Raw genomic sequence first — 144179 nt, 5'->3', positions numbered from 1 at the left:
TGTGCAATGAGTTCATCAATAATTTTTAATAAGGCCACTTCGGCATCAGGTGGTAATTTGTATTGTCGTATACGTGGTAGTACTACTCCTGCTTTGAGAGTGACATGGTGTGGTGTTATGTTCATGTAACCTACGTCAGTCGGACCTTGTGCCCATAGGTGCTGTGGTACATTCTGGAGTCTGGGATCAAAATCTGTCAACACATAATGACCCTTAAAATCACGTAAGTACAGTCGCACTCCCTCCGGAGAACAACAGATAACTGCTCCTAGTTCTTTTAAAGTCTTTATACCAAGTAAGTTTTCTGGACATGATTTAGTAAGTAGCAAGTCTGTGGTACGTGACAGTGGACCAACCCCGAGGGAGACTGGTTTCGATACTTCATTAATAATAGGCTTTCCTGAAAATCCCAGGGAAATATTCTGTGAGCCCGAGAGAGGTGCCCCTGGAACCTCGTCATGGCTGATGGTAGTTCTGCTCGCCCCTGTGTCAATTAGAAACTTTCTGTCCTGTCCCAGTACACGACCATGTACATAGGGACCATCTTGATCTACAGGAACCTGAATAAGAGGCAAGCCATCTTCCCTCTCAAGGCTGTTTCATGAGAATGATTGGTATTCTGGATAGTCTGACTGCGTGTACTGATACATTTGTGGTGTGGCATGAACAGGCAGTGGTGGGGGTGGAAAAGTCCCTACTGTCTGTTGTGTGCTCTGCTGGGTGCTATTTTGCCTAGGAGTGTGTGGTCATTCTTTTGTTCTGCCTGTAGCTATATTGTGTTTCAGGACAGCACATTCCTTTACATAGTGACCTGGTTGTTTACAATAATTACAGTTCCCCTTGACAGGTGTCGTGCCATTTTTGTTCGTATTTACCGGTACCGTTTGGGCAACCAGCACCTTCATTTTTGTCTCTTTCAAGCATCTCTTTTCCTGATCCTGCTCTTCTCTAATCCTGTTCTGTTGATATTGTAGCATCTGCAACATTTGCAAAGGGCTGTTTGCTTGGCAAGTACTCTCAACCTTCAGTACTCTATTCTTGATCTGGGGTAGGGAATTCTCTACTAATTTGCTCACGAAAAGATGGGGATATGATTCGCTACCCGGCTTAAGGCCACTATTAATAGCAAAGCATTTCTCGAATCTAGAATAGAAATCACTTGTGTCCTCTTCTTGTTTTTGTTTACAGGCTGAAATGGCATCCCAATCTTCCTTTTTAGTAATCAATAGTTTTGGCAAAACCTGTATTAGGAGTACAGGTAGTTCTTTAGCTTTGTCACCAAGACCAACCCCCGGGAGCCTGCCTTTATCCTCTGTTTCCAACGCTTCCCAGCTTAACTTTTTCTCTCCCACCTCTCAGTCTTTTTCCTTAAGCTTTTCATAAATGCCTGCTGGCAATAGTATTTTCAATAGTTTCAGAATGTCAGCGTACGTATAATCTCCGATGCGGAGAATGTCTTTTAATTCTCGGTGAAACCCCCCCGGGTCTTTATCATGGGAGGGCAGCATCTTTTTCATTTCCAGTATTTCTAATTTCGTCAAGGGTGTGTAAACATACACCCGTTGAAACTCATTGTTTGCATTTTTGACGGGATGTACCTCTCATAGGGGGTTCTGTCTGTCTACGTATAGGTGCTTTCTGTCGTGGTGTGGGGCGGGAAGCATGCATGTGGTCAGAGAATTTAAATACTTATGTCGTTGATCCAGGATGACGTTAATTAAATAAGTACCCAGGCCTGTCCATCTGTCTAGAAGTATGTCGTCCAGTAATTTATACAGTTGACCGGGATCGGAATATTGACTCTCATACAACGTTATTAAATGTTGGACCATGTAATTACCGGCCAAACGCTGTTCGTTCGGCGGGAGGCTCAAGAAAGTTTGGGCCACAATATTATTGCTATATATATTAGAATTGGACACCCACTGGGTGGCTGACCGGGCCAACTCCATTTCGTGTGGGGTGCGAGATCGCTGGTTCTTTATCCGTCGGTCCAGTGCTTTTTCAGTAGCTTGGAATAGATTTTCAAGGGAATATCTTTCTTTTATAGCCAGCCCCTGTTTACGGTAGTCGAGGCACTTGGGCCTGTCAAACCGTCGTGCATTACCTACATAATTTATTTTGTCTATCGTCTCGTCTACCTCTTCCGTTGATGACTCACCCTTCTCGTCAGACTCTCCTTTGTGTGTTGCTAATATTTCCTTTCGTACTTTCTGTATCATGCTGTCTGTCTGTCCCATTTTATCATGCCAACCGGCATCCATGTGATCACTCCATTCTATCAAACCAGGCTTTACATCCCCGTTTCCTTCGTCTTTTTCCCTGATCAGGCAGTTAACAATAAAACAGAGGATGTGGTTCTTAACCCCTACCTTTCTCTTTTCGATGGCCTGTGCTATACACTCGGGTCCCTCCCCCGTTCTAATGAAACGGTATATTTTATCTAGGTGCTCTTTCATATCTGGTAATTTGTCCAAATATGCGACGGCCTGTCTTAGTCTTAGTAAAATCACGAGCATTGGGCCCTTTCCTGGTTCTGAATCGTATATACAGTGAGGGATTGCTACATCTACAGTATGCCCCCCTCCTCCTACGGCCCCTTGTCCTACATCATCTTTCACGAGCTGCTGGAACTGTTGGAGCTGATCCGCTGGTGGGGGCGGAGGGAAATCTGCGTTTGCGTAGTCCGGTGGGGACTCTTCTAGATAGGAGGAAATAAAAGCCTCGGATGCTGTTGGCTTTATTCTACGTACTCTATAGGGTACAGGTGGTGGCGTTCGCGACCTACGGGGTGTTTCTGAGGGGGGTCACTCTAGCTAGTTCTTCTGAGAGGACGGGATAAATACCAGTAACAACGGAATTTCTTTCTCTATCAGCCTGATCTGCTTTGACCCGTTCCCCCTCCTCCCGCAGCTCTTTTTCTTTGGCTTTTTCCGCTGCTTGTTTAGTTCTCTCTGCTTGATGGAATTCTTTCTCTGTTCTCCTATGTGATTCTTTGCGCCATAACTCAATGGCATCTTTCTGAGAGGGTCTTGATTTCTTTTTCCATAGCGCTTCCTCTACTCTCATAATGCATTCAGAATCCCACGTTCCCGAGACAGGCCATCTGTACTTCTCCTCTAAATCCTTCGTGTAATCTACCCATAAGTCTAAATACAATATGGCATCTAGCCCGTGCTTATTATACATGTAATGACCAGGTGTGTCTCTAGGCGGGATGTTAACTGGCTCTTCTAGTATGCCTTTTCTAATCCCTATCTGACGTAATTTCGAAAACAGTGGCATGTTGAAAAGTTGGTTTCAACTTTACCAACCAACTTAACGAAAACACAATACACAGCAAAATAATCTGACTAAAACAATCATTCACACCAACACGCTAGAACACTAAAACAGATACATTTTAACTGATACATGGACTTGAAAAACATGTACTTGAAAACAGTTAACTTTATGCACTGGAATACAGTACAACCATACCGGTCTCATAAATGAGACACGTCTTTACCGTGTTCACAAAAGTGAACCCGTCTTTACCGTGTCCGTGTGAATGAGACACGTCTTTACCATGTTCATATAAATGAACCAGTCTTTATGCGTTCCCCATAGTGGTACTCACCGGGAAGCAGAACTTGAAGGCCTCGGATACTTGATACTGCGCATGCGCGGAACAGGTGGACCTCTGGAAACCTCGGACCTTGCTCTCTCACGGGTTGGGCTCTGGTTGGGATGATCCGCGATCCTCACCGCCTCGTGTGGATGCCTGGTCGCAGTCCGTCTCCTCCGTGGGCCTGAGGGAGTAAGCTGGAAGTCCCGCTGGCGTGTACACTTTGAAGTCCGTCACGGCTGTAGAAGGGGGCAAGGGCTGGACCTACATCTCCGGCGCGTGGGGAAGGGGATTTGTCCCTATTCGGGCGCCAGATTTATGTGGTAAATAAAGTATTACCCTGTCATAATTTCTATAAATAAACAAAGGGTCATGCATACAATGAGAGGCAGAGTCCGTGGTGTCCGATTCAAAGGGCTTTATTTCAATAACTCGAGTTAGGGGAGAATCGGTTCAATCACCACTAAGGTTCAGGAAGGGTCTTCTAAACTTTATTCACAGAGTACAATATTTATACATTCAATTCGCATCATAGGGAGGAGCGCTCCAGGCAGAGCAAGAGAAAGAGAGATAAGAACATGAGGGCGTGCATGAGGGCGTACATGTGGGCGTACACTTGAGGAGTCATAGGTGAGTCATAGGTGGGTGGATACATGGAGGGGGGTTGCATGGCCAGCTGGAACTTTGCCCTACTTGTGTGCGCAACTTGATCATGACGTGCAACTGACGTGTAACTGGGGGGAGCTGACTTTCGGTCTGGTAGGGAGGCCTTCAGTGTCAGGGCGACCAGCACGTCTGGTATTATCTGATATCTTAAGTCCGGGAATGTATTATCTGAAGCAAAGGTCGCTCATCACCAAGAGCCAGTGTGGGCATCTATTTCTTTATTCATTGCGTGGGGGCCTTGAGCTTTCTATGGACGCAAGCTCTGCAAATCACTTAAACGGAGACAGAAAGGCTAGGCCCTATCTCTGCAGACGGGTTCTGTTTACCTCCTTCACCAGGCAGGAATGTGATTCTGTAGAGCAAGCAGATAACTGTTGTGCACAATACTGTCTTGGCACCCCGTGCTGGGCCCTTCTCGGCTTAGCCAAAAGTATGCGAGGTCAGGGATATGTAGCTGCAGCCCTCAGAGTGTCTGGAGGCATGAAACTTTAATTCGGGGACTGGCTGATTGAGCCACAAAATGGAGAAATGGGTTCTTCGTGATATATTAAAAGTGCACAATGTAAACACATGGGCCATATGGGCCTCAATGCAAAATTAACGTTTCTTTTATGGAAGACTTGGTGACTGGCATCCTAATGTAGGACGTAAATGCAGAGGCATCATTATTGCAGGCCATAGAGGGAAAATGCATGGATGACGTGCACATACACTAAACGTTGGGGTACACGCAGGGGACATATTAGCCATGTAAAATTTCTTTTTCCTCAGTACAGCAAAGAGTACGAGAGTAAGGCGGAGACATAGTACTGGATTAGACACAAGCCATCCTGAAATCTATTCTGGATCCTTAGAGTGGACAGAGAACGAGAGGTGTGATTTTCCCATTGTTAGTTGGCGTCGTCATCCTTCTTTCCTTTTTCTGCCATCTGGACTCTTTGGCACAGATAGGCAGTTTTAAACAATAATATTTTTTCCCAGTTACAGCCATCTAGGATCAGTAAACCATTAATTACTCTTATGCAACACTAGAGGCAGTCACTGAAATGCAATAACCCCCCAGAAGATTCATAACTGCTATATATTTGATGATAATAAGCTGTGCTGATGGGCATGGTCTGTAGAACAAACAACAAGGGCACTCAGTCAGCACTTGTCACATTGCCAGAGGGTGAAATCCTCCCTTGTAGTTTATTCACAAGGCCACAAAGCACCAGCACTGTCAGACTCTACGCCGCCAGATCCGATTGATGCACATATAACTCCACCTCCCGATCTCACCAACACGCTCGTATTAACAACACAGCGTGTTCGAGTGATAGGGCTAGGGAAAACAAGAAACAAAACAAGGAGGGGACGGAAGGGAACTGCAGGGAAGGGATAGCTGAAAGACAAGAGAACAAGCATACAGATTATAATTGGTTACCTGGAAATCCTACTCTCATTTCTTTCTCGCTAAGTACGCATAGAAATTCACCTTTACAAAGAAGGGCGCTCCACCTCCTCCCTGGTTCTTGAATAGTGTTAACTGCCACACTAGTCCCTAAGGAACACAAACACTGGTTACTGTCAAATATCTCACAAAACCTTAATTCAATACTCTCTGGTGGTATTTTACATACCCTGCCTTGTGTTGTAGTGTGCTCAAATAATAAACATGTGCATGTCCCACAACCTTTGTGAATTCCAAAACGATCTTCTTCTCTTAAGAAGCTAGTTCACCTATGTACAAAAGTTCCAATTCAATCCTTTAAGGACACGGTAAGACGTAGCTTCCTACTACCGTCTTCCGCTCTCAAATACACAACACAGAGTTCTTTAAATGATCCACTAAAAATACGGAAAGGTGTAGGTTCCCCCCCACTACCTTCCGCTTTGGCACTTACTTTGGTAGACACTAGTGACTCGCTTCGTAACGGTAGTACGCAGATAGGGTTAATCCCGCTGTACTCTGTTCTCACTGTATTTCTCCAAACAAAACAATCAATCCGAATGTGGAATCACTTTTGCGCACTCAATTCCCCTTTGCCGGTTAGCAGACGGCCGCCTAAGAATAACGCTTCCGCTCAGGCAAAACAACGCGTTCAAAGTCACGCGCTGCTCAAACACTCACTGTACTGGAACAGCGTTTTCCCGGTCCTTCTTTCTCAGCCGCCTACACGTTTCCGGTAACAGGAACACCAATATTAATCCACTCCGACAGGAAACGCATTCCTCGCGCTACTGGAGAGATCACACCGCTGAAATCCAAAGCGCGATTTCCTGATCCCTTCGCTCGTTACCACAAACTCAGAAACAGGAACCAAACCCTCTCTAATTCTTCCAGAGAGGAGCCCTATGCAGCACACCTCTCAAGTCACTACCAAACACTGTGGTTGCACAAAATCACGAACAGAGTGTAGAGGGTCCGCCCTGCCTATATAGTGCCACGCCCCCTCTCTGGAATTCTGGGAGATGTAGTTCACTAGTTAGGTAGGCGCATTTGGTGAAACCTGACAAGCACTGCTTCATCTCTGTCTCGTTCTAGTAATGTGTGACTGCTACTATGTTGGGCGTTGGTTCTTCTCGCGGGGGACCAAAATGCCTACTCAGGAGATCTGTTTGGAAAAACAAAATATTATTAGGGGATTAATAACGTGTTTATATTGTCCTGGAAATATGTAGGAATTTGAATTTGGAAGCTCAAAATTCAAATGATCAGGTTAGCTTCATTTCCTGGAGCAGCACATGTACAGCAAACAGAATCTAGTTTGAACCATTGGTGGGCTCCACTGAAGCACTGGAATACACTGGACAACGAGCATGCTGAAAAAGCAAAAAAGGCAGTATCTGTCTAGAGTCTAGCATGTAGCTTTGTGTTTTAGAAGCATATTTTAAGAAGCTGCAACCTGCCATTACAAATGTGAATTTTGTATTTGTTTGCATGTCAATTAAATACAATAGGTCATAACTTCTTATTCTCTGTTTTATGTGTACTTGTTTTTATACTTTAAGTATTGTATTGAGGTTCAAATCGTAGACATTGCTTGGGCTAGATACTCAACGTCCAGTACTGATTCAGAGGGGTGCCACAAAAGTCTTAAAGTTAAGAACCGCTGCTGTAGGGGATGCAAGAGGGTACCTGGTAGGACTCTATCGCAAGAGGGCTGCAAACAGGGCCCATAGCTTTATCGCATTGTACATTTCTTCTCAAGTATACAGTAGCAGTTTGGATCAGGGTTAACTACTCTACACCTATAGTCCTGACCTTTCAAAGATATCAGTCTCAATATAACAAGAGAACGACAGGCAGCTAAGCCCTGCGAGACTTGTAGAAGTTATCTTAATGTGCATTTTGCTCAGCTTCCCAGCTGTATTTGCTTTCCTGGTCTTCATCAATGCTGTTATTGATCCTTCCCAGGCTCTGGGGCCCTTCCAAAATATTGGTCTGTTTGAATGGACTGATTCCTCCCCAACAGAAGGAACCTTCTAGAGGTACTGGCTTGATTCATGTGACTCACTGCCCTGCCCCACTGGCCTTTTAGAAGTCACCCTAATACGCATTTTGCTCTGGTAACCCATTGTGTGACTGACCTTTCCAAAGCCTATTTTGGACCTTCAAAACATGCATTTCAGAGATACTAGCTTGAGGATTGTGATGCTGCCCCAGGCAATGGATTCCACAGGGCAATTGCCAGATAGACCGGGATCCATTAAAGACTTTAGGCCCGCTTTTGTGCTGATTAAAGTCCACTTTGATGCAAGTTATTTATTTATTTACTTATTTATAAAGCACTAAACTCATCACAAGGGATATCAAGGTGCTAGTAGTGAATATCCTGGTACGGCTGCGAGAGTATGTATATGTACTTGGAGAACAGATGTGTTTTTATTTTTTTTCGGAACAGTACGTTGTAGGAAGTGAGCCGTAAGTCCAGAGGTAGCTCACTCCACTTCCTAGCTGCCAGATAAGAGAATGATCGCCCTCCGGTCCTCACTTTCCTAATGCGGTTTGTTCTGGCCAAAGCTAGATGAATTGACCGCAGGCTCCTTGTAGCAATATAAAACTCGATTTTCTCCTGGAGTATTTTAGGGCGAATTCAGTAGAGAGCCTTATGTGCGTGACTGAGTAGCTTAAATGCTGCTCTTTGGCGCATGGGTAGCCAGTGCAAGTTCTTCATGCACTTTGAGGCCAAAGTTAGCTTGCCCTTGTTGCTGACAAGTTTGGCAGCGGCGTTCTGAAGCACCTGTAGTCGCGTGAACAGGAGCTCGTTCATGCCTACAAATAGTGCGTTCCCATAATCCATTTGACTAATCAGCAATGCTTGAGTGACAGATCTTCTGCAGTCCAATGGTATCCAGGCGAAGAGCCTGGCCAAGAGTTTCAGGGTAGCAAAACCTTTGCCACATGGTCCTTCATGGACAGTGTGTCATCAATATTGATGCCCAGGTTTTTTGCACAATGTTTTGGAATTGGGGCAGTGCAAGTGTGTGTGGCCACCATGTGGCATCCCAAACTAATTTGGCACCCCCGAAAAGTAAGATCTCGGATTTCCCTGTGTTCAGCTTTAAACAGTGCTCATGCATCCATTGAGCCATGTCCGTAAGGCAGTTATGTAGCTTTGATTTAGTGACCTCTGGCCTTTCATCCAGGGCCACCATCAGCTGCATGTCATCTGCATAGGAGCATATACCGATGCCCCACTTCCTGCTGATTTTAGCCAGTGAAGAAACATAGGCCTTGAATAAAGTGGGGCTTAATGATGCTCCCTGCGGGAAACCACAGCTGATGTGGCTAGATTTGGATTGAAATTGACCGAGGCGGACTGATTGTGTTCGGTTGCTTAGAAAAGAGCTGAGCCAACTCAACGCGTTGGAGTAGATTCCTTTTCCATAGAGGGTTTTCCAGCAAACTGTTGTGAGAGACCGTGTCGAACGCCGCCGACAGGCCCAACAATATTAGAGCAACTGCCCCTCCTTGGTCAGTACATGATCTAACATTGTCTGACACTGCCAGCAGCGTTGCCTCTGTGCCATTTTTTGTCCTAAATCTCATCTGTGATGGGTCTAGAAGATTGTTAGTTTCCAGGAAGTCAGATAATTGCCTGTTCACCAGTCCCTCCAAAACTTTGGAGAGGTAGGGAAGTTGGGATATTGGGCGGTAGTTTTCGGGATTGAGAACATCAGTTCCAACTTTTTTCAGCAGAGGAATTACTGAGGCGTGTTTTCATATGTCAGGAAAGGTGGTGGTTTTGAGGGAGTTGTTAAAGAGCTGGTTGACAAATGAGCACAGAATGGTGGCAATCTGAGCAAAAATAAAGTGAGGACAGCGGTCTAGCAGGGATCCAGACTTTACTTCACCCATAGCCTTTAGGACCTCATTTTCTGTAAGGGGGGTGAAGTTACACATAACTGATGTGGCTTCTGGATGAGGAGTTGAGAGATCCCTATTTGTTATATTGGCTTGTGTGGAAAAATTGAAGGTGGAATAAATCTTCCTTATTTTATCTGAAAAGAAGTCACTTATTCTTTTGCAGGTGTCTACTGATGGGGGTAACATTTGGGCCATACAGGCTGGTTTGCTAAGTTCTTTGACTATTCTATAAAGTTCTTTAGCAGAGTTGCAGTTGTCATTGATTCGAAGAGCATAGAAGGACTTTTTTGCATTTTTTATGGCGTGAATATAGAATTTAAGTTCAGACTTATAACTCAGTTTATCTGATTCTTTCTTTGAAAATCTCCATTGATGTTCAAGGTTTTGGCATTTACTCTTGAGTCTTTTAAGTTGTGGAGTGTACCATTTTTCTGTATGTGGTCTTTGCAATTGCTTAGGTTTCTGTATAGGGGCCAGTTTGTCCAAAGTTATGAGAATCTCTGACTCAAGATTAGCGGCTCCCATAAATACCGGAAAATCACCTAAGGTCTGTATGTTGGAGCATGTGAAGTCTGCTAAGAATTAAGATTCAGTAACTAGCCTCCAGGCTCGATTCGATGTCTGATAAGTTTTGCAGGGCTTAATTGATTTAACCAGACCCAGTGTGAAGGCTATAAGTGAGTGATCTATCCAGAGTAATGGCTTGATCTCATGGATGCGAGTAGCTTCGATATTAGAAAAGAGTAGGTTGAGCGTGTGACCAGCTGTTTGAGTTGAAGTATCTGCATGTCTCTCTCCTCCTCTGAGACAGGACGTGAGCCCCTACACCCCTCCCACTACACTGGGACCTAGTTGGGCTACACTGAACCTCTTCCATCACACAGGACTGGAAGGTACCTGAGCCACTCCCCACAGGGTCACTCCACCATGCCTCTCCAGACCCTCTGGAATCAACCAAAAGGTCTGCCTCCAATGTGAGTTCCCTGGGGTCAGAGAACTCCCTCTCCCACAGGTGTTGGCAAAGCTCTGGAAAACAGGGACTTACAATATGCTCTCCCACAATTGGATCACACAGCCCCCCACAGGGGTTAACCAAACTATCCTTCACCTCACCATCCAGTACCTCACACACCTACTCTACACCACTCTCCTGAGACTGGCAAGATAGCATCTGACTGTCTCTGTCACACAACTCACATACCACACAACCCACATACCAGGACTTCAACTTTGGGATAACCCCTCTCCCTGCACCTCTCATCTAGTGTCCATCCCACCACTAGGACTATGAACCCCTACACCAGTTACCCTATTCCCCTCAGGGACACTGGACACTACTGGAGCTAACTCATGTACTTGAACCTCCTGGTGTATGTTAACCCCCTCCAAGTAAGGTGCCACATCTCTGGGCATGTGTACTACTACCTCAGCACTAGATAACTGAATATTGCTGCCACCCTCTGAGCTGGATTCCACCCCCAACTCAGCAAAGCTCACTTCCTGAGCTACCCAAATTTCTTGTTGCTGGGCTGAGACACTCATGGCCTCAAGCCTCTCGAGCTCCAAATCAAGCTTCCTCATTATAAAGTCATAGTCAAACTGTATTTTCATTTCTTCCAGGGCAAATTTCCTAGTTTCTAGCTCCAGTTGCCCATTCAATTTGAGCTTGGCCATCTCCATTTCATGCATCCTGCTTTCTTTCCTGTCTGCCAACTCTTCTGGGGACAGACCTCGGGAAGAAACACTACTACCCACTGGGGAGGGTGCACCCCCCTTTCCAAGACCCAGTGGTCCATCAAGCTGCTGCTCTGCATCCTTATACTCCACCAAATCTCCTTGGGCATTCCTTGCCTCAATCCAGGCCCTCAGCGCCTTGTAGAAATGTTCCTTCTTGGCAATTTCGGTCAGGGGAATTTTAAACTTTTTGCAGAAGTTCCTGAGCTGCTTGTTGGTGTAGCTTTCTGTTTTCTCTTCCTGCCAATCACAGTCAACAGATGCAACGGATGCTGCCTTTTCCATGATGGTTGAATCTGGCATTACTTGGCAAAACAAAATGGAGATCCCTGGCAAAAACAAGTATCAGAAATACATGGGCGCGTTATGGTCTGCACTCACTAAGTAGTGTTCACCAATCACTGTATATGAGTCAACAAATGCAAGTCCAGAATCCCTTCCGCTGACCACCAATGTTAGAATTGGGGGTCTCTAGTTGGCACAGGTAGGTACTTGTGACACATAGGGACCTTCTCCTCTAGTCAGAGTAAGGGGCATTACACTCCTAAAATAACCCCTGCTCACCCTCTAGGTGGCATGGCGCAAGCAGTCAATCCTTATTTCAGAGGAGGTGAAGTTAAGCATTTGTGACCAGATACAGTAACCCAGTGACAACACTACAAATGGACACCACACCAGGTTTTATATAAAAAAAGGTACATTTTATATACAGTTACCACAAGCCCAATGAAGGACAAAAATAATACACAGTACTATTAGCTTTCAAGAGTTCTTGATAAAAAGGCTTAGTCAAAGTTCTCTGCGAGTCAGTAGTCCGGACGGGCTACAGCGTGGTTGAAAATAAGAGTCTAGCAAATCCAGCGGACCGCGTCGGTACGGGCACACTCAATTGTAGACAGATTCAGTCACAGTACCTTTTACTTGGGGCGACTGGCATGGATGTGCGAGCCGGTTCCGGTGATCGTCGCGGTGCAGAAAGGAAGCGTTGCCGGATGCGTTGTCCCTCGATGCGGTGCAGACAGCGGCCCGTTGACAGAGTTGGTGGATCAAAGGCTTGCGTTGCAGGGCGAGACGGTGCTTGGATGCGGTGCTTGCAGCTTGCGGTGCAGTGAATGAGCCGGAGTTCCGGAGCTGGCGTTGATCAGTCTGGACAGCGGTGCGAGTAAGGCGGTGCGTCGCGAAGCGTGCGAGGCAGTGCCCAACTCCAGTGCGGTCACAGGACTTGAAGTCAGCAGCAGTGACCGCGTCGGTCAGACCAGTTCGATTCGGTGTAGCGAGGCATTGCACGTCGCGGTGTCTCGCAGTCCCGGAGCCGCTACTGCTCGGTGACGGCGTCAGGACGGAGTCGGTGAGCGCAGAGCTTGCGTTGTTCGAGGCGGACGTTGCTTGATGCGGTGCACACAGGACACCGGGCTGATCGTGGAAGTCGGTCACAGCTCCCTGCCTCTGTAGCCACTTGTTTCCAGCAGCAATTCACAAAGGCTGGTGAAGTCCACTGGTCCTGGGACTTCGGTCAGGGGGCAAGCTCTCTTCCAAGCCCTTGGAGATTTTTGTACAAGTTGAAAGAAAAGTCCACAAAGTTCTTTCTCCTCTCTTTGTCAGTCAGGCAACCACTGCAGGCCAATCCCCAAGCAGCACTTCAGCTTGGGAATAGTCTCTCCTTAGTTTCTTCAGGTTCCTTCTCCTCAGCAGAGGTTTCGTCTTGTAAGTCCAGAAGTGATCTAATTTCATGGGATCAGGGTCCCTATACTTATACCCCAAAATCCTATGTTCTCTGACAGGAGAGGGGCCTGTGCCCAGTCAAAACCAGTTCTGAAGCTCTCTGTTTACCAGACTTCTCCTTTCCTTTCACAGCGCAGGGCAGGCCATCAGATGCCCCACAGGAGGTGGAGCCAGCATTGTGGAAGGCAAGTACAGTCCTGGAGCACTTTGTTGACAGTCTTCCTTCTCTTCTTTCAGTGTGCATGGCAGAGACATCAGACACACAACAGGGGTAGGAGCCAGCACTGTGGGGGCGGGCACAGTGCTATTCAGGTCCCAGGTGCAACTCCTCCCTCCCATCTAGTTGCAGATCTCTCTTTTCACCACTGGGCTGACTCATTCTGTCTCCTTGAATCCCCCAAGCCTGTCACTCAAACTCCAGACAAGGAATACACAACCTCGCAGAGGCAGGCTTAAATGGTTAGGCAAGCAAGTACCTACTTTCTAAAAGTGGTAATTGTACACACATAATATTAAAATAAACTTCACTAAAAGATGTATTTTATTATTCCGAGTCCAGGTATACTAAACTAGAATTTCTATCATGTTCTCTGAGTCTGCTAGGATTATAAACATGTAATAATCTAGCAGCCCATTCTGGCCTATCGAGAACAGGTAGCCTTGCAATAAGGAAAAACGAAAATGGCTGTAATTCACTATTAGGACATATCACACACACCAGGGCTTGTCCTACCTTAAACTTACAATGCACCCTGTCCATGGGCCTACTATAGGGGTGACTAATATGAAGAAAAGGGGAGGTTTAGAGACGGGCAAGTGGGTACACTAGCCCAATCAGCATGACAGTACCAGACTGCACGTAGGCTCTGCAATGGCAGACCTTAGACACATTTTATAAGGCCGCTTCTGTGAGTAGCACAACCAGTGCTGCAAGCTCACTAGCAGCATTTGGATTTACACACCCTGGGCACACTCAGTGCACTGTACTCGGGTCTGACAAGTAAACCAAATAGTCAATCATGGAATCACCAATTAATACATCAATTTACAATAGGGAGAACATATGCACTTTAGCAATGATCAGCAGAGGTACAGTGCCCAGAGTCATAAAATAGCCACCAACCGGTCAGAAGAAATATAGGAGGAAGGCAAAAAGTTCAGGGACGACCCTGCTAAAAGGGCCAAGTCCAACATCTGACAATCCAGTTGCATGCCCAATGTTTTATAGATGTTACTGGGGACTGCCCAGATGTTCTCCACCATCCTCCAGTGTTGACTGGAGTTAAACTCAAAGGCACACAAAAGAGATATAGAGCAGAGAAATGCCCACTTTCTAGGAGAGGCATTTCTAAGCTAGTAATGGCAAAACCACCTTTACCACCGGGAAGGGTTTGCCATTGTGAATCCAATAATAGGAAACACAATGAGGCTGCTCCACTGCAATCTATTATTGCAGCCTTAGCACCATGGGTGCTCAGAAGATCCCTCTGCTGTGCTGGGCCATAATGGAAATGGGTGTGGTCATGACGAGCTCAGCTCGTCATGAGCACACAAGAGGTATACCTCATGACAAGCTGAGCTCGTCATGAGCATCGAAGGGGTTAAGTAATTTTAACCATTTTCCCATGTTAGCCTAAGGGAAGAGCAAATCTCATAGGTAGTGTAAACACACATGGGAATTCCTCGCTACCTGGCCAGGGAACACACAGGTGTACCTGCCCGGCCTTACACCTATGACTCGTTGCACCCCTTAAGATGTACCCTTGGGGTCTTTAGTTGTAGTGAAAGGTCCTGTCAGGATGGCTAGTGATTTAGAGTGGCCAGCCTGAGCCGAAGCACAATTGCCCACTCACAGTTCTGCAATGGCAGGCTGGGTACATTTTTAGTAGACCATAGATGCAAGTGCGCTCAGGGGCCTGCAATGGCAGGCTGGACACATGTTTAAAAACATCAGGTAAGCATTGTTCCTAATGTGTGTAGGAAGGGCACACACACTTTCACCCTGCATTTTCAGTAGGAAAGTGCCAAAGCCCTAAGGCCACTACAAGAGAATGAGCGAAACCCAGGAGAAAAAAGCAAAACATTTAGGGAAGCACTCCATGAAGAGTATCAGGTCTAAAACTTCTGCATGCCCATGTGTGTATGTGTTCGTAATACTGCACCAGATGTATTGATATTACATAGTTTTATTTATTTATAGCTTGCTAAACACCCATGAGAGTATCCAGGCACTCTGCCTCTTAAGCAGGTGTTAGACGTCAGGCCTAGAGGGCTTATTCAAAAAGCCAGTACTTTAGCTTCTTGCAAGAGTAAAGAAGAGAGGAGGAGGCTCTGATGTGTTATGAGAAGGAAGTCATTTCATGCTTCAGGGGCCGCGTATGAGAAGGGAATGCCCTGTCTTTCTTTTGTGTATGCATGGGGTTGTGCTAGTGAGAGACTGGCATAGTGTAGGTGTCTGTAATGTTGCTAGAAGTGATTATGGCCTTTCTGGTTGGCAGGGTCTGTGTTGTGGAGTGCTTCTTAGGTGTGGGTGGAGTTTGAAGTATGAGCCCTTGCCTGTAAGGAGCCACTATAGTTCCTTGAGTTGTGGTGTGATGTGGGGTCTGGCTGCTGCATTTTGGTTGGTCTGTATGCTTCTTATGAACTGGTTTGTTTCCCTGCATACAGGGTGTTTTGATAGTCTAGGATTCTGGTGGTGAGGGCCTGACTGATCATTTTCCAGGTGTTGTCTGGAAGCTACTTGAAGATTTTCTTTAGCATCCTTAGGGTATTGAAGTTGGGCAAGACCACTGAGTTGACTTTGACAGTCATGTCCAGTGTGTTGTCTGTAAAGATGTTGATGTTTCTTGCTTGTGTAGCAAGGTGTGGGGCTAGGGCCAAGGTCTGTGGCGAGGCATTTTTCCCAATAAACACCACATCTGTCTGGTCCTAGTTCAGTTTGAGGCAGCTGGATTTCATCCATGTGACCACTTCAGCCATACATGTGGCAAACTTGTTCCTGGTGTTGGGTGTTTTGTCTGAGAGGAACAGTTTCAGTTGTGTGTCATTGTCATAAGTGAGAAATATTTATGTTTTAAGTTTGTATAATGTCCTCCAATGGAGTAATGTTGATGTTAAAGAACATCAGACAGAGTGAGGATCTCATGCTTCAGAGAAGTAGCAGGGTGGGGTGATCTTTTGGGTACTGCCGGTGAGGTGAGAGCAGATCTATTCAAGGGTGAGTCCCTGGTGCTTGCTTTTTGTAAAGCTGCTAATAGACCTAGAAGGATGAGGACTGTGGTTTCTCCACTGTAGAGGATCATCCAGATGCCATCCATTGTTGCTGTGATTGCGGTTTCCATGCTGTGTAGAGTCAACAAACTGGTGTTTGGTGAGGAAGTCGGAGAGACACTTGTTGATGGCTTTTTCTCAAAACCTTGGCTGGGTAGGAAAGGACAGATTTGGATCGGTAATTGGTGAGTTTGGTTGTGTCTGCTCATAGTTTCTTTAAGAGAGCATTGACGGCTATTTGTTTTCATGGTTCCGGGAAAGGTGGTTGTACTGATGGAGGTAGTGAGGATGGGGATGAGGGCCTCGTAATAGGCATAGCTCTTTTGTCAACAGCGTTGTGGAAGCTGGGGTCCGCTTGGGTTCCAGGGTGAATGGTTTTCAGAATTGTAATGGTTTCTCCTGTGATTATGATGTCCCAAGTGGTGATTGTGTTATCCTAGTTTTTCACTGGGAGACTTCTGGAGCAGGTTAAGGGGTCTGGTTGTGGGGCAAAGTTGCTGTATAGGGTTGCAAACTTGCTGCAAATGAAGTTTGAGAAGTCGTTACATAGAACCTGTGATGGGTCAGTGTTGCTGGTGGCAGCTGTGGGTGTGGTGAAGTCTTTGACAATTGTGAACATTTCTCTGCTGTTGTTGGAGCTGGCTTTTATTTATTTGACTAGGGCCTTCCTCCTGATTTCTAGGGTTAGCTGGTGGTACTTCTCTGGGCTGCTTTGAAAGTGTATTTTCCACTTGCCCTTTGCTGCCCCTCCATTTCAATTCCAGCTGTTTGCAATGTCGCCTGGTCATTCTGAGGTCTTCTGTGTACCAGCTGTCTCATGTTCTAGATTTTTCTGTTTTGCTTTGCTTCATGGGGGCCAGAGTGTCAGGGCAGTTGGTGATCCACCTGTTGAAGTTGTCAATATCACTTGCTACGAGGCTGTGGGTTCTGGTTTGTTCTTGTTGAGGGCAGTCATCCAAACTGACTCTGTCATATTGCTCTACTGTCTGCATGCTGGATCCACTGTAGGGGTGATTCTGAGTTGATGGATGTTGATTGTGAACTGACTATGGTGTGGTCTGTCCAGGTGATGGATCTTGGTGCGTTGATCTTGATGTTGTTGAAAGATGCGAAGGCTGGGTCTATGATGTGTCTAGCTGCCTGAGTGGGCTCTCTGACACTTTGCATTAGTCCCAGGTTTCTGAGGTTGTCAAGAAGGGTAGCTGAGTTAGAGTTGATGCAGTCTTGGATGGAAACTGTGGTCTCCAAGGAGGATGAAAGCACTGGAGTCAAGGATTATGGGGGCAATGAAGTCCGTAATGTGGCTTACAAAGTTGGCTAGGGGGCCTTTGCAGTGGTAGATCAGAGTTTCAGCCAGGGTGAAATTTGATGCGATTTGTAATTTAAGATTGAGGTGTTCCAAATACTTAGTTCTGGATTCAGCGGAGATGGAGCAGTTGAAGATATCCTCGTGGACAAAGTCTTTTCCTCCTCCAGGCCCCTTTAAGCGGTTTGGTAAGGTTGTATCTGGCGGGGATGGTGGTAGGGAAGTCTAGCACAAGGAGTGGGTGAAAGCTCCTTCTGTGTTGTGTGGTGTGGCTTGTCAGCGGAGGTTGGTGGGATGTCCAGGGTTCAAGGCACAGGAAGAGCAAAGGGGTAGTGGTTGGTCGCAGGAGGACTAGGGTTTCTGGTGCCAGGATGTGATGCAGGCACTGATAGGCACAGATGTGCTTGCCTTTGGTGTGCCAGAGACAAGAACACAGTGCGTGTCCATGCTGTGGACGCCATTAAGTAGGTCCTGATAGGGGGAGATGTGTATTGGAGTCTTGAACAGAGGATCATGTGAGATACAGCTTCAGGTTGTTTAGAAAACGCATTTTCCAAGAGTTGGTCCCAACTAATGCTGTATGGTTGTAAGGCCATGGTATAGATGACTGTGGAATTCGCTTGATGTACATGGGACCGGAACTATAAATATAAGTGATAAATGATGGACGGACAAAGCAGCTGTTGCATATTTATTTATACTGAATGGATCTGTTAGCATTTTTTATGAAACCAAGTGGCAACAGGCAGTGGTGCTACAATGGCGCGAAAGGCCCTCCTGCAAGCAAAGGAAAGTAAATGTAATTTCCCCCAGGTAGGTAATAAAAAGGACATCATTTGTGTGCAGTGGGCTCTAACGCCTATCGCCTACAAGCCAATGCAACTGTCGCACTAATGATAGCTTTACTACTAGTAACAAATACGCAAAAAAGCACGCACAAGTCGTTTTGCGGCGTAATGATGCTATTATGTATAGGGTCAAGTATACTTCCTTTGTTTTAGATGGTCTTTTAAATGACTGTATATCAGTAATGTTATCAATGATATCATTATCCACCAGTGTATGTGAATCCAACTGTTTATATAAGCATTCACTAATCAGACTAACAACTTTTTGTTTTAGTACTTGTACAGAGACAATATTGGTAACCACCACACATAGTCATTCTCCTGGCTCCAATGGGTGTTATATTAACTAGGAGTAATTAACTGGAGCAGCTATTTATTTAAACTTACTGGCTGACAAATAGAAATGGCATCCACGCATTCTAGCAGCTAATTTAACTCCATCCCTGTTCTTGTCTAATAGCTATTCCTTGTCATTAATTTTACAGATTGAACAACCGTGTCAAGCCGCTGGCATTTCTCATAATTCCCGCCATGTGAAAAAAGAAAATAAACGCTGAAAAAGCAAAGACCGGTTTGCTTCGAATCAGGTGCTAATTTCACGCAGTACTGCTCCTTATAGGACATGTGTTAGTATAATACCAAAATGGGACAGCAGCAAGGTTGAGCAAGCAATTCAGAGTAGAGCAGGGACTGTTACCTTAAATACCAAAAACGACACATTTTTTTAAAGCTCTAGGACCTAACAACATAAAATACATCTAATAATCAGGAGCTTGGATTCACTCCCTGATTATTGTCCAAACTGCACATTGTAATTGTGCTGCATTTTCCTGACTGATTGTTCAGGGCCATTTGTATTCGAATAGCATACTAATATTTTATTCTACCTTGTGTTTTTCACAAAGAAACAACATCACTCAATGAGTGTGCTTAGAAATTCGCCTTAATATAGTAAAAGGTGCGGGGAATGAGATTTTGATACCTTTTCTGATCACTTAGATACCTATCTCATTCATCTATTTGGATCGATTATTTTCTGTCATTGAGTAAAAGACAAACCCCGCATAGGTTAGATCAACCCCATAGACTGACGCAACTCTGAAGAACCACTTACGACTGATGAAGTTTTAAAAGTTTAATATAAAATCAAGATAAGTTGCATATACAATCCTCTCAGGATAAGATTCAACAAGTATACAGGAACTAAAAGGAACATAAATTCCCTAAAGAACCTCAGTCTACAAAAGAATACAATCAAAGTCAATTCCAATATCAGCAGATTAAAAAGCATAGACACAAAGTGGTTCCGTTGCGTCATCTACAAAAAGAGAATAAACAAGTTAATTCTGTCCCTACTCTATACTAGGTGACATCCCTACTTCGTAAGTTCCTTACCTAAAAAAGGTGTCAGCAGTTTGACTTCCAAAGAAGTTCAAACTCTCTTAGCCTCTAATGGTAACTTATGTCGAGAAGCAGTACCCTCTCTGCCTACCCATCCGCTCTCTAAGGGTCCTCGGCCTACTGCTCTCTCGCGCTCTGTTCTTCTGCGCTCGCTCCTAACTCTTCGCTTGATCTTCTGTTCTGCGCTAACTTCTCCCCAGGGTGCTGTCCCTAAATACACAATCACAGTATGGGTGAAACGCCCCTTGACGCCCACCACGTACACATTCACATGAGGTCATTTCTAGCTCTTTCCATAGCTTCATCTCTTCGCGTCGTCCGTTAAGTTGACCTTGCTTCTTAGGCACCATCTTCGTCTTCTTGCTGGTGACTTCATTGACATTCCATTTGACACTTGCGGAGTAAAGTCTATCACCTCAACAGACTTTTATTCTTTACGACTATGTTCTTAACCTCTTTTGGTCCTGTGAACGGTCATTTCTAAACAAGACCCAAATTCCAAGCGTCTCTTATCTCACTTAGGCCATAAACTTCGTCCAGCATTGTCACCTTAAATCTAGCAAGACCTTTGACTCTTGTCTTGCACGTACAGATCAAGGCTATCCACGACTCCTGTGAGCCCACTAAATTACATAGAGCGGACTACACTCTCGCGAACTCTTGGTCAGCTAGGTTAAAATCACACATGACCAAACCTTTCTAACATTCCTACAAACCCTTCTACACAGTATAACCTTTAACACACATTTATATATAATCGAATTTAGCAAAGCCTTTGATTATAAGTGAATACATTTTACATAGAATACAACATTTATATTCTCGTGCTTACACCGTTTATACATATATGCTCTACACATTTCTTTGATTTACGTTTCGCCGTCTTTCTCCGTTTAATAATTACACACGTATATTCAGTTTTGCACGTTCTGCTGTTCGTAAGCATTTCTATACATTTCTATATTAGCCCACTATGTATACGGGCCTTTCTAAAGCATATTCTAATTAATACAGATACATTTCCTATTACATTGGTTACATCGGCTAACTTTACGCTACAAGTGTTAACTTCACGTTATAGATTCTACGTTTATGCGATATGCTTGTGAATATGGTACAGATATACTTTTTATTCAAATTGCGCTCTCTCAAAGGTCTGTAACCAATAGTGCAACAATTGAATACATTCAATGGAGGATAATGAATCTCCATGTCAGGTTGACCTGCCCCACCAAGAATTCGAGAAAGCCGTACAGAAGGCCTCAAGAAATGCTATGTCAAGGAACTCACACGAGAGAGTGCGCAATTGCATACTTTTTTTCTTAACAACTTTATTTTTCATTTTAAGATAACGACGCAGCGGGTAGACATGTGAACAGCGACCACATATCAGCATATGTTCACTATACCATAGGTGCCAGTGAAACCTGGTATTTAAATATCTGAATAACCAATAATAATGATCATATATTTACAAGTACATGTTGCTGTCAGGTCGGCGTATACATAGCAGTATTATGAATCATCACTCCCCTCACTGTGTAACCCTCTCTCTCTAGCATTTGAACCGCTTTGATCATTGGCATCTGCAGTTAGTACCTCCTTACGCGAGGACCCTCCACAAGAGAAGGCATGGGCCATCGCCCTTGACATTCTTCAAAGGTCAGCTGACGCAATGACCTATCAAGCAAATAAAATGGATATTCAAATCAGCCTCCTGAATACACTTGCTGTGTACGTAGTCAAAATTGAAGACAAGATCTCAAATTTAAACAGCTTGATTAGACGGGCTCAAGAAGCGGCAGACCGCCCGCAACAAGGATATGACTGTACACCAATAGTGGAGAAACTCAGCACACTGCCAGAGATGATGGAAAAGCTTGTGGTAGACCTAAAAGAATTTGCAAACGTAAAGCCCTTCCTTGGAAATGGCAGGGATGCCGACTTAGGAGTTTCATGTGGGGAACCTCAAGTAAAAATAGCTACTAACTTAAGATCAAGCTGGGCAGAAGGGACCAACATCTCTCAATCCTTTGATCCATCTGGGCATGCTTGCCAAATGAGCGAACCGCAAACATCTCCGACCACCAGCAGAGCAAATACTACCCTCCCCTCCTCAACTGAACAAGAGTTGGGAGATCCTGTCGTAAAGGGGAAAAGACAAAGGAAGCGGAAAGGAAATAACAAAATGAGAAGGAGCAAACAAGATCTAAGCCTCTACCCGATGTTCAACACCATCAGATGTCCTGCAGTCACAGAGGGTGACAAGACACAAAACTCTTTTGAGCCAATAACCATAATGGAAGAACAACCAATCATGCTGGAAAGCAAAAAAAGGAAGAGTGGCACTTCCACAACTGAAAAGAATCCAGCAACTGCACCTCTTGGAAAAAAGGTGCACAGTGGGACAAAAGAGCAAATCACAACCACCCACATGGCTCCCTCAAAAACATACATCATGCAGAATGAAAAGGTACAGTGCCAAACCTTCAGCCACCCGACAAACCAACTTGGTGGTATCATGACCTTAAATCAGGCAACCCCCGTAAGCCTCGGTAACAATCGACAGGGCGTAATCCCAGCGAGTGATAAAGGCACCGAGGGACAAGGAAAAAATGAAACGTTCGACAGTGAGCAGAATGAGGCACACTCCACGGGTCCTTTGACAAAAGTAGTTCACATGCCCTGTGTGCAAACATATGAGGCAACTCTAAGACCGCTCAGAACATCGCCGAGTGGTGACTGTCTCTTCACTTTCTTTTACCCGGAATATAAGTCCAAATGCAGCCATGATGTCCTTAATCGTGGGAACATCATAAAGTTGATTCATGCATCAGGACTGTCAAACGTAATAACTTCTCAAGATATCATTTCGATAGAATTCGTCGCACCGTGTCAAGGACAAACAAACAAAACTACAAAGGTCACCTGGAGCTCAGCAGAGGCAATGAACAACATCTTAGGGCAAATTCACACTTTTAAGCAATGGGGCATACAGATACAACCCGGCAGGGAAGGGGGTTACCCTCACGTCTTGCAGGCAAGTCAAGGTGACGAGTTCAGACGTGCAGAGAGGGGAGCAGTGTATTCAGTCCTCAGGGGCGCATGCAACAAAACTCCCACCATGGACCACAAACAAAGGAAATCAAGAGAGGATGGGATCACACCAACCAGGGATCGGGAAGAGGTTGGCACATAGTCATGGTTGGGAGGCACTCTGAACACAACTCGACTTTTACGATGACAGCCCAAAATGGAATTTGGACATGAAACGCCTCCTTTAAAGATCTGTTCATGGAACATTAATGGTCTAACAAACAAACTGGAGGACAATTCCATAATCTCCTACTTTTGGGAATTCAAGATTCTATTATTACGTGAGACATGGCTCTTTGAACCGCAGCAAATAGAAGGCTTTAAATCTCATCACATCCCAGCACAAAAAGTAAACCGCTCAGGAAGAGGGAGCGGCGGCCTAACTATTTACATATCAACCAAAAACGCAGTCGCCTCTTGGGACCTTTTAGGTTTATCACATTGCCTCCAGTGTGTGGAAATTTCTTATACTTCTAGTAAAGGCCAGCGTTGGACTTTGATCCTAATGAACGCCTACTTTCACCCAAACTCACCATCAAGGCAATCCTTCGCAAAAGAAGCGACAGTATGAAGAGTTAAAACTGGACCTCTTAATCCAGAAATACTTCTATCTGGTGATTTCAACATGTGGCTAATGTCAGACCTACAAAAAAACGAGGTTACTAAATCACACGATAGCATCTGGGAGATACCACCGCAGGACCGGCCAGGATGGCACAAGGACGACTCGAAGGGACGTTCCCTACAAGGCAACCTCGAAAACCTGGGCCTTAGAGCCCTCAACGGGCGCTTTCCCTTAGACAAGCCTCCTCGCTTCTCTTATCTATCGAAAAATGGCACCTCATTAATCGACTACACCTTTGCCAGCCTCCCACTCCTTCATCAAATAACAAGTTATCGTCTTTGGAGTAGAACAGAAAGTGATCATTGTCCCCAAGAAATATTGCTGAGGACCAGTCTCACTCAACACGAAGAAGAAAAGGCATTGCCAACCGAGAGCTACACAATCAACCTAAAACAAGTAGCAACAGAGGCCAAACAAATTATCGAGTGCCACAGTAAGTGCACGGATGATAAAATCGCTAACTGGTCAACATTTGCAATCAAACTTATTGACAAATATACGAAACCGATAAAGTATGCCATTCTGACTGGGCAAAAGCACACGCCCTGCTCGAATCCTGCGATACAATCTGCAACAAGGACTATGAATCGGACATGGCGGGCGCTAAAAACAGATCCAATGGATCCTAAAAAAATAACAAAATTGAGAGAGGCCTGCAGCTACCTTAGGAAAGCCAAAAGAGAGCAACATAGAAATCAATGGAATTCGCTCTGGGCTGGAATACAGCAAGATATTAAAACAAACAATTCCGCCTGGTTTTGGCAAACTATCAATAGTATATTAGGGCACGCACCTAAAGTTGCCTCTTCATGTATATTGGAGTCAGAGTGGGTTGATTTCCTTTATCTTCACTTTAACGATCGCAAAGCAAATATTCTTCATCAGAATTTCCCCTTTGAAGACAATGCTGCACAAAAAGAGGTCATTCGGGCACTTGATCTGAACATCATAAATCCCTTAATGAAGGAACCCTTTAACGACGGTAAAAAAATAGAATTACCAAAAGAGTGCCCTTCGACTCAGATCAGCAAAGAACTTACAACAATCCAGAAGGCTGAAATTGAAAAACTGATCAAAAAGGGTCGGAAGGACGGGGCTCCAGGTCCAGGCGGAATCCCTCAAGCTTTGTTCAAGGAAGATGTAACTTTCTGGGCGGTGAAGTTATGCACCTTATTCAATTCTATCCTGCAGAAAAACATCATACCGCCCTCTTGGTGGGGATCAATCCTCGCACCAATTTTCAAAGGTGGGGACAAAAAATCCCCTGGGAATTACCCCCTCATTGCCCTCATCGACAACAAAGCAAAGTACTTCGCAGGAGTATTGCTCAACTCACTTAGGGCATGGACGGACGACAACTCTATCATTCCTCAAAATCAAACTGGTTTTACAAGTAACACCAGCACCTTGGTCAATCTCATGACCCTCTCCTGCCTGATTGACCAGGCGGGGTTCCGCTCCTGCCCTCTCTACATGGGATTCATTGACTTCCAAGCGGCCTTTGACAATGTGAATAGAGCCAAGCTCTGGCCGAAGCTGTCTAGACTCAACATTCCAACCGATCTCCTAAGAGCCATACAACTTCTACATCAGGATACATGGGTCAGGATCAAGATCTGGGATGGCTCAAGACTATCATGCCCAATCCCGACAATAAAAGGTCTAAAACAGGGTTGCGTCCTGGACCAACACTTTTTAACTTATTCTTATCCGACCTTCCCGAAGCTCTAAATAGGGATAATTCACCTGCTCCCAAAGTAACTGGCCTCTTGTTGTCGAACTTTTTATACGCTGACGACGTGGTCCTTCTTAGTAAAACAAAGATCGGCATGCAAAGGATCCTGGACGCTACCTCTGATTACTCCAATAAGAACGATCTTCAGATCAACAACAAGAAAACAAAAATCTTGGCGGTTCGTCCAGGGAAAGCTAAGAAACTGTCTTGGATCCTGAACAAGGAAAGCATTGTCAAATCTAAGTGCCATAAGTATCTTGGAGTCATTTTTAACAACAACGACAAATACAAAAATCATTTAGAAGAACAAAAAAGGAAGGGTGCTGCACTTGCTTTTGCAATTGGATCAATCCACAAGAAACTACAAGGCCCAACTTTTGCACCCGCATTACAGGTCGCTCAGGCAAAAAAAATTCCCACACTAACCTACGGTAGCGAAGTCCTAAAAGGACGGGACAGTGGTCAATTGGACAAAATGATCACAAAGATCTATAGAATAGTGTTCAAGCTACCAATCCAAACATCACTGGCACAAATTAGGTTAGAACTGGGAGTTTGCCATCAACCATTCTCCAGAGCTATGACTTTTCTTGTGTGCTGTCACAAATTGAGGTCATCTAAGGTAGGCAGCCTAGCACACCATCTTTGGGCCAGTCTCGATACAAACTCATGGCGAGCAGGGAATGATTATTGGAAAAAAGGTCTAACAACTCTATGCCTAAACGATCTTTGGAACATGCACGTAAGTCAAAAGGAATTCAAACGGCTAGCGAAAATAAGCACAAAAAAGCTGTCAATAGTGGAAGACAAGGCTCGTCTAGCAAAAAGAAGTCACGGGTGGTTGACCCTACAATCTTATGCACAGCAGATCCCACAGCAGTACCTAACCGTATCTTTCACTGCACGAACAAAACTAAAGTTCCTAAAATCGAGACTGGGAGTCATTAACCTGTTGGTTCATCTCCCAAAATGGAAAAGACATCATGGACGAGAACTATGTTGACTCTGTGGGAATCACAAAGAAGACATTACGCACATCATATGCCTTTGTCCAAAATTGCTGAATGAAAGATGGTCCCTCCTGAAGCATCTTTGGAGCATAAACATGATCAGATCGTGTAGAGCAGCAGTTCTGGCCTGCATTGATCCTAGGAACATCAAATTAAACTGTGCCTTAGTAAGGTTCATGGATCATGCAGCAAAAAACTTTGTGAGGGGCCCAAAGTCTGTGATCCTTCGTCGCCCGCAAGCCCTATTGGTCGTCCCTTCCCATATTGGACTCAATTCAGACCTTTTTTTTAAATGTATCTTTTATATGTTTTAAATTCTGCACTTGCAATGATTTTTTTTTTATCACTCAATAAAGTTCTTATTAGCAAAGCAATATAAACATAAATAAATAAAGTGCAAAGACGTTACAATAGTAAGCTAAGCTTTTAATGTTATCACACGTATTATTTAGACAATATACAATCTACCAGGGCTTTAAGTGGGCCGGGTCCTGCTGGTGCTCAGCAATGACAGTTCTGAAAAGCAGGTGCTGATACGGGTCCCTATCAGGCACTCCATTTTTGCCCTCACCCTCAGGATGAAAATAACAATCTTACCTCTACAGCTTTACCACCCTTCACTGCCTTTGATGTACCTTCAAAGAGAATCGTTATAGTTCTATCACAGTCTCATTATTTCAGAACTGGAGCATTTTCAATATTCTATACAATGAAGCCATAGTTGTTCCTTATTTATCTTATGCTACTAACAGCCGTTGGCAAAGACAAAAGTCCTGGATTGTTTTAGGTGTAATGTTAATTGTTGTACCTCCTTACATAAGTCTCTCCACATGCTAATGTCCTCTTCCGGTTTCTCAGCTTTCCAGCATACACTCATGTGAATCTGCTCCGCAAGCAACCACTCTCGCTCATCCTTCCACCAATTGTCTACTGAGGGGGACTGTTTCCCCATCCATACTAAGGCTATTCTTCGTCTTGCTAATACCAGAGTTCATTGCAGCAATTTATATGCTATCTTGCGTTTCCTGGGTCTTGGTACATGTCCCAACAGGCAATGCATGGGGTAGGCTCCACTAGAAGACCAGTTCCCACCCTCACTTGCTCTATCACTCGTAGCCAGTATTGGTGTACATCCACACATCCCCATGCCAAATGCAGAAAATCAGCTTCTTCCCTATTACATCTCGGACACCGGTGAGCGATTGGATCAAAACAAGTCATTCTCATGGGAGTCAAATATACCCGATGCAGAAAGTTAAAGTGTATTAGCCTGAGGTGAGCATTACAGGATACTGTGCGTGTTAGAGTGCATGCTGCTTTCCAAGTCATATCTTCTATGGGCGCCTGCAAATCTCCATCCTAGGCGGCACATGCCCTAGGTGAAGGAACCTTTGATCTGCCCTCATGGCCTTATACAACAATGAGACCACTCAGCGCCAGTTCCTGCAGGTGAGTAATACATCAAGCGTTCCAGTTGATAGAGGGGCATTCAGATTTGTGGGCCACCTTGTTCTGACCAGGCCAGTGAGGCCTGCATACTGCAGATACTGCCCCTGCCCCAAACCCCTCATAAGCCTGTTCATATGTGATAAAGGTGTAGCTGGAGTACAAATCCACCCTCTCTTCAAGCCTGAAATGACATAATCTCCATCATTATATGCACTGGGGCTAGGATCCAGATATTTAATTGCCAGTAAAATGGTGCATGCTTGAGTATTCGATCCAAAATGTTTTTCCAGAGGTATGCTGTTTGCTTACCCACTTACAGTAAGTCTGTGGGGGCATCCGCCCCCTCCATCAAAATTGTTGGTAGTCTGTCCAGCTAAATTTGCCCTCTGAGCAGGCACTTCTTCCAGTTACCTCCCTCGTCCAGCCACCGGGCTGCACGTTGGAGCTGTGCCATAAAGCACTATAAGTCTAGTCTGGGTGCTTCCAAGCCCCATCCTCTTATTGCCTTGTTAATATCTGCATGGCTACCCTACTGCACTTGCCCCCCCCAGTACTAAGTTCAGCTGTCTGAATGCCACCATGGGTATATTACATACCGAGTTTTGAAGAACGTATAGGCAACGAGGCAGCACAACCATTCTGGCAATTGTAATTCTGCCCATAAGGGACAGTAGCAAGGTGAATGCTTCAGGGATTCAAGTGCTCTAGTCACATTCAAGTGTAATATTTGTGTGTCCCGTGTGTCACTTGTGTACCTAGACATCAGAAGTGACCAGTTGAATGTTTGCAGCAGAGGCTGCGCCAGTTTTTCAGGATAAGCCTTATAAAACTTGATTAGGAACCCATCTCCCATCGGAGCTTTGGCTTTAGGTATTTTGGCTAACGCCTCAAGTACGTCCTTCGCTGTTAGCTGCATTTCCAACTCCTGCCAGGCCTCCAGTGGGAGTCTCCTCAGTTGGAGTCCCTCCAGGAATGGGACATAGCGTTCCACCTGGACAGTTTGGACTGCTGAATATACCTACTGTAGGTGCTGTTCCACCACTATCAATATTCCCACTCTGGAATAAACCATGTCTCACTCAGAGTTACATATGCATGTCATCAATGGGAGAGCCAGCTCCCTATGTAAAATCCAGGCCAGAAGGCACCTGGCCTTGTCACCTTCAGCATGTAGCCACTGATGATAGCGGGTAAGTGTGCATTTGTCCAGCCTATCCCAAGTATCACTGATCTGCTCACACAGCGTGCATCCTTGACCATGGGTATCAGGGTGCCCGTGGGTATCTGACTGAAGTTCTGCATCTTCTCTGTTTCACAACTCTTGCTGCAATTGTCACCGTACTCCAGAGGTTAGTCCCATTCCTGTCCCTCACACTACCGCCTTCATAGCTAACCATTCTGTTCCTCTACTGTCTGTAGTGTTCCAGTTAAGAACTATGTACTCTGAGAGTGACCAAAAAAGCAATGCTCTATCCTCCTGATCTTTTAGGAGCTCAGGAGGCATTCACCAACAATGGGGCCCTATGTCTTTAGCATTCCACTGCACCACGCAGCCAAGTGTATTATCTCTACAGCCAGAAGGTTGGGCGTCTCAGTCACCAAGATTCTGTCTAGCCTACTATGCACATTGTGTGTATGTAAATAGCATGTGTAGAGCCTCTGTGTCGGGTGTCACAGTTGACAGACATCCTGTAGCCCAAACTCTCTTGTCATAATCTGCAATTGTTTTGTCATGCGTGGTTTAGTAGATGCTCTGGGTGGGTTTTGGTCCAGTGTGGGGTCAATAATACAGTTAAAATCCGCCAGCCATAGAGCAGTGCCTTCAGATCGCTGTTATCAGATCCTGCAACGCTCTGCAAAAGACCGGCTCATCCGTATTCAGGGCATAAGTGTTTAGTATTGCGATGTCTCTAGCATCCACTTGCCCTCTCAGTATTACATAGCGTTCTCCCACATTCACCTCCATGTACTGGAGACTGATGGAGTTCCCGGGCCATCCAAATCAGCGCGGCCCTGGCGTGCATAAAATAGGAGGAATGGAATACCTGGCCATGCCACTTTTTTGCTACATTGGCAGCCTCTGTGTCATCTTAGTGCATTTTCTGTAGACATGCAAAAGTTATGTGATGTCTTTTCAGGAAGGAGAGGACCCTGTAATGTTTTGTGCAGGTGCCTAGCCCCCTAACATTCCAGCTAAGAAAGTTTACTTCCTGTGCCATGGTATCCCCTCACATTTCTCCCCCTCCCCATGCTGCAGCAGTTGCCGCTCAACTGTCCCACAAATCGCAGATAAATACAACTTGTATCGATCTATGAACCGAAACTCCCACCCCCCCCACCCTCGAACAATACCCACACATAACAACACAGTCGATACTGCCCACCGTATGCTCATGCTAGGACGTGCACAGCATCCCAATTAGCCCACCAGGGGCAAATACGTAACATCATGTAACCCACCCACCCACCCTGATACAGATCAGCAGTTGCACTTCAATTCTGGGGTGCTGTGCATCAGCATGCACTCCATTCAAACATCCGCTGCATGTCCTTTGTACTCCACCCCAAATCTCAGCATGCATGAGAACTGTCTACTTCGCACTTATTCACTCACTCTTCCCAAAAAGGCATTAAAGCTTCAACTGATGGGAGCCTTTCCTCAGCTTCACCTGACAATAGACCGGCCCAAGAGCTTTGGATGAGTCACAGATTGTGTCATTCATGCATCCCCCCCCAGTTCAGGAGTCCCATTCATCAATATTTCAGCCACAGTGCCTATAGTTGGGCCCAAATCCTAAGCCCTTGGCTCCAGTTCAGCAGTGGCGACCACGGGCAGAGGGTCCGGTGTTCCTGTGACTGTAGTGGCATCCAGCTGCAACAATCCATCTTCTCCCACCTCAATCCTGTGCTCTGTTTGGATGTCCAGGTCCTGTGTTTCCATCCGGCCAGATTGCTGTCGAGTGCCTCTCCCCAAATGACTCCAACAGCAGAAGACCATCACCTCGGATATAAGGCCACTCACAGACATTTCTTCTGGGGATTCAAAGAAGTGTACCTTGCCCCTTTCTAGAACTTTTAATTTGGCCGGGTATAGGAGCATATATTGGAGCTGCAGTTCATGTAGCTTCCGTTTGACCCCTAGGTAGGATTTCCGAAGCTCCTGCACATGCCTTGTATAGTCCGGGTATACAGTCAATTTATTATTTTCATATTGGAGATCCTATCGCGGAAGTTTAGCTCTTTTGCTATTATGGCACAGGGCTGCGTGCCCGGAGGTGGGGGCAGCACTAGAGTCCTGTGGGTTCTCTTGGTCGCAAACAACGAGGATAGGCACTTAGAACAAAGTTGTGTTAGAATCCAGTGTTCCAGGAATTGCTCAGTCAACCCTTGTTCCTCCTTTTTCGGGATTCCCAGTACACTAATGTTACTATGCCTGTCTCGATCATCCGTGTCCGCCGTCCGCCTCTCCAGCACCCTCGTGGCCATCGTCATATGGGCTACTTGCTGTTTATGTGTTGTTACGGCACCCCGCAGCTCCACAATGTCTGCCTCAGCTGTCGTGACCTTGTCTGCCACCTTCCGCAGGTCCGCACAAAGCAAGTTTACATCTATCGAGACGGTCTCTATGCAATCTTCTAAGGCCTTCCTGGATCCATGTATGGCGGCCAGGAGTTCCACACAAGTTGGATCGGTGGTTTTCATCTTCTTCTTCCAACCCTGCTCCCCGGTAGTCAGACACTGGGGGGGGTGTTGTCTTGGTGTTGTATACTGGGTTATTTTTTTTGGAACCTGCTGCCATTGCAGCCTTGTTCTTTCCCATGCTGACCGCCGCGTCCTAGCGCGTGTGCCCTCTTGCGGCCTGGGTGGTCAGGAGACTCCCCCCTCAATGCCCAGCACTTGGTTCAATGCATCTCAGGTCCCAGATTAAGCTCCTCTGGTGTTCTTCCCCAGACCTCAATGGGCATATCGAAATAGGGGAGCCCCCCTCATCACTGGGAATTCTTCTTTTACTCCGCCTTCAATTTTTTAGGATGGTGCCCCAATTCAATTTAGTAATGCACCACCAGTACATGAGGCTCTTGCAGTTCCACCCGCACTAAGTGCCCTGTTTTTTCCAGCTGGGATAGTGGCCATGATCCAGCTCTGTCACAATGCCCTAGGTGTGACTCCACTTATCTGAGGAAATGCCCGCCTGTTACAGCCAAGTTATCGCTCACACTGCATCCAGTAATGGCGGAGGGATCCAGGTATATGTGCTGCCTGATGCATTTCATATGCCCCACCTGTGCTGTTGCCCTCTTCCACGTCACAGCAAGCCAACGGATGAGGTAAAATTAGCTTTCACCAGCTTCCTTGCATCAGTCCTGTTTGGTGCCAAGGCAAACCGCTTTCCTTCTGCAGCTTTCAGTAGGGGAATGCCATCAGCTCCTTCACCAGCTTCCAGCCAGGCCCCCAGGCCTGTATTACATTAAGGTTCTGCCCTCCAAGGGCTGACGATCCTTCAGGACCCAGAGCGGACTGCGGGGGCAATCTGCGCGGCCCCCCATGCACCTCCACTGTAGTCCGATGCCACCTTCTCGCGGTCTACTTCTCAGGTCGGGCTTCTCCGGCCACGGGCTGATCCAGGTCCTCATCCAATGCTCAGCCGTCCGCAGTTTCACTGCCGCCACAGCACTCAGTTGCCCTATGAGAGGGGGGAGAATAAATGCTCGGTCCTCTCTGGTCCCCGGTGCAGCCGAGGCAGGTGTGCCAACTCCTCTGGCAAGTATCTGCGAAGACAAGCACCCTGGGCTTCGCCCTCTCATGCCAGAACCACCACTACTCAATACGGCCAAGGTCTCGTTAACAGTGATGGCCTTGACCTCTTCGTTGAGTTTCCAGGGGGCAGCTCCATGTCGGCAGGGTGCCAGTGTGGTTCAGCAACACTCTTTTCCAGCTGAACTGAGGATGTGACTTCAGGATTATGCTGGCATTTCGGGCGGACAGACCGTGAGCTCGAGAGGCTCACATCCTGTTGACCATGTTGCTTGGCCATGCCCCCCACGCAATTGCATACTTAGCATTGTGTGCTTTCACTACCAGAAGACCCATCCTAGTTCTAAAGGAAGAACTGGATGCCCCTTTCAAGGATGTGAATGCCCTTTTAGGATCACATTGGTGCATACCGTACACAGTGCAATATATGTTACGGTAAAAGGACACAAAATCATCTGAATGCATCCCCTTCTGTAATATCAAAGTGCCCTATGCTACAAAAAGTGAGTGTAAATGTCCATTGCGCCACTGGGCTCCTTGTGATCAGCCAATGATTTGTTGGCCCTTATTTTAGGCTAGAGAACACATGCCAATAGACTTCGTCTGCTCACTTGTGCTTAATTGGTGACCAGCCTCGAAAGTTCTTCAGTTGAAATGTTTGGCCTGAAATATAAGATGGTTGATCTAGACCTGTTTCAATTGTGAGTCAATATGGCATATTTTGTCTTCAAGGCATGTGGGTGGCATGTCAGAGGAAGCGAGATTTCCCAATTATCAGGCAGAGGCAAAGCCTTTCAAGAAAGGGAGGATTACAATTGTGGTTACTTGAAAGCTCTATTGGACTGAGGCATTCGTACTTGATGGTGATGTACAGCAGATCAAGGTGCTGGTGATTAATACAACACTATCTCACATGTTACAGCTAGAGAATGTCTTTAGGAATGGGATAACCTGCAAATGATGCTTAAATCATAAAGGAATGTATAGCTGATTTGATGGTAGGGTGTTAATGCAAACTCTCACAGCTACTGCTAAAGAGGATAACTGGCCATTAAGCTCGAATAATATCACACCCTTCCTCTGTAGTGCCACCAAATAAAAACATAAAACTCAAGGGGAACTCCGCTGGCACAGTTCATGGACAAGTCTAAACTCTGACAGCTTAATGGGAATGTCGGATGGGATGGTGCTTTTGAGCCACTGTCAATTACATCCCAGTTGAGATATACATAGTAGCGTGGGTGCAAGTGTGTCCAAGACTGATCACGGTCCCTGTAAGAAGTCCCCATAAATTGATTGATGGATGCCATCAGAAGTGAGTCCTGACCTCTTTAAAGACAACTTGCCTCTGTGAATCAATGGTAGGTGGCCTGGTCCACTGTGTCAACCCGGTGTAATTGTCCTTACTCAGGAATAGAAAGGACTCCCTTGCCATGGTCCAGTAGGTGCTCAGTCAATGAAGCAGAGCAATAAAACCATGTCAGAGGAATCTAAGCCATCCCAAACTGGGAACAAACAAAGTGCACTATAATGTCCCCCTTTGTCTGAAAAGAAGAAACCCAGTCGTATAAGATTAATCACAATAGCCAATGCCATTAAAACTTGGTTTAGGGGAAAATGATGTAGGCAAAGTTTCTAAAAACGATATTTCCTAAATAATCTTCAGATTGCTTCAGACAAGTGTTGGCCCTTTGCAGTAATCTGCAGTGTGAATCAAGATTCTCCCTAGAAGGCTGGCCAGGCATAAGCAGGGCACAGCACCATAGGGTAACACAGTTGTGCAATGACATTTAGTAGCAATATTTCTACCTCCCTCCAAGAGCCAGAAAACAGTTTTAAAGATATACAATAAATTGTTAGGGAGCAGCCAAGTTGCTACCTTCAGATCGTTCGGGCTATTCCTGGAGAAATATTCCCAAAATTAATTTGCATAACCGTGTGGGCCTGGGTAGAGCAGCAGAATATCAGTCCGCTGGGGGTAAATAGTTCAAAAAGGTAATACCCCTGTTGATCACTTCATTACCATGCGGTTGATAGGGTGGCACTTGTGTGTGTCCATCTATTATCTAACCAAGGCTTTTGCACTGTAGGTGACATGACACTACAGTGAGTCTTGAGCAATTTGGCATGAACACTAGTCAGACTGACCTATATTTACACTACATCTAAGGTCATGCAAGGATGATGCCTTAAGATGTTTTTTTCCAACAATATCATCTGGCAGTGCTGGTCCAACACTAATTCTGTTCTTCTGCCGTTAGCAGACTTTGTCAAAAACACAAGGACTAGGGTTGTGTCTGCAATCACTGTGGTTGGATTTTTTTAAGACAGCCTTTATGCAGATGATGCTTCAGATTTGGTGTTTAAAGAAGATGTGGTATTTTTGTGTATTTTGTGTATTTTGTATCTTTTATGGTTACTTTCTAACAGAATAAAGATATATTTGAATTAGAATTGACTAATTCAGTGAAACTTTGTTGAGTGTTAGGTTTTAGGATTGGGCAAGGACATTCTATCTGGCCTACCTTTTGGAGGTACTTATGGAATGAACATTTTAGGATGAAGGAGCTCCGCTGATTGATAATTATTTCTGCTTAGACAATGAAGTAGCATCACAAACCTAAGACTTTATACCTACCTATTAAGGGATTGCCTTTGAGGGAAAAGGTAAGACAAGATTGCAAGTGTGGCATTGAGGGGTCTTGAGACCCCCTTTATATTATTTGGAGCTGCTATAGAAAGCTGACGACAGATCTCCTGAAACCCTTTTCAATGAGGTGGCATATTAGAAGTAGACATACTACTCAAATTTTTCCCACCAACCTATAATAATTGGGAATGTTTGCAAGGGGTAAGTAAAATACAATGAACTTAAAGGATGTCCATGCTCATGGTGGAATTGCTGTTCCATTGTCCAGTTGCCAACCAATTGTAACAATTATTTCTACTTAAGTGCTGCCTAATGCCCCACAGATTCGACCAAGAAGCATTTGCTGTGTGCATTTACAAGGTAATGTTAACTCCTATGCTAATGGTGAAATGTGTGATGTTCTGGACTACTTCTATAGAAAGCAAAAATGGAGAGTGCAAACATACCATTAACTTTTTTTTCTTTTTTTTGTCCTCATACGCCATTAGATGTTCCCAGAGCCATGGTTATTTAGTCTCTGCGGCCCCCCTTATGGCTGTTTGGCACAAGCAAGAGGGCTCTAATCTGCATGGATGCGCTTTACACAGATCCTCTCGTATTCAGTCTGTTCAATTCTTCTATCTAGCTCACCCCTTGAACCGACCCGAGTGATAAAGTAAGTCTGTGAAAAGGCCTAACCATTGGACAGGTGAATCTCTGGTGTTTGAGATTGTCTAGCCAACTCATACATGGCAAGCAGGATTAAGTAACAAGGTAGCTTACTTAAATCTAAGGATAATGACGCATAATTCGGAAACATGCCAAAAAATATCAAAATTGTGCTCACCTAAATTTCAAAACCAATCATGGCTTCCATACCTTAAACAACAGAGCCCCAGAACTGTTGTAAAATTGGGCAGCTTAAAAACATATGAGCATCGTCTGCTTTTTCCAGATGATATTTTGGACAACAGGGAATGGATCCTCTCGCAAATTTAGAAAGTTTGAGAGGAGAACAATATACCCTAAGAAGAGAGAAGAGATGATTACTCTTTAAATTGGCAGCATATATTGTAGAGTATAGTAAATCATAAGATACTTGCCAGATTTCTTCTGAACTGGAACCAGGCAAGCACTCTCCCCACAGCTGTGATGGAAGGATGAAATCGCCATCTGCCATGTCAGTCATACTCCAGTATAAATTGGCCGTCTCTTTCTTGTTCTGCTTGCTCGAATTCAAGGCCGTCTCCAGTTCGTTTGAGGCACCCACTTCTATACCAATTGACTGAGTCCAGCTTTTTATTTGAAGATATTTGAATTTTGATAACCCACTGTCCGTCAAGTTGCTTATTTCTTCCCATGATAACAGGGAGCCCTTAGGGCTAAGTTGGGCCCAGCACTGTATCCCAGCTAATTTTAGCAGAGTTACCAACAATTCTTTAGTCCACTCCGGTGAGCCCGGGGAGTCCCAAATAGGTGCCATAGCACTGTAATAACTGAGTTTTAAAAGTTTTTTAATTTGAAACCAGTTTGTGGCCATATCTTTTAGAGACTTCAAACGCACCTTCATGAAAAAAACGTGGATCTCCAAATTTGAATATGAAGAATTGCTGTCCTCCTTTTATATCCCAAAGCATCTCTTTAAACATTATTCCTATGTCTGAGTCATCTGGTGTCCTCATGAGCATTTTCCCTGCCCTCATTGAAAACACCAATGCATAGAAATTTAGATCAGGCGCGCATAACCCTTCCTTATTTTTCCTTCTTCGTAGTTTTTTCCTAGAGATTTTTATACCCTTAGAGGCCAGTATAAAAATATTTATTTTTTGCTTGTATTTTCCTGAGGCCATCCTCCTTAAATAGTAATGGGATGTTTTGCAATAAAAATATGAGTTTCGGTAAGAGCATCATGTTCACTATATTAACTCTTCCTATTAGTATCAATGGCAAATAAGCCCAGCCCTTTAAAGAGTTAGAAATTTCCTTGTCAATTCTGCGAAGGTTTGTCTTTGTTATGTCTTCAATATTTTGTGTGATTCTGATGCCCAGATACCTTATCTCCGTTTTCAGTATGGGGAGACTATCAGTCAAGTTCCAGGCCATACATTCAGTTTTTGACTCATTAATCTCATATCCTGAGAATAGGCCAATTTGTTGTGCTAAACTATGTATTTTTGGAATAGCCTTTACTAAATCAGCTGTGTATATCATCATGTTGTCAGCATATAAAGATGCCTTCTTTTCCCAGTTTTTATATGTAAAAGGAGATATATCATCATGTTTTCTAATCCGTTCTGCTAGAGGCTCAATATATAGATTAAAACGCAATGGTGACTGGGGACATCCCTGCCTTGTCCTTCTTTTTATAGCTCAGATTTTGAATGCCCCGGCCTCTAATAAGACCTTTTTGGTCTACGTGTAATAGGCCTCATATAACCCCATTTAATCTCTCTGCTAGAATTGTAGCAAATAATTTATCATCTAGATTAAACAGAGAGATTGGTCTATATGAATCACACAGATTGGGTGACTTTGATGGTTTTAAAATCAATACAACAGTGGCTTCATTCCAAGCAGGGGGCATATTCCCACTTTTTTCAAATATGTGGGAGAATAGCTTAACCATTACGGGGACGATCACCTCCACCAGAGATCTGTGCAGCTCAGCCGGTAGGCCATCTGGTCCCAGTGCCTTGCCCTTTTTCCCTGTCTGAATTGCCTTTTTTATTTCATTTAGACTAATCGAACTATTGAGATTGTTTGACTTCGCCTCGTCGATTTTCTTTGGAGGAAATTGATCAAGCCATGCCTCTATCATCTTGTCCTGTGGAACTAAATCTTCTCTATAAACCTTATCGAAATGATTTTGAAAAGCTGCTTCAATGTCTATAGGGCTCTCAAGTAACTTTCCAGTGGTATCACAGACTATTTCTTTTATATTACTTTTCACTAAGCCCTGTTTGGTTTTCCTGGCTAGAAGCTTCCCACAGTTTTCCTCATATTCAAAATTGGCCAGCTTGCTAGCCTCCCACCTTTTCCTCAATCTTGTATATAGCACCCATATCAAGCCTGTTTTGCAAGATAGCAAATTCTTATAGGTGTCATCTACCCCTGTGTCTCCCTGAACAGTGAGCTCATGTTCTAACTTCTTAATTTTGGTCTCTATCTCTTCTACCTCTGCCCTATATCTCCTCTGCCTAGCAATTTGGATGGTTGTTATATATCCTCTCCGGAAAGCCTTATAGGCGTCCCATACAATTTCTATTGAGGTGGTCTCCAAATTGATCAATAAGAAGTTTTCTGTTTCTGTTGTTAATTGCTTTATTACTTCTTCCTCTGCCAAATATTGTGTGATCTAGAGTCAATCTTTTATATGCTATTTTAATTGGAAGTTTCAAAGCTAGCGTTACTGCCGAATGATCATACAGGTGCCCCCTAAATGCATTGTTTCTTTCACCCATCTCTTCAACTCAATACTAATTAAGAAGAAGTCTAACCAGGACTTATGTTGATTCTTTTTATTATGAAAGGTACACCCTCTTCTTCTTCCCATTCTGTCCCTCCATATATCTATCCAACCCAACTGCTTCATTACGCTTATTAGAGAGAATCTCATTTTACAATTTTGTGCTGATCTGCTTTCCAATAAATGTTCCCTCTTCTTCAGATTGGGAAAAATATCAGGTCCTTCTTCTCTATCACTCTACTAATGTGATCATCTAATTATGGACACACTGGCCTTTTGGCTCCCTATGAGATTCAGTTCTCGGTAAAGCAGCTTCAGTCACCGAAGATAAAAAATGAAACCTGCTTGAGGTCCTCAATCTGGAATCTTCCTCAGCCTTAAGTCTCAACGCAGGTAGGTACTATAGAGGAGATTCCTCAGACAGTGTATGGTCAACGTTGACCCATTGCTAAGCATATGTCACCCGTGCGTGGTCCTTGTCTCACTACCGCACACCGCCACTGGCCATATGCTTAGGAATGTGTCAACATTGCTAAAAGACCAGTCAGTCCATAATTAGAGGATCACATTAGTGTAGTGATACAGGAGAAGGACCTGATATTTTTCCCAATCTGAAGAAGAGGAAACATTCATTGGAACAAGCTTACAGACTGATGAGCCCTGAAGAAGTCCTTCAATAGGCCGAAAGGCATTGGCTACTGAGAAGAACTAAAAATAAAATAAAGATTCAAGGAACAAAGACCTGTGTGAACTATCTTATTTGTTGAATGGACTCCCTGATTGTTGTGTGCGGTCCAAAATATTTTTTGTATTTGTCTGTTGTGGAAGGTTTTTCTCAATATAGGGAACCAATAAGGTCCGGTTTCATTTGGTCTACCCACCACATGTTTACAAAATTTCCCATTAATTAAATAAGTGCAGTTTCATATCCTACACAGTGTAAATCAAAAGGACTAGTTGTGTTGACGCACCACTGCTTCAGTAGTAGGTCCCGAAATAGATTTGAAAAAACTTTCCGCTTCTTCAACCCGCTTGAATACCCGCATTTTGTTATTAAACATTACTTATAACGTAGCGGGGAATTTTAGCTGAGCAGTTGCGCCTAGCTGCCTGAAGGTATCTAATAACTGACCTAGTTCCCATTGTTTGGAAGCAGCTATTGATGAAACATCGAACCTAATTTGAAAAGTTACCCCTTCTGCACTTAGAACATTTTTCTTTATAGCTTTGTTTAGTATTTCGTCTTTCAGACTGTAGGTTAAGAAGTGAACCAGAATTTTTCTTGGTCTAGTCTTGTTAGGGTTTAGTCTAAAGGGTTCTCTATGTACCCTCTGGATGTCAGGCAGGAGGACTTGCTCTGAGATGTCAACATCTGTTGATTGTTTGATCAGTTTCACCACAAACTCTTTAATGTTGTTTCCTTCGGCTCCCTCCAGTACTTTAAGTAAACGAAGAATGTTCCTTCTCTGGGAGTTTTCGATGGAATCAAGCTTCTCCTGGATACCAATTTCCCGTTCCTTTAGCCTAGAAAGTTCTTTTGTATTTTCCTCAGTTTTTGCTGTCAGCTCTGCTACAGTGGATTCCAGGGCTGCAGCTCTAGATGCCAGGGAGTCAAGCTTATCTTCCATTTTCTCACAGAAAATGTTAAGTTATACTTGATTTTTTTCAGAAACCAGGAACGTACTCTTCACCTCCTCTGTAAAGGACTGCAACAAGTGTGGTACTGATAGAGGAGTTGGTGAATCCTCTAGGCTCTCACTAGATCTGACCGTGTTCTCTGACTGCTTGACCATAGTTGGATTTATCAGAGACGCTGCCCCGTCAACAATTAGAGTAGTCATGTTTGGTAGGCTATCTCCTGCAATTGACATCTCAAGACCTTCTGGTCCGCCTTCATCAGACTCTCCATCCAGTAATTGGACCCTATTGAGGCTTAATATGCCCTCTAGATACTGTGGTGGCACCTCTCGGCTGCCCCCTTGATTGTCTGCCACTCAAGCCAATGCTTTTAACATCAGGGTGCTGGGCACCACTTTAAAGTAGTTTTTTAGTGAAGGCGTGGGTTTCACTTTTGGTTGGTTTTGAACTTTCTAAATGCTCTATAGTGCCGAAAGATGTTGCACACTGATTTCCGCTTGTTTTATAGGTTTGAATGCGCTTTCCCATATAATTTATCGGCAAACCGTCCTCAAACACATTCAGGAAGCAAAGTCAGGATCTCCCTCCGACGAATGCCCGCCAGCATTTCTGAAAGAAATTGCGGACCTGGTGAGTCCTGGGTTACCAGAAATTTTTAATTCAATGTTTATTTCTGGCAACTTTCCCTCCATGTGGAAGGACACCTCCATCCTTCCACTGTTAAAAAAAACCACCCTAGACGCAACCAACCTGAACAACTACCGTCCTATAGCCCGGTTGCCGTTGCCTGCTAAAATAATTGACAAACTTATGAATATCCAACTTACCCAATTCGTTCGCGAAAATAACTTGCTTGATCACTCCCAGTTTGGTTTACGCCAAGAACACAGTACTGAAACAGCACTCATTAAAGCCACAGAGGAGATCAGAGCAGTGATGGATGGAGGAGGTACAGCTGCCCTAGTACTCCTCGATCTGTCAGCCGCTTTTGGATCATTCCCTCTTGCGACAGCAGCTGGAGAGACTCGGGGTCATGGATACAGCACTGGCACTACTGTCCTCCTTTCTCAAGGATAGGAGGTTAACAGTTTTGGTTAATGGGTATCACTTTAAGCCTTATACTCTCCCATGCAGAGTGCTACAAGGCTCCCTCTTGAGCCCATCTCAATGTAACGTATATGTATCCGTACTGGCCCCTTTGATCCAGGACTTGGGTTCAGTCTTACGTCTTACGCTGACGACACCCAGATTTTGGTGCCTGCATTTAAAAATCAGGTACCCCTACTCAGCAATTTCAGAACTGTATGTGTGCCATTAAAAGATGGATGAGTACACACTGTCATATACTTAATTCTAATAAAACAGAGATCAGAGATCACGATCTTTGGCAACATGCAACCAAACTGGGGCAATCTGTGGTGGCCAGCAGAGATGGGAGATCCACCAAAACCTGTATTTAAGGCTAAGAACCTGGGAGTGTGGTTTGACAACAAACTTTCCGTTACCCAGCACACAAATGCAACTGTCTCCTCCTCCCACTTCCTTATCAAGAACTGTTGGTTGTGGTGGATGCACAGGCCATAACAGCAGGGGTCTGCTGTGCAGTTGGCGTTGCAGCAGATGTGGTGGTGGTGAGGATGGGGTACTGGGACCTGTTGCTCCCTGGCACACCAGATGGGCTGTCCTCGAGCTCATCGTCCTGAAAATCCTGGGAGTCTACATCCGAGAGTCCATGTACTGGGGGGGGGGATTGGCTCTGCAGGTCGTTGTTGTTGTCCTCTGGAGTAAGTTCTTGGTCACCTGTGGATTAGATGATAAATGGTCATTGTAGTGCACTGTTAGCTGTGTGTCATCCACTGTCTGTACACTACACAATTGACTGATCATCACATTGTTTACTACGTGCACTACTGTTCCTCTTAACATGATGCAGTGGTACATCCATTACTTGTACATGGTGTGAGGTATCAATGCATGCCAAGCAGCTCGTGCTGGAATCATGCTCACAGGGACCTTTTCCCATGTAGGGACCAGCACACCCTTTTTTCATTGTTGACTCCTTGTTGATTTGTCTACCTTGGCAGACATCACATCTGGCCATGGAGTGGGCATTGTATTGCCCTGTATGCCTTTGTCCTGTCATGTACATATCTTGATTTGTAACCCCAAACATGCTTTTTCTTTTTTTGAAATGGTCATTCTAGTTTGGGCCCCATGACAATGCACTCACCAATGTGTGCTGTGGATGATTGTGCCCAGGCTTCCTTGTGCATCTGCATTGCTGTGTGACTCGTTGATAGCTGTGACAGTTCCCTTTGCTTACCTGTATGCACAATGTGTGTGGCAAGCGGGGTTCAGTGAGCATTTTTGTGCTATGAGAGGGCTGGTGTTGGCATATGGCACCATTTATTTAGTTGCAAATGTGTGGGGGCACGTAAAGGCTACTTTCCTGTGACATCCTCACATTTGGCTTTGTGGCGTGGCACATCTGTGTGTGTGTGGGGGAGGATTACTTTCTGCTCTATGGTGTCATGGTACCGGAGAATATGTCAAGCTACCTAGTGATTTGGTTGAGGTGGTCCATTAGATGACACATACATCTTGTGGTATGGTGTGCTCCATCTTGCTGTACTGCGGAACAAGGGAGCATGGTAGGAGTATAATTGCAGGCCTCCCACCTCAAAACAGCCCTCCCAGGGAAGATGGCTACATGGTTAGGTGAAGCTGAACAATGCAATGGCTGCCAAGTGCTTCTGGGTGGGGTGGGGGAGGGATCCATCTTGATGATGCTGTGGGACAGGTTGCATGGTTTAAGTAGTGGTACAGGCCTCCCACCCCCAAACAGCCCTCCCAGGTGAGATGGCTATCTACCTGTTAGGTGAAGCTGAACAATGTAATGGCAGCCATCTGCTTCTGAGTAGGGTGGGGGAGGGATCCAACTTGATGATGCTGTGGGCCAGGGTGCTTGGTAGGAGAAGGGGTACAGGCCTCCCACCCCCAAACAGCCTTCCCAGTGAAGATGGCTACATACCTGTTAGGTGAAGCTGAAAAATGCAATGGCTGCCAAGTACTTTGGGTGGGGTGGAGGAGGAATCCATCTTGACGATGCTGTGGGACAGGGTGCATGGTGTGAGTAGTGGTACAGACCTCCCAGCCCCAAACAGCCCTCCCAGGGAAGATGGCTATATACCTGTTAGGTGAAGCTGAACAATGTAATGGCAGCCAAGTGCTTCTGAGTAGAGTGGGGGAGGGATCCAACTTGATGATGCTGTGGGCCAGGGTGCTTGGTAGGAGAAGGGGTACAGGCCTCCCACCCCCAAACAGCCCTCCCAGTGAAGATGGCTACATACCTGTTAGGTGAAGCTGAAAAATGCAATGGCTGCCAAGTACTTTTGGGTGGGGTGGAGGAGGAATCCATCTTGATGATGCTGTGGGACAGGGTGCATGGTGGGAGTAGTGGTACAGGCCTCCCAGCCCCAAACAGCCCTCCCAGGGAAGATGGCTGTATACCTGTTAGGTGAAGCTGAACAATGCAACAGCTGCAAGTGCTTCTGGGTGGGGTGGATGAGGGGTCCATCTTTATGATGCAGTGGGACAGGTTGCATGTTGGAAGTAGTGGTACAGGCCTCCCACCCCCCAGACAGCCCTCCCAGGTTAGGGGGCTACCTACTTGTTTTTTAACTGAAGCTGAACAATGCAATGGCAGCCAAGTGCTTTTGGGTGGGGTAGGGGAGGGTTCTCTCTTGACGATGCTGTGGGACAGAATGCATGGTGGGAGTAGTGGTAGAGGCCTCCCACCTCCAATCAGCCCACCCAGGGAAGATGGCTACATACCTGTTAGGTGAAGCTAAACAATGCAACAGCTGCAAGTGCTTCTGGGTGGGATGGATGAGGGATCCATCTTGATGATGCTGTGGTAAAGGTTGCATGGTGGAAGTAGTGGTACATTCCTCCCACCCCCAAACAGCCCTCCCAGGTGAGATGGCTACCTACCTGTTAGGTGAAGCTGAACAATGTAATGGCAGCCAAGTGCTTCTGGGTAGGGTGGGGGAGGGATCCAACTTGATGATGCTGTGGGACAGGGTGAATGGTGGGAGTAGTCGTACAGGCCACCCACCCCCAAACAGCCTTCCCAGTGAAGATGGCTACATACCTGTTAGGTGAAGCTGAACAATGCAACAATTACAAGTGCTTCTGGGTGGGATGGATGGGGGATCCATCTTTATGATGCTGTGGGACAGGTTGCATGGTGGAAGTAGTGGTACAGGCCTCCCACCCCAAACAGCCCTCCCAGGGAAGATGTCAACATACCTGTTAGGTGAAGCTGAACAATGCAACAGTTGCAAGTGCTTCTGGGTGGCGTGGATGAGGGATCCATCTTGATGATGCTGTGGGATAGGTTGCATGGTAGAAGTAGTGGTACATTCCTCCAACCCCCAAACAGCCCTCCCAGGTGAGATGGCTACCTACCTGTTAGGTGAAGCTGAACAATGTAATGGCAGCCAAGTGCTTCTGGATAGGCTGGGGGAGGGATCCAACTTGATGATGCTGTGAGACAGGGTGCATGGTGGGAGTAGTGGTACAGGCCTCCCACCCCCAAACAGCCTTCCCAGTGAAGATGGCAACATACCTGTTAGGTGAAGCTGAACAATGCAATGGCTGCCAAGTGCTTCTGGGTGGGGTGGGGAGGGATCCATCTAGATGATGCTGTGGGACAGGGTGCATGGTGGGAGTAGTGGTACAGGCCTCCCAGCCCCAAACAGCCCCCAGGGCAGATGGCTACATACCTGTTAGGTGAAGCTGAACAATGCAACAGCTGCAAGTGCATCTGGGTGGGGTGGATGACGGATCCATCTTTATGATGCTCTGGGACAGGTTGCATGTTGGAAGTAGTGGTACAGGCCTCCCACCCCCAAACAGCCCTCCCAGGTGAGAGGGTTACCTACCTGTTAGGTGAAGCTGAACAATGAAATGGCAGCCTAGTGCTTCTGGGTGGGGTGGGGGAGGGTTCCATCTTGATGATGCTGTGGGACAGGGTGCAAGGTGGGCGTAGTGGTACAGGCCTCCCACCCCCAAACAGCCCTCCCAGGTGAGAGGGTTACCTCCTGTTAGGTGAAGTTGAACAATGCAATGGCTGCCAAGTGCTTCTGGGTGGGGTGGGGGAGGGTTCCATCTTGATGATGCTGTGGGACAGGGTGCAAGGTGGGAGTAGTGGTAGAGGCCTCCCACCTCCAAACAGCCCACCCAGGGAAGATGGCTACATACCTGTTAGGTGAAGCTAAACAATGCAACAGCTGCAAGTGCTTCTGGGTGGGATGGATGAGGGATCCATCTTGATGATGCTGTGGTAAAGGTTGCATGGTGGAAGTAGTGGTACATTCCTCCCACCCCCAAACAGCCCTCCCAGGTGAGATGGCTACCTACCTGTTAGGTGAAGCTGAACAATGTAATGGTAGCCAAGTGCTTCTGGGTAGGGTGGGGGAGGGATCCAACTTGATGATGCTGTGGGACAGGGTGAATGGTGGGAGTAGTCGTACAGGCCACCCACCCCCAAACAGCCTTCCCAGTGAAGATGGCTACATACCTGTTAGGTGAAGCTGAACAATGCAAAAATTACAAGTGCTTCTGGGTGGGATGGATGGGGGATCCATCTTTATGATGCTGTGGGACAGGTTGCATGGTGGAAGTAGTGGTACAGGCCTCCCACCCCCAAACAGCCCTCCCAGGGAAGATGTCAGCATACCTGTTAGGTGAAGCTGAACAATGCAACAGTTGCAAGTGCTTCTGGGTGGCGTGGATGAGGGATCCATCTTGATGATGCTGTGGGATAGGTTGCATGGTAGAAGTAGTGGTACATTCCTCCCACCCCCAAACAGCCCTCCCAGGTGAGATGGCTACCTACCTGTTAGGTGAAGTTGAACAATGTAATGGCAGCCAAGTGCTTCTGGATAGGCTGGGGCAGGGATCCAACTTGATGATGCTGTGGGACAGGGTGCATGGTGGGAGTAGTCGTACAGGCCTCCCACCCCCAAACAGCCTTCCCAGTGAAGATGGCAACATACCTGTTTGGTGAATCTGAACAATGCAATGGCTGCCAAGTGCTTCTGGGTGGGGTGGGGAGGGATCCATCTAGATGATGCTGTGGGAAAGAGCGCATGGTGGGAGTAGTGGTACAGGCCTCCCAGCCCCAAACAGCCCCCAGGGCAGATGGCTACATACCTGTTAGGTGAAGCTGAACAATGCAACAGCTGAAAGTGCATCTGGGTGGGGTGGATGACGGATCCATCTTTATGATGCTCTGGGACAGGTTGCATGTTGGAAGTAGTGGTACAGGCCTCCCACCCCAAACAGCCCTCCCAGGTGAGAGGGTTACCTACCTGTTAGGTGAAGCTGAACAATGAAATGGCAGCCTAGTGTTTCTGGGTGGGGTGGGGGAGGGTTCCATCTTGATGATGCTGTGGGACAGGGTGCAAGGTGGGAGTAGTGGTACAGGCCTCCCACCCCCAAACAGCCCTCCCAGGTGAGAGGGTTACCTACCTGTTAGGTGAAGTTGAACAATGCAATGGCTGCCAAGTGCTTCTGCGTGGGGTGGGGGAGGGTTCCATCTTGATGATGCTGTGGGACAGGGTGCAAGGTGGGAGAAGTGGTACAGGCCTCCCACCCCCAAACAGCCCTCCCAGGGAAGATGGCTACATACCAGTTAGGTGAAGTTGAACAATGCAATGGCTGCCAAGTGCTTCTGGGTGGGGTGAGGGAGGGATCCATTGTGCTGAGGTGTGGGATAGGGTGCATGGTGGGAGTAGTGGTACAGGCCTCCCACCCCTAAACAGCCCTCCCAGGGAGGATGGCTACCTACCTGTTAGGTGAATCTGAACAATGCAATGGCAGCCAAGTGCTTCTGGGTGGGGTGGGAGAGGGATTTATCTTGATGATGCTGTGGGACAGGGTGCATGGTGGGAGTAGTGGTACAGGCCTCCCACCCCCAAACAGCCCTCCCAGTGAAGATGGCTACATACCCGTTAGGTGAAGCTTAACAGTGCAATGACTGCCAAGTGCTTCTGGGTGGGGTGGGGGAGGGATCCATCTTGATGATGCTGAGGGACAGGATGCATGGTGGGAGTAGTGGTACAGGCCTTCTACCCCCAAACAGCCCTCCCAGGTGAGATGGCTACCTACTTGTTAGATGAAGCTGAACAATGTAATGGCAGCCAAATCTTCTGGGTGGGATGGGGGAGGGATCCATTTTGATGATGCTGTGGGACAGAGTGCATGGTGGGAGTAGTGGTACAGGCCTCCCACCCCGAAACAGCCCTCCCAGGGAAGATGGCTACCTACCTGTTAGGTGAAGCTGAACAATGCAATGGCAGCCAAGTGCTTCTGGGTGGGGTGGGAGAGGGATCTATCTTGATGATGCTGTGGGACAGGGTGCATGGTGGGAGTAGTGGTACATGCCTCCCACCCCCAAACAGCCCTCCCAGAGAAGATGGCTACATACCCGTTAGGTGAAACTTAACAGTGCAATGACTGGCAAGTGCTTCTGGGTGGGGTGGGGGAGGGATCCATCTTGATGATGCTGAGGGACAGGATGCATGGTGGGAGTAGTGGTACAGGCCTTCTACCCCCAAACAGCCCTCCCAGGTGAGATGGCTACCTACCTGTTAGGTGAAGCTGAACAATGTAATGGCAGCCAAGTGCTTCTGGGTAGGATGGGGGAGGGATCCATCTTGATGATTCTGTGGGACAGAGTGCATGGTGGGAGTAGTGGTACAGGCCTCCCAACCCCAAACAGCCCCCCAGGGAAGATGGCTACATACCTGTTAGGTGAAGATTAACAATGCAATGACTGCCAAGTACCTCTGGGTAGGGTGGGGGAGGGATCCATCTTGATGATTCTGTGGATCAGGGTACATGGTGGGAGTAGTGATACAGGCCTCCCACCCCCAAACAGCCCTCCCAGGTAAGATGGCTACATACCAGTTAGGTGAAGTTGAACAATGCAATGGCTGCCAAGTGCTTCTGGGTGGGGTGAGGGAGGGTCCATTGTGCTGAGGTGTGGGATAGGGTGCATGGTGGGAGTAGTGGTACAGGCCTCCCACCCCCAAACAGCCCTCCCAGGGACGATGGCTACCTACCTGTTAGGTGAAACTGAACAATGCAATGGCAGCCACGTGCTTCTGGGTGGGGTGGGAGAGGGATCTATCTTGATGATGCTGTGGGACAGAGTGCATTGTGGGAGTAGTGGTACAGGCCTCTCACCCCCAAACAGCCCTCCCAGTGAAGATGGCTACCTACCTGTTAGGTGAATCTGAACAATGCAATGGCATCCAAGTGCTTCTGGGTGGGGCGGGGGAGGGATCCATCTTGATGATGCTGAGGGACAGGATGCATGGTAGGAGTAGTGGTACAGGCCTTCTACCCCCAAACAGCCCTCCCAGGTGGGATGGCTACCTACCTGTTAGGTGAAGCTGAACAATGTAATGGCAGCCAAGTCTTCTGGGTGGGATGGGGGAGGGATCCATCTTGATGATGCTGTGGGACAGAGTGCATGGTGGTAGTAGTGGTACAGGCCTCCCACCCCCAGACAGCCCTCCCAGGGAAGATGGCTACCTACCTGTTAGGTAAAGCTGAACAATGCAATGGCAGCCAAGTGCTTCTGGGTGGGGTGGGAGAGGGATCTATCTTGATGATGCTGTGGGACAGGGTGCATGGTGGGAGTAGTGGTACAGGCTTCCCACCCCCAAACAGCCCTCCCAGTGAAGATGGCTACATACCAGTTAGGTGAAGCTTAACAGTGCAATGACTGGCAAGTGCTTCTGGGTGGGGTGGGGGAGGGATCCACCTTGATGATGCTGAGGGACAGGATGCATGGTGGGAGTAGTGGTACAGGCCTTCTACTCCCAAACAACCCCCCCAGGGAAGATGGCTACATACCTGTTAGGTGAAGATTAACAATGCAATGACTGCCAAGTACTTCTGGGTAGGGTGGGGGAGGGATCCATCTTGATGATTCTGTGGATCAGGGTGCATGGTGGGAGTAGTGGTACAGGCCTCCCACCCCCAAACAGCCCTCCCAGGTAAGATGGCTACATACCTGTTAGGTGAAGCTGAACAATGCAATGGCTGCCAAGTGCTACTGGGTGGGGTGGGAGAGGGATCCATCCTGATGATTATTTGGGACAGGGGGCCTTGTGGGAGGTATAGTGCTGGCTGCCAATACACATGCCACCATGGTGATGTTGGCAGCGACATTTAGGGTGGATGGGTGTGGGTTATTGTTGGATCTGTGAGACAAGTTTTTGTGAGTGTGTGGTGCGGATGAATGGTATTCATCCAAGGTGGTGTAGCTTAGTAGTTCTGCAAGACAGTATATATTAGTGTTGTGGTAGTCATTTGTTTGTACTTACCAGCCTCCAGTCCCCCAGTTAGTCCTGTGAGACTTTCTGGATGCAGTATGGCAAGCACCTTCTCCTCCCATGGTGTACATGTTTTTGTGTGGAATGGGAGGGTCACTGCCAGTTTGGTTGGCCAGTTCTGAGTTCTTGCTCCTCCTCTCTTTGACAACTCTCTTCAGGTCATGCCACCACTTCATGATCTCCTTCTTTGACCGCGGGGTCGTCCCTACTGTATTGACCGTTTGTACTATCCTTTCCCACATTTGAGTCCTTGTGGCTAATGGTGTCTGTTTAAACTGGCTACCAAACAATTTTAGTTCCACTCTGACTATCTCCTTTACCATGACTGTCAACTCACTCTCTGTGAATTTGGGAATTTTATGTGTGGACATGGTGTGTGGTGTGCAAAGTGTTTGTGGGTGCAGGGGTGTGTGTGTTGTGTGTGTGGTGGTGGTGTGTGAGGTGTGTTATGTGCTGGGGGCTTGTTGGTGCTGGTGTGATGGTGGTGGTGGTGGTGATAAGTGTGTGCTGTGTTCTTTTGCTTCTCCTCTCAGATGTGGTGAATGCCCTTCTCTTCTGGAGTGTTGCAAAGTTTTGTGGTCATGGTAGGGGCTGGTTTTATACTCAGCTCTGTGGGTGTGTCCAAATGGGGTATTCCTGTCAGGTGTGTTGTGGGTGTTGTCCTGGGAATTGTATGTTTGTGTTTGGCATGTGTTTGTTTCTTTGGGATGTGATTTTGTTTATATGGGGGGGCATGGCTACATTGAATAGTTCAATGTTTGACCTTATTGTGGGGTTTCTGCATTGTCCGTCATGTTTTCCACTGTTCGTCCGCAGTGGTGGGTATGCTGCAGCTCTTTCAGTGGCTCTCCCATTCATTCCAGTGTGTGACCGCGGCAGTCGGAAACAGCGGATCGTACCACGGGACCATCGGGGATATCCTAATTTCCTGTGCGGTGTCTCCGCTATGCTTGCGGCAGGTTGTTGATTTTCCACTGCGTTTCCGACCTCCGTGGTCGGAATTTGGCCATCACCGCCCGCAACAGGTGGATTTTCATAGGCCGGCTCCGCCGCGGGCGGTCGTTTTTGGCGGTTGATCCTAATTTGACCGCCGTTTTTTCCACGGTCCCGGCGGGCGGTTATTTTCCACTTCCATGGTGGTCGGGGTGATTTTACGACCGCCATCCTAATGAGCCCCTTAGACTTTGCATGCACGCCCTTCTTGTAGCTAGGTTCCTGCTCCACTACTGAAAAGCACTTATGGAACTTACACTTTAGTTTGAAAAAGTGTGTAGTTGTACAGGGTACATCTTGGTATGGAGGTTGTATGTGCTACAAAAGGTTTTTCATGTTTTCACATTGGAATTATTAAGGGAACCCACCTCTGTAGTATTACCCCCCACCTCCAATAAAGTGCTGGTATGCATTCATGAAAATATTTAAATCTATGAGGCGGAACTCCTATTCCTAGACATGTACGCATCGAGCTAAATATATTTTTGCTTATTTCCTCTTTGTCTCTGTGAGGTAAATTCCTTTGTCTAATTTGCAATTTAACAAAGAAATGGTATTTGTGACTATTTTTAAACTAGTCTCTATAAAGCCTGGGTGAAGTTCGTGGAGTTTCGCCAAGTGATCAAAAAACTCCTCCAAGCTACGTGGAGTTACTCGAGCGACGGAGTGGGTCACCCCTTGCCATTCGCACAGATTTTTAGTGCTGGATGTTTGTCCCACACTGTAAAATCAGGATGAGCCGCATCTTCCACAGTGCAAGAGGGCACTGCTTCTTTCTGCTGCTTGAGTAGTAGTTCTACGCGAGCGGCAGCTTCTTCAAAGTGAAAGGAAGGTTTCTCAACGCGAGCAGTAGCGACCATCTGCGACCGCCTGCGTTGGGAAATCTCACAGGGAAGTGGTCTAGCGCTAGATTTTCCTTGCTCCCACTCGCCAACTTCCCATTGGCAAGCGCTAGTGAGGAAAAAACTCTGCCATTTCCGCAGAGTGCAAAAAACTCTGCAAACTCTGTGAACGGAGCTGAGTTCACTGCCAATGCTTAGTTTCTATTAGGAGATAAGTGTAAATAGTTCTCCAGAGGGCTTTCTCACAAGGACAACTTACTGTTCAGCCTGAGGGGTTCAAACTGTGTGGCAGAGGCCGCATTGTACATCTACAGGCCCTCAGAGAGAAGGGTCAAAAGTTGATAGGGCATCGTCCACACACCCTTGTAAGAAAGCAACGCCTGCATAATTATGGAAATTGTTGACATTTTGTGACAATACGTAGCACCATATGGACAATCTCAAGTAGAAGGCTTAACCTGGAATATTGGTGGTAATTCATGGCATATTTTGGGCATCTACAGCATGATGACACCCACCATTTGTGTCATGGTTGCCCTGGCCTAAGTGTAGTACTTTATGCTAAATTGTGGGAATCCAGGGAATGATGGCGCCCACCCCGTAAAATTAGCCTCTTTTGGTATATTGTGAGCATGTCTAACAGCATATGAAGGTCCAAAATTGTTACAATATGAATTAAATCTACCAGATCTGGATTATATTAGAGTAAATGTGTTGAGGCACTGGTTATATTATTGTAAATTGCCTTCACTCCGTTTTCCTCCACTGAATAAGAGGCTACCACAGCTAGTCTACTGCCATGCGCCAGATAAGTGAGGCAAATCTTCACCTAGATTTCTCATTTCATATGCCATACCAGCAATCATCAGACCCTTCGAGCTAACAATATCCACAACACAGCAACTTCACATTTTCACTTGCAATTAGTCTTTCTCAAACTGCTAGACAACACCTGCTAGACAACCAAATGTCTCCAAGAGCCCACCATGCACGATAACTGTGAAAGCACTGTTAAATAAACAGCACCCTCTACACCCCACCTATATACGTCTTGGAAGCATTCAGATAAAGTAAGAATAACCAATGCGTGCACTGCACCATTCAAGATGGCCGTCTGAACTCGGAGCACCGCGATATGTCGGGAGACCTCCTGGGTTATTTAGCAGTCCCAGTGCCGTTTTCTGGGCTTAATGGGGAGTTCTCTGAAGCAGAACTCCCCCTGATTATGAGGCTGTGTTTTGGATCCCTTCTCTAATGCTGGTGAGGTGAAACATCGTGGGGTACCTTTTTTTCACTTCCCGGCCGCAATTTTGTCTACTTTCCTGACTGGATTTTTTCCTTTCAGCTGCGTTAAGGGCATAGGGTACTGTCACAATACATTAGTCTTTGAGTCTTGCATATTTATCATACAGCATTTTGCTCCAGCTGTTTTTTAGGGGCATTTTTCTTATCAAAGGTACTTTAAAAAAACCTTTATTAAAGAGAGAGCAAGCTTATTTATTTATCTCTCACGCTGGATTGACAGTAACTTCCTATTTCATGGGCAGATCCAAACACCTGTTACTCTACCAAAAAGGCTACTACTGATCTGTCTGTGATGCACTCGGCTTCTGTGGTACCTCATACGGATAACTTACACAACTCCGTCAGCATGGCTCACTCTAAATCTTCTAGAACAGCTTCTTCATCCATTGTGCCTTCAAAATTAAACTTGCCCTCATCCACTAATAAAAGACCTTCTTCACCAAAGCCTGATTTTCTATGTCCTTAGGCACTGCTCCAGACGAAATATTTGCTTCATGCCGATTTATAGAGGAAACTAATACACACCTACAGGTATTGGACACTAAGAGAAACAGTCCATTTGCAATTCTCAAATAGCGATTTTTTGTGAATCACTATTGGAGAATCGTAAAATGTCATGTAGGTAGGATTTGCCAAGAATTTTGTGAATCCTTCATATTCCTTAATTGGGAATCGCAAATTGCTATTCGCAATTAAGGGATACCTCCCCATTCAATCCTATGGGCCTAGAGGCCCATAGGAATGAATGGGAAGACATTCTCAATTTGCGATTCGCAATTAGACAATCGCAAATTGAGAATGCAATTTCAAGGGTGCCAGGGTGCCAAAAGGACACCCTGTTGCACCCCTGAAATGTGCATGTTTGTACATGTGGCACACATACATGCCCTAAGGAAATGTATGTGAGTCACATGGCACTTTAAAATATGCAAAAAAGTGCATTTTTCAAAGAAATCGCAAATAACCACCAACTTGAATTTGGTGGTAATTTGCAATTCGTTAAATGCAAATGCAAAATAGGGAATCACAAAATTTACGATTCCTTATTTTGCGAGGGGTCTTTTGTGTCATACATTGGACACTGCTGATTGATTTACGAACGCAAACTCCGAAATTCTGCGAATATCGGCGTTTGCGATTGCAAAATTTCCTTCATACATATGGCCCTAAATGATTTACAATTGACTCATGGCTTTCTATGGTGGAACAGCACATCAGCGGCCTTCAAGATTCTACTATAAAAATCTCATTCCTGGAGAAGGAGTTAACCCTTTTGAAAAAATCTGCAGAGGATTTGGAGAACAGAAACAGGTGCAATAATCTGCGTCTGTATGGTCTTCCTGAAGGTATCAAGGGAGCTGGCCCTGTGACCTTTTTCACTTCCTTTCTTTCGAAGTTCTTGTACCTTCCTACTTCAACCTCTCTGAATATCCAGAGTGCCCACATGGGCCATTGACTCTCTTCTACATCCGCCTCCTCAAGATCCAGAGGCGTGATCATTCTTTTCTTACAATTCACGGACCTTTTGCAAGTCCTTAATGCAGCCAAACTTAAGAAGCATTTAACTTGGTCAGGTACTAAGATGTTCCTATACCAGGACGTATCTACAGCAACAGCTAAACGGCGGAAGGAATTTTTAGATCTCAGACCAGCCTTACTTTCCATGGGTGCCCCCTACAATTTGTTCCATCCTTACCTGTTCAAAGTAACTTTTCAAAAAACACGTCTACTTTTGAAGACTCTGCGGACTTTGGAAGTTTCTTCACCTACATTCCACGTCCACCATGGATACAGCTGGTCCTTCTTCAAAAACATGACTCTTATATGAACCTCTCTGATTTTTTGAATTTTTTAATGTCTCTTGTAAAGTTCATTCTAACCCTCACTAATCATTTTCTTTGCAGATTATGTTCCGGTAGTCTTATCTGTTTATAATTGTCTTGTTCTTAACTTTTTGTTCTTTATCAATATTATAGATTGTTGTAAATTTCCTCATACCCATTTTCATAACCTTGTCCTCTTTTTCAATCTCCCGGCGTAGTTTGTCTCCCTTGTCGGTTGTGCCTTCTTTGTCGCTTGCCGCCAGTCCCAGTTTTTCACTATTTCCCCTTCAGGTATGTACTACAGTCGTCATTGTTCTTTGTATGACATGTACTGTCTTCTCCTATTTTTTTATCTTATTTTTTCTTCCTCTTCCCTCCTCCTCTATTCTCCTCTTTCTTTTATTATTTTAATTGGAAACTTTGTATAACCTTCTTATTTATTTTTTCTTCTTTTTCCTTTGCATCAATGTTGATTGTGTGATTCTATATTTGATTTGTTTTATTTACATTCAAAGTTATCTCATGGAATGTAAAAGGTTTTATTAATCCAATAAAGAGGCAGAGAATATTATCCAATTTAGCTACATATAATCCTGTCTTTGTTTTACTGCAAGAGTCTCATTTGACAGAGTCAGACGTTTTGAAACTTAAAAGTCAATGGGGGGGTTTAGTCTTAGTATTTCCTGTGACCACTGTTAGATCTGGCACCATTGGCGTGGGTCTCCCTTCCATTTTTGCTGTTGCCTCATGTATTTTTGCTGGTGTTGTATGCTTTGGGCACTGTGCCACTGCTATCTAATGCCACAGTGCAAGTGCTCCCTATTGTAAATTGATGTACTAATCAGTGGTTCCATGTTTGGCTATTTGGTTTACTTGTCAGACCCTAGTCTAGTGTACTGAGTGTGACCAGGGTGTGTAAATCCAAATGCTGCTGGTGGGCCTGAAGCACTGGTTGTGCCACCCACAGAAGCAGCCTTGTAAAATGTGTCTAAGGTCTGCCATTGCAGAGCCTGCGTGCAGTCTGGTACTGACATGCTGACTGGGCAAGTGCACCCACTTGCCAGTCCCTAAACCTTCCCTTTTCTTCATATCAGTCACCCCTATGGTAGGTCCAAGGGCAGGGTGCATTGTACGTATAAGGTAGGACAAGCCCTGGTGTGTGTGGCATGTCCTAATAGTGAATTGCAGCCATTTTCGTTTTTCACTATTGCAAGGCTACCTGTTCTCCATAGGCCAGAATGGGCTGTTAGAGTTATTACATTTTATAATCCTAACTGTCTCAGAGAACATGGTAGAAACTAGAGTTTAGTATGCCTGAATTCAGAATAATAAAATACAACTTTTAGTGAAGTTTATTTTAATATTCTGTGTTTGCAAATACCACTTTTAGAAAGTAGGTATTTGCTTGTCTAACCATTCAAACCTGCCTCTTCTAGGTTGTGTATTCCTATGTCTGGTCTTGAGAGTGACAGGGCTGGGGAATTCCAGCTTCCCAGAGTTCTTGTGGAAGTGCCTGCTGCTGTTTTTGGCCTCCTGAGGAACTGCGAGTCGCAAGGAGCTGGAAGCGCGACTCAATTAGAAGAAGCGTGTCGCCGTCACTGTGCCTGCCGTCGCAACTCCGAAGGAGGGTGTCCCCACTGGAACTGTCGCACTGCACCGCATTGGAGAGAAGCGTGCCGCAACAAAGAGGAAGCGCGTCGCTTCTGCTGCCTTCGCAACTCTGAAGAAGGAGGGTGTTGCCGCTGTAGTTGTTGCACTGCACCGCAACAGGAGAAGAATCTCGCAATGAGGTTGGAGCGTGTCGCCGTCGCTGTGCCTGCTGTCGCAATTCCGAAGCAGGTGGGTGTCACCGCTGATACTTTTGCATTGCACCGCATCGACCAAGAGCACCATGCATCCCCGAGAAGCGCGCCGCCGTCAGAGCTGCTGCCGTCGCATCTTGGATGTCGCTGCTGTAGTTATCTCATTGAGCGGAAGCTTCACGCATCGTGGAGAAGAGCGTCGCCGCTGGAGCTGTTGCAGTCGCATCGTAAGGGTGTCGCCGCTGCAGTCCACGCATCGAACCGAGGACTTCTCGCATCCCCGAGAAGCACCCCGCATCTGGAAGATCTTCACGTCTTTATTTCTTTGCACCTGAACTTTGCCGCATTTCCCATCGCTGCGACATTGCTTGTCATGGAAACGCATCGCAACTTAAGGTACATTGACGCAGAGTGTCGCATCTAAGAACTGAACTGAACTAAGCTTAAATCTACCATCTTAAAGTAATCATAGTGTGTATTTTTTTCGTTTATGGTCTTGTGGTAACTCTATATAAAGTCTACTTATTTTTTATATAAAACCTGTGTGGTGTCCATTTGTAGTGTTGTCACTGGGTTACTGTATGTGGTCATAACTGCTTAACTTACAACGCCTCTGAAATAAGCCTTGACTGCTCGCGCCACTCAGCCTAGAGGGTGAGCAGGGGTTATTTTAGGAGTGTAATCCCCTTGTCCTCCTGACTAGAGGAGAGGGTCCTTATTTGTCACAAGTACCTACCTGTGCCACCTAAAGACCCCCAAATCTAACAACCACCCAAAAAAATGGGTTAATTCTAGTTCATAAACGTTTGAAATGTTCTGTTATTTCTACGGAAAATGATTCAGAATGTAGATGGTTATTAGTTAAGTCACTCATTAATAATATTTCTCTTACAGTTTTTAATATTTATGGTCCAACTCAACCGGATTCTTCCTTTTGACCTAATATCACAAAAAACTGCATTCAACATAAATACACATTTTTTATTTTGTGTGGTGATTGTAATAAAGTTATGGACCTTTTCATTGATCAACTGTCCCAAGTCAGTTTCATACCCCACAAGACCCACAAACATTTTCAAAACACAATTTCTCAGACTTATTTTGTAGACGCATGGAGACTCTGTAACCCTGACAACTCTGAATTCTCTTTTTTCTGTCACCCACATGGCACTCTGTTGCCATTGGACTATATTTTTCTTTCTTCTGCCTTAACACAGAACCTTATCTCCTCCTCAATTGAACCTGTTGTCCTTTTTTATCATGCCCCTGTTGTTGCTGATTTTGATTTGCTCCGCTCACATTTCAAATCTTGTAGATGGAGGTTTAATAATTCCCTTCTGCATGATCCACTTTTCTCTTCCTCTTTCATGTCCTTTACAGAAGAATTTTTTACTTTGAATTCATCTCCTGATATCTCTCCTTCACTGCTTTGGGACACGTTTAAGGCTACTGCTCGTGGCTTTATTATAGATTATGTATTCAAGAAAAAGAAACATTTACTTAGTCAGCAAGAGTTTTTGTTAGCTAATATTAAATGTCTAGAGCATCATTTCTATACATCCTCATCGGAATCTTCCTTACAGGAGCTTGTTCGTGCTAAATTCGACTTTAATAAAACAACTACTGATAACGCCTCCTCTGTTCTTTCCCGAACGAGTGCTCGATATAATGGTGGCCGTAATAAAGTTGGCAAACTCCTGGCAAACTATCTTAAATATCGGAAGGAATGTGTTTCAATAGATTCTATTCATTTATTGGCTAGGAATACCCTTTTCAAAGACCAAGACATCTTAAATGAATTCATGGAATTTTACAAAAATGTACATACCCCAGAATCATCTCCCCTTCCCTCTTCTATTGACTCATATCTTAATCAAGTTTCGCCCTCTTCTCATTTGGACCTTGGCCTTAAGTCTCTAGAATCTGATCTGTCTATCCAACAAATATCTAATTCTTTAAATCTCCTTAAGAAAAATAAAACACCAAGTCCTGATGGCTTTACGGTAGAATTTCTTCTACATTTTTCACGTCTTCTTTTTCCAAAACTTTTACAACTTTTTCAGTCTTTCCACACTAATGGCAAAGCACAGGGTACTTTCTTAGATGCTGCAATCTGTTTAATCCGTAAAGATGGCCGCAGTTCCAAACAGTGTAAAAACTATTGTCCTATTTCTCTGGTAAATGTAGATTACAAAATCTTTGCCAAACCGCTTGCGCTATGTCTTGAGGCTCTTCTACCGAAAATAGTTGATTTAGAGCAAGGTAGTTTCGTTAAAGGTAGATTAATATCTGATCATTCTTGTTTATTTTTTAAATGTTTTAAATAAGGCCTAATCTCTTTCATACCCTCTTGCTGCTGTCTCTATCAATGCAGACAAGGCTTTTGACGGAGTTAAGTGGTCCTTTTTATTTAAAGCACTCTATTGGCATGGGGTTGGTACTAAATTAATTTCCTTTTATGTCTTTGTTATATTCAGCTTAAAGCTTCTGTTGTAGTTAATGGTCTAGTTTCTCATTCTTTCAACTTATACCGCTGCGGTGTACATCAAGGTTGCGCTCTCTCGCCTCTTCTTTTTATTTTATCACTTGAACCCTTCTTATCACAAATCTTCCATAACCAGTCTATTTCTAGTTCTAAATATGGCGATGAACATTTTAAACTATCTGCCTATGTGAATGATATCTTACTCTTTATATTTCATCCAGAAACATCTAATCCTACTCTTTTGCAAGAAATTTCAGATTTTTCTCCTGTTTCACATTAGGAAATGAACTCTGACAAGACAGAAATTCTTCCCTTCACCAAATTCAGTTTTAAACAGCACTTTGATGCCGCAGGTTTCCGTTGCAACAGCTCTAAAATCAAATACCTAGGCATTTGGTTTAACAACTCCACATTAGATTCAGTTAAGATTAATATGAAGGAGGTACTAGATTGTAGCTCTAAACCTTTCTCATCCTGGAATCCCTTTTTCTTTCTTGGTGGAGATGGCTAGATTATATTAAAATGATTATTCCTATTTTATTATATATTCTTTCTATGATTCCCATTCACATCTTAAATATCTATTTTAAAAAGATTGACTCCCTCCTCTCTAAATTTTCATGGAACAATTAGAAATCTAGACTTTCTTTGGCATATCTTCATAAACCTAAATCTGTGGGAGCAGTGAAGTTTCCAGATTTTTGACTGTATTATAAGGCCTTTTGTCTGCGTTTAGCTTCTAAATGGCTCCTTTCCGAAGTCTCCCCATTACACCTTTATGGGTCTCAATTGAACTTTCCATACTTGCACCCTTTTCTTTCAAAGAAGTCCTCACTTTCTCAACAAACATCAATATTAACCCTCTTCTAATATTTAAACACACTTATTCATTATTAAAAACTCATTATCGATTGGAGATTATCTCTAGGAATACTTTTCTTCCATCTTCCCTTTAGTACAGTCTTCTCATTACCTTCAATAACAGACCTCTTTTTTTAAAATCCTGCAGACATAAGGGAATTCTATGGATTCCGGATTTGTTTGATGGTTTATCTCCATGCACCTTACCTCAATTTCAAGACACCTTTAAATGTCCTTGCTTGTTCTGGCTCAAATTTTCTATTCTTATGGCAATAATCCTGAATGTTTTTCAATCTCTACCCTCTACTGAGCTCGTTCCATAACAGATTCTCTACTCAAACTATTAACTACATTTCCCAAAGCTTCCTTGATTTATAAACTTCTTTCCCCTGATCCTGTTTGTTCTAAATCTAAAATAGAGGCTGCTTGGGAAGCTGATTTGGGCTGTGTTTGGAGCATATATTTTAGGAACAAACTCTGGGTAGGTCTTTGAAGACCTCTAGATCTGCCTCCACTACTCAGTCCATGTTCTTTCTTTATCACAGATTATACTATACACCCTCATCTATAGCTAAGTTTACACACTCTAATGATGAGGTTTGCTGGTCCTGTCAATCTCCTTTGGCTGATCTGATGCACCTTCTTTTCTTTTGCCCCGCTGTCGCTTCCTTTTGGAAGGATGTTTGGAAGCACCTTTCAATTATTTTTAACCTACAGACTCCTTTATCAAACATTATTCTCTTTACAGGTAGTTTATCAGATTCATTGGGACTGTCTTTACATGAGAAGGGTTTATTTGATTTGATAGTTGGCCTTAGCTTTCCAGCGGATCTCACTTAATTGGAAATGTTCAACTAAACTTTCAGTGAAGGCTTGGTGGAACAACGTTTGTCATTACCATAGATTAGACATTGCATTTGCTTCTTCTGCTAAACCATATGTAAATAGGGATTTATTTTGGTTATCATTAACCAATTATTTAACCAAGATTTCAATTCATGTATCACTTAATCGTTCTGAGAATTTCCAGCCCCCATAGATCATTTGGTCATTGTTTCTCTACCCTACACTATTTTATTCCCCTTGTTCATTTATTGCATGTTAATGTTCATGTTAATGTTAATGTTACTGGGATTTATAAAGCGCACGAATACCCGGAAGTGTCTTGGCGCTGGAGACATTAGTAGATCTGCTTGGACATCTAGTTCTGTAACAACCAGGTTTTCAGTCCTTTCCTGAAGGAGGAGAGGGAGCTCACATTTCTGAGCTCACTCGGAAGAGTGTTCCAGCGTTTAGAAGTGCCAAAGCAAAAGCTGCGGCTACCCCAGTGTGATGTTTGAATTCAGGGCACTGTCAGGAGTTTGGCTCCTGTAGAGCGTTGATGTCTGGTCGGTTCATACTAGGCGAGAAAGTTTTGCAAAAAGACAGAACCTTTGTGGTTCAGTACTTTGTACGCCAGACACAGAGCCTTGGATTTTATCTGTTGTGCTACAGGAAGCCAATGTAGGCTGCAAATCTCTTTGCATACAGATTTGAACCGAGGGGTATTGGACAGTAACAATGCTGCTGTATTTTGTACAATCTGATGCTTTGTTAGGCACTGCTTCTGAATGTTTAGATACAGCTCATTACAGTAATCAAGTTCAGACTGAATCAGTGATATAACTACAGTTTTTCTGGTGTCCACAGGAATATAAGGAAGGATCTTCCTTACAGGGCCACCTGCAACACCCTCCCTGTCACAGAGGATGACCACCCCAGACCACCAACTGAGGACGGCAGGGAGAGTGTGCGGGGACCCACATTGGCAATCGGAATTGCGTGTTCATGATGCTTTTTTACTGTTTGCAATCCCTGTTTGCGTGCTTGGGGGGAAATATCTCGCAAACACGCATTTGAGAACGCGAGCAAGCAAAAAATTTTGCGAAGTCGCGGAACGCAGAATTTCGGGCAATTTCGGGTTCTCCACAGACGGCGATATTACCCAAATTCCGCGAGCGGAACAGAATTTACCGCCCATGCCTAGTTGTGGGTAAAAAAGGGGACCGATGGCTAAATGTCTCCTCCTAAGTAGCGCATTTGCCCTGCGTAGGCGAGACCTAATGACACTAAAGTCGCAACTTTAACGTGGAAGCTCCCCAGTCGAAATATTTGTGCACTATGGATATTAATCATAAGTTTTGCAAGAACCATGAGGTGTTTTGTTAGAGAAAAAGAGCAAACTCGTGCACAAGTTCCAAGTTGGGATTGCAAAATGTTTTTGAGGCCTCAAATAGCAAGAATATGTTTCACTGCAGACTAATCACTGGAGGTTTTTAATAAATTCAGAAAATGCTAGATTGTGCTGAATTGAAGAAGTTGAGGTTAGGTATAGGGAGGATCTACTGGCTAGATGCAGATAGTGCCACCGTAGAAGATAAACGGGAAAAGACCCATGGCATAATTTCACAGACATTACTACAACAATCAAAGTGACAACTGTAACCCTTTAACTCTGATAATAATATGGGACTTCTCAGCACATTGACCGTTGACCACATAAAGTCACACTATCTCTAAGAGTGCTAAAACCATAACAATTACATCCATAACAGCTTTCTGGAAAAGTAATCACTCATGTTTTCACTAGAAAAGTTCAGAGATTTCTGTAACAATGCTGAGATGTGCAACTACAAGATGGATCCACAGGGATTTGCTCTTCTGCACCTTACAGTTGCTCTACAAACCTCCAGGATTTGTTCAAGTGCAATTTTTTGTGATTTTGGCACACAGTACATTCTGAAATGCCCATTAACATATTTTTTGCTCTAGTAGAAATCTTTGTGTTAATATTTTTCTTTGAAATAGATTTTCGATATACTAATAATTTGTTGCAATATTAGGTGTGCACACTGTTGGAGCCTTTGTGAAAGAGAGCTAATGGTTATAGTAGTAAGTACGCTTAAGTCTTATTCACATAATTAAGTGCATGTTAGAGACTCAGGATGTAAGAGAATAATCCCACCAAATCATCTATGTGGGAAAATTAAAATAAAAAAAATCCCCCAATGAAGGGGTTTATTATTATATGCAAAATAGAATTAACATGATAAAAAAATTGCATGTGGTTGAAACACAGACATGTTTAGGGAACTGTGCTTATGCTAACATAGCTAATATAGGCCTACATTTCAAAATGGTTGGTGCTGTCTGAAACCACCTTTCAGTAATTCAATAATCTTTAAGGCCTGCCTGCACGCAGACTATTCATTTTCATTTCAAAAATCTTTATTTCGATCACAGATCATAAAAGATGCATAACATTGGTACAAAAAATTTAAAAACGAATTAAACAACAGTGTGATCCAATGATTAAAACAGAGCTAAAACGGGGTGCGTAAAGTTCAGTCTATGATTTTCGAGAAGTCTTTTTACACAAGTCTTTTTACCCATCGGCTTCGAGTGTACCACATGGAGGTTAAACATTTCGAGAGGGTAAAGACTACAGTGGGGGAGAGGTCTGTCTTTAAAACTCTGTAAGCAGGTTGAAAGGATCTAAAACCTAAGTTCCTAAGTAGAGGGACTAACCAGTATTTCCTGCTCCTCTCGTAGCCCTTGCAGAAGAAAACAACGTGAACGTCATTCTCCTTCGGGTGTTCGCACACTGGGCAAGTTTCTGCGGAGGAGCGGCATGTCCAGGACGCTGTAAATGATGCTAGGGGGAGAATTCCGTATCTCCATTGCAAGAATAGTTTCCTCGTTAGTACTGGAGACATGGCATCTAGTGTGCTTTCAAGATGGTAGGAATCTTTTGCTTTTAGGAACAGATGGGTCAAAGATCCTTCTCGTGTGGCATCGATAGCTTTGGTGAGCATCAGTTCTTGGTATGCTCTCGAAAGTACCTTTTTTGGAGTCTTTGAACAGGCATTTGAAGGATCCGTCCATAGTTCCCGGTAACCAATCTCCTCTAGCATTCCCTTAACATAAATCAACCACGGGATTCTCTTGGCGTTCCGTAACTGCAGGAATTCCTGTAGCTCCTTTCTGTAGTTTGTGAGATCTGGGCTGCACCACAAACGCCTCCAGAATGTCAGGGGTTTAAGACCTAGCTCCTCAGTTATAGATCGAATTCCCAAGTCCAATCTTAGTGGAAGTAGTGGAGTGCTCTGTGGTAGGGCAACGATCTGTCTCAGAAATGTATTTTCCGTTGACTGTAGTTTAGACAGTTTAGTATGCCCCCACAGCTCACCCCCGTATGTGACAGCCGCGCGGGCTTGAGTTTTGTAAATATGAATAATTGGGGTTAGTGGGCGATAGGAAGATTTGTTCGCCAGACGCATGGTGCCACCCGCTAACTGAGCCAGTTTGATGGTCACTTTAGTCTGGTGAGACGTCCACGTAAGATGTTCATTTATAGTGATCCCCAGGTATTCAATATTGTGTACACGTTCTAATTGGACTGTGCCTAACCTAGGTGGAGCTCGGTTGTGGGGGTTTGGATTCAGAATCATGAATTTCGTTTTCTGTGGATTGATTTCCAGTCCCCGCTCAGAGCAGAACTCTAAGAAACCGTCCAGGATGTGTTGGATCCCCATAGGGGATTTAGACAACAGCAGGGTGTCATCTGCAAACATGATTGCAGGCACCCTGCTGCCTGTCAACTTGGGGGCATCGGTGTTGGCAATCCTGTTAAGGTGGGCAACAACCCCGTTCACAAAGAGGCAAAACAGGGTCGGTGCAAGCACACAACCCTGTCTAACCCCTCTGCGAACGGGGAACCTTTCGGTTAACTTGCCACCTTGGCCGCACCTTACGCGGGCGTAGTTGTTATAATGTAGTCTCATCAGGATTGCCAAAATGTCACCGGGGACGTTCAGCTCTTCCATGACTCTCCACAGCCGCGCCCTAGGTACCAAATCGAAGGCGGCACGTAAGTCTACAAAAATAGTGTACAAAGTACCGCCCTCGATTACAGCTGTTCTCCAGTAAAGGAGATTCAGCCTGAAAATTTGATCTATTGTCGATACACCCTTTCTGAAGCCCGCCTGATAGGGGGACAGAATGTCCATCTCCTCTATCCAGGCCAGGAGCCTGTCTAAAATCAGTCTTCCGAAGAGTTTTTGGGATATGTCGATAAGACTGATAGGACGATAGTTGGCTGGGAGCAGAGGGGATCCCTTTTTATAAATTGGAACCACCTCTGCTCCCAGCCAAATATCAGGGACCTCCATTCCCCCCAGAATGGCATTAAATATCAGTGTAAGATATGGAACCCATATCCCTGGTTCCTGCTTGAACAAGTCCCCGGGCACCCCATTGAGTCCCGGGGCTTTTCCCGCAGCCAGACCTGTGATAGCCTCCCTCACCTCTTTTTCAGTAAAGGGAGCTCCCATCGGACTAGATGTCTTTATGCCACTAGCTCTAGATTGGTCCCCCCCTTCCTCAGCGTACAACGCCTCGAAGTGGCTCTGCCATATCGAGGGAGCTATGTTGGGCTCTATTGCCGAGGATAAATCCTCTGTACCATTGGAGACTATGCGCAAAAATTTACGCGAGTCTCGGTTAGCTAGTGATCTAACTAGGTTTTCCCAATAATCATGGTCCCATTCCGCCCGCGCATTTTCCAGGAGCTTTTTGTAGGATCTTCTCCTGGCTTGGATTTCTTCCTTGCCATGGCGTCCTTTTATAGCAAGTAACAGATGGGCCTTCAATTCCCTGCAAGTGGCGTTGTACCAGGACGTCTTAGACAGTGGGCCTTTCCTTTTCCTTGAGGTTGAGAACAAATCCTGCTCTAAGGTAATAATTATGTCTGCATGGATTTGTGCAAGCTTTCCTCTATTAGGATCATTTTGTACCTCCTTCCCAATCTCGAAGGCCCTCTCCAAAAATGGAGTGATCCTTGCATATAACTGCGGTAATCTATTGACCAGTTTCTCCCACTTGACTTTCCGCCGATTGTGTTCAAGTAGGAGCCCTGCTTTATCTTTATCTGGGCCATAAGATGTGGCCGCCTTGCACCCTGGCAGGGAGTAAGTCAATTCCAAGGCGTTATGGTCACTGTCCATTCTTTCAGTGACTTTGAAATCGACTATTAATGGCCACATAAACAATTTAACCAAAATATAGTCCAGACTGGATTCGCTACCTGTTTTATTGTAGGTGTGGATACTAGGGATGTCCGATTTGCAGCGGCCATTGCAGGCCCTTAGACCTTGATTAAGAGTGAGGGCAGTTATCTGCAAGGCCAAGGGAGTCCAGGCCCTAAGTGGTGGGGCCACCGTTTCTGGAACAAACCAACATGAATCTTCCTCATAGGAAGGGCCATCACGTAGTCCAGGAAGTGGTTCGTACTGTGAATTAAAATCTCCCAAGCAGGCAAGTTCACAAGGAATGCCTTCCAGGAACCCGGATAATTCATCTATGGTGCAAGATTCTTTTAGCATAGGAACGGGCCTTGAATATATGTTAATGACTAACAACTTAGTGGAGTCTGGCCACTCGAGTAAGACAGCCAATATGTCATCCGAGGCGGTCTCTAGACAGGTGGCGTGACAACCTAGGTCAGTTGCTACCCAGATCGTAAGTCCCCCCGACGGCCTGCCCCTTCCCCCCCACTTAGCGAGTTTAGAAAAGGAGGCAAAGCCCGGAAATGATATTTCCTCACGTGCCCAAGTCTCCTGGAAAAGGAGTATGTTTTTGGAGCTAACATAGGAGCCCCACTCTATGGAGTCTATTTTATTGGCTAGGCCTGCCACGTTCCAAGAGATTACAGTTATATGAGCCAATTGGGTAGTGGCTAGGCCTATAGAGATGGAGCTATTAGAGTTAGGCTCTATGGGCACCATTTGGCTTGTAGGGGAATGATTTATATCTGAAGTTATATTAGTGAGGGTCAGAATGGGGTCCGTCATGCTTAATACGGCATCCGGATTTTGTTCAGCTGTATTAATTGCCCTAGTATGTATATCCAGGGCTGGGAGTGTGCTGATCTCAATCCTGGGAGATACTATTAAAAAACTCCCCACTTCGTCCGCCTGTCAGTCTACCGTTTCCAGACTGTTGTATCTGTTGTGGGTGGGTAGATAAGCTGGGTAATGTGTTCTGTGAGGCCCTGGGATTCCTCTCCTATATCCTCCACACCCTCCCCTCCTCCGTGTAACAGTTTCCCAGCCAGCCTCCTCCCCATACGGATGGAAATAATCTATAGGTCTTCCCCTATGATGTTGTGGGACATTACTCTCCCTAGTGCGGTTGTCCCAATCCTCCAACAGCTCTTGATGGTGCCCCCATCTCTGGTCCTCTAAATTATAAAGGCTTGAGGGGTAAAAAAATGAAAGAGGAAGTGGTTGAATGTTACTGCCAAAGTCCTCGTCGGAAACCCGAGTACAAATATATGCGGCTGTATTCGGGTCTCTGAAGGTGACCAGAATGCAGTCCCCCCTAATAGATTTCCTGGTGTAACCCACCCACGATGCCCTCCTGGCCATGGAGATATCACTAGTTGTTCCTCTCGGGAGTGGTCTATTAATGGAGAGCCAGTTGATAACTTTATTCCTAAGTGAGGTAGTGGATTCGAATGTTGGAGATTTTAATTCAGGAACCCCTGCCAGAACTAAGGTATAGGGTGCTGCTTCTGGGGGGAGGTTTACAGGCTTTTGTCTACGGTTAGGGTATGGTTTCTCTTCAATAGGTGGTGAATCGCCCTTGATATTGGTCGCAGGTGGCGCAGTGACTTTGGGCGGGGGGGTGATTTTTGGTGTGGCATTCGCTGTGTGCTGAGTTGGAGTTGCAGTTTGGTCCTTCTTGGCCTTTAAGGGTTGCAAGGTCTTGTTTGATACAGCTTGTGGAATTTTGGGGTTTGTTGGTGGAAGCTTATTATTTGCGGCAATAGGTGGTACATTACCCTTGGTGGACTTTAGTCCTAGACCCTCTTTTGCAGTTTTAGTTCCACTGTTGTCGAGTTTCCTTGAGTCAGCAAGTTGAACAGTGGCTTTCTCAATGCTAACTAGTCTAGCTTCGATCTTGATCAGCCTAGCTTCAAGGGGACTCAGTAGGGACCTAAAGAGTGAGCCTATGTCCTCTGTGGTAATGAAATTATATTAGTGGTACTAGGGGGAGTTGTCATTCCCGATTTCTCTAGCGCGGAGACCAAGGTAGCTCCTTTCCCCCCTTTGCCTCTTGGTTGTTTCGATTTGGGGGATTTTGTCCTATTATCATCTTTATTTTGGGGCCCCCTCTTCTTTTTTTGTATTGCCCCTTCTCTCGCCCCCCTATCTCTATCTAGGTTAGGTTCTATAACTTTAGCTGCCTCAGTGTTCTCTGTTAGTGTTGGTAGGGGGATTTGAGTACTGGGTAGAGCCATTAGGCTCATGTCCTCGAGGTCACTCGGCACCTCAATAGTGAACTCTGGATTGGTAGTTGAGGTGCCGGGGAGTGAACATGGTGCTTGGTCAGTTCTACCACTAGTTGGTAAACAGGATCTGTCCTCTGGAGTTTTAGCTTGGGCCATTGGGCCCATTGAAGATCTCCTTACCCAGTCTATTTCTTGAGAGATTCTTCGCTCCAGCACCTCGATTTCCTCGATCAGGAGAGAGCCAGCTTTGGCGAAGTAGGTGTCAATAGGACCTTTGACTGCTCCGGCCGCGGCTAGGGAAGATGTTTTACTTCTAGTTTCCCTGGTGCTCATTTCACTGATGGTTAGCGACCTGGATGTGGAGGTGAAAGAGAAGGGGCCCGGACCGGACTCTCACGTACTCGAACGGCCTCAAACGGCCAGCTCTTTGCCCGGTCTTCTGCCCGAGCTCCGCCCCGCGCGCGTCCCGCGTCGCGGGGGGTGCAGAGACTGGCTAAGAACGAGGAGGCTGGGGGCGTGGCCGCCGGGGGAAGAGGCACCAGCTGTGTAACGCTGAGGATGCTGGCCCTCGCAGTCCCCCGGTAGGCTCCACGCACTGGTCTTTCACCTTAGGGCTCGACCTGGGTCGTCCTCACCTGGGAGCGCGTGTGCTCTCCGCCGACTGCGGAGCCGCTCACACCAGGAAGGAATGGCCCAAGGAGCAGCTGAGCGGCACCCGCGAAGCGGGTGGCGCGAAAGGTGGAGTGCGTTCCAGTCGGGCAGGCAAGGCAGGCAAACAACGAGGACTGTAGCGGCAAGGTCTTTTCCTGAAAGTGGGTCACACCACTATTCATTCATAAGCAACTATAAACACTACTTTGAGATGTAATGTCACTTTCTGAGGTACAGAATGATGGGGCATATTACCAAGCAATAGCGATAATTATCGCTATTGCTTGGTTAGAGATAAAAATTTACCGCTGCGCTGCGGCGATTTTTACCGCAAATAAACCTTGGTATTACCAAGGTTTATCGCAAATGCGATAAAAATCGCCGCAATGCATGAATATTGCTGAAAAGTCAGCGATATTCATGCATTACCGAGCTAATGCTCTTAGCCATGTTATCCACCTCCCATTGGATAACATGGCTAAGAACTGCTCAGGGCAGGTGTTAGCTTTTGGAGATATTCACGCTTAGCGCGAATATCTCCAAAAGTTGGTAATAGGAGATAGCGATGTTAGCAACTGTTTTCAGTCGCTAACATCTTGGCACGCCCATTTTGCATATCATTAGTGATAAATATCACTGACATGCAAAGTGGGGCCCAAGATGGTCGCTATCTCCTACTAGCTGTCGCTACCTGGTGTTAGCGACAGCTAGGTAATAGGGAGATAATTTTATCTCCGCTTTCTTGGCTTTTAAAGCCAAAAAAGCGGAGATAAACCCCCTTGATAATATGCCCCGATATTTCCTATCATTAGAGTATTGTAGCACACTGTTTCACACACTGTTTCGTAGTGAGTGAATGTTCTCAAATCTTCACCTATCACGAGAACTTGTCCTTGTATGTTAAGTAGCAACATCTATATTAACAATTTAGGTGTGTGAAAGGCACCAGGGATGGAAACTGCATCATTATGAATCCGTGGAATTGTTCTGAATAATGTGATTTCTGAATCTATATCATTATTTCTTTCACTTGAGTGGTTCAAACCATGTAATTTTTTCCCAATCGTCTTTATGTATGATTTTCTTTGTATTTTCACTAATTAAAAAAAAGAAGTCCATTCTTGTGAATGTTGGGCCCACTCTCTCCTTATTTACATTATGTCCGTCTGACCTCTGATTTAGGACCTAATTTAAATGAGGTGAGCTACAATTAGTTTGCTTTTATACTACTGCACTTTATTCTGAGGTTCATTATAGTATTTGATTTTAATGACTAATTGACCGATTCCAACCTTTTTTTGCCTTCTGTAATGATTTAAACCTTTAATAAACCTTCAATGTTTTTGTTTTAATATTTGTCTTCTTTTTATTGTAAAGCCAAATGTGTTTTAAAATGTACATTGTTCATTGTAATTTTCATTGAAGATTGTTGGTCAGGTCCAGTTGAGGAGCAATAGGAGATTTACCCCGCTCCCAGTCTATTGGAAGAATTTAAATGTTAAATTTATAAGAAAAAAGCTCAGTTGGACATGGTAGCAGAGGATGGATAGAAACTGGGCCTGGATGGTTAGAAGCTGGACCTGGATGGTTAGAAACTGGACCTGGATGGTTAGAAACTGGATCTGTATGGTTCAAAACTGGATTTTGATGTTTTTTTTCAAAGATATTTTTATTGAAAAAGCTCAGTATAAAACACAGAGTCACTATATCCAAGGTACATATACATAGCACATCATCATTATTGACAGTATATCCACAATCGCTGTCCCTTCCTCGAGTCCTTAGTGACCTCTTGGAGTATTCTAATCTAATTCGGAACTGCTCCCCCCAAATCTTCCTAATAACCACGGTATTTGTGCCTCAATTGCAATTTAATTAAGTGTAGAAGGAGAGCCTTTACGCTGACTCCCAAAACGGTATGGTGAATTAACCAATACCTTAGAGATTAAGGGCCTCATTTATGAGAAATGACGCATCGCTGCGTGAAAGTAGCGATGCGTCACTTCTCAGTGCGCACTCCTTGCGACATTCCTGATGCGTCATATTTAATGTATGACGCATAATGTCGCAAGGAGTTACAGATACGTCAGTATTTCTGACGTATCTGTAAGCACAAAAGTGACGCATTGCTGGAGTGTGTCACAAAAGTGACGCAACTCCAGCAATGTGTCCTTTCACATGGGGCAAGCCCCATGTGAAAGGGCCTGCGTCAGTCTTACGCCTGCTATGAGGCAGGAGCAAGATTTTGACGCAACGGCGCCCTAAAAGTGACGCAGTGAAATCTCATAGATTTCACTGCGTCACTTCTACGACCCTTCCTTGCATCAATACGCCCCCCTTGCATACATTATACCTGACTCAGGTATAATGCGGCGCAAGGGTTTACAAAGTGACGCATCTACCTAGATGCGTCACTTTGTAAATATTGCGTTAAAAAAATGGGCCAGCAAGGGGTTTTGTTTGAAATTCTCAGTGTCAGCACGTAAGGGACTCAGGTTGATTGGGTACCCACACTACTACTAGTTAGTGGCTGGATATGATTTCTCTAATACAGATCAATAATGTTACCACACTAACACAATGAAATGAAAAAATACAATAACCAGGTTGTTAAGTCAAAGGATTGTTATTTTCTTTGTGACAGATGAATTCAATCAATGATAAAAATAGGGTACAGAGAAATGCATTTGAGACATAAAAGGCGTGTCTTACATGCTCCAATATTACATCACAAAATGAGTCTATACTGCTAATAAATAATAACACAATGATTTCAGATAAGCAAATGAAAATTAATGGTAATTGATGAATAATGAGCAGAGTTAGACTTGATAGTCGACGTTTCGGTCTTTAGGAGATAGTTTCATAAGACCATCATCAGGACATGGGCTTTATGCATTATAATTGATGACCCTAGGAAAAATTAAATTGAGGTAAAGCAACATACACTTCCCAAGAGGGTCAGTGATGCTTGTTGAGGTGAATCGAAAAAACAAGGGAACTCTGCCAGTTATGAGGTCAGGAGCTTCAAGGCAACAGCAATGCTTTGTGCCTAAATATCAGACACACAGCAGAAGAAGTTCAGGTATCAAGGTTGGATATGACTTCAGTGGCAGCTGGTGGAGAGTCACGATTTGTGAAAAAAAGATACGAAGCAACGGGGTTGACGACGTCGGCAGCAACAGCGCATCTGTTTGAATACACAATGCAAAGTATGAGGGATGAGACCACCACTGTGGTGGTCGCATCGTAATAGGGACTGCGGACCGCCTCTGTACAGGGGGGCGGTCCCAGTCCCTGCATTGAGTCTGCCCGCTATTGTAAGGACCCCCTTAGTCTCTATTTTAATTTATTTGTGAACAAAATTTATCTTACTCTTTTTAGTTGATGAAGTATGATTTCGTTGAGGCTTTGTTCTTCTGTATAAGCTGTTAAAAGAAAAGTATTTGTTATATATGTTTTGCATTTTTATTAAATTTATCACTTTGAAATACTGTACTTTATTTGTTGGTTAAGTTATATACTTACTTTGTGAAATATTTTTTATAATGTTGAATTTATTGTTATTGTGTACGTAAATCTTTGTGTTGAATTTTTTAGGTCGATTTTTAGTGAAGTTTAATCTGTGATATGTAAAGGTAAACTTTTTATAATTTCAGTTAATTAAAAAAAAAGCTATTTTTATTTATTTAGCTATATAGTATTTTCGAAATAGATGTTTATGTAGTTGTTTTTCTTTCTGTGTTCTCTCTCGCAAAGGTTCGCTCTTCCTCTGTGTTTGTTATATATACGATAACATTTGTGTTAATCAATTGATCGCTTTTATAGTGTTTATTTAATTAGTTAGAGTTTTCTATTGGTTTGCGTGGTTTACATTTATTGGTTGAGATAGCTTTTTTGAATTTTTTAGCTGTTACCTTTTTATGTGTTTAATATTTATTATGTTTATTTAATGTTTGTTTTTATTTTGTTTAATGTTGTTATTCAAATGTATAGCTAGACAAATGTTAGATATTATTTTATATATGATATATATTTATGTTTGTTTATTTTCTGTAGTTGTGATAATTTTTTTATTTGGTATTGTTTGTTTATTTGTGTGTGGATTTTTGGTGTATTTGTTTTATTTAATGTTATACATTTTAAAATTATTGGTATTGTTTGTTTAAAATATGTGGCATATGATATTTTTTATATAATTGTAAATAGTATATTTTTATATATAAATGTTATTTTGGATAACGTTTATATGTATTTTACCAATGTGTGTGTTGTCGATATGGTTTATATCGATGTTTTTAATGTGTTTCATTTTATTTTAATGTTGTCGATATTTTTATGTTCTTTTTTTTGTTTTCGATATTTTTGTCATCAAGGTTTTAAACAATATTTTTCTAATGATGTTTGTGTCCTTTATTTTTTGTGTATTGTGTGTTGATATTTTTGCATACAATATTGTTAACTCGATATTTTCGTAATTCGATGTTATATGATTCGATGTTGTGTCAGTGATCACAAAGTATAACAGTAATACATGTAATGCAAGGCAAAGAAAGATCAAGTTAATGAAAAGAAAGCTGGCTCTGAGAAGTGGGCAGAGAGGTTTTTTTGTGTCAGATTTGTTTTTTGATTCAGTGTCAAGTGCAAATATGCATGTGCAAGAAGATGATGTTCAAGTTGGTGTTGAAATTGTTAAAACAGGGAATGTTGTTTCTCAAGGAGGTAGAGGTTTTGTTTAAAATTCTAATGTGAATTTGAGTGTTAGCATCCTGAAAAGAAGCACACCATACCATTATTGTATTAAGATAGGACACTGGAAATAAGAGTGTAGAGTGAATGTAATAGAGTTCTGGGTGGAGCACCCAGCTTCGGCAGTGGGGTGAGTGATCTGTTGGCTCTTTCTACTATAAAAAACATTGATAACGTCACCGTGGGGTGTGCCTTCTTGAATAATTCTTCCAAGAAGATTTGAGGGTTACTACTCTAAGGGGTCTCAGGGAATCCAACAAACTGTAGGTTACATCTGCAGAAGCGCCCTTTTGTGTCTTCCACCAGTACCTCCAACCTACTCAAATGATCCTCATGGGTGGCCACTGCTGCATTCAATGTAGAGAGCTCACTCCGTTTTTCCCTGACATGTGACTCAGTTTCCACAGATTGCTCTGCTAACGTAGGTCAGCTCGGAGTAGGTTCACATTAATGGCCTTATCTTTTAGCCTAAAGTGCCAGACCAGAAGCTTTGATCGCTGCCAGTTTCTGGGTAACCGCGGGTTCAGCCGCAGGCTATGTCATCTCTCCAAGTGTCTGTGATGAGACATTACCCGCACCTTGTGCAGTGAACTGGTTCACCTTAGTCTTCTGGGTGCCCCTGGATAGTTTGTCCTCATTAGGGGCTGCAGTTTTCACAAAAAGCTCAAAACCGGGGAGGGGGCCTCTACCTCAATCTCTGCAGGATTCATGGATAAAGTGATTCCACTCAGGTTCCTATCCACAAAGCCCATGCTTCAGCCATAAGGGTCTGTTAACTGGAGTTCAGGGCCACATCCAGGCCAATACATTACCACACTGCTGGTTTCTAAGGCTCCTTTTTAAATTGTGTTTTCCCTCATCCAACTCCCCAGCATAATTCTCAAGAGTGGAAGTCTGAAGTGGAATGGGTCTAGCATATGATGGCAGTTTCTCACAAGTGAGTATGGAATGTTATTGTGTCAGTATCCATTCATGCGCTCATTCAACACTGAGGAGGGCCCAGAGTCCCTAGAAACCACAGTCCATCCCTAATGCATTCACTTCTAAGTGTGGGGGGCCGAAGGCCCACTCGATTCAGAAAGTCCCCTCACTTGCACACGCTCCATCCACACTGGGGGCACTCACCAGTCAACTGAGATTGACTTCTGCACTTCACCGAGAGTCCTTCACAGCAAACAGGCCTCGTCTTATGCACGGTCCGATGTCGCAGCAATGTAAGTAGCCTCTACCCCCTTCCTGGTGCCAGAAGGGGAAGGGGAGGAGATTGTGTGTGAGCGCCACACTGACTGGGTCCCCCACTGCGATGAAGTCCCCAGAGGTGGGGCAGCACCAGGGTCTTGTCTCAGGCCTCAGGCACCATACACAATGCAGCCTCACCTCAAAAGACACCCCTGGCTCGGTCTTGCTATCACCTCGGCAGTTGCTTTGCAGGGCCTCTGACCTGTCCACAATAGGCCGTCCAGGTCCCTCTATGCCCCACCATGAGCCTGGGTTCAGAGCGATATGATCAGGCTCCGGGTGGGGGGGCCTGGCGTTCCGCACCCCCAGGTGGCACCCTGTTCCGGAGTACTTTCTTGGGTTTTGGGTAGTTGAGTGGGTAGCAGGATGAAGTAGCATATCGATTTCATGCCGGAGCTCTCGCTCAGTGCTGCCGCCCAGCCATCTTGCTGCCCATAATATATATATTTTTTTATGTAAATTATTTTATAATTAATTACATTTTTATATCTTCTATATTATAAAAGAGTTTTTACTTTTGGAAATAAGTGTGTTATGTGATATAGATATTTTAATGCCTGTGTGTTTTATGAATGAGTTTGAGAGCTACTGTATATTTGAAGAAACATTTAAAAATCTAATTTTATTATTAAATATGTTTGCTAATGTATTCCTTTTTAACAAGTGAGAATACATTTAAATATATAATTTTGAGTGGAGTGAAAGTGACCGTCAAAGTATATGCTCTTTCTCAATCATTTTTAGACTGGACTTTAAAGTATGCAGTTTCTAACTTGTTGTGTATTCCTTTTTAATTACGTATTTTGGTTGCTATTATTAGCCAAATTATAGAAGTTTTGTATTCGTTTCTGTGGGTTGTTTCTCTTTTGCAGCTTTTATTCCTCATGATCTGACTAAAGTGTAATTTACTTCTCAAGGCCTTTGGATGGTGACTATTATGTAGGAGAATTGGGTTCCAGTGAGTAGTTTTGTTATCTACTTCACTACTTAGAGCCCCTCTTTATGCCCTTATCAGTAGGTCAAAAAGGTTGGGCTTGTAATACCAACTGAGACGCTTTATTGGAACCTAATACCTGACAGGCCCCAGGTAGATTGGCATGCATCAAAACTTTCTCTCTGACCTCCAACAAATTTGAGAAAACTATTATAAAACATTGGTTGATCCTTAGTCTTGGGGACCCTACATTAGAGAGACCTTTTTTTCACATATCAGCGATCAGAAATCTGCACAACATTCGCATTAACACCAGACCCTCCACCAAGAAAGAATTCACACAAATCAATGTACATTATGACCACTCCCATAAGTAGTTGGACACCATCCATGGGGTAGCTGTAGTATAAGTAAATACACAAAACCCAGCAGTGACTTGAACCTGGGTTTACAATACCCATGGAAAAGAAATCCTTTACAACTGTAACACTAAATCGTCATATACATGTTGACATACACATGTAATCTTCGGTCTATAGGGATGACTAGCAGAAAGGTGAAAACAAGGCTCATTGAACATTGCAGCAATATAAGATCCAGAAAACCTACAAGCAAACTGGTGTCCTATTTTAAATAAAGAACCCACACTCAAAGAGACATCCAGTAGACAATAACTAAAAAAGTTCCCAAATCAGATAAATGCCTTTTTTATAAAATGGGACCAACCCTGGTAACATTGACCCTGTGCCCATGAAGAAGGCCTTAACAATGAGATTGAAAGAGCCAACCTTAGACATTGCTATATGTTAAGGTGGCAATTGTGTGTTGTGTAGGGATCACATCTTTCTGTTACTAGTCACCCTTTATACAACATATGTGGCAACCTTTAGGTACATCATGAAGAAATATGCATGTCTATGCCACTTTTTTCCCCTTAATGTCTCACAACATTATGTGAACACGCCTGACTTCAACAGACACACTAAAATAGGACTTAAGGGAGTACGTGGAAACTAGTTCATTTTCATAAAAAAATGGACCCCATCATGATGAATGCTCTTGGCCCTTCTGGGCCAATAGCATGGGCAGAAACATCTTGACACCTAATTTATACCAAAGATCTGCCTAGTAAACAACCCTGTGCATCCTGGTTTTTATTGATGCAACTGGTAAGCAGCAATAAAACATTATAGCCCCCCTGGAAGCATTTGAACACTTCTTGGTCCCAGTTCGCCTGATTTATTGGCAGGAAATAAAATATTTTGAAAAAACAACTTAGAAGAGCTTCAGGGAGGGAGGGGGATAGGCCATTGCTGTCACCAGAATTGGGATCTGTAATGAGGGGGGGTCCAACGATATTCAGAACAGTTCTTCTAAATACAAAAAAATAGATTAGTACAGTATTTCACTTAATGTTTTCGTTAAATGTGTCTCTGTTTGAAAAAATACTGTTATTGAGATAAATAAGTAAAATAAACAATACAATCTATGAGTTCTTTAGAAACCACGTCTTTGACTGAGCTGAGCTGCAAACATTGGCAATTTGAGTTTCTCGTAAAGGGCTCGTATTGTTGCCATCTTGGGAGGTACCTGGCTACCGTTTTAAATTGCTCTGATTCCTAGGTTCATAAGGCCCATTTTAATTAGTATATGTTTTGTGCTTTCTCCCTTTTATGTTAGTTATTTTTATTTTCCCACTATTCCTACTGAAGGAGAGACTGTTTACGTAAGGGAAGAAGGTGCTGGACCCCAGTTTGCTCCTTTTGAGTCTCCCTTAGTGTTTCACCTTGAGGCATGTTAGCATGTCTCTGAGGCTGCCCACTCCCACACTATGCCTCTTAAGCTGGCCCTTATAGAGGACTAAAAAGTGCATCTGCACCGCTGGCATGCAGAAGGCGCACCTAAGGCAAGCCCGCGCGTGCTTGTCCGCAGCTCGACAGCACCAAACACTGGAACCCCTGACTCTAATTAAAGCGATACCAGGGATGAGCTGATGGATATTGACAACATGGTAACTCGTATGGATGTGAAATATATGACTGTAATGAGATTAAGAGGCAATGTCGATGTCATAAATATAGTTATGTTTTTAGCTGCAATTCAACTGGTGAAACTGATAATGAGGCATCGACTTCGCGTCTCGTATAGGTAGTCTTCCGGCTACGGAATGGAAAGCTATCTTTTTCTGCTTCATGCTAATAAATACTAGATCTCTTGTAAAAAAATAAACATAAATTAGTTGAGTTTATGGTTTATGTTCCAGATTTGGTATTCATCAAGGAAACATGGATGTATAACTTGTCAGACCCAGATTTAAAAGTCACAGTTCCAGAATGGTATGATATATAGAGAATAGATAGACAAGGTAAATGGGGGGCGAGGTTGCAGTGATTTACCACAATTACATCATGGCTGTGCTGAATCCTACTCTCACTGCGTCTGGTAAAGCCTTGATGTTTGCTTTTAAAATTAACAATAGCATATTTTTTAATGCTGCTCTGTTGTTATGTCCACCTTGCCCAAAAGATAGTTTTGTGTAATCTGTGCAGACTTTTATGGAGTCCTGTTTTGAGTTCCCAAACTTCACAGTAATGGTGGATTTTAATTTTCATTCGAAGCTCTGTGAAAATACAGACAGAGAACACTTTGTTGACTGTCTACACAGTTTTTATCTGAGACAGATAGTGAAGGTACCGACTCACAAGACCAACCATACTATAGATGGGATTTTTACAAATAATCCTGCATTGACCTTTTGTTAAGCCATACCATTAATCTAGACAATTACAGAGCAATTTTCTTTAAACTTGCTGTTCCAGATAAGACATCTTGTTTAACTAATCATCCTGAAGGCATAAAGGTTTACCCCCGGCAGAACATAGATAGTCTTGAGTTCAACAGCATGTTGAAAAATCACATTCCAGATTTAGATAATACTATAGAAATTGCTAGAACAAACTTCACTAACTGAATAGATACCGCTGTCGCATGACTCGCGCCTGGAAAAACTATAAGAAGTCAAAGACAAAATCCATCTGCTCCTTGGTATTCTACAGAATTGAAAAAGCCTTAACAAAAGGCGGAGCTCAAGAAAGAATGGATATGGAGAAGAGACTACCGCTCGTTAGTTAGAAATCTTTCCCTGTCATGTTATTATAGATTTCCTGCATTTAACCATATTTTTCAGAAAGTTTACCAAGCACCATATGACAAATTCATTATTTAAAAATTGTAAAACTAAAAAAGCTGGTTGACACTTTTTAAAATCTAATTTCTTTAAAATTGGTAACAGCCATTTTTTTCTTAACAAGGTATAACATTTACAGAAAAAAACTGTGGATTGTGGACTGCTCTGAAATATCATCGCAGGGACATTGTTGCACCTCTCGCGTCCATTCTTTCGCTTTAGGAAAACTTATCAGATGATGAAAGATGTCTAATCTAAATCTTGCTAACAATAATCTTTCATATTGGCTGGGTACTACTATGAGGTAGGGTTGCATACTAGATGTAATCATTATCAGTTGGTGGTGCACTACAGTCGGTTTTACTAGTTCTTTCAATAGCCGTCATGATTCAAGTTGTGCCATGCAGTTTTCTTTTTAGCTCTTTCCTATGTATTGTTCTCATAGTACAGGGGTCATTATAAAAATTAAGACATCCTAAGTCATGCAGAAAATCCCGAACATATTTTAAGCACTTCAGATTCATTACGTCCGACATTCTCATTCCCTTCCATCTTGATTTACATGGGTTTCCTCATTTGTCCACAGCCTGTGCCAAAGCATCTCTGGCTCTGTTTTAATTATATCTGTTAGGTATGGGAGACCCAGTTCTGCATGGCAGACATACGTTGATGTGCCTCTGGGAGTGCCAATATATATATCTTAGGAATTGATTTTCTATCAACTGGAGTGGTTGTACATTGCAGTGCCCCCATAATCCAGAGCCATACGTAGCTGTGGATATACATTTAGCTCTGTAAATTTGTAACAACACTTGAGGAGGCCTTGTACCTAGTTTCTTTGAGAAGTTATATAAAGCAGCAGTTGTTTAAAAAAAATGTTAATTTTTCAGAAAAAACAGAGGACCTCATTACGATGTCGGCCGGAGTTGCCTCCGACCAACATTGACGCAGAATTGGGACAAACCGACCTCTGGTCGGCAGTCCCGACTGCATTATTACCATGGAACCACACATGGTGCATTTGCAAACTCCGATTTTCTTATAGGAGCTTGTGCTGTGGTCAGAAACTGGCCGCAGCACAAGCTAACATAGAGAAATGGGAGTTTGTGAACATCCCTGCACCTTGTGACAGGTACCTCACAGTGCCTGCCACAGGCTGAAGGGATATAGCCCCCCATGTCCACAGCCGTAGGCCGCGGAGGCAAGGGGGTCCTGCTAGGGGGCCCCAAAGCAAATTTCCAATAGCCTTTCGATGTTGGAAAAGCTGGCATGAAAAGGCAGTGTCAAACCGACATCGTAATCCCAACGGCAGAAACACCATCCTAAAGGGATTATATTGCAGTTTTGACTGGCCGACGGGCTCCTTGAGCCCATTGGAAGCCAGCCAGAATGACCGGCCAGATTGGCTTTTGACCGGAGACATTCCAACCAACATCATGATAGGGCCCTAAGTATTTTACAGGAAAGATCAATGCTGCTAAAGACATAAAAAAAAGAACTCTTCAAAATGGTTACCTCTCTTTCAAACTGTAGTAATAATCATACTTATACACCAGATCAAGCCTTTAGTAATAGACTGGCTAAGTTCTTCCAAGAAAAGGTGAATAGTGTTTATGAGGAATTTTCCTCCACCAGAAATGTAAACTGTTCTGGCACTTCCTTAAGCTCCCCTATATCTTTAAAGGGGCTGCAGGCTAATGATGGATCGGTACGAAATATTATGGGCAGTTTCTCTCCTTTAACTGAAGGCAGAGAAACTGGGCTTTTGGAGACCACTAAGTCTGGCTTCCCAACGACCCCTATCCACCTTCTGTGATTCAAATGGTCTCCAATACGGTTTTCAAGCACCTTACAATACTACTTAATACAGTTTTGATGTTAGGCCAGTTTTAATTAGCTTGGAAATAGGCGTCAGTGCTCCCTTCACTGAAAAAGCCTCTGAGAGAGCGCAATTTGAATGAAAAGTATGGATACGCCATATGTACAAGACTACGGCGTAAAGTTAGCTAATGTAACTTGAGAGATGAAAATATGTATCCGTATTTACTCACGAGTGTTTTATTAGAAATAAGAGAGCCCTTATAAAGTATGGGCTAAGGTAGAAATGTGTGGAAATGCTTAGAAATATTAGATGTGTTAATCAAGTTCCATGTATGTAGCTGCTAAATGAAGAAGGATGTAAAATGTAAAATGAAGAAACGTGCAGACCACATGGCACTGTGTAAGAACGAAATGTACCATTGCATCTTTCACGTAGCATGGATTCAATATTATCCAATGATTTTGCTTACATATATGTTAAAGGCTGTATTTTATATGAGTGTTTTTATAACAAGAGTGGTGTGTAGCATATTATTTTAAGCTAAGAAATAAGGGTTCACAGAGTACAGACTACTGCACATAATTTAGTAGGCCAGGAGAGATAAAGGGTCGTCTTTGATCTGCACGTGTGAGCTAAAGTCAAAAGCCTCGTTAAAATAAATTGCCAATGCTGGTTGAAGTTTTACGGCCTAGTCCGATAAGGGGAGCCTGGAATTTGGGGCCCTGTTTCGAAGTGTCTGTTTGCAGGTGCGAGGAGGGTACCAATCAAAAGCTTGATGAATAGGGCTCTGTTTGAGGAGATAGGCTCTGGTCCGGAGGAGTCAACCGGAATGTCATGGGGGTACCGGCACGCTGGAGACGGCGCCTGGGAAGCAAGGTCAACTTAAACAGACGATCCGAAGAAACGAAACTATGGAAAAAACCAGAAACGGGACCACGTGAATTGTGTACGTGGTGGGCGTCTCAAGGGGGCGTTCCACCCACATTGTGATTTTGTATTAGGGACAGCACCCTGGGGAGGAGGTAGAGCAGATGGCCTGAGGACCCTTAGAGTGGATGGGTAGGCAGAAAGGGTACTTCTACACGACATAGGTTTCCATCTAAGATTAAGAGGGATTGAGCTTCTTCGGAAGTCCAACGGCTGACACCTTTTTAGGTAAAGAACTTGTTAAGTAGGGATGTCATCTAGCCTAGTGTAGGGTCAGTTTAACCTGATTCTTTTCTATTCTGTAAATGACGCTTAAGTTTCATCTTGTGTCAATGATATTCAACTTACTGATTTTTGAATTGGTTTTGGTAGTTTTCTTCTGTCGATTGAGATCTCTCAGAGAGTTCATGTTCATCCTATTGCCTGTGTATCTTTTGAACATTATATTGAGGTGTTTATACTTGCAACTGATTTTGGCTTTATAATAAACCTTTAAACCTTTTCCGTAGTAAGTGGTTCTTTAGAGTTGCGTCAGTCTTTGGGGTTGGTTTGACATATGTAGGGTTTGCCTTTTACTCAATGACAGTCAATAATCGATCCAAAAGGGACTCAAGTGAGATAAGAAGTAGGGTGATCAGATAATCGATCAAAAATCTCACGTCCGCAGTTGGTAGCAGAGAAAGATGGTTGGCTCTTTGAGGAAGGCGACCTAGATTAGGTTAAGATTACCCCAAGGCCCCTAGTGATCGACGACCAGAAGAAGAGCTACCTGCCGAAGAAGGTGCTGACGGTGCGAGAGAGAAAAGCAGCAGAGTCGGTCGAGAGTGAGTATAAGGGTCAAGCGTTGCCAGATTGCGGTGTTTTGTGTTGTACCTGTGTTGTAATGTCAAGCGGAGTTGAATGCCTGAAGTGTGATTGTGAGACGGTTGTGAGCGCGCGCAACCGGTGAAAATCTTAAGTCCAGGGAAGGGCTTAAGTGGTTCGGGTGTATCGGACATCCAGAGTAATTGTCTACCATTGTGAAGGGGGTCATGAGGTACCATTGATCGCCCGTAGGACCGTGATAGGGGGAACGTAAGCGTGAGTGTATGAGTAAACAGACGCTGGTCGGACGCTTACTGTGTGTAAGAAACCTATCAGTCAAGGCGATCGTCTGAACGTTTACGGAAGACGTTTCGTCAGTTGAGGTGACAATTACAGTCAGACTGTGGACGTACAGTCAAGAAAAGTGATCGCTTGGTCGGAAGTAGTCATTTTTCGGTGTATGAATGAGACGCATGCAAGACCGGGAGACGAGCTGAGAAAAGAGGGGAACTGCTGCAAAGGGGACGAGTGACGTCAGAGCGAGTCGCGCTGTGATAGGCCGGTTGGTGTAGAGCCGCACGGGGATAGGCTGGTCAGCGAGAACCGCGCTGGGATCGGCTAGTCAGCGAGAGCCGCGCAGGGATTGGTGGTTCGCCATCGGGAAGTAAACAAGGAAGTGAATTAAGGAAAATCGTAGATTCTTGAAAATGAAGTGTTTTAAATGTTTAAGGGCGATCTTTAAGAGAGACAGAGGGAACTCATATGCTGGGGAAGAAGCCCCGCCGGAGGGTACACCAGCTCATTATATGGCTGTGAATGTTGGGTTACATGCTATACTGTGGATCTCCGAGTGGAGCAAGATAACAGAGGGAAATGAGGAACTGACGTTCCCGAGATACGAGACGTTTAGGTTAGAAGCATTGAACCAGCTGAAAGCAGTAATGCTCGCAACGAGACCTCTACCCAGACCAACACAGTTTGAAGCCCTCAATGCATGGTTCAGGGCGGCGTACAACCGGAGCCTAAACAGGTGCCAAGAAAGAGTGAAACGATCGGTGCAGGCTGCTAAAGTTCCATCGTCTCAAGATTTGTGCCACGACCTGTGCCCTGGGGACTGGGTCGTGGTGAAAAAACACGTCAGGAAGAATTGTTTAGACGTGCGCTGGCGTGGACCTTTCCAAGTCATATTGGTAACAAACACTGCGGTGAAGTGTGGAGGCTTGCCCAACTGGATCCACGCCTCACACACCCGAAGAGTTCCAGCACCTCCGGAAGAAACAGCTCCTTCCTCGGATGAAATTCCTGCTGAGAATGAAGAATCCGCAGAGAGGACAAGTCAAGCTGTAGAGGTGTCAGAGGAGACTGAGAGCGTGTCTGACCAGGCCGAGGATGGTCAATACACCAGCGAAACTGAAGTTGCCACAGAAGGAGAAAGTAGCTGGGAGTACGAATCAGACACTGATCAAGCTGCAAGTGGTCAAGAGTCAAGTGCAAGAACAAGGAGCAGGAGGACAAGGAGTGGAGAAGCTAGCTGGCCGGAAAGAAGGAGAAGGCCAAGCCTGAGAGCAAATCCAGAGAGAACTCTTGTTCCTATTTCTGAAGACTCAGACCTAGACGAAGGTGCAGCGGACTCAGACTCTGAGGGTCCAAGAAGATCAAGGAGGGTACGTGTGCCCTGCAGAAGATGCGCCACTCCTGAGTGGACCTACTTGGTGGCAGATGTCTTGGGGACAGAGATCCGGGAGGGTGAGGGAAGTGCAGGTGACCAACCTCGATCCAATTGTAACGGTTGAAGTACGGCTGTTGACACCTGGAATCGAAACTGAAGGGTTGCTAACGTTCACACTCCCCGTTCCCCTGTATTTAAGCTGGATCAAAGACCTGGTGCTGAACAGATTAGAATTTCCAACCTTGGGTCATCGAGTACCAGCGCACGAGGAAACCATCCTTCGTTTAGAATTGTTGGAATATGCCATTAGAGCTGCTGGTACCAGAATCATCGTAGATACCTAAAGACTTTGTAAATAAACCAGATAGAAAGAAGATAACCTAGCGCCTAGTGGAAGAAGAAGAAAATTAGGGACATTTCATTTAGAGGACGGAGAAGGGCTAGGGTTGTCTGTCGTTGAGAATTAAAGAGACTTCGTTGTAAAGAGACTTTGTCATTTTCCAAGAGTGGTTAACAGACTGAGAAAGCGAAATGAAAGCAGAGTGAAGAAAACAAAAGAGACTTTTCATAAGGAAACTACACTGTTTGATAACATGGAGGCCGGTGGTTCGAATAGCAAGGCAAAATGCATAGTAGGCACACTTATAGCAGTAGTGATTTCCCTTATAGTCATAGTAGTCACTGTATCATACATAGTGGGACATGCAAATGTAACTGAGATAACAGATGTAAAGCCTGTAACGACTTTGAAACCTGCTCTTGCTGGAAAGAAGGAGGAGAACAATGTAATTCGGGAAAAGGCGTTACTGGCAGCTGAGGCCCGTAGGTTACATGTAGATGAGTCCCAGGGAAATTTCAGAACCAACGCTTATGCCAAATTATTATATGAGTATATTGACGTCATGGAGGCCAAGGATTGCTATGTCTGCATGCAATTGCCAGCTTCTGTAGACGAAGGCATTTGATATCATCATCTTCCATTGACATATGGGATTACATGTAGTTTATTGCTTAGTATATTTTATGGACGAGATGGGTTTGAGTACTACTTTTCAAATTATGATTCGGTGTTACCCGAAGTCCCGAACTATAAACAGATGAATAAGTGGGACTATTACAAGAAGGAAGATAGATTGGCGAAATTCTTCCTTCCTTGGGATCCTTTAGATACTTCATATGCACGCCGAAATAATCTGACTTGCAAGGTGTCAGAGATTGAGAAAAAATGTATTGGACAAGTTGATGACCGTTACAGAAGGCAAAAGATTTTGAAAATGTCAGGACAGTGGAAAACAGATTGGACCGAGGAGGAAAAGGCACACAAAAAGAAGGGTAGTAATGGTCCAATAGCTTTAGATCGGACACAGAAAGGAAAGTTATGCCTAACCAGAAGCAAAACCTATTATGAGAGTGTGTTTGTAGGTGAAGTTAGTTGTGAACATGCTTTTCGATTAGAATATTACACAAAGGATTTCTTAAAGGGAATGCAAGCGATTCCTAATGTATATTTTGTATGTGGAAGAAATGCCTACGTGAAACTGCCTGACAATTGGTACGGTTCATGTTATTTGGCAATTGTCTTCCCCAAAATATATCATGCAAAAGATATAGAGATCATAGAGGGAAAAGCTTCAGCAAGGGGGAAAAGAGATGTAGGAGATGCTGAAGTAGTTGGAGACGTATTTGGCGCCATGTTTCCTCTTTTAGGTTTGATACTTAATGATGTCAAGATTAGGAGATTGGCTACAGTTGTAGACAGGTTGTCTGCCAGTACTGCAAGATCACTAATGCTGGTGGAAGGGGAGATGCAATCGATAAGGGCAATGGTCCTTCAGAACCGTCTTGCTTTAGACGTTCTGCTAGCAAAAGAGGGCGGAGTCTGTAAGGCTTTGAAGGTCCAGGAATGTTGCACTTACATTCCAGACAATTCAAAACCTCTTGAGAAGGCTATACAGAATATTACTAAAATACACCAAGAAATTGAGGACCTAACAAGAGTAAATGTCTGAGAAAAAGTAGGTCATGGGATGGGTAAAGTTGGAGGTTGGTTTGCCAATCTCGGGAAGAGTTTTGTCTGGTATATTCTGAAGCCTATCTTCATAATTGTAATTTGCATAATCATATTGTGGGGTTTAGTAAGACTGTACAAGTGGTATAGGTCAAACAGATTGCAAAGGTCGATGAGAGAACAGGAGCGGAGATTAGCTGCTATGCAAGATCATCAGTATAGGAGTCTGAGAGCTCTAGAATCGATAAAAAGAGGGAGCCTTGCAACAAGTTCAGTGTGACACATTCAAATTGATGTACTAGTGATGACCCCTAGAGGTCATCAAAGGGGGGAACTGAGAGAGCGCAATTTGAATGAAAAGTATGGATACGCCATATGTACAAGACTACGGCGTAAAGTTAGCTAATGTAACTTGAGAGATGAAAATATGTATCCGTATTTACTCAAGAGTGTTTTATTTGAAATAAGAGAGCCCTTATAAAGTATGGGCTAAGGTAGAAATGTGTGGAAATGCTTAGAAATATTAGATGTGTTAATCAAGTTCCATGTTATGTAGCTGCTAAATGAAGAAGGATGTAAAATGTAAAATGAAGAAACGTGCAGACCACATGGCACTGTGTAAGAACGAAATGTACCATTGCATCTTTCACGTAGCATGGATTCAATATTATCTAATGATTTTGCTTACATATATGTTAAAGGCTGTATTTTATATGAGTGTTTTTATAACAAGAGTGGTGTGTTAGCATATTATTTTAAGCTAAGAAATAAGGGTTCACAGAGTACAGACTACTGCACATAATTTAGTAGGCCAGGAGAGATAAAGGGTCGTCTTTGATCTGCACGTGTGAGCTAAAGTCAAAAGCCTCGTTAAAATAAATTGCCAATGCTGGTTGAAGTTTTACGGCCTAGTCCGATAAGGGGAGCCTGGAATTTGGGGCCCTGTTTCGAAGTGTCTGTTTGCAGGTGCGAGGGGGGTACCAATCAAAAGCTTAATGAATAGGGCTCTGTTTGAGGAGATAGGCTCTGGTCCGGAGGAGTCAACCGGAATGTCATGGGGGTACCGGCACGCTGGAGACGGCGCCTGGGAAGCAAGGTCAACTTAAACAGACGATCCAAAGAAACGAAACTATGGAAAAAACCAGAAACGGGACCACGTGAATTGTGTACGTGGTGGGCGTCTCAAGGGGGCATTCCACCCACATTGTGATCTTGTATTAGGGACAGCACTCTGGGGAGGAGGTAGAGCAGATGGCCTGAGGACCCTTAGAGAGCGGATGGGTAGGCAGAAAGGGTACTTCTACACGACATAGGTTTCCATCTAAGATTAAGAGGGATTGAGCTTCTTCGGAAGTCCAACGGCTGACACCTTTTTAGGTAAAGAACTTGTTAAGTAGGGATGTCATCTAGCCTAGTGTAGGGTCAGTTTAACCTGATTCTTTTCTATTCTGTAAATGACGCTTAAGTTTCATCTTGTGTCAATGATATTCAACTTACTGATTTTTGAATTGGTTTTGGTAGTTTTCTTCTGTCGATTGAGATCTCTCAGAGAGTTCATGTTCATCCTATTGCCTGTGTATCTTTTGAACATTATATTGAGGTGTTTATACTTGCAACTGATTTTGGCTTTATAATAAACCTTTAAACCTTTTCCGTAGTAAGTGGTTCTTTAGAGTTGCGTCAGTCTTTGGGGTTGGTTTGACATATGTAGGGTTTGCCTTTTACTCAATGACAGTCAATAATCGATCCAAAAGGGACTCAAGTGAGATAAGAAGTAGGGTGATCAGATAATCGATCAAAAATCTCACGTCCGCACCTCTCAACACCCAGATGACACAAATGATTACCGACGTATATATAGATTACCGACGAATATATAGATTACCACTACCTGCAGATATTTAGGAAAAAGCTTTAAATGAAGATCTTATATCATTTCTTCACGCAATTGACATATTTTAATGCTCGCAGCATGATATTAGACGACAAAATTGTACTCAATCTGCCTTAGTAGTGGCTACTGAGAAAACTAGAATGCAGGTAGATACTGAGGGTAGGGCTGTGCTTAACTCTTCTTGATCTCTCTTCCACATTTGATATGTCAATTACTCTTTGCTTATCAACCGGCTAGAGAGCTTTAGAATCAGAGGCGAAGCTTTTACAATCCTTAGCTCTTTTTTCTCTAATAGAGAACACACTGTTACCTTTGGAGATTTTGTCTCAAATCCTTTTTCGTAACCCTGTGGGATTCCTCAGGGCTCTTCTTTATCCCCCTTACTGTTCACTATGCATCTCACCCCCTTGTCAAAAATGTATTCAATCACGTCTTCTCCGCAGTATCATATGCAGATGGCACACACATAGCGGTGTTTATTTTATCTGACGTTAAAGAGGTCGTTAGCAAATTTAAATACTGTCTGCCGGATATTGCAATCTGTATGCTGGAAAACCACCTTAATTAAACTCTAGAAAGACAGAGATAATCCTTTTTGGCACTAATGTATCTTCTGGAATGACTCTTGGTGGCCTTTAAATCTTGACCTTCTTCCTTGTCATGTACAGAAAGTGTCAAAAGAATCATTTTATCCCGTCATGCTTTCACCTTATCAGGGTCATAAAGAAAGTGTTCCCATTCATTCTTTCAACCCTGCAGAAAATGGTCATTGCGGCTCTTGTGACAGCAGAGATAGATTATTACGATGCTTTAGATCTAGGAATCTAGAAAGCTTGCAATTCAAATTTCAGTCTCTTCAGAATGCGACAGCCCATCTGCTCTTGAAAATACCCAAATTCAATTCTATTTAATAAAAAAAAAATGTACTTGCATTGGCTGCCTGTTAGCGAGAGATTCAAATGTAAGGCTTTGTGTATGATCTGTAAGGCGTTACACAATGTGAGTCCAATCTATTTCCTGAAAATTTTTTCTGGCAAGTCCCTAATGGTTAAGTTAGATGAGGCACTGCCACATTAGTGGCATTTCGGAAAAAGAAAGAAAGCCAGATGAGGAGGTAGAAGTTTCTCCTTCCGAGCATTAAAGCTTTGGAGCACTATGCCTCTATCCTTGAGACTCCATTCAAACATGGTGCTTTTCAAGAGGATGATCAAAACTTGCCTTTTTCCATCCATACCAAGTAGATATCTCTTCCTACTCATTTGGGGGCATATTAACAAGACCCTTATCTCCGCTTTTTTGGCTTTAAAAGCCAGAGCGGAGATAAACTTATCGCTCTATTTGCAAGCCGGTGCTAACATGCATTAGCTCATGTTAGCAGCCGTTTTGGCGACGCCTCGCTTTACATCTCTAATGGGATGCAAAGTGGGCATCACTGGGCGTACCCCTGACGGACTACCTTGTAAATTATTACGAAATGCACATCGCAATATTTACACGGTGGCCCTCAGGATTTGAGTAGACGTTAGTTTTTGGCGAAAACCGTGGTTTTCGCCAAAAACGAATGTCTGCTAAAATCCTGTCTTACCTATGCACAACATAGGGGGTGGATTATGCTGATACGACCACAGGGTAGTATCAGCAAGGTTATTGCCGTTTTCCATTGAACATCGCTGGAAAACCAGCTATGTTCTATGGAAAACACCGCTATCGCAGGAATAATTATCACCATTGCACTATGAGTTGTTGATACAGCGCTAGCATTGCAATAATTTCCTGCGATAGCCTGCAATAAAAAATCTATCGCTAAGTGCGGCCAGCGCTAATTGTCGCTGGCCATTGATATTATGCCCCTGGGACACTAGTGCTAAAATGCCTTAGCAGTTGCGCACTCTACAACATTTTTATTTACTTTACATACTCACTTGACTATGCTGTCTATGTCGTTGGAATCCTTCGAAGGCAATGTTGAATCAAAATGCAAAGTTACATTTTGAGTTTTTCCATATGTAAGGTATATAAATAGGCACACAAATACTCAGCCCACCAACAAAATAAACACTTCACACAGATTTCCAATTCATGTTATAGTCCATTTTTCATCAAAGGGAATCGCATCTGATACGCAGTGATCTTATTATCAATCCAATTTAACAGATTCAATTAAGACAAATAGTAACTTCTATTTTATCACTCGGCTTCACATGTTCTGTAAGTTAGCATATCTATGTTCTGCTCAGCAGGGGCTCAAAGCAAACCGGAATAGCAATTGAAAAAACAAAGATCTTAGATACAAACGCAGCTTCGAAAGGTCTTTTTCATTCCTACTGAATGTTTGATAAGCCCTTTAAAGAAATTACCCGCTTAATCATATTTCTTTTTTGACATTTTTTCATGTGTAATAACCCACACTCTCATTACACTGTTGTTATCTTGGTAAGACTTATACTACTGGGTTCAAAAGAATTTTTGATTCAGGGTCAGAATAAAGTAGAACTCATTTGTTAGGATATTACAATGTGTCAAAAAGGAAGTAAGATTTTTTTTTAATATTAGACACATGGCCAGGGATTTATAGCCACAATCTGGGGCACAGAGGTACATTTCTGAGCCTGTTCTGAAACACTATTTCATATTATTAATAAGAGAATGAAATAATGGACTTAAACCGACCATATTACTATCTTTGTATTCAACAGTGTATGGTGTCAGTATACATTCCACTCCGATGTTGACATGGTTTATTTGCTCTTCTGCTGCTTTACATACATGGTAGAAACTTAAGGGACGAATGACAAAGCTTTTGATAGTCGAAAATGTATATATCATACACGTTATCTTAAGAGTTGTGCAGATTTCCTTCTTTCAGGAGTTTCACAAACAAAGCTGGCGTACACATGGAAGGTTAGACAAATTCTTTGCATTATCGTCCTCTTCCTCTATACTTATTCAACATGTATTTTATTCAGCTGGGGCACCTCCTGGCAATGGGGACGGTCATTTCTTGCAAAATATGATCCCGGTGCTTGTTTGACTTTAACAATGACCGCACCTCTTACTCTAGAACTGAATGTTTTTTGAGACATCTTTGAAAACCTTCTCTTCTTGCTTTGAAGTAGCCAATTCGCTTGCACTTGTGAAAGGCGTCCTGTCAGAATCTCTACAGATACCAATGAATTGCCTTCAGTAGGAATGGAGATTAAATGCATTGCCATCCATCTATAGCTGCTCTCAGCTGTAGATGCTCCAAAGAAAAGTCTCTTCAAGTCTAAGCTAGCCCACTAATCAATTTCTTGAGCCCTCCTCAATAGATGGATGTCAATTCACCAAAAGGCCTGGGGTAGCCGAATTGACATCACAGGTCATGTGACTCCTGATGATATCACAGGAAGTGGTGACACATTGAATTTGCCCTTGGTGATAAGGAAGTGATATTCCATAACCTCTGACCTGCAACAACATCTCAGGAAGAGACATCCCCGGAGTTAACAAAAACAGCTATAACTACCGGATGCACAGCTGTCAGGTACCAAAGTATAGCCTTCATATGCATGCACCAGTCATCTGTTCTCAGGAACAGCCATGAATACTGGTGGGTCCAAACTTTAGAGAACACCAAAATTAGAACAATTGATTCAGGCAATAAAAACATCTGATATTCAGTGCTAGATGCACAACAGGTGAACATGACCCTTATAAATGCATGTTATGTTCAGTACCAAACACCCAGACGCAGCACTAAATTCACAGGTATAATATGAAATAACGGTCCAGGGTAAAAACATCAGATTCTCTGGCGCAGCTTGTACTACACAAAACTAGCTCAATTATCCATGATACAGTACAAATACCAAAGCACAAGAAAAATTTACTAAAGCACAGCTCCATCTAGCTAGACGCAGCTTCGACTGCCCTGGCTCAGGTAGTCTAATAAACAGGCAGATCGCCCGATACACAGCAGTAAATGCTCAGGTATAGAACCAAATTCTCAGGCAACAAGCCAAACATCAAGATGAAAGCACAATTTGCCAGATAGGAGGGAATTCCGAGTTGCAGGCATCATTAGCCACTGCCAATCAAGTCCAGCCCATGGTGAGGTAGGTCTTCATTATGCTCAGATAAAGCCTCAAATGCTCAATTAGCTTTCCCTTGCACAGGCATATACTCAAAAGTATGCCCAACCTCACTCTTTCACAACTGTATGCTCAGAAATGACTACCAAAACACAGTGGAAAGTATAATTAAAGCACTTTCCTTATTAGATGGAGCAATTTCTGGCACCAGTAATTTCGTGTTCCCTGAACCCCTAACTTCTAACAAGGGACAAAGAGGGAGGCTACATACCTGATTTTTATGGGCCTAGAAATGGTCTACAGGAAGGAAAAATTCTGCGGACTCTTTTTCGCGGTTTCTTCCAATGGTACCACTGACTCGCCCAGCCACCACACCTTCCCCATCCTTATTTCCACAATTGGGATGGAAGTATAAGCACCACATCTTCTTTCTTCATCTTCCGTTCTACTTTAATTGAACCTTCCTTCCCACTCCTCACCTTTTACTTATTCTCACTACCTCTATTTTAGTTAATGAATGACCCTTCAAAGTCTAGGCCTGTCAATGACCCAGCATGGCATACAAGTACAATAATGTGAAAGGATGGCTGTACTACTGGGGCACTCAAAGACAACACCTGGGATTGGGGATGAGCTAGAGTACTACAGATAAAGGATAAACATAGTTTGTGATAGAGGTGTAATGAAATGAAGTGAAGCACTGATTTTGAAACTCTGCATTTGCATTTATATTAAAATCATGTTTCTTAGAACTGTAAAAATAAAAAAAATAAAAAAAATCTGTGACCGATTTTAACATGCAGAACTTGTGACTAGGCTTATTAATCTTCCAAACTATACATCATTGGGCACCATAAATACCGACTATTTACTGAGGTTTAGAGCCATACTGAGACATGTGAAGAAGAAGATAGCTTTATTGTTCAATTAATTAAAATTGTTACAATATTCTATCAATAAAACAAAAGCTTGATTAAGAATTCACACAATTATTTAAGAATAAAGTAATTGTTTAAAAAAGATTTAAAATAATATAAATGACTGTTATAATTGTTTCCTTAACTGGATGTAAAATATTGCACATAGAATTTAAGAAAGAAAGTTTTTGTCATAGTCTCTCTTTCTCAATGGCCGACTAAGTCCTGTTATAGTTCAGTATACAGTTTCAATTTGTCTCGGATGGCATCAGTGAATTTCCCTAGTCGGGCCACAATTTGAGGTGTTTTAGTAGAGAAGCACAGGTTGGACACTTCACTGCAACTTTGTAGGCCAACCAACCTACAAATAGGGAGTATCAAGCACTGCCTCTCACTGACTAATTTTGGGCAACAGCACAACAAATGGAGCCAGGATTCACGATGGTAATTACAGAGTCTACAAGCCACTGATTTATCCTGCCGGGCCCAGGTTGAATCAAAATCCATAATGGGAAAAGCGAGCAGTCTCATGTAAGAGATTCTTCCCAGGGCCAGGACTGTCAAAGCTTGCTCTAGGTAGGATTGCGGTGTTCCCATGGTATATGAGGAGTCCAGCAAGGAGAGATTTGATTGGTGATGCAGGCTTTCCAAGTCCCTTTCAAAGGATATTTTCTTGACTTGTGTGTTCACTGTTTTCCTCCAAGCTGTTAGCGGGATGTCAGGGTTAGGCAGATTTTGGATGTTGATGTCCAATAATCTAATGCCTGCTGCCAAATGCACCTGCCATGGGGAGCCCTCCTCTTCAAAGAGCATTTTAATTTGTCTTTTTTATGAGAATTATGGTGCTCGCGTGGTCCTGATATAATATTTTATTAAATCACCTGAGCAAGTAATGTCCGGACTAGTGAGACCCCACTCCAGCCTTACTCTTGCTCTCCTGGCCTGTCTGGGGAGAGCTAGGACCTTTTTGTAAGCCAACCTTTGATGGTTAAGGAGGAACTTATTGAAGGCACCGGGAAAAACTAAGTGGCCATAGTTAAGAGAGGGCACTAGCTTTGCCTTGAGAATTTTCCAAATAGGTTCAGCAGTTGGGCTATGAAGTCGCAGATTAAGGCTTTTTAAAGAGAAAATGATGCCCGCCACTTTCCTTCTCAGATGTTTCAGGTGGGCTATGGGTTTTGCCCCTTCTGATAGCCAAAAGCCCAAATAATTGTGGCTCATACTTGTTTTAATTTGCAGGGCCCAAAGTTGCCAATGTGTGGTCTTCTTACGCGGGTACTTCCCAAATATAAGTACCCTGGTCTTTTCCTGGTTCACCAGGAGTTTGTTCTGTTGGTTATATCCATGCAAGGCTTTTAGGGCCTTCTGTAAGCCAGTTCTCGTGCGGTCCATAATCACAATGTCATCCGCGTACTGGAGTATTTGAAGCCGCGTTTTTCCCAGTCTGAGACATGTGGTGCTACTACAAAAGCAGCATATCATTACCTTATGATGTGAACTCCTGGCCCTGTCTTGAGATACCTGGGATGAATTCTGCACTCAAAGGGAAGACCCTGATGCTTGATGCCTGGTGGCCATGAGATAACTGTAAGTGCATGGATGGACAGGTGGTGAGAGAATGCACTGAACCTGAGATAAAAGTGCTGCAGGGACTTTGAGACCCAACTACATGGAGTCTGTGTCTCATTGTCTGACCTGAGCGCTGTAGCTACTACAAAGATCTGATGAATGCTATGCACCGAAGTCTGCTGTAAAAGACAATTTTGAAACTTGACTTGACTGAGCTAGAGTAAATTGGTCTAATTCTTGAGCACCAACATGGTCCAGTAACAAGATGAACAATTTCAACGTCAGGTCATTGTGGTAAATTTGGCACCAATTTATTGACTAGCAAAAAGGAGGCTAACACAGTAGTTTAAAATATGATAGTGTTCCAGGTTCCTTGGGCCCTATTTGCACAACACAGGCTCACTGCAATGTTCACCATAGTAAAACACAACAGTGATACCAGGTCGGCCCTCATAGGGCATGTGACCTGATAGCAAATGTAAACTGAGAGGGTGTTTCATCTCATACTCCTTTGTCTAAAACCTGCAAAGTAAAAAAAAAAAGGAAAACATTACTGTCTTTATTAAATGGTTGTAAAACACGAGTTCCATATGTTTCCTCTTCAAAAAACATTAATCACCGAGGGGCCAGATGTACACCCATCACATTTTGCAACTCACAAATTGTGATTTTTAGCAACTCACAATTTACGAGTCGCAATATGAAATATACTAATGTTTCTCAGACACATTAGCGATTCCCAATGGGGTTGCAAATGACCTGCCTCATCAATATTCTTGAGGGAGTTCGCAATGTGTGACCTTTTGGGAATGGACAATAACACAGAGATGGTGGCTGGGGACAGCAGACCACTATGTCTGTGTTTGCTTTAAATAGAGCAACTTTTTTTCAGAAAGCAGCCTGTTTTCCTTAATGGAAATCAGGATGTGTTCCAAACGGAAAAAGGAAATGTTTCTGTTTAATTTTTTTAATGTAGATCTGGTCTTAAAAAATGTTTCTGCTGCCAGTCACAAAGGGGAAGGGATCCCCTCTGCATCCCTTCCCGTTTGTGACTGGCTTACCACCTACTTGAAGTAGGCAGTGAACAGCAAAACAATTGTACATGCCCTTACGGCTCGATACTAGGAAGGAGTGCTCTTGGCATGCCCCTTCCTAATATCGACTTGGAAACCCTATTTTGAAAGTCAGTATGTGTTTGTTTGTTATGTTACCTGGTGTTTTGTAGAGCGCTCAGCTACTCAAACAGAGTGTCCCGGCGCTTTCAGACCTGACAAGGCACAGAACAAGGAAAGAAGGTGGAATTATTGGCCGGACAGACACGTTTTGAGATCCTTTCTAAATGATAGCAAGTTCTCAGTCTTCCTTAGAGTCAAAGGTAGTGCATTCCAAGATCGGGGCGCAGATATCTAAAAGAGCGACCCCCAATGCGAGCCCGCCTAATAGTCGATACCGTAGTCAGCGACAGTGACGCGGAGCGCAAAGCTCTGGACGCTGGTGCGAGCCAATTCTGTTCCTAAGGTAAATGGCTCCCGAGCCATGCAAGGCCTTGAAAGCTATGGTGAGAGCCTTGAAAGCAATGCGTTTCAGTATAGGCAACCAATGTAGCAATTTCAAAAGACCTGTTGCGCAGGCTCTCCGGCTAAGGCCAAAGATCGCTGTCTCTGCCGAGTTCTACACCACCTGTAAACGCGACAGGGGGTACTCAGGGAGGCCTAGGTATAACACATGGTACAAAGTCAAAATATCGAATCTTTAATTTCGACTTACACTTATATCGAGTTGCTAATATCGAAGGGACAGAATATCGATGTCCAGAATATCGATGGCCAGAATATGGACCCTAAGGTAAGTAATATCGAAATTACTTATATCGATAGCATACATATCGATGTAAGTAATATCGATTTACTAATATGTGTTAGAAATTTTAGTTAAGTATTTAAATTAATTGTTATGATATGTGTTTAATATGTTTTTATAAATAAAAAATATATAAAAGTAAATTATATGTTTTACTACCAGAGCGGGTTGTGGGTTTTTAGGGGAATAGGGTGGGAAGTAATTTATTTGTAATTAAATAATTATTTTTAATGATTAATTTATTTTGCAATTAAATATTAATTGGCAATGAATTATTTTAATTGATTAATTGATTAATTATTGATAATTTATGTATATTTTAAGTAAATTATATGTTTTACTACTGGAGCGGGTTGTGGGTTTATAGGGGAATAGGGTGAGAAGTAATTTATTTGTAATTAAATAATTATTTTTTAATTATTAATTTATTTTGCAATTATATATTAATTGGCAATGAATTATTTTAATTGATTAATTGATTAATTAATTGATAATTTATGTATATTTTTAAGTAAATTATATGTTTTACTACTGGAGCGGGTTGTGGGTTTATAGGGGAATAGGGTGGGAAGTAATTTATTTGTAATTAAATAATTATTTTTTAATGATTAATTTATTTTGCAATTAAATATTAATTGTCAATGAATTATTTTAATTGATTAATTGAATAATTAATTGATAATTTATGTATATTTTTAACTAAATTATATGTTTTACTACTGGAGCGGGTTGTGGGTTTATAGGGGAATAGGGTGGGACGTAATTTAATTTTAATATTAATTAATTTTGGGTAAAGGAGTATTTTTAGGGTTCAGGGTCAGTTTTGGGTTTTTGGGTAAAGGGGTATTTTTAGGGTTCAGGGTCAGTTTTGTTTTTTTGGGTAAAGGGGTATTTTTAGGGTTCAGGGTCAGTTTTCAGTTTTTGGGTAAAGGGGTATTTTTAGGGTTCAGGGTCAGTTTTGGTTTTTTGGGTAAAGGGGTATTTTTAGGGTTCAGGGTCAGTTTTCAGTTTTTGGGTAAAGGGGTATTTTTAGGGTTCAGGGTAATTTTTCAGTTTTTGGGTAAAGGGGTATTTTTAGGGTTCAGGGTCAGTTTTCAGTTTTTGGGTAAAGGGGTATTTTTAGGGCTCAGGGTCAGTTTTCAGTTTTTGGGTAAAGGGGTATTTTTAGGGTTCAGGGTCAGTTTTCAGTTTTTGGGTAAAGGGGTATTTATAGGGTTCAGGGTCAGTTTTCAGTTCTTGGGTAAAGGGGTATTTTTGGGGTTCAGGGTCAGTTTTCAGTTTTTGGGTAAAGCGGTATTTTTAGGGTTCAGGGTCAGTTTTGGGTTTTTGGGTAAAGGGGTACTTTTAGGGTTCAGGGTCAGTTTTCAGTTCTAGGGTAAAGGGATATTTTTTGGGTTCAGGGTCAGTTTTCCCTACTGTTGCACCCACTGGAGTGGGAATAGTAATGTTAACCCCTAGGCTATCCAACACTTTCTCTACTGTTGCACCCTCTGGAGTGTGAATAGTAATTATTGTTAAGTAAGTATATATTATATATGATTTGTTAATATTATTTTTTTTTAATTAAATATGTATTATTATTTTTTTTACCATTATTAAATATATTTAAATATGTTTAAGTAATTTATAAGTATTATTTACAGTATTTTTCATGTAATTTTAAACCAAAAAAAACCCGATATATTTGACAACAATATTTTTAACATCGATATTATTTTTTCGATATTTTGGTACTTACCATGTTGTACATAGGGCGTCGATATTCTTGCAATCGATATAATTACGCCGATATTTGTGTAGGTCGAAATTCTGTCTGTCAAAATTCTGTCATAGATCCATAACACATTTGCATAGTCCAGCCTTGAGCCTATCAAGGCTTGGACCATAGTCCTTCTGTGGGCAAGGGATAGAAGTGGCAGAAATTTTCTAAGCATTTTTAAAAGACCAAAGCACTGACCAACCTGTCTCAGAATTTGAGGTTTAAAATTGAGACAATTGTCCATCTTCACACCAAGATTCTTAGCAACCGTCGTGTCAGCGGATGGTGGAAACATAGCCGCCGGCCACAAGGACTTCCAGCTAAGATCTGGAGGACAACCAAAAAAGAGGACCTCGGATTTGTCCGAGTTACACTTCAACTGGTTCAGTTGGAACCAGGCAAAGACGGCTCCAAGGCAGCTCTTAATGCGCTCTCCATTGAAGTCCATATTCTTCTCACACGTAAAAAGAAGCTGAGTGTCATCGGTATATGAGACAATCTGGGCACCATAAAATTCAGCAAGCGTCATCAAAGGGTTCATATAAATGTTAAAAAGCGTGGGACCTAAGATGGACCCCTGAGGGACTCCCACCTCCAATGGCGGCACTACAGCTGAGAACGGAGGCTGTTGGCGGCTAGAAAGAAAAGACTTAAACCATTTGAACACCGTCCCTTCAACACCAATCTCAGAGAGTCTAGAGCGGAGACGGTTGTGGGGGACGGTGTCAAAAGCTGCAGAGAGATCCAGCATCACCAGTAGTGCTTTACCTCCGACATCCTGGACCTCTTTGATGGCCTCTGACACCTCCAGTAGTGCTGTTTCTGTGCTCATATTTGCACGAAACCCCGACTGGGTGGGGTGGAGGACCTCATGAGTCTCCAGAAAATCTGAAAGAACGGACTGCACGGGCTTTTCCACAACCTTTGCCAAAGCCGGGAGCAAAGAAATAGGCCGATAGTTGGCGTGGATATCAGAGTCAAGAGTAGGCTTTTTTAAGAGGGGCAGAACAAGAGCCTGTTTCCAGGCCTGCGGCATCACACCCATCTCGAGGGACTGGTTCAAAATAGGGTTAATTATAGGATTGATGATGTGTGCTATTTTGGCCAGAAACTTTGCAGGACAGGGGTCCTGTGGGGAGCCTAATTTTAATTTGGATAAAAAATCCAACGATGCTTCCGGTCCGAGAGTAGGAAATTTAGACAAGGTTGGCTGCCCCGTGGTGGACAGAAGAGGAAGAGGCACTGGGCAAGGCGTCATCACCGGAGTAACGGGCAAGAAGGACGCCTGGATGTTTTATATTTTGCTAGCAAAAAAGCCTGGCAATTGAGCGACCCACGGTTCCAAAAAAGAACACCTAGGTGTAATGGAGGCTGACGATGTAAATTCCTTTACTATCGTGAAAATGTCCTTACTGGCGTTCGTGGCCGCATCAATTCTCCTGACGAAATAAGATTTATTTTCCAAGTAGATTTCTTTATGATAGGACTTAACACACAGCTTATAGGCTTCCTTCAATGGTTCATCATAATTCAGTCGCCATGCTCTTTCGGCCTTCTTGCAGCACCTGCGACTGATATTAAGTGCCTGCGTGAACCAGGGGGCCGTGGCCCGGGTGGAAGTTTTGCGAACTGCCAGGGGCGGCACTACTTAATCAAGGCACTGGGCAAACCAAGTTTGAAAGAGCTCTAAATCTTCCTCAAGGTGGCCCGTGAACAAACAAGGGTGTGCCGACATGTACTGTGCTATCGTATTCACAGATACCCGATGAAAAGCACAAGGGCCCGAGGGTTGGCGGCCAGGACCCCTTATTGTGAACCCGAAGGTATCCAAGATGTAAAAATTCACAAGATAGTGATCGGACCACAACACTGGTACGGGTACGGCCACTTCAATAGGGATGGAAGAGAATATTTGATCCAGCGGGTGGCCTTTATTATGAGTAGGGGTCGTCAGATAGGGCTTCAAGCCCAATGGCTTGGTGGTATCCAGAATCTTGATGGTGTCCACAGGGTCTGACTGATCTATATGGATGTTAATATCTCCTAGCAGTAGGCAATATTTAAATTTCATACTCAAAGAAGAAATCAGTGTGTGGAGCTGCTCATGAAAGGAGCCAATTGGGCCAAGGGGTCTATAAACCAGCAATCCAGCGCAGGACTGATAAGGTGAAAGTGTCAGACAAAAACCCAGCGCCTCTGCCCCATGAATTTTTTCTGTCGGACAATGGAGCATTCAAAGTGTCTATCAATCACCAAAGCAACCCCACCTACCTTGCCAGTTCCCCCGTCCTTTCTAATCATAAAGCAATTTGGGGGAGGGCATTGACAATATCTGGCCCTGAGGACTCCCCTAACCAGGTTTCAGTTAGGAAAAGACATGCGGGCTTGCACTCTAATAATAGGTTAAAAAGGTCCAGGGCATGTTTGCTCAGAGACCGAGTATTAAGGTGTGCACAGGTAACGTTTTTTTTCAGAGACCCCTTGCCCGGCATCTGAGCACAATAGTTCTCCAATATCAGGGGGGACTTCCTAATACCACCCTTCTTCAATTTCCAACCGCATCTGGGGCAGCAGAAGTTGCCCTTAGCGCAGTGGAGCAAGCTAAATTGCAACCCTTGCTGTTGCCCCTTAAACTCTTAAGTTGTGTGGAACCATACTTCAGTGTATTACCCGAAGAATGCTGTGGCACCTAATATTCAGCCCATTTCACGAAGGAAGGTCCACCAATCCAGACTTAAATGAAACCTTGCTGTGTTCTATTCACGCTTTCAGTAAGCAACCAAAAAAGTGCCAATTACTATCATAAAAACCAACAACAATTGAACGTCCACCTCCAAAGCTGCTTAATTGCCCTTTTGTTCCATCCTCTCATGCTCGCTTTTGTAGCCACCCGTCATGAAATAGTGTATTCTAAACCCTTCTGCAGTTAGCCCCAAGAATTTAAGAGCTTTCACCAAATTTACCAGACCCTGACAACCAAATAATTTAGTCCCATCCACATGTCTGAAAACATCTACCCTCCTACTTCTGCACTGTCCTGGAGCTTCTGCCACCACACAACTGGGCACTATCAGGAATATTCTTAGTACTACCTGTTTGAGATATCCTCTCTGATCTATCTTACCTTTTATGACCTGCACCTCAAACTCAGTGTCAATATACGTTTTTAACTCTGTTCAAGCCCTTCCCTGTTCTTACCCCAAGTAATTCAGACATACAAAAACTACTGAAGAATAGCCGCACCATCATCAAAGAAAACAGGGCAGCTTCATCTTACGACACCCACACCTTACCCAACACCCTTGCAATACTCCTTAAGATATCCACCGTAATGGGTCTCCGTAGTCTCTGGACCCATCATGGTCTCTCAGTTAGCCTTCAAAAACTCTTAGAACAGCTTGCCATAAAAGGTCACTCCAAAAAGCTTCCCTGTAATCAAAATAGTCAATAACCCTCATTCTTGCAAACACATAATAAAATTAATGACATAATTTCTTCTGCCAACTATACCTATTCTGACTCCTGACCTTCTCTTTGCTCCAGCTTGTACAAACTCTTTGGCTGCTTGGAAGTATGCTCTTTGTGTCAAAGGCGCTAATGATCCCTCAAACAGCCTCATCACTTTGTGCCTTCTATACTTCACAGCTCCACCACCATAGCCTGTTTTCAACATGTCTGCCTCTGGTGCTAAACCAAAGAATCTTTTCCACTGCAAATAAGACAGAGCATCTGTAATGTCATGTTGACCCTATACGTGCCATATATCAAAAGTCAAAGTGTTGTCAACAAGCCTAACAAAAAACTCACAAGAGTTGTAGTACTCATAAAATCCAGGACTTTTTAAGTCCTGGATACTGCCTATTAACTATATGTACTACTTCCATATTGTCAACATTAAAAGACAGTGCATTGTAATTAAAATGGTATCCATGTGCTTTTAAGTTTTACATGTCCTGGTAGTGAAAAACTCAAAAACGTGTTCCTCACTACTGTGAGGCCTACCTCTCTCACAGAATAACAATGAGTCACCTTATTACATTTAACAAGTTATGACTTTTCTGTGGGCGCGGGTAGAAATATTATGTTTAATTTGATGACTATAGCCTGTTTTCTGAGACACATGACTGAGTGTAGTTGTCAGTGAGCTTTATATATTCCTGCCAAACAGCTGCACAATATAGAAGATGGGTGTTGGCAGGATGTGGGGATCCAAGGTAGGATAGCTGACAGAGTTGTGAACCGTCACATTTGGACTTAAAGGACAGTGCTTCAGCTAACACAGAAATAACTTCACACTAGCCTACGGTGACTGCAACAGATTGAAACCAGGGCAGAGAGGCAGGAAATTTCAGACACCTCTGTAGGGTGAAAACCTCAGAAGTTTCTTCCACTTCAAAGGGGGCACCAGGAATAAAAATGGGACCCTCAGAACCACTGTTCAGTTCCCTTCTGGACCTGCCTAAGTGCTCTTAAAGAACTGTCCTGATGCATGTGGCCTGTTGTTTACTTCAGAGAACTGCCCAAGACTTCCAGAGTGACTTCAAGGGCTAGTTGGCTGGCCTTCTGATCAGAGCCTCAGGGACAGAAAATAATATCTTGAACCCATACTTGGACCAAGCCTCAGTGAGTCCTGACCCTTCAGGTGGTGGCTCTCCAGTTCTGGACCTTGACAATGGTGCTAAAGTTGCCCACATATCCCAAATCCAAATCTCTGGACTTAGGAAATTTTCTGTAAAAAAGTGCTCTGAGAATTGAGAGGCGAGGGCAAGATGGAGTCCAAGCACTTGGCTGAGTGAGCTGGTGTTGATTCACTCCTGGTCGACTCACCCCCTCTAAGTTTTCAAAGCCGTTGGGGCGCTGGAACTGCATGATTTTGGATCAAGACTTGCAAGTTGCTGTGGAACCGCAAGGTACAGATTGCCATGTTTAGGATTGTTACATATTTTTCGGACACTGTATTCAGCAACGCATCTTTGATCTGGCTCAGATCGGCTTCCTACCGTGCTGCATATCACTGTTCTTGCAGTTCCTTGAAGTCTACATGGCTCCGAAACTCCCTGCTAAAAATGCCTCGGCAAAGACCCGATACTCTGCAGCTCGAGTCAACAGCCAGGCGGATCCTTCCAGCACAAGCAAGGCGCCACATTCAGCTCGAAGAGGAGACGCCACCGTAGCGGGAGAACCGGGCAACAACCAAGCAGAGTCCGCTCCGAGCAGTAAGTCAAAACAGACTTTACCCGCTTTCTTTAAAACTCCGGCTGTAAAGGTGAAAACCCCTGCTAATGCTGGGACTGGCAAACGTGAACATCCAAACACTACCACAAAAGTTAATGGTGTGCCCTGGTGAAGTTGTTTTCACTCTCCCAGACCCTGCTCCTACTCCTGGTATCTCTGCCGCAAGCTGGGGTGCCGTGCTGGCGAGCTCATACGAGCGGTTCAACCCCCCACAGGGGTTCAGTATGCTAAGCTCAGCAGTCGCCGACGATGGTAGTGGATCAGCAACTAGAGTGCTACAACCTGTGCTTTGTCTCCAAGTGAATGGAACTATGGGAGCTGTAGTTCAACAGATGGAAAGCACATCTATCTCTGCTCAGCCTCCATCTGAGATGGTGGTACAAAGTGATGTTGTCGCTGCTGTAAGCACCTCTGAACAAATGGCTCTTCCTGCTGAAGTTAATGAGTCCTCTCGGGAGCACGAAGTGGGAGACAAATTGTATTCTTTATCTGAACAGACTGGCTCATCAGCAGATGAGGATGAAGACCAGGAAAGAGAATGGACCGACGATGGCAGCGACATCGGAGATTGGCGACCTTATGAAGTTCTCAACGATGAGGTTTCACCCCGCGTCCCTCGCACTGTTCGCAAGGCTATTGGCACAAAAGATCGAGGGGCCTTAAGTAAGGACACAGGCTCATCCAGCTAGTTGTCCTGCGACTATTCTTTCTCTATGCAGCCTGGCTTAGGGGACAGCGCCTCAGTTAAGGGCTCTGTTCCTCTTAGCAATCTCCTGGAGGTGCCCCCTGGAGAGATCACACTCTCTGTCATTTACCAGACCATTATGGCTCATCCTGAAGAATCTCGCCAGGAGAGCGATTGTACGCAGGGGGTGTGTCGCAGGGTCCAAAATTTGATTCGCGGAGTTGCCAAAACATGTTCTGATATTGCTGCCAGAATCGGAGAGACTGAGGGGAGGAACTCTAATTTAGAGGATGCCCTGGCAACTCAGAAGGGTTTGACTGACACGATTGGCGCCCAAAAAGATGATATACTTTGGAAGCTGACTGATCTAGAGAACAGGGCCAGGAGAAGCAATCTTAGGATCCTAGGGATCCTGGAAGGTCGCGAGGGGGGAGACGCCAGGCAGTTTGTCATCAAACATTTTACTGAGGCATTCCCAGAAGTAAAGCAGTGGGACCGGCAGCTTGAGGTGCAACAAGCACATCGTTTTCCCTTCAAGCGGAGACAAATATCTGGAACAGCCGGGGATAAGCCCCGGGCAATTTTGATTTGTCGTAACACCTTTATGGTGAGAGAGAAGATCTATGACTTTGCCATACCAGACGGAAAAAGGGTAGGGAAAGATTGGGAGTTCTTTGTCAGGCCAGATTTTTGGCCAGCAACAGTTAAGCGAAGGTGGCAGCTCCGCCAGCTAATATCTCTGTTTCAGGTAAAGGGTTCCCAAGCATTTTTGCTCTTTCCCTCTAAATTGAAAATAATATATCAGGAACAGACTAGATTCTTCCTCTCAGAAATGCAGGCAAAGGAGTTTCTGGGCTTCATATAGTTAAGAAGGTTGGGGGTCTCTGTTTTTTCTACTTCCTCATCATTCCAGGGGGCTATTGGTCCAAAGACGGGGGCGAGTCGATTGCTTGGGGTGCTAACCCTTATATAGCTTTACTTTTTTTCCTCTTTCTCTTTGGGTTGCAATCGTTTCTAATCATTAGTCATTAATGATGTTGGGGTGAGGGATCTAGGGGAGAATGGGTGAATCAGCTCATTCCATCACAAGGACCTCCGTCCTGTTGCCACACAATGGTTTTGTAGGGGATGGGGGGGTAAGGGGGGGTTCTAGGGGGTAAGGGGGTCAAGGATGGAGTTGGTGGTAATGGTGGGGTATGGTGGGAGGGATGGGGGTTCACTAAGGTTCTGGATTCACACTATAGTTGTGGCCTCAAAATTGGTCAATTTTGCTTTATGTCAGAGTATGTGATTAAAAAGTTGGAAGGTTTACAGTGGAGATTAGACTATTTGTCAAGCTTTGATGGGGCAGGGTAAACTTACCTTAAGTTCATTGAACATCTGTGGCCTAAATGATGGTAAAAAATGGGCCCTGTTTTCTAAAATTGTTCATACTATGCAACTGGATGTCGTATGTATACAAGAAACGCACATACCTTGGAAAAAAGCAGGAGTGTCTGAAAATGCCTGGATATGACTTAATTGCTTGCATCAGACAGACCTTTATGATCAGAGGGGTGGCGATCCTGTTGAAGCGAGGGATCTGGGTCTATGCTAAGGTCTGGGAGGATAATGAGGGCAGATGGGTCTTAGTCAAAACAGTGGTCGATAACAGACCTTTAACAATATGTATGATATATGGGTCAAACTTAGATGATCTGGAACTGTTGACATATCTAAATCTAGAATTAGCAGCCTGCCCGTATCCGATGTTTGTGTGTGGGGACATGAATATTATTTTGCCTAGTAACTTCAATTTGGCAGGGGATCAAAGGTATTTTGGTAGGAAACCTAGAGTCTTCAAGGCTCTTCAGATCCTAGTCCAAGAACATGGTTTGACTGATCTTTGGTATTGGCACAACAAACATGGTGACGGTTTTACATATTATTCTGCCCCCCATAATAAAATAATAAAATGGACTATTTTTTGTCTCTGACCAGGCGGCAAAAGCAGCCTCTATCTCTGCTCCCCCAAGAATCTTATCGGACCATAATCTGTTGATTGTGGTATGCCCTTGGTCTAGTTTAGGTAGAGTCCCTAGGGCATGGACTTTTGAAAGAAAACTCTTGCTGGACCAGGCCTATCAGTCCCACATGCGAAAGTGGTTAATTGAATTCTTAAATATCAATAGGGGGACTACATCTGATTCTATGGTCTGGGATGCTTTAAAGGCCGCAGTGCATGGTGAGACCAAGAGTTTTGCTTCTTTTTGCTGGAGGAAGGGGCAGGAGCAGGTGAAGAGGTGCATTGAGGAGCTTAGGCTCGCAGAGCTGGAACTAACATGCAGAATTAAGGACGGCCTTAATATAGAGGAGAGTCAGCAGACAGCTGCTATAATCAAGTCCAAACACCTTGTCAAGTCAAAAGATTTATATAGCGCGCTACATACCCAGAGGGTCTCAAGGCGCTTGTAGAAGGGTGGGGAGTTACTTGTTGAATATCCACGTTTTGAGTTGCTTTCTGAATGCTAGGTGGTTCTGAGTAAGGCGAAGGTGAGTGGGAAGTGAGTTCCAAGTTTTAGCTTGCTAAGAATCTCCAATATCGTGCAATGATGTTTGAATATGGGGAAAACTTGGGCAGAGTACTAGCTAAGAGGCTCCAACTGAAAGGCTTACAGAATGGCATCACTAAAATCCAGGATCAATATGGGGTGGTCCAGGACACACAGTAGGGAGTTATTGATGTGTTCCAAAGGTTTTATGCGGCGCTCTACACCAAAGACATTGGGGACACCCAGGCTGAGGCCTTGGTTGAGGGTTTCTTTCTGGATATGGATATGTCCAAAATTACTACCGAACAGAACGAGATGCTATCGGCCCCAATTACCTGGGAGGAGGTTGAGTCGGCAGTAAAATCTTTAGCTAATGGAAAGGCTGCTGGCCCAGATGCTGTTGCTTTAGAATTTTACAGGAAATTTCTCAAAGAGATTCATCAGGATTTTTTATCTGTTCTCAGGACTGCACAGGGCGGCGTCATTCCCACCTCATGGCTCCAAACAACAATTGTTCTGTTAAAAAAAAAAGTGTAAGCCTGAGCTAAATCCCTCATCTTTTCAACCAATTTCACTGATAAACAGTGATAGCAAAATATACTCCAAAATGTTAGCATCTAGGCTCGATGAGGTGATCGTCCCATTGGATTCCCTGCATCAGCATGGGTTTATCCCGGGTAGGGACACAGCGGACCACGTCCGGCACGTCATTGCCTATTGGACTGGGCTCAGGTGACTGCCTCTCCCCACAGTGTGATCCTGTTGGACGCTGAGAAGGCGTTAGACAGGGTCTCCTGGGGGTTCCTGTGGGCTGTGCTCCGTTGGAAGGGCTTCAGCATTGATTTTATTCAGGCTATCCAAGCACTATACATCTCCCCAGTTGCAGCATTGCGCATTTCTGGTCAGGAGCAGGGTATTTCAATATCAGTAGAGGCACTAGACAAGGGTGCCCCTGTACACCTTTGCTCTTTGCACTGTACATCGATCTGTTCCTCAGTAAAATTGAAAGAAATTTGGAAATATTATCAATAAGGATCGATGGTACATTGTACCGGACCCTGGCCTATGCGAACAACATTGTTGCGGTAACGTCTGATGTTCCTTCTGCCTTCTCTACCCTAAAGGTCTGTGCTGAACAATTCGGTCTGGTTTCAGGATATGAGCTAAACGTTGCCAAAACGCAGGTTGTGCAATCAACTAAATGCGAGACTCTGACGCCCCAGTGGTCAGCGAAGCAACTTATCTGGGGTTAAAATTTCTGCTGCTGTTGACACTATTCCAGATTTTAATATCCTTCCGGTAGTTGAATCTATTAACACCAAGCTGGAACATCTAGATCATTTGCACCTCTCCCTATATGGTCGCTGTAGTGTCCTTAAAATGCTGGTTCTCCCAAAGTTTTTATATCTATTCAGGACTATTCCATTGGAACTGCCACAAGTTAGCTTGGCTAGCTCTGACAGAATTTGTCATAGTTTCCTCTGGGGGTATCGTCACTCGCGTAGGGCCGCCAAATGGATGTGTCTTCCCCGGGACCGTGGTGGCTGGGAGGTTCCAAATCTGGTATTATACTATTGGTCCGCTATGGTGCAATATTTAGGAGTACCTTTGCTGGGAGATAGCGCTGAGGTTCAGCCATTTAATAAACCCACTATCTATGAGATTGGCCTGGGCGCGGCCGCTAAGGGCATTTTTACGCACGTTCTGTAGCCGAGTTATTTCAAGAAGAGTAGGTTTAAGGTTATCGCTGCTATGTTTTTAGTGTGGCAGAAAATCCGGCAGAAATTGTCTATCCCTAATGCTAATATTTATACACCATTCAAAGCCGCCCGACTCCTGCCCTCTTTTTTTCAGGATCAGACCATCTTTAGATGGCAGTCATCGGGTCTTAAGGTTATAGGCGATCTAGCTGTGGGTGGGCAAATTGTTTCTTTTTCTTTTTTGTGGGACTAGTTCCAGCTGAACACTAATGACTTTTTTACATATCTCTAGGTTAGAAGTTTCATTTATAAACACCTATGCGAAACCCCCTCAATGTTAGACAAGTTAATTATATTCAAACTTATTCAAAAGAAGGCTAGGATAGGTATAATTTATCAGCACTTGTCTGACCTTTCGAACGATCTTGAGGTACAAAATCTTAAGTGGGAGGGTACATTTGGGAAGACTGGTGTAGATATCAGGCCTGCACTGGACTTAGCCAGTTATCCTCTAGTTTCCGGTAGTCTCCGGACTCAAAGCTATATGACAATGTTCGATCTTTATTATACGCCTGCCAAAATAGCAAAATGGGGGAGCCGGAAGGGTGACCGTTGTGCGAGGTGTGGGCCACATGCAGCTGATTCCATTCACATGTTTTATTCCTGCCCGAATCTGTGTGAATTTGTGACTTATGTGGAGTGCTTCATAAACTCTACGCTTAATATCCCGCTCACCAGCTCTTCGCAGATGGTGATAATGGGGTCTGAAGGCGTAGCAGTGGTTCAAAATACGTGGTATGCGTCCGCATTTTTGTTCATAGCTATGTCAATGATTCAGCTGTGTATCACCTCACAATGGTTAAGCCCAGAGGCACCCACGTGGCCTGTAAGATCTGGGTTCCATTCGAGGAATGTTTAAAGTAGTGATTAATTTATAATAGTTACGTCGTAAAAGATTTTTAAAAAACATGCATGATCAACCTGTTTCCAATCTGAACCGCTATGATTTTACTCTGCTGCCATTCATTGCTTCACTTATCTTTTTTATGGTATCGAATTTTGGTCTCACAGTTCCATGTACCTTTTCATGTATTCCCTTTTTTTGGTTTTCTCTTCTTTGCATTACCCTGCCCATGAATCTGTTTTTCTTGCCACTGTTTCTTTCCAATTTTGTTGTCTGATGTATGTATTTGTGGAAATATTTTTCCCCTCTACTTGTATTGTTTCTTTGGATGAAAAAAAAAAAGAGAATTGAGAGGCGAATGGGACATACCTGCAAGCCGAACCACCCAAGGTAAACCCAGATTGGCAGCAGCCTGCAGCTCTGTCCTACTGTAGAATTTTGACTTCTAAAAAAGAGACTAAGGGCCTAATTACAGTATATATATATACTGTAAGTATATATATATATATATATATATATATATATATTGCCCAAGACGTCTCCTCCAACAGAAAGAAACAGGCAGCACACAGGGCTTGTGGAACATCCGCCTTTTATTTTCTCATCAGACCATGGGCATGACGGGTTTCGGGGGTTTTTCCTTTTTCAAATGCCCCCTGGTCGAGTTGTGTCTTTGCTTGCAGTTCCCAATTGTCAATTATTCATTGTCCATCCCACCTTCTGAAGTAGTGTGGGTTGCCTAACAAACACGGCATGGAGTCGCCTCTGCCCTGGGTAGTAGACTGCATTTCCCAGCATGCAGCATTTGTAAGCATGCCGGCGGCGATACCAATTACTGGCTCACATTCTTGTGTTATCCGCAGCCGGTGTGTCATGTCGTCTGGCGGGAGCTGTGGCGCTTGTTTGGCGTTCAGGTGATGACATCCACACTCCTCTCCCCCTTTCTCGCACTTCAGACTGTCCTGGAAAAGGAAACGCCTATGAAGTAGGGGCGTAGCTCCATGCAGGTATGGACTGTTTTTACAGCATTCTCCATTACAGGCTTGATGCGGGGTAGTCCGAGGGTCTACCTTTTTGCGACCCCCTTTGGACACTTGCGGGGGGTGCGCACCTTGCGTGTGGTTCAGCAGGAGTGCTAAATACTTGCAACACGCTGAATATTGCCCAAGACGTCTCCTCCAACAGAAAGAAACAGGCAGCACACGGGGCTTGTGGAACATCCGCCTTTTATTTTCTCATCAGACCATGGGCATGACGCGTTTCGGGGGTTTTTCCTTTTTCAAATGCCCCCTGGTCGAGTTGTGTCTTTGCTTGCAGTTCCCAATTGTCAATTATTCATTGTCCATCCCACCTTCTGAAGTAGTGTGGGTTGCCTAACAAACACGGCATTGAGTCGCCTCTGCCCTGGGTAGTAGACTGCATTTCCCAGCATGCAGCATTTGTAAGCATGCCGGCGGCGATACCAATTACCTGCTCACATTCTTGTGTTATCCTCAGCCGGTGTGTCATGTCGTCTGGCGGGAGCTGTGGCGCTTGTTTGGGGTTCAGGTGATGACATCCACACTCCTCTCCCCCTTCCTCGCACTTCAGACTGTCCTGGAAAAGGAAACGCCTATGAAGTAGGGGCGTAGCTCCAGGCAGGTATGGACTGTATTTACAGCATTCTCCATTACAGGCTTGATGCGGGGTAGTCCGAGGGTCTACCTTTTTGCGACCCCCTTTGGACACTTGCGGGGGGTGCGCACCTTGCGTGTGGTTCAGCACGAGTGCTAAACACTTGCAACACGCTGAATATTGCCCAAGACGTCTCCTCCAACAGAAAGAAACAGGCAGCACACGGGGCTTGTGGAACATCCGCCTTTTATTTTCTCATCAGACCATGGGCATGACGCGTTTCGGGGGTTTTTCCTTTTTCAAATGCCCCCCTGGTCGAGTTGTGTCTTTGCTTGCAGTTCCCAATTGTCAATTATTCATTGTCCATCCCACCTTCTGAAGTAGTGTGGGTTGCCTAACAAACACGGCATGGAGTCGCCTCTGCCCTGGGTAGTAGACTGCATTTCCCAGCATGCAGCATTTGTAAGCATGCCAGCGGCGATACCAATTACCGGCTCACATTCTTGTGTTATCCGCAGCCGGTGTGTCATGTCGTCTGGCGGGAGCTGTGGCGCTTGTTTGGGGTTCAGGTGATGACATCCACACTCCTCTCCCCCTTCCTCGCACTTCAGACTGTCCTGGAAAAGGAAACGCCTATGAAGTAGGGGCGTAGCTCCATGCAGGTATGGACTGTATTTACAGCATTCTCCATTACAGGCTTGATGCGGGGTAGTCCGAGGGTCTACCTTTTTGCGACCCCCTTTGGACACTTGCGGGGGGTGCACACCTTGCGTGTGGTTCAGCACGAGTGCTAAACACTTGCAACACGCTGAATATTGCCCAAGACGTCTCCTCCAACAGAAAGAAACAGGCAGCACACGGGGCTTGTGGAACATCCGCCTTTTATTTTCTCATCAGACCATGGGCATGACGCGTTTCGGGGGTTTTTCCTTTTTCAAATGCCCCCCTGGTCGAGTTGTGTCTTTGCTTGCAGTTCCCAATTGTCAATTATTCATTGTCCATCCCACCTTCTGAAGTAGTGTGGGTTGCCTAACAAACACGGCATGGAGTCGCCTCTGCCCTGGGTAGTAGACTGCATTTCCCAGCATGCAGCATTTGTAAGCATGCCGGCGGCGATACCAATTACCGGCTCACATTCTTGTGTTATCTGCAGCCGGTGTGTCATGTCGTCTGGCGGGAGCTGTGGCGCTTGTTTGGGGTTCAGGTGAAGACATCCACACTCCTCTCCCCCTTTCTCGCACTTCAGACTGTCCTGGAAAAGGAAACGCCTATGAAGTAGGGGCGTAGCTCCATGCAGGTATGGACTGTTTTTACAGCATTCTCCATTACAGGCTTGATGCGGGGTAGTCCGAGGGTCTACCTTTTTGCGACCCCCTTTGGACACATGCGGGGGGTGCACACCTTGCGTGTGGTTCAGCACGAGTGCTAAACACTTGCAACACGCTGAATATTGCCCAAGACGTCTCCTCCAACAGAAAGAAACAGGCAGCACACGGGGCTTGTGGAACATCCGCCTTTTATTTTCTCATCAGACCATGGGCATGACGCGTTTCGGGGTTTTTTCCTTTTTCAAATGCCCCCCTGGTCGAGTTGTGTCTTTGCTTGCAGTTCCCAATTGTCAATTATTCATTGTCCATCCCACCTTCTGAAGTAGTGTGAGTTGCCTAACAAATATATATATATATATATATATATATATATATATATATATATATATATATATATATATATATATATATATATATATATATATGTATGTATGTATGTATGTATGTATGTATGTATATATATATATATATATATATATATATATATATATATATATATATATATATATATATATTCAATGAAAAAACCATTGGTTTTAGGCCATATATAGTTAGGGATTTGCATTTAGAAAACCTTATTTTACTCGCATAAAACCATTGAAATTCCATATATAGTTATAAGCGCTAACTATATATCGCGCACCCGCAATCCACTGCTGATGATGTCACATATTACATCATTCATGACATGGTTAGTGACATCACTGATGACATCACTGATGACATCTCAAATGACATCACTGATGACATCACTGATTACAACATCCAGTGACTGTATGTTTCTGTAAAGTTAAAATATGTTTTACATATTGATGAATGTGTGGATATATAAGTGTCTGGATGAAGGATTTACTAGGTGCATGACTGACTGATTGAGTGAGTGATTAAATGTGTCTCACTGAGTGCATGGGTTAGTGACTAAACTGTTTTAATTTGTGCATCATTATATCTGTTGTTCTACAAACTGCTGCATATGTTGATCAGTAGCTATATGAGTAACTGTATGGGTTGATTGGTTGTCCAAGTATTTGTATGGGAAACTGAGTGTGTGTGTATGGGTGGCTGGAAGGTGTGTGACTCTGTACATAGATGTGTGAGTAGTTGATTCACTATATGTATAGATTCAAAACTGCATGTGGAAACAGCTGTATGGGCGGTTGACTGTGCATGAGTGTATTAGTGAGTGAATGGATATCTCAGTGCTACATGTCAAAGTAAGTACATATGTAAAACACAGTACATGTGAGAGTTGACATATATAAATAACTGTGCATAAGAGCTAGTGAATGTGTGAGTGGCTGTATGGATCATTGTGAACATGTATCAGAGATTGTATAAGAGAGTAAAGTAAATATGTGTTAGTATATGTTTGAATAAGTAAGGTGTGTATAACTGTATAGTTGAGAAAATGGAGGTGTGATTGATTTTTGGCATAACTGACTAGGTGTGTGAGTAACTCCATGGATGAGTGACTGTCTGTTTACACTGATTGTATCTAAGGTTATATTAGAGTCTGAAGAGGTTCATGGTATTATCACATGAATGATATCATCAGTGATGTGATCAGTCATGTCAAATGAGATGTTATCAGTGATGTCATCAGTGATGTCATTTGAGATGTCATCAGTGATGTCATCAGTGATGTCACTAACCATGTCATGAATGATGTAATATGTGACATCATCAGCAGTGGATTGCGGGTGCGCGATATATAGTTAGCGCTTATAACTATATATGGAATTTCAATGGTTTTATGCGAGTAAAATAAGGTTTTCTAAATGCAAATCCCTAACTATATATGGCCTAAAACCAATGGTTTTTTCATTGAATTTTCAAGGTTTTGTAAATGCAAATTCCTAACTATATATGGACTATAACCTATGGTTTTTTCTGTGAATTTCAATGGTTTTTTAATAGCAAACATCAAAAGCTGTCAAATGTCAAGTACGTGATAGGTAAAAACGTTTTCGTGTTTATGCACGCTGATGTGCTTTGAACGCTGCCCCCCCCCCACTCCCCTCTTTTCTCTTAGTAGTACTCTCTCTTTGCAGATAGTGAACGGTAGTTAACGCAGACCTTTACCCCTGTTGTAATCCGTCGTACCTGCTTGTCTCTCCATTTGATTGATTATTATCCAAGCATTTACTGTTTTACAATTGGTTCTCTTTGGATCATTCTCTATTTACAAACAAGCACAAAGTCGCAATACTCTGTTTAGTCTTTGCAGATAGTGAAAAATCGTGTAAAAAAATAAAAGTAATCGAGCAAAATCAGTAGACCACTAATTCGATCTGTTTTTAACCTCGGTAAAATACAAACATTAGGAATAACCCTTCATGAGAAATACGAAAATAGTGAAATGAATTGAGCTCCACACCATGAGGCCTTTTGAAGAATCTTTCATTCTGGACCTTGTCCCACAATCCGTTTCACCTGAAGACACGCTGTCGTAGGGCGCCCCTTTACCGTTTTAGTTGCCATTCCGCCCGCTTTTGGTACTCTGTGCCTCTTCCGCCATTCAGCTGTTTACCGCTCGCTCTTGCGACTACAACGTCTCGCTCACCATGTAGTTGAGTTGCTCCCGCTCTTAAGATTTGACCGAACTTTTTGGACTGCTGAAAGCGGTGGAATTCCGACCGCTGGTTGGTGGAGACATTTTGACTATATTCTGCACCTGCATTGTCGCGTAATGCGTCATATGACGCGACGCGTTAGCGCACCCGGATGTGCTCCGGTGCGCAAGGCGCAGCTTCCCGGAAACGATCCAGAGCGCGCCGCGCAGCGCGTAACGTAAGCATAACAGGTCATGTGACTTGTTAATAAAACTTTTCATTGGTTCATTTTACTTTTCTTTTCCTAATTATGTAAGACTAGGTCATGTGACCTAAAAATAACACTTTTCATTGGATTAAAACATTTTTTTTCCCCAAACGATGAAAGCCCCACCTTGTTTCTGGATGTTTCAGACTGAAGCTGGCGTCACCATGAGAGCACCACCATCTCGTAGCTCCGTCGTGGCCATTCCGCAAGCAATCATGGAAGCCGCTCCCCACCGGAAGCCTGCGGGAGTCGAGGGCCCCCAAGACTTTTGTACAATCTTCAAGGCTGAGGGGACGCTTTCGAGAATGGAACCCAAGCCCTGGCAGACAAGCGTCCGAGTTCCAAGGTGTCCCAGGGCCATTTTACTGGACCAGGCCCAAATCCGAAGAGCCGGCCGCCATTTTAAGAGTCCTGTGGAAGCCGCCTACCGCTGCACCGCAAGAGTGGGAGCAACTCAACTACATGGTGAGCGAGACGCTGTAGCCGTAAGAGCGGGCGGTAAACAGCTGAATGGCGGATGAGGCACAGTGTAGCAAAAGCGGGCGGAATGGCGACTGAAACGATAAAGGGGCGCCCCACTACAGCAGACAAGCCTCCGCCATGTGCTTCAAAACTGCATATGTATCTCGTGATATCAAGGTTGGGCAACCAGTACAAAACAAGCAGTTACGAGTCCCATTTACACCGGCGCCATTTTGGGCGCGGCCGGGCAGGTCCAGGATCTACTGAAACATAAAAAATGAGGCTGACGTCTCTGAAGCAGTTCACGAACAGCAGGACATAGCAAATAAACATGAACTCTCTAAAGCTGTTAACTCACTGCAGAACAAAACAAGTGAACCTGAAACCTCTGGAATAATTGTCGCTCAGAAGAACAACACACAAAACTCTGTAGTGTCTGTGGAAAGTAAAACAGAAGGGCACTGTAGTTTCAGACACACTTAACACTAATGACTTAACAAAGATATCGTCTGTCTATGAAGCAGCTGTCACAAGGAAATCCCTAACGCATCAGCATTCTCGGAAGAGGTTGACACAGATAACATTTTAAGGAACAAAGAAAGACCTGTTCACTCTTGACACCCCAGGTGCTGTGTATATTGCACTATAGTGCTGCATCGACAAAACGGGCAACCCTATTGATGTGGATTTTTCATTATTGATTATTGTAAAGAAATGGCGACTCCCCCCTTTAGCAGATTAGCTAAATGTTTGCGTAATTTAGGCATAAAAGTTATATTATTGTTGTTGTTGTTGTTATCGTTATAGTTCTGGTTAATTTCAAAAAATTGTTAAATATATTTACAGTTTTTGTTGCGTTCGTTATATTTAAATATTAATAAAGTTTTAAAATGTAACTGTCTTGGAGTACTATATTTTTTTTAAAAATCGGGTGAATGGGGCCTTGAATCGGGTTATTGTCATGTGTGGGCTTTGCAAGTGTACTGCTACAAGATCGGACATTTCAAACTCAAATGCACGTTCATTTTCTTACCTTTCCGAAACATGGAGCGCAATAGCAGGCAGAGAAAGGGTGATGCACGTGTTGAACACTGCCTGGCCTGCAAATTGCTGCCAGTGCCCCCCCCGCCCCGAGTACTTCACAAATCTTTAAAAGACCATGCGCTTGTTCAATGGGAAGTGGATAACATGGCTAAGAGCATTTGCTGACTAATGCATGAATATCGCTGACTTTTCAGCGATATTCATGCATTGCGGCCGTTTTTTATCGCATTTGCGATAAACCTTGCTAATAGCAAGGTTTATGTGCGATAAAATTCGCCGAAGTGCGGCGATAATTATTGTCTCTAAACAAGTTAGAGTCAAAAATTACCGCTAGTTGTTGGAAATATGCCCCCGGGTTTTTCCTTGCAGGAATCGGGAAACGAAAGACTAGCACTGAAATCAGTAGTCTCACACCTGAATCGGGAGGGTTGGCATGTCTGGATACTCTACAGCTGGAGCCATACACTACATCCGCAGGGCTAGGTGATAGCCTAGGTCCGGCCTGGACAATCGGACACAGAGGAAGAGAAGTGTCAGAGGGTGCGGTAGTGAATAGGGTGAAAGGGAGGTGTCGAACGGGCACAGGGTGTGATTCTCAGAGAAGAGCAGCGCAGATGGGGGAAGTATATGGCCCATGCATGAGAGAGAGAGCGGGGGTAACCATTGCGTGGGGGAGATGCGTGCGAGGGTGGGGAGCCATGCTGAGAATCGACGGCGTGCAGAGAGTGGCCCTGGTCAAGGCATCTAAAATGGCTGCCGTGCACGACAAAATTGTGGCATTGGACAAAAACGCAAGATGGCGCAGACAATGTTTATCAATAAGGATTCATTTATAACAAAATATTTACTCGCAGTGACAAAATGGTGTTCAACACTTCCTGATTTCCATCGAATCGAACGTTAACAAACGTCACGCAGCAAAAAAAAAAAAGCTCACGCACAGAGCGGTTTTTAGCCATGTTATCCAATGGAAGGTGGATAACATGGCTAAGAGCATTTGCTGGATAATGCATGAATATCGCTGACTTTTCAGCGATATTCATGCATTGTGGCCGATGTGCGGCGATAATTTTTGTCTCTAAACAATTAAAACGAAGCACAAAATGGCGAATTCCCGTTTCGCTACCAGTTTGCGGCCCAGTTCGCGGCCCGTGAAGCGCTTCTACCGTGAAAAATAATTTTTTTTTTATTTTCCCCACGGGACCCTTTAATAACCCCAACAACATTCCTAGGGGGTCAAGAGGGGTATACCTTGCCCCCTTTCAATAAATTCCCCCTTCGTTTTTCACCTCTTCTTCTCTCTCGATCCTACCGAGAGATAAGATGGCGGCCGCTCCGGACTATTTAGAATGTTGACAGACACCGGAGAGCCAATCAGCTTTCTGTTATCCAATGGAAGGTGGATAACATGGCTAAGAGCATTTGCTGGATAATGCATGAATATCGCTGACTTTTCAACGATATTCATGCATTGTGGCCGATGTGCGGCGATAATTTTTGTCTCTAAACAATTAAAACGAAGCACAAAATGGCGAATTCCCGTTTCGCTACCAGTTTGCGGCCCAGTTCGCGGCCCGGGAAACGCTTCTACCGTGAAAAATCATTTTTTTTTATTTTCCCCACGGGACCCTTTAATAACCCCAACAACAATCCTAGGGGGTCAAGAGGGGTATACCTTGCACCCTTTCAATAAATTCCCCCTTCGTTTTTCACCTCTTCTCTCTCGATCCTACCGAGAGATAAGATGGCGGCCGCTCCGGACTGTTTAGAATGTTGACAGACACCGGAGAGCCAATCAGCTTTCTGCGCGCAAAGTTCCGTTTCGCGAAAAGTAAGCGGACCGGATCGCTGCCCAGAGCGCTGTTACAGATATATATCTTGGTTTGAACGTTAATTTCTCAAAAACTACTGGAGCACATATATTGAGACCTAGCAAAGGCACATCGGGCTAACAGTCCCTACAATTTTGCCAAGTTTCGTGCAAATCCATTCAGCCGTTCGAGCTAAAAGTGAGTCCAACCGCCCTATGGAAAAATGAATGGAAAAAATGCGTTTTGGGACCCCCCTTTTTTCTCAGCCCCCCCTTGACGAAACTCCACCAAATTTTCAGGGGCTGCTCAGAAACAAAATGTGCCATTTTCCTGAAAATTTCAGCCGATTCTGTCCTCAAACGCCAAAGTTATTAGGCATAGAATTTTCAGAAATCCCATAGGGAATCAATCCTAACTATATATACCTACTGGCTATCGCCAGTAGGTAATATATATATATATATTCATTCAAACAAACACAGGTTTCAGGCCTTATATAGTTAGGAATTAGCATTTACAAAACCTTTGAAATTCGCTGAAAAAACCCATAGGTTTCAGGCCTTATATAGTTAGGAATTAGCATTTAAAAAACCTTTAAAATTCACTCAAAAAACTATAAGTTTTAGGGGTGTTATAGTTAGCTGGAAATTTCACTCATACAAAACCATTGAAATTTCTTCTATATAGTTAGTTGTACTAACTATATTTCGCGCACCCGCAATCCACTGCTGATGATGTCACATATTACATCATTCATGACATGGTCAGTGACATCACGGATGACATCTCAAATGACACCCCAGGCGTGTTTGCAGAGGGAGAACTAATTCCCCTTGCATTCTGGGGGTCCCTGGGGGCCAACTAGCCCACCTTGAACCTGCAGTATGCGCCAGGGGGCTGCATTGCAGAGAGGTGTAATGAGGCCACACCCTTTTTAACACCTCTCTGCAACGCAGCCCCCGTGCATGTTTCAGTAGGGGGAACTAATTCCCCTTGCATACTGGGGGCCAACTAGCCTACCAGGAGCCAACAGTATGCGCCAGGGGACTGTGTTGCTTTGCCCCGGAGGGCAGCGGTCCCCGGGGCAGTGTGGGGGGGATTGGGCACCCCCACACTTCTTAATCACTATGCCCCCGCGATATGGTCCCCCTGGGGGTAATTTTTTTTAAAACATACCAGGTTTAAAAAAAAAAAAAAATTGGCCTTTGGGGTCTTTGTGGGACCACCTTAACAGGCCTAGGGGGTCAGGGTGTTTCTACCCTTCCCCCTTTTTGTGTTCTACACATTTGTTTTTTCTGCTTTCTTGTGCCTCAGTCTAATGAGCACAAGACGGCTACCAACACTTCCTGGTTTGGAGTGTTGACAGCCAATAAGCATACAGCTTTCTCAGAAAGGTACGCGCACCGTCCGCGCACCGTACGCATTCGTACGCGGACCCATGCGCGCAGAGTACGCGCACCCCGCGAATTTATGAAAAAAATGTATTTATTTTTTTGCCTGGGGGGGTCCTAGTCGGACCCCCTGAGCAGGCCTAGGGGGTCAGGGTGCCTCTACCCTGCCCCCTTTTTGAGTTCTACACGTTTGTGTTTCTCCTTTCTTCTGCCCCAGTCTATCGAGGCACAAGATTGCTGTCAACAATTTCTGTTTTCGAGTGTTGACAGACATTGGCAGCCAATCAGCATGCTGCTCACGCACGCGAAGGTCCGTGCACTTCCGCACACATATATATAAATATATATATCATAGTCAGCTGGACATTTTACTCATACAAAACCATTGAACTTCCCCCGTTATAGTTAGTTGTACTCACTATAACTTGCGCACCCGCAATCCACTGCTGATGAATTCACATATTACATCATTCATGACATGGTCAGTGACATCACTGATGACATCACTGATGACATCATCCAGTGAATGTGGTTTGCTTTGATATTTAAATATGTATTATAAATATACTACTTTGCATTGAAGAATGAGTGGAAAGGGGCGACCATTCGGTCCCCCCGAACGTATGGCGGAGTACCACGATCCCCCCGGGAAGCCATCTTGGGCGGGAGGCGAGTCTCGGCTGGTATGCCTGAAGCGGCGTAGCCGGGGCGCGCTTTTTCCCGCCCTGGAGTGGGCTGGCCTAGACACTGACGCGGCCGGCCACGCCCTTTGGGGCAGGCAGGGGCGGGTTTACGCCAGCCCTGAAGACGGATAAAAGGAGCAACAAGCCAAGAAAGCATCCTCTTGTTCCTGTGCTCGGAAGCTGCACCTCCTCGCTGCACGTGAGCTCGAGACGGAACGAAGAGCCAATTTTGAGCGTGGTAATCTTTCTTTTTGTCTTACAGATACTCTGTCTGAGAATGCCTAAGAAAGTCGGGAAGCGAGTTACTACCGATCAGATGCTCCGTATGCTCATGAAAGAAGTTACCGATCTGAAGAAGCAGATGGCGGCTAAAGACGGGGAAGGGGGACCGAAACGGCCTTTGGCGGGAGCAGCTCCTGTAGGAAAAGGCAAGAGGCCCAGAAGGGGGGCATCTGGGGGGGACATCCCGGTTCCCGATACCCCACTCGAGGAGCCAACTCCTGTGCCGAGGGAGGGGAATCCGATTCCCGTGGTGGTCACTCCCGTGTCCGGAGAGGACATGCCGCCTGAGTTAGCAGCACAATTGGCAGCGTGGTTGGGAAAAGGTAGCGAGGGCGCCACGGCTGACGACGCACGGGTGTTGATGAAGCAACTGCGTGAAACTAGGGAGGCGGCGAAGGCACCATCGCCAGTTACCCCGCTGTCTCCGACGGTTGATAAAGCAACAGGAGCAGGTCCAGCGGCGGATGCAGCTTCTGGTTCAGGGAAGCGGCCATTGCCGATTGCGAGGGAGGAGTCTGCACCTTCACGAAGGGAAAAGTTGGGTCAGCATGTCCCTCTGGCAATTAAGGAAAAGATGTGGGCGGGCGAGTATGTAAACATTTTTTCGTTGCTTACCGACCATTATGAGATGGAGCATGTTAAGAGCCAAAAGGAGCTCATGCATCCGAGTGTTTGGCGCGCAAAGATGGCCGCCTTTAAGGTTGACGAAAACATTGGCACTTGGGGCAGGGCATGGGGAATCTTTACCTCCATCATGGGCGAACGTAGGCCCGAGTTGCTGACCGAATTGCCTATTTATCAGTCACGGATCATGGAATATTATGGATCATATGGGGGCAATCAGTGGTTCTGTTACGATAATATTTTTAGAAAAGCGAAAGAACACGACAAAAATTTGACTTGGGATTGTTACCACTCTGTTTCATGGTCAAAAATGGAGAGTACTGGTATGTTGAAGTTACCATTGGTAGGGGGTAGCGCGGGTGAATCCTCCCGCCAGTATGCGGGGACACCCTTTCGATCAAGTACGGGTAATGACTACCACTCGAAGCCGATCGGCAACGCAGGAAAAAGAGGGATTTGTTGGAACTTTAACAGGGGTAAATGTACGAGGCCCCAGGGGTCATGCAAGTTTAGACATGAATGTGGAGGGTGTGGGCAGCCATCCCATCCTGAGTCCATGTGCAGAGCCAAAACGGGTGATAACAGTGGTAGGGGAGGCGCCAAACAGGTCTGAAATAGTCCGAGGGGCGCCTTTACCTACTCCGATTGATACCATGGCAATGATTCCTTGGCTCAGCGACTACCCGGATCATGTTTCCGCTGGGGTGTTGCGGAACGGGTTTTCATATGGTTTCCGCATCCCAGTGGGGGATTTTCAGGGTGTGGCAAAATGTAAAAACCAACTGTCGGTCTTGCAACATACGACCGTGGTACAGGAGAAGATTGGGAAGGAGGTTACTCGAGGTCGAGTCGCCGGTCCATTTGATGAGCCTCCATGTGTTAACTTTGTTTGTTCCCCTTTGGGGGTGGTCCCTAAGAAGGACCCGGGTGAGTTCCGACTGATACATAATTTATCAGCCCCACGTGGTTTTTCTGTGAATGATGCGATAGACCCGGAAGTGTGTTCGGTGCGGTACGCATCTTTCGATGAGGCCGTCGCCATGTTGAATCGCCTAGGGCCCGGGGCGCTGATGGCAAAATCAGATATTGAGTCAGCGTTCCGGTTGCTCCCGGTACACCCAGACGATCAGCGTCTCCTTGGTTTCATGTTTCAGGGTCACTATTACATGGATAGATGTATGCCGATGGGATGCTCTATATCTTGTGCCTATTTTGAAAAGTTCAGTTGTTTTCTGCAATGGGTCTTCACAAAGAGGACGGGTTTTCAACATGTCATGCATTATCTCGATGACTTTTTGTTTCTGGGGGCGGCCGGGGATTCGGAATGTGGACAGGCTTTGAATGAATTTTGTGTCCTAATGAAGCATTTTGGTGTGCCACTGGCACCAGGTAAGACTGTGGGTCCCTCGACTTGCCTCGAGTTCCTGGGGATCGAGCTCGATTCAGAGGAAGGTTGTTTTCGATTACCAAGAGAAAAGGTGTTAAGATTCAGGGCTTCCCTGGAAACGTGTATTAGTGAGTCTAAAGTCAGATTGCATCAATTACAACAATTGGTGGGCCAGCTGAATTTTGCTCTGAGAGTAATGCCGATGGCCCGCCCCTTTTCCCGCTCGATCACTCAAGCCATGGTCGGACTTAAGGAGGGTCATCATCGCACGAGGCTATCGGCAGAGGTTCGCCAGGACATGCGCATTTGGTTGGCATTTCTGGCGGAGTTCAATGGTCGAATTGTCTGGAATAAACCGGCGGTGTCCTCCGAAGAGCTGGGGCTGTGGACAGATTCGGCTGGGAGCATTGGTTTTGGTGCCATATTCGGCACACAATGGTCGGCTCAAAAATGGCCGTTATGGTGGCATGAGTGTGGGCTGACAAGTAACATTGCCTTTCTTGAACTTTTTCCCATTCTGGTGGCCCTGAAAACTTGGCCTGAGGGGTTCAGAGATCACTCTGTGGTGTTTTGGTCTGATAACATGACCGTGGTTGAGTGAATCAATAGCCAGGCAGCACAATGCAAATGGATTCTAAGATTGCTCAAAGAAATTGTGTTATTGTGCATGCAATTGAACGTGCTATTTAGAGCAAGACATGTACCGGGGGTAATGAATCAAGCGGCTGATTCGCTTTCTCGTTTTCGTATGCAGGCCTTCTGGGGTTTTCTGCCTACAGCGGACCCGGTGGCGGCACCCTTTCCCGAAGTTCTCTGGTCTCTCGGTGCCCCGAACTACAGAACCTCGTGGGAGAGAGTTTAGCACCCAGGACAAGGAAGGCATATGAAGGGGCGTTCCGATCCTATTGGGCCTTTTTGGGGACTGCTAGGAGAGAGCTTTGGGGCCAGGAAGAGCTAGTAGTAAAATTTCTGCTGTCTTTACATCAGGCAGGCAAATCAGTGGCTACGGCCCAGAGGCATCGGGCCGCCATTTCCTTTATGGCAGGGGCTCATGGGATCCAGGACCCGACTGCGTCTTTTGTTGTGCAAAAAGCGCTACGTGGGTGGCAACGCCTTGAGGGTCGCAGTGTAGATAAAAGGCGCCCGATAGGTCTGGATAGGTTGGCTCTGTTGTTATCTGTACTTCCTGCAACGTGTTCATCCCAGTATGAATCAGTGTTATTCCGAGCCGCTTTTGCACTAGCATTCCATGGGGCTATGCGGGTAAGCGAACTAGTGGCAAAGAACAAGCAGGATACCATGGGGGGACTGTGCCGAGAGCACGTTCAGGTCAAGGGGGAGACAATGACTGTCTCGTTTGTCAGGTCCAAGACCGATCAGGGTGCGATGGGGGACGGAATAATCATACAAAGGATTCCCGGGTCTTCCATGTGCCCTGTGATGTGCGTAGAGGAATATTTAACGCAAAGGGTGGCATCATGGGGGGGACCTTGCTGAGACACGCTGACGCTACCCCACTGACGAGGTTTCAGTTTCAGCGGGTGCTTGCGATGTCGATTTCAGCCGCGGGCTTGAACCCCGGCGAGTTTGGGACCCATTCCTTTCAGATAGGGGCTGCTACGGAGGCTACAGCCAGGGGTCTGAATGTGGAACAAATAAAACGTGTGGGACGTTGGTCCTCAAACTGTTATAAGAGGTATGTGCGGTTGCACATGTTGTGAAGCTGTAATGATGTACTCACGCTTCTTGTTTTTGTTTGGTTTTCAGTTGCGCAAGCCTACGAGGCGGGGCGGACTGTGCAGTCGACCCGACACCGGGGGGCCAGCGGTCAGACATCACCGGCAGTGAACAAGGAAGTGTGGGTCGTGGGCCACTCATACGTGAGGCGTGCCGGGGACGTATTCAAAGCAGGTGACATGATTCACGTGGCTGGGGAATACGGGTACAGTGTGTCCTTCTACGGAAAGGGCGGGCTCTGTATTGACCAGTTTCGATCATATTTTGAGGGTCTGTTAGGGCGGACAAGGTCACCGCCGTCTGTAGTCATAGTACATCTTGGGGGCAATGATTTGGTGACCACTGGTAGACGACTTCTTCTTGAGGCGATGCTTTCCACGGTAAGTTGGTTGGCAAGAAGAGTTCCAGGGTGCACAATTGCATGGTCCCATATGATCCCACGGAAAGTGTGGCGGGGGGCTATTTCGGTTCCTGCTCTGAATCATTCAGTAAGAAAAATTAATAATAAAGTGAGTAGATTGTTCCGTTCAAATACACTGCATTCTATTTCGCATGGTTGTATTAAAGGGGACTGTATGTATTTGGGGGATGGTGTTCATTTATCCCGGATGGGGAACGAATTACTCATAGGAGACCTGATAGCTTGGCTAAAGACTTTATGACATGACCTTTAGGCAGGAGTGTTGTGGGGGGGTCCGGATAGCCGGTCAACTATCCGGCCTGTGGCGGTAAGGTCATGATCGGTGAGCAGTAATTGGAAGATCCCTATGGGTGGGCGTCACCCATTACGGATGGGAGCGCTCGAGGGAGGTGGCCATTGGCCCCTCAACGGGGAGGCGGTCCCTTCTAAGGATGGGCCGCCGAAAGGAAAGGAAAGGCGGTCAAGGCCCCTTCCTGGGTAGGAGGGGCTACAGCCCCCTCCTGGGGAATTTCCCGGGGCCTGGACATCTGCGACGGCAGATGTGGTAAGTTGTGTGGGGTTTGGGAGGGGGTCTACGCTACCTTCTAGATACCTCACACGAGTCCTCGGACGACCTTTAAATGGCGTCGAGTTTATTGGGGCCCCCGTCAAGTCAAGGGAAATTGGTAAATGCACTTGAGGTACACCTCTGTGCGGTTGCCCCTCACAAGTGGGGGGGATATGTCTGGTTTAGGGATCTTGACACCGGTTACGACCCTGCCGTTGGCCCTTAAACGTTAGGATGTACAATTTCAAGTTAAACGTTTTGTAGGATGTTAGTTCGGCTAGGAGAACCTTTGTATTAGAGAATATGTTAAGGTTAGCCAAACATCGCAATGTGGAAATGAAATTGTACATTAATATGAAACTGTTATTTTAATGTTTTATTTTTGTTTCATATTTTAATAAATACGGCCGGGAGGGTCACTCCCTCCCGTCTTCCAAAAGTTCAGAACCGTTTCCGGTTTCCCATTCTTGGGGATTGTGTTGAGAGGGGGTGGCGGGTATCTCAGCCATATGGAAAGGGGCGACCATTCGGTCCCCCCGAACGTATGGCGGAGTACCACGATCCCCCCGGGAAGCCATCTTGGGCGGGAGGCGAGTCTCGGCTGGTATGCCCGAAGCGGCGTAGCCGGGGCGCGCTTTTTCCCTCCCTGGAGTGGGCTGGCCTAGACACTGACGCGGCCGGCCACGCCCTTTGGGGCAGGCAGGGGCGGGTTTACGCCCGCCCTGAAGACGGATAAAAGGAGCAACAAGCCAAGAAAGCATCCTCTTGTTCCTGTGCTCGGAAGCTGCACCTCCTCGCTGCACGTGAGCTCGAGACGGAACGAAGAGCCAATTTTGACCCACCCACCAGCCCCTGAGGACAACAAGTGGTTTTGAATAAAGTTTGATGTGGTAACACTAATTTTTTGCAGGTTGTGATAACTATCGTGATAACTCTGAATATGCAATAAAGAATGGTCAAATTGTAATTTGCTTTGCAAATAAAGTAATTATGCACTAGTGTTGATCAGTAATCATGCCTTTTAATAAGTTGTAATTGTTACTGTCTTTTAGTAATTTAGTCATTTAGTAACTTAGTTAGAATTGTCGTATTTATTTTGGTCGGGCGGTAAGGTCATGATCGGTGAGCAGTAATTGGAAGATCCCTATGGGTGGGCGTCACCCATTACGGATGGGAGCGCTCGAGGGAGGTGGCCATTGGCCCCTCAACGGGGAGGCGGTCCCTTCTAAGGATGGGCCGCCGAAAGGAAAGGAAAGGCGGTCAAGGCCCCTTCCTGGGTAGGAGGGGCTACAGCCCCCTCCTGGGGAATTTCCCGGGGCCTGGACATCTGCGACGGCAGATGTGGTAAGTTGTGTGGGGTTTGGGAGGGGGTCTACGCTACCTTCTAGATACCTCACACGAGTCCTCGGACGACCTTTAAATGGCGTCGAGTTTATTGGGGCCCCCGTCAAGTCAAGGGAAATTGGTAAATGCACTTGAGGTACACCTCTGTGCGGTCGCCCCTCACAAGTGGGGGGGATATGTCTGGTTTAGGGATCTTGACACCGGTTACGACCTTGCCGTTGGCCCTTAAACGTTAGGATGTACAATTTCAAGTTAAACGTTTTGTAGGATGTTAGTTCGGCTAGGAGAACCTTTGTATTAGAGAATATGTTAAGGTTAGCCAAACATCGCAATGTGGAAATGAAATTGTACATTAATATGAAACTGTTATTTTAATGTTTTATTTTTGTTTCATATTTTAATAAATACGGCCGGGAGGGTCACTCCCTCCCGTCTTCCAAAAGTTCAGAACCGTTTCCGGTTTCCCATTCTTGGGGATTGTGTTGAGAGGGGGTGGCGGGTATCTCAGCCATATGGATATATAAATATAAATGTGTGGATAATCGATTTAGTAACAGTGTCATTGATTGTTTCCTTGCCAAATTTTTTAGAGTCTCACTATATATAATGTGTAGTTACTAAACTGTGTGAACGTCTTTATTGCTTTGTCTTAATTGCTATGTTAAAGACTATATTTGTTATTGGTTTCCTAACTGAGTATTTATATGGTAAATGAATGTCTATGTGGTTTGGTGGGGGTGTGTCATTGCCAAAAAATGTGTGAATAGTAGGTATATGAGGTTAAGACTACATGTTATAACAGTTGTTTCAGTGAGTGTATATGTTTATGGGTGTGGTGGTGATGAAATATTTCTCTCAATGGTACATCTCCATTAAACTTAAAAATAAAAGCAGTGTATGTGACAGGTATATCTAATTAAGTGTGCCTAAGACTTAGTAATTGTATGAGTCACTATATGGATAACTGTATACTTGTAATAGTGATTTTATAACACACTAAGTGTGAGCTACTATCTATATAAATAGACGAAGTGGTGTTTGTATAAGTGTGAAGGTGAGTAAATGTAAGTATAATCAATTGTTTGCATAAGTCAGAAGGATGTCTTTACAAGTGAATACAATGTGTGCTGGTGTGTAATGTTGAAATAGGCACATGAGTATATTTGATAGTGTTCTGTTGATTATTCACTGCATATAACACTGAATATATAGGTACGTGATTAGATGTGTGTATAGTTCTATGAATAACTGAGTGGGTGTTTAGAAATTTCTATTGGTGTGTCAATGGTTTCAAACATGACACTTTCTATTTTACAGTGAGTGATGAAAGATTACTTTTTTTTCAGTTTGAAAGCTTTATTAAAGTAAATAATCAGTACAGTGAGGTGACAACAGCATAAATAAATGGGGAGGAGGAAATATAAGATGAATAATCATAATAAAGCCGATGGCACAAATGAGGAACAAAGCATTTTGAATTTTAAGAGAGGGGGGGAGGGGGGATGATGAAAAACCTATTAATATATCAGAAATGGAAAAATTGCAATAATCATAAAACAGCAATCACAATAAAGTACAGTAAATGCACAAATAACAGCAAATACATGACCTAAGGGCATGAGAGAAAATATGAACGAAGTTAATAAAAACAGTAAATGTGAAAGAGAAAGGAATGTACTTATAAGCAGGAGTACAAATATTCAAGGGGGTTTAAAATTGGCAGAGGAGAACGTAGAGGGTTTCTTTTTGGCGGATTGATCCAAATGGTGAGTAAGGGGTAACCAGTACAAATCAACATTACGAGAGGGTTTGCAAGAGGCTGCAAAGGCAACGTCGAGCCTAAGGGAGTGACAAAGTAAGTTCCACCAACATATTATGGAGAGTTTGTTTAGAGACTTCCAATTAGAAGAAATGTGTTGGGGTGCAAGGGCTTAAGTATGTGTGAACATAGACAATGCGCACATCCCAGTATTTGGGCACTCCCTCTGGTTCAAAAATAGATAGACTCCATTGAATTTCAGGAATTTATTTGGTAAGAGGTGATTTTTTCATAAGTTTTTCATCAGTGGATTATTTGCATCCAATTCATTAGACTCTACACAAAATCATCGTCGCGACGATGATTTTGTGTAGAGTCTAATGAATTGGATGCAAATAATCCACTGATGAAAAACTTATGAAAAAATCAACTCTTACCAAATAAATTCCTGAAATTCAATGGAGTCTATCTATTTTTGAACCAGAGGGAGTGCCCAAATACTGGGATGTGCGCATTGTCTATGTTCACACATACTTAAGCTTATATTTTGGCGTAAACGGACGGTTACGCCACCAGTTGGAGCACCTTTAAAAACAACAACGCATTTTTGAATACTCAATCATACTTTCAAACCAACAACGCAGTGCATTGCCCACCTTGTCTTTTGGAGTGCAAGGGCTAACATGAGGTCTAGGAGGCCACGTGAGTGTGGAGGGAGGTAAAGAGATTCTGAAAGACTCCCCAGAAATACCAAAGAGGCTGAGAAAGGGATAGAGAGGTGAAAGATATGAGAAATACGAGTCCACACCTGTGTCCAAAAAAGACGAACAGAAGGGCAGAGCAAGAAAAGATGAAAGGAATCCGCATTGGGAGCATTGCAGGTCCAGCAAGTAGCACTAGGAGAGGAGAGAAAGCGAGACAGGGAGATGGGAGAAAGGTAGAGCCTATGATAGAAGAAAAAGAGGGATTGAGTAAGAGAGGCATTGCAGGAAGTTTTCAGAAATTTAGCCCAGATTTTATCCCAAAGACAAATCGGCCATGTGGAATCTAGATCTTTTTCCCAAGAGAGTTCCAGTTTTGATTTGGGGCGATCAGGGTCAGGAGCAGAGAAATATCTGTAGATAAGAGAGGCCTTAGGAACATTGGATAGAAGTGTAAGTAGGGAAGAGGGTGATGAGGGTGAGATGTCTGATTCAAGAGAGTAGTACCGGTCAAGAACAGCTTCCATAAGAATGAAGTATTTCTTTGCGAAGGAGGAAGGACAATGGAAGAAGGACTGAAATTGAGGAAAGGAACGAGGAGATAAACCATCGAAAAGATGGTGGACCCAGATAATACCTCTCGACCTCCACGTAGGCCAGGCAATGGGTCTGTTTCGTATGAGAATGAGTGGATTATACCAGATGGGTAATAATAGAAAGGACTCACGAGAAATAGGGGCAGTTGATACCAAGGGTCGTAAAAGAGAGGAAATGTGCCTAAATAAAGGGGGGACAAGACATGGAGCTTTAGCGTTAAAATGAAGAATTTCCTGAAATGAATACAGGAGTAGCAGGTCACCTCAACAGAAAGCCAAAGAGGTGAAAAAAGGGAAATGTCCTGTGACAACCAACGAGATGCTTGACGGAGGGAAAAGGATTTGTGGTGAAGACGGAAATCCGGGAAATTAGTTCCACCATTAATTTTGGGTTTACGAAGGGATGAAAGTGATATTCGTGCTTTTTTCTGTTTACAGAGGAACTTGGACAAGACAGAGTCAATACGACGAAAGTAAAGAACCGGGATATGAATAGGAAGCATGGAAAGTACATAAATTAAGATTGGGGCAACCATCATCTTGATGGAGTCAAGACGACCCCACCAAGAGAGGAAAAGGGGATTCCAGGAGGAAAGTAGAGCGTCTATCCTAGATATAACTACGTTCATGTTAAGCTGGACAGAAGATGAAATAGAGTTGGAAAAAAGGACACCAAGATATTTTATTTTCTTACTATTCCAAGCGAAACCAGTAGAAGAAAAGAAGTGTGGAAGGCAGAATTTAGTTAAGGGAAGAATCTCCGTCTTATCCGAATTTATTTTATAACCGGAAACCAAAGAAAAGTTCTCAAATTCAACTAATAAGGAAGGGACCGAGGTAATAGGATCAGAAATAAATAAAAGTATGTCATCAGCATATGCAGATAATTTAAGCTGGTGGGGTCCGTACGGAAAGCCAAAAATGGAAGGATTATTGCGAATGGAGGTCAGAAAGGGTTCAAGAGCCAGGATAAACAAAAGGGGGGAAAGAGGACAACCCTGGCGGACACCGCGTTTAAGTGTAAAGGGTGAAGTAAGTTTACCATTGACTAAAACAGATGCTTTGGGCATAGAATAGATTAAGGAAATATAGGAAATGAATTTCGGGCCAAAACCATGCCACTTCAGTGAAGCTATCAAAAAGGACCAATCAACTCGGTCAAATGCCTTTTCAGCATCAACTGAGATGGCTGCAAGAGGAATAGATAAGGAGGAGGCTTTACCAAGGACATTAAGAAGTAGTCTGGAGTTGTCCGAAGTGAGGCGACCTTTAACAAAGCCACATTGCTCCTTCCCTATGAGGTGTGGCATAAGGGGGTCAAGGCGAAGAGCTAGAAGTTTAGCAAACAGTTTATAATCTACGTTGACTAAAGATATTGGCCGATAATTTTTACAAAATTTAGGATCCCGTCCTTCTTTAGGGATGAGGCATATAGTAGCATCTTGGAAGGAGCCTTGAGCCAGGCCGTCGGAACAAAAAGACTGAAAAAGAAGGAGAAGACGAGGCAAAAGAATGTCGGAAAAATGGAGATAAAATTCGACCTGGAAGCCATCGGGCCGGGGGTCTTGCCCTTAGTGAGAGACGTCAACGCCGTGGACAATTCAGAAAGACTAAGGTCAGAGTCTAGAGTAGAAAAGTTGAGCTGGGAGGTATCAGGCGCTGGTAGACGATCAAAGTATGATTGAAGAAGATCTGGACTAGGAGGATTTTCAGGGGAATATAAAGATTCATAGAAAGATTGAAATTGTTCCAGAATGTCTTTGTCCGTGTGTAAAAGAGTGTTAGAAGGGGAGTAAATAGAATCAATAATAGTTCGTTCTTTTCGTGATTTTAGATAGTTAGCAAGCAGTTTACCTGATTTATTACGACCGCCATAATAACGAGCACTACTTCGGAGGAGATAGGAAGAGGCTGAATCTGTAGTGAGTTTGTTAAAGGCAATTTTAGATCGAAGGAGTTCAGGAGACATTTGGTTTGGAGAGGAGGTATAAAATTGGTGTTCTAGTGACTTAATATGAAGGAATGCTTTCTTCTTTTTTGAGACAAAGTCGATAATAAAGCCGCGGGCCGTGGCTTTAAAGGAATCCCAAAGGATATGCAGAGGGGTATCAGGGGTAGAATTGATTTGGAAAAATTCCGAGGTGAAAGAGCGAAAGGAGGAAGAGAAAAGAGGATCAGTGAGAAGAGAGGAGTTAAAACGCCAATGAGAGGACTTAGGAGCAGGAGGAAGAAGATCAAAGATAGTAATAATAGGAGCATGATCAGAAATGACAATAGGTTCAATGGAAGAGGAGAGAAGGTTTTGAGATAAGGAGGAAGAGAGGAAGATGTAACCCAAGCGGGAAAAGGAAGCATGTGGGGGAGAGAAAAAGGAAAAATCTATGGTTTCTGGGTGTGTGATCCTTCATGAGTCAACAAGATGGACCTGAGAAATAGTATCAAGGAACTGCTTGTGGGGCTTGTGAGGGGTGAAACGAACAGAAGATTTACGGTCTAAAAAGGGGTCAACAATCTGGTTACAATCTCCGCCTAGTAAAAAAGAATCATCTTTGTATTGGATACATTTTGCTGTGATCGAGGGCCAAAAGGAAGAATCAAAGCATGTGGGACCATAAACATTCAATAAAGTAATCGGGATAGCATTGATAAGTAATTTAACTAAAACCCAACGACCCTCTTCATCTCTCTCCTCAAGGACTACCTTACATTGGAGACGTTTATGAACTAGGATAGCAACACCATTCATTTTATGAGAGGCAGGTGAAAAGAAAACATTGCCCACCCAAAGTCTTTTTAGTTTCAAAGATTCAGCATCAGAAAGATGGGTTTCTTGAATGAGGACAATATCAGGGTTGTAAGAGGAGAGGTGGGAAAGTACTCTCTGTCGCTTAATAGGATGATTAAATCCTTTCACATTCCATGAAATAACTTTAAATATGAAAACGCATAAAACTGTTCAAAAACAACAGGTGCAAAAATATACTGTACATGCAACAAGTCAAAGTAGAGAGGGTAAGAACTATTACAACTATTAGAGGAGTAGAATGATCAAAATTGAAAAATGCAAAAAGATACTGTACAAGTAGTAATGCAAACTTTAAGGAGGTAAAAAATATGAAAATCATTAAAAGGGTAGAAGGAAGGATAGGAGGAGGAAGAGAAAGAGAAAGGGAAAGGAAAAAGATGAGGGAAAAGGAGAGAAGGTCAGCAGAGGAAGAAGAAGAAAGAAAAGAGAGAAGGCATAGAAGACAGTACAAATCCAAAAGGATGACTGTAATGAACATACCTGAAGGGGGAAACACACAAAGGGAAGGTGGGGAGGTGGTGATGCGTTACAAGACGGGTGGGCCAGGAACAGGAGCAGAACCACACCGGGACCTCACAATAAAGGAACAAAGGATGGAACAAGATGGTGAAGGGAGCATCCAATATATATCTGCAGGGGGAAAAAACGAGACAATTGTTAACATACGGAACATTTGATACACCGTATATAGCCAGAAATGAGAAATAAGATTTATGAAGAACATACGCAAAGAGAGACACAGGAAAAAAGAAGATAAACAAGATAAGAAGAATGAGAAGACTAAAAAAAAAGGAGTAAAAAGAGTATATGAAGTCAGAAAAACACTACTAGAGAACAATACATGGAGACAACAAAAAACATTTCAGCCACTAGTCGAAGGAGCGGAAGAGGCGTCCATCCCCTCCTCACTCTGCAAAAGATGAAGTTGCGTAGCTCTCCAGGATCTTGAAATGACCAAGTCTTATTCCGATAGGTGACTCTGAAGGTACAAGGGTGAAACAAGCCATATCTTGCTCCCAGGGATCGCAAAGAAGGGCGCAGTGCTAAAAATTCCTTACGTCTGGAGGCAGTGGCATTAGAGACATCTTGAGATAGGTAAACTCGTTGACCTTGCCAAGTCAATTGTTTTTTGCTCCTTGCTGCTGAGAGAATCGAGAGAAGATCCGTGAATTTCAAAAATAGGATAATGACTCCACGAGGCATAGGAGATGAATCTGTTCTAGCGCCAAGTCTATGAGCTCTTTGAATACTGATGGACGTAGAGGGGGGCATGTCCAAAAGTTTCGGTAAAAAGGTGTTAAAGAAAGTCACTGGATTGTCACCCTCAAGATTTTCTGGTAGATTGTAAATACGAAGGTTGTTTCTTCCGTTTCGATTTTCCAAATCCTCCGTATGCTTTTGTAAAGAGAGGACAGTCTTTTCTAATGCAACAATGTGTTGCCTATTGGATTGAACCTCAGGAAGCTGTAGCTCAACAGAAGAAAGGCGAGCATCTATGGACTCCCATTTGTCCTTCAAAAGCTGCATATCCTTGCTTGTCTCTTCAACAAAAGGACGCATTGCACGAAGTTCTTCCAAAATTTGGTCAATAGGAGATGAGGAAGAATTATCCTCCAGTGTGGGAGAATTCTGTTTAAGACGCTTGCCAGACGGAGCAGGTGGAGAGATTCTACTGGAGGCTGAATGAGCCGAAGGGGCTTTCTGAGAAGAAGAATTCGACATTTTTGCAGAGTGAGTCGATTTAGATGCACCAGTTGAAGAACCCACCGAAGTATTCACAGAGGAAGCAAAGACAAATTGAGGTTTGCGTAATCTCACCATAGAAATTCGTATTGCAGTCAATAACTTGTCGCAATGCCCTGAGAGGTATAGAGAGTGCGTTGGCAATTTCTCAGAAGATCATCGTAGTAGAAAGTAAGCCAGGCGCTCAAATAATACAAGCTGCTTCAAAAATACAGCACTGCGAGTAATGTCAAGAAGAGAGAAGTAGTAGCGTTGAAGAACTTAGTTGAACATGACAGGGTATACCAAAACACCTTTATCTGGTCCCAAGCTTATACTTGAAATAGTAGTATATAGATAACATAGGACAGAAAGGTAGCATACCATGAAGAGGAGAAAATGAAATTAACTCTCTGAGAGAGCGCTTGTAAATTGCACAAGAAAACGCCAGTGAGTTGAATGGAGCATATGCTGACAATTCAAAGAGAAAGGGCGCTGAGAATGGCAGTTAGGGAAAACGCGTCATGAGGCAGCTGAGGTGTAATGGAATACCCATAAAGTCAAAAAGTCAGCAGAAAGCCATGAGAAATAGTAGTGGCGCACTTGCAATGAATAGCGCTGAGGTGACAAGGCGTCCGAAGGAAGCGGGTGTCACAGATGAAACGCCATGACGAAATGCCTGAGCGAAGATTCCTCAGAGAGATAGCAAGGTAAAAGTAGCCAAAAACACCTTAATTGCTCACCCCCAAGGTCGTTGCTGCCGAGTGACACATGGCAGTCGAGGTCGTCCTGGCGTGTTGAGGAGGCGGAGGTCCGGTAATTCGAGGGACGCCTAAAATGGCGGCTGCGTGAGGAGTAGCAGAAACATCGTGTCAGCAGATGAAGAACGGCAGTTCAAAAGCCGCAAAGCCGCTCCGCGTGGTCTCCCGAGGTTCCGACAGGAGAATCCGGTAAGGAGGTGTGAATGCAGTTCCCTTCACATCGGGAAAACTGCAAGGAGGCTGTTCGGTGCGGCGGAGCTCCGCAACTAGCCGGCCATCTTGCGCGGCAGTCAAGCCACGCCCCAGTGATGAAAGATTATACTAGTGTGTGATGAGGTGTATTTGATTGTCACATGGATGATGTCATCAGTGATGTCATCAGTGATGTCATTTGAGATGTCATCAGTGATGCCATCAGAGATGTCACTAACCATGTCTTGAATGATGCACTTTTTGTGACGTTCCGGTGGCACAGAAGACTGAGTGATATTTATCAGGCAGGACTAAGCCACTTTTTGTGGCGTAATCCTGCCTGATAAATATCAGTCCCTTTAACACAGTGTCCTGCGTTAAAGGGGTGTGCAATGGGTGTTGCTGGGGGCATTCCCAGCAGCATCCATGGACTTGAGTAATATATAGCCTCCTCAAAGTCAGTCTTTCAAAAATTCCAAAGTATAGGACATGATAATCCAAATCCAAATGTTTCTCAAGAAAAGTCATAAACAGTGTCCGTGGGTCATATCTGCCCAAACTCTGATATTCCGAACGATTAAAAATGACTGTTCTTGAGAAACATTTGGATTTGGATTATCATGTCCTATACTTTGGAATTTTTAAAAGACTGACTTTGAGGATGCTATAAATTACTCAAGTGTGCCTGAATTGTGTGGGTAAAATTGATACCTAGTCACTTTGAATAAGAATGTACTTACGTCTCGGCTAACATTTGGAAGAAATATCTAGTTATATGACAACAGGATACCGACATAACTTGAAGGAAATAAGAATGCCCTGAAGAAGTTCTGTTGTACAGAACGAAACGTGTCGGCTGGCTAAGGTACATAAACTTAAGGAAAATGAAAGCATTTGAATATACACCAGGGCTTCAATAAGGACTCTAAGTGATATGATTTGATTGGACTTGTTGTGCAAGTGGTGCTGTGCCAAACTTTAGAATATTCTCCACTACTCTCTACTACTCACTCCCTACTATTCACTATCTACTACTCTCTACTACTCACTCTCTACTACTCTCTACTCTCTACTACTCACTCTCTACTACTCTCTCTCTACTACTCACTCTTTACTACTCACTCTCTACTACTCTCTACTGCTCACTCTCTACTTCTCACTCTCTACTACTCTCTACTACTCACTCTCTACTACTCTCTCTCTCTACTACTCACTCTCTACTACTCACTCTACTACTCACTCTCTACTACTCTCTACTACTCACTCTCTACTACTCTCTCTCTACTACTCACTCTCTACTACTCACTCTACTATTCACTCTCTACTACTCTCTACTACTCACTCTCTACTACTCTCTCTACTACTCTCTACTTCTCACTCTACTACTCACTCTCTACTACTCTCTACTATTCTCTCTCTCTGCTACTCACTCTCTACTACTCACTCTCTACTACTCTCTACTACTCACTCTCTACTACTCACTCTCTGCTACTCTCTACTACTCACTCTTTAATACTCTCTACTACTCACTCTCTACTGCTCTCTACTACTCACTATACTACTTACTCTCTACTACTCTCTACTACTCACTCTCTACTACTCACTCTTTACTACTCTCTACTACTCACTCTACTAATCTCTACTATTCACTCTCTGCTACTCTCTCTACTGCTCTCTACTACTCTCTACTACTCACTCTCTACTCTCTTTTACTCACTCTCTACTCTCTACCTCTCTACCTCTCTCTACTAGTCTCTACCTCTCTACCTCTACCTCTCTACTTCTACCTCTCTACCTCTCTCTACACGCACACATATACACATATATATATGCATATATTTGCATATGCATTTATATATATGTATGTGTGTATATATATACATACATATATAAACATATATAATCTGCATATCTATATAAATACAAATATAAATGCATGCATACATATACATATATGCATACATATGCATGTTATTTACATGAAAGTTTGAAAAACACAAATAAAAGCAAAGCTAAAAATCCACCTCATTACAAACAGAATGGCTTTAACTTAAACGAGGGCGAGGTCTATTGAATTTTCAATGCTTGTTTACTTTGGTTCCATCAAGAAGGCATTCAGATGTGTCACACATTTGCCATAAATTCTGAATGTTAGCACACTAGTTGCTCATTAGATCACTTTAGTAAAGCTACTGCTCACCAGGGAAGTCTGCTGCTGGTATTCAAAGTGCATGTTTCAGTCTGCATGTCAGAATTTTTTTAATGAAATAGAAGAGGATTTGAGAAGTCACTCAAAATGTGCCCTAATTTTTCTTTCTGAAGCACTAATCATACTTTCTATGGCAAAATGAACCCCTGATTTTGTTCCTTTTTAAATTAAATGTTTTCAGACTTACCACTTCATTCCAATCAAGATAGCTTCTGGTGTGCCATACTTTTGTCATAAGTAAGACTGTTAGCGCTCTAGTTGTTCTTTAGAACACTCTGGGACATTCTGTCATTGGGCTATACTTGGGCCACATCTAGGTGATATTTGGGCTACATTTGGGCTCTTTTGTCTCTGGTGGCCATCTTGGAAGATTGCAAGTCAGAATTTTTTAATGAAATAGAAGAGGATTTGGGAAGTCACTCAAAATGTGCGCACATTTTTCTTTCTGAAGCACTAATCCTACTTTCTATGGCAAAATGAACCCCCTCATTTTGTTCCTTTTTAAATTAAAGGTTTTCAGACTTACAACTTCATTCCAATCAAGATGTCTTCTGGTGTGCCATACTTTTGTTATAAGTAAGACTGTTAGCGCTCTAGTTGTTCTTTAGAACACTCTGGGACATTCTGTCATTGGGTTATACTTGGGCTACATCTGGGTGATATTTGGGCTACATTTGGGCTCTTTTGTCTCTGGTGGCCATCTTGGGAGACTGCATGTAAGATTTTTTTTAATGAAATAGAAGAGGATTTGAGAAGTCACTCAAAATGTGCCCTAATTTTTCTTTCTGCAGAACTAATCATACTTTCTTTTGCAAAATATACCCCCTCATGTTGTTCCTTTTTAAATTAAATGTTTTATGAGTTACCACTTTATTCCAATCAAGATGGCTTCAGGTGTGCCATACCTTTGTAATAAGTAGGACTGTTAGCGCTCTAGTTGTTCTTTAGAACACTCTAGGAGGCTGCAGTAGAACACAAAGGAATCAACTGACAGTCTCTGTCCTTGTTGGATGTACATGCTTTACTGAGAATGTCAGACTTCATTCTCACATGACTGAGAAAGATAATGTGAATTTACAGAAAATATGCTTTCAGTTTAGATTATAGATCCCCTTCCAAACCACTGTGGGAAAAGCATTAGATAATAGTTTTCTTTCAAACATGATTCATGATATCCCAGCAGAAGGCTTTTTCACATGGTAAAATCACCTTAGAACACACCACAATTCCTAAAATGAGTATGGTACCATCAACAAATGATTTATAATGTAACTAAAGTCTTAAAACCTTCTATTAACTGCAATGCTTTTTAATGAGGTGCTATCATGTACGCGTACCCCGCAATTTAAAAAAACAAAAACATTTTGGGGCCTGGGGGGTCCTTGTGGGACCCCCTGAGCAGGCCTAGGGGGTCAGGGTGCTTAAACCCTGCTCCCTTTGCGTGTTTTGCACCTTTGTTTTTCTGCTTTCCTGTGCCTCAATCTACTGACGCACAAGATGGCTGCCAACACTTTCTGGTCTGGAGTGTTGACAGACATTGGCAGCCAATCTGCATGCAGCTTGTGCTCGGAATGGTACAGAGTACCGTAAGCTTACAGTAAGCTGCTATAGATATATATATTTTTTCTCTTTTGATTTTCTCAGGAACTACTGGAGGGATATACACCTTTTAAACAAAAGGCACTTCTGCGTACCAGTCCCTACAATTTTGCCAAGTTTTGGTGTAATTCCGTTCAGCGGTTCGGGCTGTAGTGTGTCTAAACGTCCTATGGAAATTAACATGGGGAAAACACGTTTTGGGACCCCCTTTTTTCTCATCCCCCGCTTGACGAATCCCCCCAAAACTTTCAGGGAAGGAGCAGAACTGAGCTGGCCAAAATTTTGGAAAATTGCACGCAAATTCCTCAATCAACGCCAAAGTTATTCCAAATAGAATGTTGCGGATTTCCTATGGAAACTAGGTCCTAACTATATATACCTACTGGCGACCACCAGTAGGTAATATATATATATATATGAGCAAGAAACTCCACAAAACCTCCGGCAAGCAGCCCAGCAATGCTGGCGAAGAAGGAGACGGACCACAGGCTCAGGTATGATGATTTATTTTTGCACAACAGACAACAGCTACGCATTTCAGGCTACAAGAGCCCTTGTACACACTGCAAGTGTCAATAAAGTTTGTTGCTTTTTTTATATGCATAGTAGTGCTCGCCCTAATTGGTGACATCATCAAGCACATGATCATAAACAGTGAAAACATCCTTAATTTCGTTTTTCACTTAAATTTTTTCTTTCCGAATAATTCGATATATATTAAAAAAATAATACATATTATTCTAAATAATTAATTTATCTGAGTAAATAAATATGCATAAAATCCGATGATGAGGCATTACCTCTAATAGTGTATAATTGATGTTACCAAAGGCATAATTCACTGTTATTCTGTCTGTATAAATACATTCAATGAAAAAAAGAATAAAGATAACTCATTTATACCATTAACCTTGGTTGTTTTTGTACACAGGTTAAAATAAGATTTATGCAAAATGTATTATATAATCAAATTAATGCAAAACTAGCAAAGCAGCAACGGATTTTTAAAGTGCAGAAAACTGTGCAAATTCTGTGCAAAAGAGAAGCGTTTACAAAGTGCAAAAAACTGTCAGATTTCAAAAAGCGTATCAATGTTTATAACAATATACTATTTCAGAGCCCTGAAATGGATTTGCTAAAATCATATAAATAACCTTCTAAATGTCATCGCAACAGTATAAATAGTGCTAAAAAAAGATGATAATATTAATAGATTCAATATAAATATATACAAAATAATACAAAAATGTATTTCATCTAGTATAAAAACAGCATCAAAAATCATCATATTCATATAGGCACGGTATTTAGATATTCTCCAATTCTCAAACTAAGCAGTCGGATATTTAGCATTTTTTATATTTTTTACATATATATATATATATATTCACTGAAAAAACCATAGGTTATAGACCATATATAGTTAGGAATTAGCATTTACAAAACCTTAATTTACTCGCACAAAACCATAGAAATTCACATATATAGTTAGTTGCAATAACTATATATCGCGCACCCGCAATCCACTGCTGATGATGTCACATATTACATCATTCATGACATGGTCAGTGACATCACTGATGACATTACTGATGACATCTCAAATGACATCACTGATGACATCATTGATGACATCTCAAATGACATCACTGATGACATCACTGATGACATTTCATTTGACATTACTGATCACATCACTGATGATATCATTTATGTGATAATACAATGAACCTCTTCAGACTCTAATATAACCTTAGATACAATCAGTGTAAACAGATACTCACAGACTGTCACTCATCCATGGAGTTACTCACACACCTAGTCAGTCATGCAAAGAATCAATCACACCTCCATTTCCTCAACTATACAGTTATACACACCTTACTTATTCAAACATATACTAACATATACTTACTCTCTTATACAATCCCCAATACAAGTTCACAATGATCCATACAGCCACTCACACATTTACTGGCTCTTATGCACAGTTATTTATATATGTCAACTCTCACATGTACTGTGTTTTACATATGTACTTACTTTAACATGTAGCACTGAGATATCCATTCAATCACCAATACACTCATGCACACAGTCAACCGCCCATACAGCTGTTTCCACATGCACTTTTGAACCCATACATCTGGTGAATCAACTGCTCACACATCTATGCACAGAGTCATACACCTCCAAGCCACCCACACACACATCCAGTCTCCCATACAAATACTTGGGCAACCAATCAATAACCCATATAGTTACTCATATAGCTACTGATCAACACATGCAACATCTTACACAACAACAGACATACTGATGCACACATTCAGACAGTTTAGTCACTAAGCCATGCACTCAGTGAGACACATTTAATCATTTACTCATACAGTCAGTCATGCACCTACTAAATCCTTCATCCAGACACTTATACATCCACTCATTCTTCAATATGTAAGACATATTTTAACTTTACAGAAACTTACAGTCACTGGATGATGTCATCAGTGATGTCATCAGTGATGTCACTGACCATGTCATGAATGATGTAATATGTGACATCATCAGCAGTGGATTGCGGTTGCGCGATATGTAGTTATTGCAACTAACTATATATGCGAATTTCTATGGTTTTGTGCGAGTAAATTAAGGTTTTGTAAATGCTAATTCCTAACTATATATGGTCTATAACCTATGGTTTTTTCAGTGAATTTTCAAGGTTTTGTAAATGCTAATTCCTAACTATATATGGTCTATAACCTATGGTTTTTTCAGTGAATTTCAATGTTTTTTTAATAGCAAATATCAAAAGCTGTAAAATGTCAAGTACGTGGTAGGTAAAAACATTTTCGTGTTTATGCACGCTGATGTGCTTTGAACGCTGCCCCCCCTCTTTTCTTTTAGGAGTATTCTCTCTTTGCAGATAGTGAAGGGTAGGTAACGCAGGCCTTTGCCCCCGTTGTAATCCGTCGTGCCTGCTTCTCTCTCCATTTGATTGATTGTTATCCAAGCATTTACTGTTTTAGAATTGGATCTCTTTGCTTCATTCTCTAATAACAAACAAGCACAGAGTCGCAATACTCTGTTTAGTCTTTGCAGATAGTGAAAAATTGTTTAAAAAAACAAAAGGAATCGAGCAAAATCAGTAGGCCACTAATGGGATCTCTTTTTGACCTCGCTAAAATAGAAACATTAGGAACTACCTCTCATGAGAAATACGAAACTAGTGAGATGAACTGAGCTCGACGCCATGATGGCTGCAAGACAGCTCGGCTCCGCCACCCACCCCGCCCAAATTCTATAAGTTCCGGTGGAGCCCCAACGTAAACAGGTACAGAAGAACTTGCCCTCCCCTCTTTGACTGAAGGTTCTTGTAGCCTGTCCCTTCTGTTGTCATTTAACAGAACTTTTTTGACTACTGAAAGGGGTTGTGTTCCGACCGCTGGTTGGTGGAGACATTTTGACTATATTCTGGACCTGCGTTGTCGCGTAATGCGTCATATGACGCGCCGCGTTAGCGCACCCGGAAGTACTCCGGTGCGCAAGGCGCAGCTTCCCAGAAGCGATCCAGAGCGCGGCGCGCAGCGCATAACATAAGCATAACTGGTCATGTGACTTGTTAATAAAACTTTTCATTGGTTCATTTTACTTTTGTTATTCTAATGATGAAAGGCTTGGTCATAATACCGATTTTTATTGCTTTCGAACATTTTTTTTTCTTAAACATATATGTTATAATGTTCCAGGCTAATGTATTTTCCCGGGAACTTTACAACTGTCCTGCAAGTAAAATATTCCTATTTCGAGAAAAAGGGCGTTTCTTCGTCCCATGAGGGAGCCGTTGAGCAAAAGAGGCTCGGCCTGCTGTCTTAGTCGCCGATAGGCCTGAATATCAGATTCTTATCGATCACTTTATGTTGCAGGAGTAGAAAACACAACAGCCCTTGACCATTTATCTTTACTGCGTTCCTGCGTATTATACCTTTTAACCGTCATGTAATTGGACTGCTTTAATTCACTTGCCTTTTACTGATTCGAAAACAGTGGCTATTATTCAAAACTTTTCCAATGTAAGTACTACTACCATGTTTTGTTTTAAAAACCTTTATTGTGAAAATGTCAGTATACAAATACGGGCCTATAACCACGTGGGCCGGCCACGGAGCAAACTGGAATCGTATATGATGAGGGGACATTTACACTGTAGAACAACGTAACGGGCGACCCATTAGGTTGCAAGAACTAAGGTGTCTAACATTTGCGGAATCGGTGGACGTACATTTTATAATTAAAGTACGACAGGGCCAGTTACAATAAAATTATCTAGATATACATTTGCGGACAAGTACCATGGGTGACGTTAAATCGAACTTTCAATAGTACAGTCATCAATAACACATCAGAACTTAATATCAATAGGGATGTCCAAATGTTCAATCAGTACTCGTCCCCGCCCGCCATGTGCTTCAAAACTGCATACGTATCTCGTGATATCAAGGTTGGGCAACCAGTACACAACAAGGAGTTACGAGTCCCATTTATACCGGCGCCATTTTGGGCGAGGCCGGACAGGTCCAGGATATAGTCAAAATGTCTCCACCAACCAGCGACTATGATGATGTTCATAGGCTCTATTGATTAGAATAACACTCCTCTCTCCACATGAAATTAATTTGCCGCAAGTTAAACATGTCATTTTCATTTGTCCAAAGTTCTTCTGAAGATTTAGAACCATTTACCTTGCCTCTGATTCTGTCACTGCCACTTCATTGGTGGATGTACTGGCAGGTCGGGGATTATCCACCAAATCAAACTGCAGATGAGATGCCTTCACCTGGAGAGGCGGAAGAGGTCCGTTTACGCCGCCTCTCCCCTCCCCCCCCCCGGGCACCCCACACCGTCTTTCGGCGCAGCATTGTAGGATGGCCACACCAGTGCGGCAACTTGCTGGACACCACCTCGGTGCCATCCGGATCTCGGCGCGTTCGAGTCACTGTACCGCAAGAGAGGGAAAAACTCAGCTGGACACGCCGTCTTTCGGCGCAGCATTGTAAGATGG

This window comes from Lissotriton vulgaris, chromosome 4_1 (assembly GCF_964263255.1).
Source record: "Lissotriton vulgaris chromosome 4_1, aLisVul1.2, whole genome shotgun sequence".
In the NCBI taxonomy this organism is placed as follows: Eukaryota; Metazoa; Chordata; class Amphibia; order Caudata; family Salamandridae; genus Lissotriton; species Lissotriton vulgaris.
Note: the sequence above shows the minus strand (reverse complement) of the source record.